We start from the raw sequence: 144,179 nt of genomic DNA, 5'->3' as shown, positions 1-144,179 counted from the left end.
TTCTTTTGTGTAAATAATGTCTGATAAAATGAGGTGTGAGCCTGCTGTTGCAAAGAACAACACTTAGCTGTTAAATGCTTTCTTTTCCACTCCATTGACTTTCCCTATTTATAGCTTTTCCAGCAGAGCGTTTGTGTCATATTCCTTTCCTACCAGCTGCTGGGCTCCTCAACTTAGTTCTGAAGGAAAACCCACAAGTACCTCCCTGGCACTACCTGTTCCATATGGCACTGGCCTCTGCTTGGGTCAAGAGTCAATAGACAAAGTATGGGGTGAGGTCTTGTATTAGTCTGTTTTCTTTTGCTTGTAACATAATACCTGAAACTGAGTAATTTATAAAGAAAAGAAATATATTTCTTACAGTTATGGAGGCTGAGAAGTCCAAGGTGGAGGGTGCTGCATCTGGTGAGGGCCTTCTTGCTGGTGGGGACTCTGTAGAGTCCCCTGGCAGCACAGGACATCACATGGAGAGGTGGCTGAGTATGCTAGCTCGGGTCCTTCTTCCTCTCTTTTACTTTCTTTTCTTTTCTTTTCTTTTCTTCTTCTTAAGAGACAGGGTCTTTTAAAAAATTTCAATAGGTTTTTGGTGAACAGGTGGTGTTTGGTTACATGAATAAGTTCCTTAGTGGTGATTTCTGAGATTTTGGTGCACCTTCAACTGAGCCGTGTACACTGTATCCAATGTGTTGTCTTTTATCTTACTCCCCTCCCACCCTTTCTCCCAAGTCCCCAAAGTCCATTATATCATTCTTATGCCTTTGTGTAGAGACATGGTCTTGCTCTGTCACCCAGGCTGGAGTGCAGTAGCTTGATCATAGCTCACTGCAGCCTCAAACTCCCGGGCTCAAGCAATCCTCTTGCTTCCAACTCCTGAGTAGGTGGGACTACAGGGACACATCCCCACACCTCACTAATAAAACAAATTTTTTTGTAGAGACGGGGTCTCCCTATGTTGCCCAGATTGGTCTTGAACTCCTGGTCTCTTCCTCTTAAAGCCACCATTTCTCTTCTCATGATAATCCATTAATCTGTTAACCCACTGATCCACGAATGGGTCAATCCATTCATGAGACAGCCCTCATGATCCAATCACCTCTTAAAAGCCCCACCCCTCAATACTGCCACATTGGGTATTAAATTTCAATGTGAGTTTTGGAGGGGACAAACATTCAAACCATGAAAGTCTCCTCTCTTCCTCCCTGGACTTGCCCCAGAAGCCTCTTTGCCAGATTAATTAGTAACAGTCCCTTGACCTTGTTAACCTGGTCAGAGGTGACAGGCATCTACTGAGAGGGGAGAATTATAGAAACTAGGATGAGAGGAGGCTTTTTGTCTTGAAAATAGGACAAAGGGTATTGAAACAAGAACAACAAAAACATTCCAGTGAGGGTGATAACATACTAATATTAACATTAGTATTAATGTTAATGGGAATACTGTAGTTAACCTTTATTGAGTTGCTTACTGTATGCTGAGGACCATACGAAGAGTTTAAATGCGTTATCCATTTAACCTCACACCAACCCCACAAGGTAGGTTTTGAGTGGGCAGTATTGATCAGAGGCGAGTCCGCTTAGAGGAGGAGATAAGGTATTGTGGCTGCTGAATGAAAGTAAAATGAATTATGTGAGCATGTTCAGGAGAAATCATAGAGGTCGATTTAGTCTTATTTGTAGAAAGACAAAATAAGGAACAAGGGTAGGCAGAATTGTGGGATGCTTTTTTGTTCTTTGACAGCAAGAGTGGATTTTAGATGTGTTTTTCTTATTTTTTAAATTTGTATGAATTTAGGGAGAAGTGCAGTTTTGTTACATGGATATATTATAAGTGGTGAAGTCTGGGATTCTAGTGTAACCATCACCTGAATAGAGTACTTTGTACCAACTAAGTAATTTATCATCCCTCAGCCCCTCCCACATTCTCACTCTTCTGAGTCTCCAATGTCTATCATCCCTCAGCCCCTCCCACATTCCCACTCTTCTGAGCCTCCAATGTCTATCATTCCATGCTCTCTGTTCATGTGCACACACTAGCTGAGAAGATGCAATATTTGACTTTCTGTTTCTGAGTCCTGGATTTTAACCCAGTAAAACCGAGGTCTCAGTAAAGACAGAATCCACACAGGCATCATTTCTGGTTGCCCCAGTAATAGGATCCTCACTTTAGGATAATATTATAATGAGAAAGTGAAAATGAAATAAACAGGAAGTCAAGAAAGAACTGTGTATGCCTAGTGAATGCCATCTTGGGAGGACGGAGATGGGAAAGGAGGGCAGGAGGGAAAACATATGGGTTATGTATAAAAGTTACCTTGAGATAAATTGGCATGGCATGTATCTTTGGCATCTCCCACAAACTTTAGGGAAAAAATGGGATGGAAATAAATAATGAACTTGCTTATCTCCATTGACTAATCCTTTTCAACAATGGCATAGCCTCCTGGAGAAATGTGTTCACAGGAAATGGTGAAAGACAATCTTCCTGGTGCTCTGTGGCCTTGTACTTAGCTTTGAACACTGGGATCATGGTTGACCTGGAATCTGAGATGCACACCCTAGAGTCAATCTTTGCTTCTCAGGGCACCACCAGGCAGTGATTTTGACAATCTACTGCTTAAAATTTTCTTCCTGCTCTTACTAACACCAGAGAGTTGGACATGTCCCAAAGGAGTAAAGGGGATAAGAGAGGAGGTCAGCAGTTCTTATGTTTGACGCCACTTTACAGACAAGAAAATTGAGATTAAGAAAGGTTGAGTAACACATGTGGTAGGGCTGGGGTTAGAATGCAAATGCTTCTGTCTCTAGTTCAAGCATGTCATTCTTTCCAGTGTCTTATTTACCTTCTCAAAACCAAAGAAACTCAAGGAGGAGAAAGAAGAAACAATAGATTGCTTGCTAAAATTTGTCACAATTCTTTCCTTCTCTGAATCCTTTTCCTATGCCATGGAAACTTCTCCCATCAAGAAGTAGAGTTTGGCCAGGTACAGTGGGTCACACCTATAATCCCAGCACTTTGGAAGGCTGAGGTGGGAGGATTGCTTGAGGCCAGGAATTTGAGACCAGTTTGGACAACATAGCAAGACCCAATCTCTACAAAAATTTAAAAAAAAAATAGCGGGACATAATAGTGTGCACCATAGTCTCAGCTACTCAGGAGTCTAAGGCAGGAGGATCCCTTGAACCCAGGAGTTCAAGGCTGCAGTGAGATATGATGATGTCACTGCACTCCAGCCTGCGAGACCCTCTCTCTAAAACAAATAAACAATCAAAAAAGAGGCAGAGTTTATGTCCTCACCCCTTGAAATTGGGCTGCCTATGAAACTTGCTGGCTTGAAATTGAGCTGGCCTTGAAACTTGCTATGGAAGTGAGGGTGTGCCAGTTCTGAGCCCAGGCCTCCGGGGCTCTTCTGGGCTTCCATTCACTCTGTGCGAGCCCTGCCACGGCCATGTGAACTAGCCCAGGCTAGCCTGCTGGAGGACAAGAAACCCTAGGGAATGGAGCTGAGGACCTCCGCTGATGCAGATACAAGAGATCAGCCGATGGTGGCCCCGGTCAGCAACCCAGGGATTCATGAACAAGAATAAATGTTGATTGTTGTATACCACTGGAGTTTTGTGATTGCTTATTACATGGCACTGCTGTGGTAATAGATGACAAGTACAGAAGGCTCTGGAGACTCCATCCTGGGAAGACGCACGATGGAATATTAGACAGCAGGATGAAAGAGTATGTTTAGCAGGTCACAAGGACTCTGGGAATCCGAAACCCTCTGAGGAGTCTGCACTCAGTGATGGATGGAAAAAAAATAGATATTATCCAATACCATCCTCGGAGACATTGCCCTTGGAGAAACAAAAAGGAAACCAACATTCTGTGCCAGGTAGTCTAGAGTCATTCTTCTGTTTTCTCTTTGCAGCTATCCCCATGAACACCATTTCACAGCTGAGGGAGGGAAGGGACAAACTCAAGGTCACACAGCTTAAAAGTGGCAGAGTAGGGGCCGGGCACAGTGGTGCATGCCTGTAATCCCAGTACTTTGGGATGCTGAGGCGGGTGGATCACCTGAGGTCAGGAGTTCGTGACCCAACCTAACATGGTGAAACCCTGTCTCTACTAAATACAAAACAAACAAACAAACAAACAAACAAAAACCAGGTGTGGTGGCACATGCCTGTAATCCAAGCTACTTGGGAGGCTGAGACAAGAGAATCACTTGTACCTGGGAGGCGGTGGTTGCAGTGAGCCAAGATTGAGCCATTGCACTCCAGCCTGGGCAACAATTGCGAAACTCCATCTCAAAAAAAAAAAAAAAAAAAAAAAGTGGCAGGGTAGGAATTCTCACCAAGGTCCAATGGACTCCAAAGACCACCTTCTTAATCGACTCCATGTTTTCCATGTAGTCATTGAGCAGGCATTTACTATGCCAGACCCTGTGCTAGGCTTAGAATTTCCTAGTTGACTGTAAGATAGTCTCTGTCCCCAGAGAACTGGAAGTCCATGTGAAATAGGGTGTTTTTGGTGCTATGAGACTAGTCACTCATGGACTTCCAAGGTGCGATTCCTTCTCAGTAGAGGAATGTTGGGTCAGAGGGTTCTGGATCCAGGTAATCATCAAAGGGCAATGGATTTCAGTTACTCAAGTACTTTGGCTTCTTGTTTTGTTCCTCATCCTGAAATGGGCTTGGGATTTAGGCCCTGGTTATGGACTTTAGGCAATAGTGAATTCAGAGCTACCGTTCCATTGGGTTCTGGGCCTGAGAGTGCTTTAATATGGATTATGGAGGGGGCTCTAGGGTTAGACTTGGATTAGACTTTGGCTTCTGTCTGAATTGCGCAGGGAAATGTTAGGTCTTTACATAGCTATGATTTTCATTAGGCTTGGGATTAAGTTTTGCGCTCCATTAATCTCTGCACTTGGCTTGGAACACCAGTATCTTGGCTGGGCTGGAATCTAAGATGGTTGAGGCAGGTGGGCTCAGGGCCACCACCATATCTCAATGCCTTGGCTGGCCTGTCTTTGATTTCTCTCTCCTTCTCTTGCTCAATCAGCTCCTACTATCTCATCTCCTGGGAAGTTTTCCTCAACTTCATTGAATGAAGTCCACACTTTCTCCTTCACCCAGGTGTGAAAATAAGAAAGCAAGCTTTCCATGGTTCTTTAATCTATTTGCCACTTCCCAAAAATAACTCTACCACTTCCTTAACCCTTGCTATTGGCGAATCCCGTGTTGATCTTATGTCCTAGAATCTAGAAGAACTCTAAGAACAGATTCTGACTGCAAAATCCCAAGACTACTGTTTCTAAGGGCTCCTGGCCACTGGATTGAAGGTGACCCTAAGGTCACCTTCTGAAGGGGTTGGGGACCACCAGGCCATGTGCTGAGGGGTTCAGTGTGTGCAAAGCAAGCTAAGCAAATCAAGGGAGCTGGGATGCTTTGTTTTGGAGAATTTTTTTTTTTGGAGGTGGGGGAGTTCCTAGCAGAAAAGTTGGTAGCTGCCATATTTCTATAGGTTCTAGGCCAGCAGGTGGCTGTATACCCAAGCCCACTAAAAAGCCCATAGGGCCAGAAACAGGTGTACAGAAATACATTTCAAGATTCAGAGCCAGGATTGACAGAGAATGGGGCCACAGCTGGAAGCCACAGTGAGAGAAAATACAGGAGCAAGGAGATGGGAAATTTAATAATCACATTAAAAACTTAAACACCAGGCCCCAGTGCTTGTCACTTTCCATCCGTTGAGATTCACAACACTTGACATCCAATTATAATTGTGGGTTCCTATAAAACAGCCCATTAACTGCAACTATAAATTATTATTGCTTATGTGGAGTAGGCTGCTGGCTTAGTGGCTGATACTGAGGATTATGGAAATTATTATCAAGCAACAATGTCTCTCTGAGTCCTCTTGCTCTGGGGAAGATGTATGGACCCTGGAAGAATGAAGAGGGCTGCCTAGGAGTTTTGACTACATGTTTTGCCACAAATGGCAACTTCCTTTGTAATTGACAAAGGGAGGGCTTCTTTCTCTACCACTCCTCAAATTTCCCATTTAGTCACCTCCCATTAGACAGGAACTTGCATGGCTGTGCTTGAGGACCTGGTATACAAGTATACACATACACACACATGCACGCAGCTACAGATGTTATTAATGCCTCTTATTTGCTGAGTGCTTTCTGCATACCTGGAAAAAGGTGATTTGTCTATGTTTTCATTTTGTCTTCATATCACCTTATGGGATGGTGATACAGCTAGTCCCATTTTACAAACGAGGAACTGAGGCACGGAGTGATTATGAGTTATTTGCCTAAGGTCACAGAACTAGTAAAGGATGGAGTCTTGATTTAAACCTAGGCAATTTCACTCTGGTCTGGGCTCTTCACTACTTTCACACGCTGCCTGCAGCAGATACCCTTTCACAAACAGCTGCTGACACTTCTGGATAGAACAGACATCCACAGATGCACTCCAAACACTTTGCAAATACAGTCCTGCAAAAGCTACCTGCTTAGCTGCTCATGGATTTATGCATAGACACTCCAATATGCACACACACACACACACACGCTCATGCATGCATATGCCATATGCATGCACATACAAGCACATACCACACACGCACACGCATGCACACACCACACACATGGATATGCATGCAATAACCCCCATACACACGCTTGCAAATGCCAGCCCCCCCCCCCCCACACACACACACTCTACACACACACACACAGTATAACTCTTGCCAACCACTCGTACTCCTGAAAAATAAATCAAGGCTGGGGGCGGTGGCTCATGCCTGTAATCCCAGCACTTTGGGAGGCCAAGGCGGGTGGATCACGAGGTCAGGAGATCGAGACCATCCTGGCTAACACGGTGAAACCCCGTCTGTACTGAAAATACAAAAAATTAGCCGGGCGTGGTGGCGGTCGCCTGTGGTCCCAGCTACTCCGGAGGCTGAGACAGGAGAATGGCGTGAACCCGGGAGGCGGAGCGTGCAGTGAGCCGAGATCGTGCCGCTGCACTCCAGGCTGGGCAACAGAGCGAGACTCCTTCTCAAAAAAAAAAAAAAGAAAGAAAGAAAAGAAAAATAAATCAACATACATCGTGGCTCCAAATAAATACTTTCTAAAATTCTTTAAAGAGCTTATTCCATTCTTTATCAATTCCTGAGTCAGCAACTTCGACTCTCCTTTCCTCCTCTGCAGACAGCACTGCTTCCTGGGAGGGGAGAAACACCAAGGAGCCCTGGGCGACTGCCGTCTTGCCATGGATTCTATTGCAGAGTAGGGAGCGCTCAGCCCGGATGGGATTTTCTGTCAGCTTAACAGTGTCACTTCATGTCTTCCAAGAATTCCCGAGAGCTTCTTGTCTACTGGTAGTACCTTTCTCTTCTTTTCCAGATTTTCTACAGTTTTAAAATTTCTATCATTTCAGCGGCATTTGGGGACGGAATAGAGATAAACATGGAGGTTAGATTTACCCTTTAGCAAACAAAGATTGTCCATTGCATTTTAAAATTTGGCAATTTTTGTTTTTGTTTTGGTTTTGGTTTTGTTTTTTGAGACAGAGTCTTGCTCTTGTCGCCCAGGCAGGAGTGCAATGGCATGATCTTGGCTCACTGCAACCTCCGCCTCCCAGGTTCCCGCCATTCTCCTGCCTCAGCCTCCCAAGTAGCTGGGATTATAGGCATGTGCCACCACGCCCGGCTAATTTCTTTTGTATTTTTAGTAGAGACAGGGTTTCGCCATGTTGGCTAGGCTGGTCTCGAACTCCTGACCTCATGATCTGCCAGCCTCGGCCTCCCAAAGTGCTGGGATTACAGGTATAAGCCACCGCGCCTGGCCAGCAATTTTATTTTTATAGCAAAATAATATGTACCACTAATGACTGCTTTGCCACATATGACTTGGTATATATTGTCACATTTCATATCCCCTAGCAGTCTGTGAGGTAGGAACTATTATCGCCAGACCTTTTAACAGCTAAGGAAACTGAGGCATAGGAAAAGTTTACCTGATCAAACTCACATCGCTAAAAAATGGCAGAGCCAAAATTTGAACTCAGTTGGTCTAACTCCAAAGCTTGTCCTTTTCACCTACCCTACACCTTCTTTTGGCCGAAAACAATATGTCTTAACCATTCCCTTTTTACAAGCGTAATCTTCTCAAGTCTTAAGAAAATTTGGAGTAGGAATAATTATAAAAAGTGTTTTCATTTTTCTTGGCTTACATCTAAGAAGAACCTTCTAGCACAATCTCATTTTAAACTCCTGAATCTTCTCTTACTTTTTTCCTTTTCCTCTATAATTTTTCTTTCCTGGACACATTTACTGAGGGAGATCTTCTTGTTCTTTCCTGTTTCTTTCTTTCTTTTTTTTTTTTTTTAATGGGTCTTTGTTTGATCCTTTTGTCTCATACTAAGGGGAAATGGGAGAGCTTGTTTTTTTGTATTTTTCTTTTGCTGGATTGGGATTTGGTTACTTCTGATAATGAGTAGGAAGTGAGTTTCTGGGGGAGTCAGCATTGCAGAAGAGAAGTTTCCTGCTAGGCAAAGCAGTTTCATTTCTGAGTTTATTTTGGCAGCAGAAGTTAGTAGGGCACTGCCCTCTCCTCTAAGTGCCCTCATTAAGAGCTCACTGCAGAAATGCCTCCGCTTGGCTTGGCGCACTGTCCAGGGGAATTGCCAGGGTGGACAGCTCCGTGGTCTAGCGCTAATGCTGCCCATGTCTCATGTCCTGTGTCCTGTCCTGGTCCCATCACTCTGCTGGGGGGATCTTTGTGGAAATCCCTCTTCCAGCCCCAGCTTTTGAATGGCTAGCTTCCCTGTCTCCCAGTATTGATGAAGATCTCCCCCAACCCATTTTTTCTATTTCTGTGACCATTTCAATTGGACTTTATGAAGGAGAGGAATTAAAAGCAGGAGCTTCAAGTATTCTAATGAAAATGCAAATTTAAAATTTTCTTTTTAACAAGAAAAAGGACTGAAAGGATAAATATTCAAAGGTATATCCGGGTAGTGGAATTATAGGTGATTTTTATTCTTTTCTTTGCAATTTTTCTTATCTCAGTTGAGTATCTGTTACTTTTAATTGATAGGTTTTTATCTCTTAATTTTAAAACTTCAAACATATAGAAAATAATATGACAGACATCCACATACCCACCATAAAAGTTTAACACGTGTTAACATCTTCCCTATTTGTTGCAAACTTTTAAAAAAATTTTCTGAGGATATGTATTCCTTTTCTAAACGAAGACTTCAGTACTCAGAGAAAGCTAACTCAGGGACTCTCTGAGTCCTGGAAGTAGTTCATCGCTTAACAATGAAATAGGCAGTTAGCACTGCCCGAGAGGCCTGGTACCTGGCCATCAGAGGAACCAGTTCAGGTTTTGGGGTAGTGCTGCCGTTAAACAGACTCAGGGAGGGAAGCTGGAGGGTGTGTATACCAGTTTAATGCCTGGGAAGATTTCCCCCAATTCCAGAGTCTACAGACGTCCACTCCATGCCTTACAGACCTCTTAGAGCCTTGCTACTCAAGGTAGGGTCTCAGACCAGGATCCCTTGGCAGCTTTTTAGAAATGCACTGTGTTTCTCACATGAAAATGTGCATACGAGTCACCCGGGGATCTTGTTATAATGCAGATTCTGATCCAGCAGGTCGGAGTCGGAACTGGTGTTCTGCATTTGAACAAGCGCCCAGGTGATACTGCTGATGCTGGTCTGCAGAACACACTTTGGGTCGCAGAGTCTTAGAGGGCTCTGTGTTACCCCAAGCTGAAGGAAGCCACCCTGGCTATACGTGGCTGGAATCTAGTCTCATTGGTCAGAGCCAATGTTGCACTGGTTTTTACATTTTTGGAATAGCGCCTTGCTCTTGGAGAAAACGTTTGGCCATTAGATCACTTTAGGTTTTGCTTTCAGTTTTGTGTGCCTCAATTATTACAAATTATTGTAATTAACTCTTTGAATAGAGTCCATCAGGGCAAACTCAAAGCATAACCTATTCTAGCTAGAAAAAAAGGATATACTTCTCTAATTTCCCAAATCATTATCCATATTCAGTATGTCTCAACGTGGGATGAATGTCTCATTGTTGGTGTGTTTAAGTAGTACATTGATGGTTTAAAAAATTTCTTTTTAGCATTTGTTGGGCTTTGAGAGAACCAAAAAGGCACAACCCTATTATTTTTTTCATCTGAAGTCTGATCCAATTGAGAAAAAGACAAAGCATAAGTCAGATGGGAGATTACAATAACGTTCTCATTGTGGTAAAGACTCAACTGTGATCTGATTTTATTAGAGTCAAGGGCCCTACTAATGCCCACCATACCTCGTACCCCAGCTGGAACATTGGGCAGCCCATCTGAGGGTAAGTGTGATTCTTAGGAACAGACTCAATTGCCCAGATCACTGCGTGACTGTAGTCAGGTTGGAGAGGAAGGAGAAAGAGACAGAAATGAGTATTTACGGCCGGGTGTGGTGGTTCATGCCTGTAATCCCAGCACTTTGGGAGGCCGAGGTGGGTGAATCACCTGAGGTCAGGAGTTCAAGACCAGTCTGGCCAACATGGTGAAATCCCCTCTCCATTAAAAATACAAAAATTAGCTGGGCGTGGTGGTGTGCGCCTGTGGTCCCAGCTACTCAGGAGGCTGAGGCAGGAGAATCTCTTGAACCCAGGAGGTGGAGGTTGCAGTGAGCCAAGATCACGCCACTGCACTCCAGCTTGGGCAACAGAATGAGACCCTGTCTCAAAACAAACAAACAAACAAGGATTTATGATAAATCACCTCCACCCAACCAGGAAATGACCAATGACTGCACCCACCAACCAGATAAATTGTGTGAAAAGGAGAAGGAATAAGTAAAATCTAGGAGTGTTTTGTGAAAACCCCTTCTCTTGAAACCAGATGAATGTGGGAAGATATTCCCTTATAGCAATAGTTATGCTTTGGTATTTTATTTTATTTCATTTCATTCATTTATTTAGAGACAGGATTTCTGTCACCCAGGCTGGAGTGCAGTGGTGTGATTATAGCTCACGGCAGCCTCAATCTTCTGGGCTCAAGCGATCCTCCTGCCTGAGCCTCCCGAGTAGCTAGGACCACAGGTGCATGCCACCACATCCAGCTAATTTTGCTTTTTTGTGTGTTTTGTTTGTTTGTTTGTAGAGATGGGGTCTCACTATGTTGCTCAGGCTGGTCTCAAACTGGACTCAAGTGATCCATCCGCCTTGGCCTCCCAAAGTTCTGGGATTACAGGCCTGAGCCACTGCGCCTGGCTGCTTTTGTATTTTAATGAATTAGGGTTAGTGGAACTGACTTTTCATTTATAATTGTCCTGCCTCAGCCTCCCGAGTAGCTGGGACTGTAGGTACATGCCACCAAACCCAGCTAATTTTGTGGGGTTTGTTTTTTTTTTTTTTGTAGAGATGGGGTCTCAGTATGTTGCCCAGGCTGGTCTCAAACTCCTGGGATCAAGGAATCCACCCGCCTTGGTCTCCCAAAGTGCTGGGATTACAGGCCTGAGCCACTGCTCCCAGCTGCTTTTGTATTTTAATGAATTAGGATTAGTGGAACTGATTTTCCATTTATTATAGGAACATAAGGTCTCCTTTTTAAATAAATTGAAGTAAATAAAATGGAGATAACTTAAACGAAGATTAAGGTAATAATAGTACACGTACTATGTGGATATGGCAAAATTGTAAAGATGATGCTCAAATGTCCAAAGTCTGGGAAACACTGGCCCACTGACTAGTCCCTGAAATCTCAATGCCACATTTCATCTTCATAAACTGAAGACCAGGGTCATTTGTCCTCATGTTTTCCACAAGGGACAGAAAAGGAACAGAAGGCTTTAGTTTAGTTCTTCAACCATTGATCACTTTTGATTTGGTTTCACTCAATAGAGTGGTTAGAACAAATAAACTAAGACCCTTGACATATTATTGGTCTTGATTTCACATATATAAATCATTTATGGGTCGAGTCATATGATCTTAATAGTATTGATCCAAGGCTTTTAATTCTGTCTCTCTCTTTTTAAAAATTCACTGAGAGAATCTAAGTGGGTTGGATACCAAATTCTACCTTTAAATGGCATGAGATGAGACTGTGTCCTTCAACAATTTGATGCAGTTTTTAGACGAACTAGAAACATGTCCGACCGCCATAGCAAACAGGGACACCAGTTTCCTTTTATCCGTTATATGTCAAGGTTATAGTCACAGTTTCCAGGAGGCAGCATGATACAGCCAAACCTGTTGACTAAACGGTGCTAGGTAGAATTAGCTAAATGCGACTGATGCCAAAAAGAAAACATGGATTTGGCAGATAAATCTCGGCATCCACATGACGACATTAAATTATTCTACCCCAGAGGTTCATTCACTCTGTTACCTGGGGCCATGTTGCTGCCAAATTTCCCTGAAAGGTTGACTGCTATACATTTGAACTCAAAATCAAAAGCCCTCTGCAAGCATGCTTAAACAAGGTATGACAGCTGCCCCCACTAAAAAATCCCTTCAGAAAAGATGGAGCCATCCTATAATTGAGTCCTGATAAAGTCTGTATATTAAAAGGCATTCTCTACTTTCTTTTGAACCATGAAGTACTGTCTGTACAGTCTCGTGTGAGCTGACTTAATGCTAATCTGGAATGTTTATATAGGTCACCGGATGGACTTGGTAACAGAGAAGGCAAAGAAATTTAACACAGATTTAGTCCTTATTCTTGGTGATGTGAACTCATAGTGCAAGTGTTGGATGTAAACAACGTGCTGGAAGGTCATTTGAACCAGAAAGATGTGAAGTGGCTAAAAAAGAAGACAACGTGTATCTGTTCTCCAGTCCCAGGTCTAACAAGCTTTGCTGATGGAGAGTTCTTCTTAAAAGACAATTTAAAGTTTAGTGTTGCAGCGTAAGTCTTTTCCTCGTGAAGATAAGAAGTTAAAGTTGTTGATTTGAGTTCTGACTGTGTAACCTCAGACAAGTCACTTAAAAAAATAAAAACAAAAAACTGCTGGGATCATGACTCCAGCCCTTCATGACCAACCACCAGGTAGGTCAACTGTCCTAACATCTTGGGAATGGGTGCATGGGGCTGGGAGAAAATTTCCCCAGTGTCACCACACATGGATTTGAAAACTGGGGCCTCCCAGACAGCTGTTAGATAATGCAAAACAAGATCCTGATGTCAAAGATTAATGAGCATGTAAATAATATCATTTCATAAGATTTGAGGGGAAAAGCAGTATTTTAAATTCATATATTAATGTAATTTTAAATACAATCCGTCAGAGTAACTAAAATAAATGAGACATTACAAGCAGATGGCTATCTCATCTAAATTTCTAAAAGTTTATATTATGTTGAAACGTATGAAATTGCTACTTTTGTAAGTCAAAACAGCTAAGTATTGGCAATTTCATGTGGTTCAACTTTACAAACTCAAATTGGCAGAATACTTTAAAAAATACCATTGGGAAAATGGTGGATCATGTTAGCGGGGGCAGGCGTTTATGCTACAAGGTGACAGTGGCACCTTGGAAGTATCTGACCTCAGAATCTTTAAAGCTAGAGCCGTGACGGCATTTTGGAGATTCAGTGGAGTGTTTGTTGAATTTTTTACTTAACTGAGAACATTTTGGGAGACAAACTCTTGGCTCTTGACTCTCGGTGATATGGAAATGGAAATGGAAATGATATGGATATGGAAATGTTGGATGTACACAATCTGTTGTAGGGTCATCTTAACCAACAAGATACGAAGTGATTTCATATTTCAATTATGATGATATACCTAGAAATTATCATGTCTGTTGACTATTTGCCCAATTTTTTTGACAGATAGATCTTCTTTCATACAATGTCATAGAATACTTGTCTTTCATACACTCACCAGTGACGTTAGTGGCGAATTGCTTGCCTCCAGCTAATGCCAAAATCAAACGGTGGAGGTTCTAGGGAGAATAAGATCATCACTGTGCATCTCTCAGAATTCTACTGGCTTTCTCACTCTGTCAACCCATACCACCTATAATTTGCAGTTCTTGCACTGTATCACCTTGATCCCCCCTAGACTCGCCCTAATAGAACCATTATTTCATACGTTTTCTAATTCATACTTATCATTAGTTTGTATAGAAAATAGCAATATGAGGATTATCCTAGGATTTCCTGTGAAAATAATTATAGAAGATCCATTATGTTGACCAGCATCTCTTATATAAAGAGGAAATAAGCCCTGTCTCCTTGGAGCTCACATCATGAGACCATATGATGTCGTAAGAGACACATGACCCATCAGTTTTCCTCCTTGCTTTTACTGTTAGGAAACTCACATCTATGTTTGAGCTCAATCATCAGAGAGCTTTTCTCACCATAGTATTTCTTTATATGATTCTACCTCCCTCTTGATTCCACATGAAATTGCCAATACTTGGGTATTTTGACTTACAAAAGTAGCTATTTCATAATATATTTCATACGTCTTAACATAAACTTTTAGAAGTTTAGATGAGATAGCCATCTGCTTATAATGTCTCATTTATTTTAGTTACTCTGACGGATTGAATTTAAAATCACTTCACTTTTTGTCAGGAATTTTGTGTTGACCCCTGTAGCAACTCTACCCCCAAACGTCAGCTTAGTTTTGGAGAGCAGGCTTGGTCACATTCCCATTCTATACCCCTGTCTGCTTGTTCTTGTTGCTATAAACAGAGCACCAGGATTTTTGTCTAATTTCTTAGTATGAGCTCCACTTCTCCATTAGTAATATACTGGACTTAATGAACAGTAGGAAAAAGATAACGTGTATCTGTTCTCCCAGGTCTAACAAATTTGCTGATGGCAAATTCTTCTTAAAAGACAATTTAAATTTTACTGTTGCAGCGTACGTCTTTTCCTCATAAAGATAAGAAATTGGAGTTAGAAGTTGTTGATTTGAGCTGGCTATGTAACCTCAGACAAGTCACTTCTAAAAAAAACTTCTGGGATTCAATTTCTTTCCTCTGCAGAATGGGAATAAAAATCTTTGTTATTACAAAGATTAAATGATATAAAGTATATGAAAGGACTTTATTTCCTTAAGCCAGTATACAAGTCATGTTACAATTATTCAAAGGCAGGAGGAAAATTGAAGTCTTGTATAAAATACCTTTGTGCCCTAAGTACTTTGCCTCTATTATCTTTGTTTCTTCTTATTACCCGGAAGCTCCTTGCTATACCTCTGTCCAAGGGCTTGAATGGCTACAGCTTTTGGAAAAGGATCCAGGACTCTGACGGTGGCGTGTATTGCCCTTAAAGCCACTGTGAGGACCCTGGAACTCTACCCCATGAGGGCCAGGTTCATCTGAGTACAGTGAGCTGCAGAGCCCATGCTGATCTGGGACACAGCAAAATGCCCAGCGTGAAAGGGTAGCTAGGTCAGGGGCTGAGCTGCAGCTACAGTCAAGCTATAAATACATCCTTCCCTCTAGGCCTGGAGAGGAACAGAGTGTCTTCCTAGAAGCCTGAGGGCAGGATAGCAGGCCCATCAACAGATGGCAAGATGCCAGCCCCACGGCAAGGCTGAGCATATGTCAATTGACTGGAACTCCACAGATAAGCTGCAGACTGAGGTGTGCTGGGGTGGGTGCTATCCATTAAGCATGTGTCAGTCAGCCATGATCTAATTAGTCATGTGCAGTCAATCATGTTCTGGTCAGATGTGGATCAGCCAGACACATGCCAGTCACACAGACTCATCTCCAGTTCTTCAAGGCTTGTGGGAGTAAAATAAATGTCAGTCACACACACGTCCACTGGGTGCATTTCCATCCAACGCTGTGTTGCATGAGAAAGGGGCACAAACCACGTGCCCCCAGCAGCATGCAGGAAAAAGGCTGATGTAAAAATTAAGAAGTTGCTAGAAGCCCTTCCATCCTCCCTGGCTCTTCTCTTACCACCTTTCTGGTCCCTTTTCCTGCAGTCTGAGTGTGCTATGTACCCAGCAGTGCAGATGCCACATGGTGGGGGACAAAGAAAGTGGAGTGGCATTTTACTCAGAGATTGGGTTCTGGAGTGAACAGGTCAGATGACAAAGGCACGGACGCAAAGTCGCCTTGAGAAATCCCCTCAGTCCAACTTCGCCCGTTTTACCTTCTGTGCATTGGGGCTGCTATACAAAATACCACAGATCTGACAATTTATAAATAATAGAAATGTCTTTCTCACAGTTCTGAAGACTGGGAAGTTCAAGATCAAGGTGTTGACAGATTTAGTTTCTGGTGAGAGCCCGGTCTTTTCCAAGATGGCATCCTGAACACTGTGTCTTCGCACAGCGGAAGGGATGGAAGGGCCAAAAGGGGCCAAACCCACTCCCTCAAGCCCTTTTTAAAAGAGTGCTAATCCCGCCCATGAGGGTGGAGCCCTTGTGGCCTAAACCTCCCCAGAGCTCCACCTTTTAATACTGTTGTATTAGGGATTCAGTTTCAACATGAATTTTGGAGAGGACAAACACTCAAACCATACTGCCTTCCATCACTGCTGCACATTGCTGTCTATTCAGTTGGTCAGAGGAAGTAGGTAGCTTGCATTTGGGGACCACAGAGGATAAAAAATAAGTAATAACTAACATTAGAATCACAGTTAGTAGGGGAAAATGCTCACACTGTGAAGGGTATGCCGAGATCGAAAGGACGAAAGATCTATATCTCCCTTCTCATGGTTATCCTGCAGTGTATGTTCATGAACAAGATAGCAGGTAAAATTGCTTATACTATTTAAGTCATCTCTTTTTTTCTCAGTTCGACAGAATAGGATTGGATTTAGGTGAGTTAAATGCCTTATGAGACGACTCCCTTGCATCATCAGATGAAATGCAATCTGATTTGTTTTAGAGGTGTTGAAAATATGTTTGGTCCAGTTCCCAGAGCTCAGGCTAAATCCAGGTACCAGGCCCACAAGTGCATAAGAAAACTCCAGGGCCTCGATGTGGTCTCTCAGGTGTTCCCTGGCTACGGGAAGCAGGGAGAGTGGTGTGCCTGAGCTTGCTAGTTCTATCTCCTGAGAGCTGATTGCGCTTATCTCTTCCTAATTTGCATGCAGCGATGCCACTTTGGTAGCTTGAAATTGGCCCAGGTGAGTGTATTTACACCAGGGAAATTGGCAGATGCTGCAAATCAGACGTCTTTCCTTCCCCTGATACTCCTTCAGAGAGCCAGTTTATGAGCTGGAGATAAAGGCAGGGAGAAGTTGGTGCTGGGCGCACTTGCCTTGAGAAGTCAAGTGGAAGGGATAGTGAGACAAATTGGAGGTCTCTAATGTGGGAGGTGCTGGAGTCATTTTGAAGATTGGTTGGAAAGTGTTGGTAAGCTAAGAGACAGCTTTTTCAAATAGTTGAAGTTTCATTGTAACACAGATTGTTAAATTTTTCCCCAATATTCATTCTCTCCTTCTTCCTTAGCAGAAACTTCAATTCTGGGTTGTCAGGGAAGCAATGTGTTCAGCCAAGAGATTACATTTTCTGGTCTCCTCTGTAGTTAGAGGTGGCCAAAAAGATGTTCATATAAGTTACTGGGCCAGGTGTGGTGGCTCACGCCTGTAATCCCAACACTTTGGGAGGCCGAGGCAGGTGGATCACCTGAGGTCAGGAGTTCGAGACCAGCCTGGCCAAGATGGTGAAACTCTGTCTCTACTAAAAATACAAAAGTTAGCCAGGTGTGGTGGCGCTCACCTGTAATTCCAGCTACTTGGGAGACTGAGGCAGGAGAATTGCTTGAACCCAAGAGGCGGAGGTTGTGGTGAGCCAAGATCACTACACTTGCACTCCAGCCTGGGCAACAAGAGCTAGACTCCATCTCAAAAGAAAAAAAAATAAAAGAAAGAAAGAAAAAAAAAGAAATAAGTTACTGGGTAGAATTTCTGGGAAATATCCTTAAAGGGGGTTGATTTAGTTAGAAGGAGTAACTTCTTTCTTTTCCTTTTCTTTCTGGCTACAACATAGATATGGTGGTTGGAGCCCCAGCAGCCATTTTGGACCATGAGGATGGAAACCATGGAATAAGTATGGTGTGGCAGAAAGACCAAAGGAGGCTGAGTCCCTGATAATATAATGGAGCTGCTGCACCAACTCTTAACTGTCTGACTCCAGACTTCTTTGATTTGAGAGACTAAACCACGGATTTATTTAAGCCACTGTTGTCAATAAAAAGCAGTTAGGAATACAGTTCCTAGAAGGCACATTCATAGTTTCATTTCACACTAGAAAAATGGAATAAAATGTGTTATAAGTTGTTTGTGGGGGGGAGGGGGCTTGCTTTTTTCCCTTGAGGTGATAAAAGCAACATGTTCTCAGTATTTACCAGCAAACCAAAAGCAAAGTTCATTGTCACAATGTGAGGAGCCCCACTGAGACAACTATTTATTGGCCTAAATTGGTTTTTCAGATCTCTGGTGCTGAACACTGGGAGGTGGTGTGAGAGGGTGAGGAGACTGCGTATGTCTACCTAGGAAGGGGACTAAACAGGAAGGAGACCAGCAGCCCATCTTATCCTTGGAAAGGTGGGTTTGTATTTCTGCCCCTAGTACAGGTAGGTAGGTGTGAGATCCACCTTGAATCTATGGGAAAGCTGAGTATACTCCCTGGACTGGGATATGGTGTAGATGGGTCCGGGGTCAAATCTTGTGACCAGAATTTAGCCCAGTGGCCTGAATTCTTGGTCCCAATTTCCCCCACCTAAAACAATCACGCCTCCAGATGCTTTTCAGACTGGCATGTAACACTCTTCCAAAAGATGAAAATTGCTCTCATTCTTTAAGGCGGGACTCCGCTGTCACCTCCTCCTGTCCCGATTTTCACCAGGAAAGTCTCCACTCTCTTCTCTGTGCCCTTCATCACATAGATTCCACTTATTACATTATATAGTAATTACTTGTTTATATGACTCTAATTCTCATTAGTTTGGGGGCTCCATGGGGGTGCAGGAAGGAAGGCCAATATGACTGCGCATCTCTGGAGCCCGGCTAGTACACCTAAGTGTTCAAGGTTAAGTGAATTAAATCCCATCAATTACTCATTTTAAAAAATTCATCTAGTAGGTTCTTCATCAAGTTTAAGGAAAAAATGTAACCTCATTGTCCCTCTGGGGCAAGCTTGTCCAATGAACGATTTGGTTCAACTTTTATGTAACAAAGTTGTGAGTTGTTTCTCAGCTGCCACAAACCCTCAGCTCATGTAACCTAAGCATGCTTACGTGAACCAAGCTTGCAACTTCTGGGGAAATGTAAGTGCCCAGACCAAGGAGCGGGGACTGAATGGAGAAGCAGATATCACACGGCAGGATCCAGAATCCAATCAGATCAGGCTCTGCTGTCACCTCATGGCAGGACCCAGTCAGATCAGGCCTCCTGACATCACCTCATTTCAAGATCCAATCAGATTGCACCTCATTACCCTATGCTTATAAAACCTGACCCAGCCCCAGCTCGAGGAGGCACTGCTTTGGAAGCTATCCCTGGTGTTCCTCTTACTTGTTGCGAGTAATAAAAACCCCCTTGTTAAACCCCTCTTGGTTGTGGTCATTGGGCTGTCACCGGCCAAGCTACAAAACCTATCCATTGTGTGGGTAACAAGCTGAACTTCATCTAAGAGGTTGAGAGATTTATCATAAGTGGGAGAAGAGTGGGAAGGTGTTCCATGGCCTTCTTCATGAAGTTCTTGCTGATTCTGTGGTTGTTCTCCTCGTTTATATGACCGTAAATTCTTGCATTGCTCTAATTATTGCACTTTGCTCACTGTCTCATGTGTCTCCTGTGTGACTTGCTCCAGGGCAGTGCTCATACTCTGGCAATCAAGGGTGTGGCCTTGAGACTAGAGCCTGATTTGACTCCTGGCTCTACCAGATGTGAGAACTTTAGACATTTTCTTTACTTTTTTTAAGCCTTACTTTTCTTATCTCAAAGTGAGGAGAGCATCAATATCAGCTATCACGTTTGAGTGTGATTCCAAACACTTCATATGAATTAAATTTGTTGAATCCTCATGAAGCCACTATGATATTGGTACAATTCTTAATCCCCCTATTTTATAGATGAGGAAACTGGCACAGGAACCTAAAATAACTTGTTTAAGGTCTCAGAGTAAGGGAGTAGTAAGCTAGGGTTAGAACTTAGGCATCCGTGGTCTTAACCACCACACCGAATAGTTTCACTTTTGACTACGCTTTGAAATAGTACTTGCCTTGGCCGGGCGAGGTGGCTCATGCCTATAATCCCAGCACTTTGGGAGACTGAGACAGGCAGATCACAAAGTCAGGAGATTGAGACCATCCTGGCTAATATGGTGAAACCCCGTCTCTACTAAAAATACAAAAAAATTAGCTGGCCTGGTGGCAGGCGCCTGTGGTCCCAGCTACTTGGGAGGCTGAGGCAGGAGAATGGCGTGAACCTGGGAGGCAGAGCTTGCAGTGAGCCGAGATCGCGCCACTGCATTCCAGCCTGGGCAACAGAGCCAGACTCCGTCTCAAAATAATAATAATAATAATAATAATAATAAACTATTAACAAAAAGGAAATGGTACTTGCCTTACAGAGTTATTATAAGATATGGAAAGCACAATTGTTGGCATACAAAAAGCACTGAATAAATGTTAGCTGTCATTACATTTGCACTTCCCTTTTGCACACATTCAGTAAATTTTTGTTGAATAGTTTTGAGTGTTAATAAGTGTTTATGAGGCTGTAATAAAGAGACACATACACACAAGAAGACACAAATCCACATATAAGTATGCATCCATGGAGAGACACACATGTGCATACCAAAAGGACTGAATGTGGAGTATGAGGAATCACTAAGGATCACAATACCAGCAGAGTTGGAGAAGCTCCTGAAAGGCAGAGCTAGACAAATAGAGTCTTGGATGTCCAAAGGCAGAAGTATCTCATTGCTAATTTCCAGATCATTCAGGGACATGGAATCCCGGTGAATGGGGAGGAACTGCAGACAGGGCTGCCATGCAAGACTGCAGTTTGTGCCTTACAAAAAGATGCCAGCTGGGGGTTGGGGGGCAGAGTGGGGCGTGATATCCAATCTGTACTCCATTCACCATGCTGTATACTCAAAACGCTGTGTCCACCCCAAAGACACACCTTTTCCCACTTATCTGCCAATGAAGAGTGCCTTTTTCTAACCTCACAAAGGCTAATGATGGCAATAAAGATCCCAAGAGACCTGAGTGATTTCAGGCAGAAGACAGAGCCGAGGAACAGGGTCTATTCTTGTGGTTAAGCAATGATCAAAAGGGCTAACATTCAGGTTAGAGAGCCCCAGAAGTTCATTCATGTACTCAGATAATTATTAAGTACTTACATATGTCAGGCACTATGCTGAAAAATATGAGCACAGTTCCCACTCTCATGTAGCTCCTAGACCTCTAGAAGAGACAGATATCAAACAAGTAAACTAATATATAATGTCAGATAGTGATAAGTGCTATAATAGACTTTTAAGAATTACAAGATTGAGAGTGACTGGGGAAGAAAAAGGGCAAGTTTTGAGTGGATATTTGAGCTTAGAACTGGATGATAAGAAAGAGATGGCCATGAAATCTTGAGGATTAGCCCTTTAGGAGGAACAAGTTGGTGTCAGAGTTTGGGGACAATAAGGACACCTAGAGATTTACCATCCCAAGTGGGGCATGGTTGAGAGTGAAAGAGGCAATGTTGATAATTATGCCAGGACAACAGGTATAAACTGGGTCTGAACTGGGAAAATCAGAGTGAGAGAGCACCTTACCCTAGGGGGCACAGGGACTGGGTTTATTTGGCCAGAGAATCTGGAGCCCAGCGTTTAGACTGAGCCACTTGATTCTGGGTTGTGAAAGTGATTTAATTCACCCATTCATAGGAAAAAGGAAATTGCTATGAGCAATTCTGTAGTTCTGTTAGAGCTGCAGCTGATCTCAGCCAACAGAAATATTGGAGCGGTAGTGGATTCCACTGCCAGGAATAAAGGGGATATGAATGGACTGCCTACTACGTGTGAGGCAAGTGTTTTCTCACTTAATCTTCACAACAAAAACTCCTTATCATGGGTACAAATTTATGTCCCAACTTACTTATGATACAATTGGCTCAAAGAAGTTAAATAATTTCCCCAAGGTCATGTAGCTAAGGAATGACAGAGGTGGGATTCAAACTCAGACCTACTGGGTCTGAGCAAATTGTGCTTGCTTCTATACCATATTGTCCTTAGACAGAGGCAGGGGAAAGAAAGCAGGGACTGAAACAAGTACAGACACATTCCAATATGTGTGGAGAAGCATACTCACATATTGACACAAAGCCACAGAGAGAATCAGAGACACCTGGAGGCTTTGCTACACTGATATGGTTCTGTGGCCAAGACAGCTAGATATCCCTCAATATCTGTTCTCCCCTTCTTTCATAGAATATCCTAGTTTTAGCTCAGTATAGTGACACCCAAATTAAAGATTACATTTCCCAGCTTCCCTCACATCTAAGTGTGACCAAATAACTATGTTCTACCCAAGAGGGTGTAAGTCAAAGTGGTACCACTACCTTTGCACAACCACAGGAGGCACCATTCACAATATGAAGATGCTGTGAGTAGAAATGATGTTGCAACCTCAAATGGAAGAGGCATGTTTTTCCTGTGCCCCTTTTTGCTCCTAAGAGATTGAATGTACCAACGAACAATGGCAATAGAACTCTGATCCACAACCTCTTTAGCAACCCGCTTGGGAAGCCAGACCACAATCCCTGCAGCAACCGGCCCAGAATGAGAAAGACTTGTTCAATAACTGCCAGCTCCTCCATTTTTTGTCCCTGCTTCCAACTCAGGACCAGACAGAGAGTCACATAAACCTCTGAATCAATCACATAAGATGCCCGTTTTTGTTTTGTTTGTTTTGATTGTTTGTTTGTTTTGATTTTTGTTTTTGTTTTAGATATCCAGGCTACAGTGCAGTCGTGTAATCACAGTTCACTGCAGCCTCGACCTCCTTGGGCTCAGATGATCATCCTGCCTCAGCCTCCCAAGTAGCTGGGATTACAGGACATGGCACAATCCTAGCTATTTTTTTTTTTTTTCATAGAGACAGGTTTTCACCATGTTGCCCAGGCTGGTCTCGCACTCCTAGGCTCAAGGGATCTGCCAGCCTCAGCCTCCCAAAGTGCCAAGATTACAGATGTGACCCGCTACACCCAGCCAAATGACCCACTTCTAATGAGCTCACTTCCAGCTTTCCTATGCTAACTACCTACAATCAGGCACCCCTGAAGCCTTCCCTCTTTTCCAATATGAACCTTTCCCACTCTTCTGCCAGCCTGTGAGTTTCTGCCAAATGCAAGACTCCTTGCTAGAGCAAGCTCTGAATCGATGACCTCTGCTTGCTCTCTTTTGGATAGTCTTCATTTATTTCTACACCCTCTTCCTGCTGGGTGGAATGCAGACATAGTAGGATGCATGGGTCTCCAGTCTCTGGTGTCATGGAACTGCCGTCCACTCTGGGCTGTTAGTAAGAGAGAAATACATTTCAGCCTTTTAAGACACCGCCATTTTGTGTCTCTGTTTCAACAACCTAACCAAACACACACACACGCACACACACACACACACACCCTGAGGAGCCTTTCTAGTTCAGATTGAACATTCAAACTTCATCTATTTAAAGCATACTAATTTGGAACTTGCACAAGTTTGCCCTGGGGCAGCCTGGGTAAAAGGGTCCATTTGCACTGGATTAAAAAATCAGAGTTTGCTGAGCAGATTCATGTACTCCATATTTTACTCATTTAAACTAGGATTTTTAAGCATCTTTCATTTGCATACAATGATTGAGATGATAATTACGAGAGACTCATACCTATTCATTAATACTTGAAATTTACTTAGTCCGGGCAGTCTGAGAGTGCTTGTCATGCAAAGGAATAAAGCTGCATTTATGCGCACAAAATTCAAAATTTTCATCAATTCTGACTGATCTCTTCAGAATAAACAAGCAAATTGCATTGACTCCTTCTTAGGCGATTCCTTTGTGTCTCAATGCACTTCCGTCTCCCATTGGATATGGCTTTGGCCCCTATAAGGCCCAGAGTTACAGAACACCAAATGCTTTTGGATGGGAAGTGTATAAGGGCAATTAATTAATGCCCATATATAATCTGCCCTTTTTCTGATCACCAGAGGCTCAGGGCCCCAACTTCCAAGCAGGAATGGCTTGCACCCTGTCACTTCTCCAGATCCACAGGGGAAGCACAGAGGCAGACCTGCAGAATTGATTTCTTGATGCCACGGATCCAGTCATCTGATTCCCCGTAAGACGCTTGGGAAAGGAAGATGGACCAAGATGCAGAATTGTTGTATTACACTTTAGTGTCTTCCACCCTTATAAGTCAAAACTGATCTTCAAGGAGCTTCTACTGTGCCTGACAGAGTACACAAAGTCCACACGGTCCCCAGATGTTCAGCAATCCTTCCTTGCTTCCTATGGATACATGGAGCTATCTGGGAAGCATCCCCCAGAAATGCAGTTCCTTGGGACACCCTTATCCACAACCCCAGACCTCCAACATCCATCCACCCTCTCACACATTCAACCATCAGACATCTGCTATGTTCCTACTACATCTTAACAAGATATAGTCTTGACTCTTGAGTTCATCGTCTATGGTGGAGGCAGACATTTACACATTTACACAAATAATTATAATCTAGTATGATAAAAGCTGCCATTGAGTCATGTACAAGCTCCCCAGTGAACAGAAGAGTGAGCAGATAGTTTAGCTGGAGAAGGCTTCAGAAATATCAAGCAAACGACACTTGAGTGAAGGGAGCATGGGTCTCCATTAGCTGGAGATGTGTCAGGGAAGAAAGCATTCCAGGTGAAGGAAATGGCATGGGAATAGGTAATGGAGACTTGAAAAATGCAACAAAAGGCACATCGTTCTGCAAGGTTGGAGCAGAGGATGAAGGAGAAACTGTAAGTTGGGGTCGTCTTGGGTGCCATGCTGGAGGATTTGGGCTTTACTAGAGGTTATAAGACACATTCAAGCCAGGGCTGGGAACTCAAATGCCTACAGGAGCCTGGCAAATGACAAACCAGCAAGGGAGGGTGCCTACATGGGAGCTGTAAAACTGGGGAGTGCAGGTTCCATCCAAAGGCAGTGGCCAATTGTTGCCATGATGCGAGGTGGGCTTAGTGTAGTCAAGTTTCTCTCTCTCTCTTTTTTTAATAGGAAGCTGGAAATCCATAATTTTTACATACGAATGCTCCCAGTTTCTAACTGTTGACAGTTATTTCAAAATATCATCCTGGCCAAGCAAAAGGATATCTGATGCCCCATCAACCTTTGGACCTTCAGTGTGGCACTTCTGATCTAAAATTTCTAAGCAGAGAATGAACACAGACTTGTGTTTCAGATAGAGGGTGTCCCCATAGGTCTCACATGATCTTTCTGCCTCAGCTTCTGCCACCAAGAACTTCCTTCCTCATCTCCACCACCTTGCCTCTGCCCCAGGTAGTCCTTGCCCTCCTCCCTGACCCCCAGACCACCCCCAGCACCAGCTACCTTCTAGCACTGGGAGAAGTTGAATTAACGAACTGTGCTGCAGACCCAGCTTACAGAGAAAAACCCAGCATTAAGGACATGAGAGAGCCATATTTATTTCACATGGACAAGCATGATTCCATTGCATGCTGAACATGAAAGCTCGAATGAGCAGAGTACCCGTAACAGCAGAATTATGTGCTTTTGTCCACAGGGAGCAGGGAGAATCACAAAGTGGTTTTCAGAGACGGTGTTTTTCAAGCACAGTTGAGACCACAGGCTCTGAAGTCACTGGTTTATTTCATCACCAAAGGGTCTGTCTCCCAGGAGCGGCCGGAGGTGCTTTCAGCTTTGCAATTTCTCAATGAATTGCTAAGGTCTGAGGAAGGCTAAGGATGGTCTCCCATCCCACCACCCAGAGCATCTTGAAGAAACGAAGCTCAGAGGGAAGATACATGCCACTTGGATTTAACAAGGCCACTCCTGCGTGGACAATGACAGAGACTGACCGCTGTGCCCATAGCAACAGAACCATCATCGCTTATAGTATCTATCATCACTGGAACATTCACTCTTCTTAAAGCAATTCCTCAAGGACCCTTATGGGCAGAAAGGAGAATGATTCTGGAATTTACTGGACATGCCAGGAGCAGCTTTGCTTGAACAGACTGATGAGAGATAGTGGCAGGGACTTTCTGTTCTCTCGGCTTTACCTGGGCTTCCTGGTTCCAAGATGATGCAGCTCAAGGTGGGAAAGGGGGCTGGAGCTGAGGTGTGTTGGAGGGAGAAGATCAGAGGGTCTGGGAGCAAATCTCATGGAAGAGATAAGCAGAAGAGCCCTTGCGAGCCCTTTCCTCTCGTGGGCTTATTCCCATCTGAAGTCCTGCCCAACAGTTTCATAAAATTTGATATTGTAAGGTCTATAAAATTCCCGGAGCTGGTCTATCACTTCAGGATCAATCTGTACATGAGTTCTCCCTTTTGATTTGCCCAGGCATCGAGGCAGGAGGCTCGATTCTGTTTTTTTCAAGCAAGGGAATCCTTTGGTCTTGTTGAAATAGAAGTGCTTGTCCGTGATGAATCTCTTAATGCCCAGGAAGTCCTGGACTCGCCCCATCTCGCCGGCCGGGTCAGTGATGAGTCGCTCGCCACTGACGAAGTGAATCTGAGCTAGCGGGAAGTACTGCAGCCAGCTCTCCAGGTGCAGCACGTACATGCCGATGCGGATGGCGTTCCACGACACGTCCACCAGGCCCAGGGTGCGGTTGCGGAAGGAGAGGCCCTCAAAGGTCGGGATGTCGGGCTTCTTGGAGAGTGTCTGGGTGTAATCAGAGATGGCGCGGGTCACAGGGTTCCGCACGACCACAATCAGCTTGGTGTCTCGGGACATGTTGAAGATGCGTCGGGGAGCCTCTTGAGTGACGAAGTAGCTGGGCGTCTTCTCGAGCGTGATCTGGCTCTCCAGGGTCCTGGGCATCAGGCTCCTGTGTGGGCAGAAGAAACACATCATCAAATAGGTTTGCGTGGGGCCAGGCCTCAGTCCCAGCTACATCAGCCTTTCCACCCAGGGACCTGTTGCATCCCCCTCCTCGCCTCTGTTCCGTTCAAAGCTCTCACCTGGTGAGGGACTCACTTTAAATCTTGTTGCTTTTCTTTTCTTTTCTTTTTTTTCTTTTGTTTTGAGACAGGATCTCACTCTGTTGCCCAGGCTGGAGTGCAGTGGTACAGTCACAGCTCACTGCAGCCTCCAACTCCTGGGATCAGGCTATCTTCCCATCTCAGCCTGCCAAGTAGCTGGTACTACAGGTGTGCGCCACCATGCCTGGCTAAGTTTTTCTATTTTTTTGTAGAGCAGGGTCTCACTATGTTGCCAGGCTAGTCTCGAACACCTGGGCTCAAGCAATCCTCCCACCTCAACCTCCCAAAGTGCTGGGATCACAGGCTTTTTTTCTTATTTAATGTTTAACCTGTTTGCTTCAAGACTGGAAACAATCTAAACATCCATCATTGTGAGCTAAATAAATTGTGGAATAGCCAATTAATAGGGTTAGGTAGATCTGTATGCATTAATATGAAATGAGTTCCAACATACGGTGTTAAATGAAAATAGGCAAGATACAGCTTGTACATCTTAGGAAGGATACATAAGGAACCAATAAGAGCAGTTGCTTCTAGGGAGGAAACTCAAGGTGACTGCAGAATTAGAAGATGAGGGATAAATGAGAATTACTTTTCTTTCTTTCTTTTTTTTTTTTCAAGGGACAAGGTCTCACTCTATCTCCCAAGGTGCAATGCAGAGTTACAATCATGGCTCACTGAAGCCTCGAACTCCGGGGCTCCATGATCCTCTCACCTCAAGAAGCCGGGTCTACAGGCTCATGCTACCACTCCTGGCTGATTTTTAACAATTTTTTGTAGAGATGGGGTCTCACTGTGTTGCCCAGGCTGGTCTTGAACTCCTGGGCTCAAGTGATTCTCCTTCCTCAGCCTCCTGAGCAGTTGAAATTACAGGTGTAAACCACCATGCCTGGCTTATTTTTTTTTTTTTTTGTAGAGATAGGGTCTCACTATGTTGCCCTGGCTGGTCTCAAACTCCAAGCTTCAAGTGATCCTCCTGCCTTGGTTTCTCAAAGTGTTGGGACCATAGGCACAAGCCACTGCACCTGGATAAGAATTACTTTTTATTTTATAACCTTTAAAACTGCTTGAAAATTTTAATGCATTTATTACATATTCAAAAATTACAAAGTAAGCCACTGAATATTGTTCTGGCAAAAGATATTTCTCCAAATATATTAAGAAAATCTTTTTTTGGGGAAAAAGTCTTGTCTTGCAGGAATAGCAACTGTTTTAGATATGAGTTCTGACGTCTTCTTCTGCTGAAAAACGGTTGAAACACATCCTTTGTGTAGGCTTGAACAAGCCAAGAACTCCAGGCTGGTTGGGATCTCAGTCAGGAGCCAGGCTATGTAACCTCTCTTTCCCTTGTTTTTTAATTTCCTGGCTGTGCTGGAGACCTTAAGGGATTTGGGAAAAAGCACTGAAGTCTCTTTCCCGGGAGCATCTCATTCAGACCTTGATGGAGGGGAGCATCCCTGGTTCCCAACCGCTACTTCTTGATGAAGGTCACTGTTGACCCTTACGTGCATTTAGAACTACCCGAGAAGTTCTTTTCCTTTCTTTCCTTTCCTTCCTTTTTCCTTCCTTTTCTTTCCTTCCTTCATTCCTTCCTCTCTCTCTCTCTTTCTCTTTCTCTCTTTCTTTCTCTCTTTCTCTTCCTTCCTTCCTTTTCCTTCCTTCCTTCCCCTTCCTTCCTTCCTTCCCTCCCTCCCTCCCTCCCTCCCTCCCTTCCTCCCTCTCTCTCTCTCTCTCTCTCTCTCTCTCTTTCTTTCTTTCTTTCTTTCTTTCTTTCCTTCCTCTGTCTTTCAAACATGTCTGGGCTCTGTCCTAGAACAACTGATTCAAAATATTGAGGGAGGAGATATGCTTATATAAAGTTCCTCAGATCATTCTAATGGGAAGGCAGAGTTGAGAAACACCTTTCCCAAGCCTAATGTGGTAGGAGGCTGGTCTAGACTCCAGAGGCAGGGCTTGGATACAGGACCAAATTGAGGACTAGCTAAAACAGGGCGGGGCGGAAGCAGCTTTCCACAAGACACGCCCACCAGTGTGCCCTGTCAGCTTACCACTGCCATGGCAACGCCTGGAAGTGATCATCCCTTTCTATGGCAACAACCTGATGACCTGGAAGTTACCACCCTTTTCCTAGGGTGGTAGATTTCTGCCTAATCTGCCCCTTAATTTGCAAGTAATTAAAAGTGGGTATGAATATGACTGCAGAACTGCCTCCGAGCTGCTACTCTGGATACTCTGCCTATATACTACCCCTGTAGGGTAGCCCTTCTCTGCAAGGAACAGTGCCTCTGCTTCTGCTGTACACTGCTGCTTCAATAAAAGTTGCTTATCTAACAACACTGGCTTGCCCTTGAATTCTTTCTGGGCAAAGCCAAGAACTCCCGAGGCTCGCCTGCCCTGCATCACTAACACTATGATTTACCAACCCCCAGAACATTCATTCTCGCATCCTTTGGAATATCAACTCCCAGTTCTTAGCTTTCTGCTTCCCGGCTCCTATCACTCTCTCCACCCAATACCCTGGCCTCACAGTTCTTTGACCTTTGCTACTCCAAGTATTTCCATTTTCTCTTCCCTTCACCAACTCTTTTTCTTGGCCATACTTTGGGTCATGTCATTGAAATTTGCTTAACTCTGAAGTGGTTAATTCAGAAATTTCACTCTAAGACTATGTAGAGGTTTGAATGGTGACCCTCCAAAAGATATGTCCACCCAGAACCTTTGTTCTGTTTTGGGTTTTGTGTGTGTGTGTGTGTGTGTGTGACAGAGTCTCACGCTGTCACCCAGGCTGGAGTACAGTGGCGCCATCAGGGCTCACTGCAGCCTCAATCTCCCCTGGCTTAGGTGATCCTCCCACCTGACAACTCCCAGGTAGCTGGGACTACAGGCACTCGCCACTACTCTTTTGTAGAGACAGGGTTTCACCATGTTGCCTAGGCTGGTCTTGAACTCCTAGGCTCAAGAGATCTGCCTGCCTTGGCTTCCCAAAGTGCTGGGATTACGGGTGTGAGTCACCATGCCCAGCCCACCCAGAACCTTTGAATGTGACCTTATTTGGCAAAAAGGTCTTTGTAGATGTAATTAAGGACTTGCAGATGAGATCATCCTGGATTAGAGTGGGCCATAAGCACAGTGACGAGTGTCCTTGTAAGAGAAGGGAGGAAGAGTCACACATTAAATATGGTGACCTGAAGACGAAGGCAGAGTGTGAAGTCAGATATCTACAAGCCATGAACACCTAGGACTGCCACGATCAGCCACTGGAAGCTAGGAGAGAGGCACAGGGCAGATTCTTCTCAGAGCAGTCAGAAGGAACCAACCCCGCGAACAATTTTGTCTCAGACTTCTATCCTCTAGAACTGTGAAATAATGCATTTCTGTTGTTTTAAGCCACCCAGTTTGCAGTAATTTGTTATGGCAGCCACAGGAAACTACAGATTACAACCTCGTCCCTTTCTACCTTTTCCAGTCTTAAACTTCTTATACCCATTTTCAAATTCATCTGGGATTCTCTTGATTTCACTTTATTCCATACCTTCTCTGGACCCAATGAACAATCATTTCAATAGCATCATCTTCATCCTCATCCATTTTCCCATTCTAATTGCTCTCTCCAGTCTCTAATAATGCATCCTTCCAGCCTTTTCTCCTTTCCAGGTCTGTCCCTGGGTTGCCAAACAGCAGTGGAGAAAATTGCTGGCACTTACAAGTAGATCCTTACTATGTTCATGGATTCTAGTTTCCATTGAATCTTCAATACTGCTCAGTGATCTTATATTTGTCTTATCAGGCCCTTTCCATCATTTTTCATAGTAAGTGTTTCCAATTCTCATCATACACTCCCAGCCTGAATCCTGTCATCCATCCTTAACATGCAGCTAGTCTCCTGACACTAGAAAGCCATAAGCCTTCAACCTAACACCTCAACTCCTTCAACCTGCCTCTCCTCCAGCTTAAAGCTGATCCTTATGTGCAACCATCCTCAGTCCCTCCTGCTAGTCTCAGAGAACAAGGTACCCGAGGGCTCACCCATCCACCTGTGCTTAGATCCCTTCCCCTTCTGCCTTTCCTGCAAACGCACCCATTAGCGCCTTGAACCTTCTAATTCATTGCTAGGCTGATACAACTGATCTCTTGCTTCCAGGCCCAAAGTCTATGTGGACCCTTTTTGGTCGATTGAAATAGTACTTATTAGTATTAAGTAGGACAATTTAAAAAAATAGTATTTATTAGTATTGAGTAGAACAATTAAAAACAATTTTTTAAAACTTGAGTAGAACTAATTTTAATAAAGTAGTATTGAGTAGATAGTTTGCATTATGTGCAAACAATCACAAGGGCACTTGAATAGAATTCTTTGGCTGGATTTTCTTAGGAATCAGGACATATTATATCGTGACTGTGGCATATATGGTAATTAGGTGTTGGCCTGTATGACAGGAATAGATGAAATTACATAAGGATAACAGTGCATTTAAACTGTGTTTAAAGACTTCCCAAACTCTACAGGGGCTATTGAAATAAAGGTCTTTCCCAGCACAAGGAAATTGACTTGACTTGCCACTAAACAGATTCCTTTGCAATATCCTTCAATACGCTAAAGAATATCCAAGAAAGGAATTGAGGACAGATTTTCTAAGCTTACTTGACTATAGAGCTGTGAAGCACCAATTAACATCTCTTTTTGTTACCAGTTTGGAAAATGCTGACCAAATCCAGTGATCTCCAAAGTACCACATTATTCCCCCATCTGTGCACTAAAGTGAAGCTCCACCCTTCTAATTTCTTTTTTTCTTTAATTTCCTTTTTTTTTTTTTTTTGAGACGGAGGTTTGCTCTTGTTGCCCAGGTTGGAGTGCAATGGCACAATCTCAGCTCACTGCAACCTCTGCCTCCCGGGTTCAAGCAATTCTCCTGTCTCAGCCTCGCAAGTAGCTGTGATTACAGGCATGTGCCACCACACCCAGCTACTTTTTTGTATTTAGTAGAGACAGGGTTTCACCATGTTGGTCAGGCTGGTCTCGAACTCCCGACCTCAGGTGATCCACACACCTTGGCCTCTCAAAGTGCTAGGATTACAGGCATGAGCCACCGCACTCAGCCTACCCTTCTAATTTCTAATTGGTGTTATCAGTTGCAAAACCAAATGGCAAATACTAAAGAAGATACAAAAATCAGGCTGCAAACACGCTGTAGTCATGCCGCAAGTCAGAGGGCTCCTGGGTACTTCAAATTTTCTCTATCCCACCAAAAAACATCCTTGAATATTTATTTCTCCTTGTGTCATTGGAATAGAGTGTTGGAGTTCTGTGTGATGATAATGTGCAAAGGTACTGTGCATACCTTCCCATGCCCTGTGCACATTGGAGGAAGGCATAATTAGACTTTGCCTTGGGGCTCATCTTTCTTCTTTATGTCACTATTTAAATTTTGCTTACTTGTTTCCAGCTGCTAGCAAACAGCTGAACTTTTCTCTCACCCTGCAACCCTTTTAAGCTTTTGCCTCCTTTGTTTTCTATGTAGCTCTGCAAAAGTTACTGAAAGAATAATCTAATGCTCATTGTTTGGACTTTCCTCCCATCTGTTATTTTAACTTGCTTAGGAACTATTTTCCCTACATCTGGTAACAGCCCCAGATTTTTCCTTGAGGACTACCACTCCTGCTTTGGACAAAATCTTGGTGGGCCAAGGGTGGGGGTGCATGTCCAAAGTTAGGCTATTGGGAACCAATTGTGTTACAAAGACTAAAAAGGTGTCATAAAGATTGAAATTCCAATCAGATATAAAACCCTGGAAGAATTCCTCATTAGTTTCTGTTGCCAAATCCCTGCAGCTATGTAGGTTCTTGCCCTTTCCGAGACCTGGCTCTTCCCCTTTCTTCTGGATTCTCTGAATTACTACACATCTTTCCAGTAAGTTTCTACTATCTTAAGTTAGTTAGAGTTGGTTTTTGTCGCTTGCAATCCAAGAATTTTAACCTTTTATAGTCTGGCCTCTTGCGATGGTTTGAATATTTGTCCCCTCCAAAACTCATGTTGAAATTTAATCCTCAACATGGTACTATTGGGAGGTGGGGACTTTAAGTGGTGATTGGGTCACGAGGGCTCTGCCTTCACGAATGGATTCATCTATTCATGGATTAATGAATTAAAGGATTAATGTGTTAATGAATTAGTGGTTTATCATGGGAGTGGAACTGGTGTCTTTATAAGAAAAGGATGAGAGATCTGAGCTAGCAAGTGAGCACACTCAATCCCCTTGCCATTTAATGCCCTGTGCTGCCTCGGGACTCTACAGAGAGCCCCCACCAGCAAGAAGGTCCTCACCAGATGGAGCCCCTTGACCTTGAACTTCTTAACCTCGATAACTGTAAGAAATAAATTCATTTTCTTTATAAATCATCCAGTTTCAGGTAATCTGTTATGAGCAACAGAAAATGGACTAAGACACTTATGTTCTGTAGAAGCTATACTCACCACTTGAGTATAAATTCCATGAGGGCAGGGCAGGGTGTATCTTAATTGCAGCTGTATCTCCAGAGTCTACCACACTCCATGGCACAAGTAAGGTCTTTATCAATATCTTTGAAATTTAAATGGAGTCAGCAACCTGTCTAATCCATTTATGCATTGAAGCCCTCATCCCCTTTACAAATTCCTAACTCTCCCCAAACCATTCCGGAACTTCTCACTGGCCTGCATTCCACTTCTCTCATGCTGGTTTGTGTTTGTTTGTTTGTTTGTTTGAGACAGGGTCTTGCTCTGTCTCCCAGGCTGCAGTACAGTGGCACAATCTCAGCTCACTGCAGCCTTGACCTCCCAGGCTCAAGCAATCCTCTCGCCTCAGCTCCCCAGGTAGCTAAGACCACAGGTGCCTGACTATTTTTTTTTTGTATTTTCAGTAGAGACAAAGTTTCGCCATGTTTCCCAGGCTGGTCTCGAACTCTTGGGCTCAAGCAACCCATCCACTTCAGCCTCCCAAAGTGCTGGGATTACAGGGGGGAGCCACTGCACCCAGGCCCACTTCTGTCATTCTATGTGATCCTCCTGGATGACCTCATTCCTTCCCCAGCCTTTAACCATCACCTAAGAGATGCTGACACACAAATCTGTAACTGCAGCTCCGACTGAAAGCTTTCCTATGTTCTTAACTGGAATGCCTGTCTATGGACTGGATACCTCACTTCAACAATTAACATTTTCCTCCCCAGATTTGTTTCTCCCTTTTGCCTGCTTTGCAAATATCATTATGAAAGGAGGAAAACTTCAGAATCATTCTTTTCTCTTCCTCAAATGGAATGTCTTTCATTCTTGTAAGTTTACCTCCCCAACCTTCTGAAGTCTCCAGCCTCCTCCCTTAGTCCACGAACACAGCCGCGGGCCCTTGTCAACTCTTCCTCAGACCACAGATTTCTCTCTGCCCTCCATGTTCCTATTCTTTTTTCCCTTTTCAACTCATTTCATGTCCACCAGGGAATCCAATCATGGATTCTAAGCTTTCTGGAGCAAATCCAATTAAGTCAGGCATCAATGATTCTTTTGAATAAGGTCCGTATTCCTTGGCTTGGCATTTGAGGCCCTTGTCTACCTTTCTAGAATTAATCTCTTGCTCCTTCCTTGGTAGCCCGATGTTCATGCCATGCTGAACATAAAATCCTCTCCCTAGATAGGAACCTGCCCTTTCATGTGTGTTTTGCACTTGCCAAGTGTTTTATTTTTATTTTTTAAGACTCTGGTCCATCTTACTTGTCTCTCTTCCCCTGGTGAATGCCTACTCATATTTCCAAGTACAAACCAAAAGTCACACACGCCCTCTGTAAACCCTTCTTTGTAACCTCATGGCACTTTGTATAACCGCCTACTAGCACCCTCATCCCCTTGTGTGGGAATTGTTAGTTACGCATCCATTTATGCCAACAGATCCTCAGCAACTTGCACGTCTCTTGTTCATTTTTACCTGCCTCACATCACACCTAGCATACCATAGGTGCTCCATAAATGGATCAAAGATCCAGTGTCAGAGGTGGGGCCCATTGAGAAGTGGCCCTTGAGTCCTCAGAAGTTGTCAGTGCTGTTTTATAAAGTTCAGCCCTTCTTTAGCATTCTGGCCTCGGGCAGCTAGTTCTGCAGGGAACTTTTCTGTTGTTTTTAAGATTTCATTGTGCTCACAGGGGCTCTGGCTCACGACTGAGGAGGAGTCCAAGCTCTACTTCACCAAACTTTCCAAATGTAGGAAGGTAGAATGAGATTTAAGCGAACATCTCATGCCATTTCTGTTTTGCCACACGTACACTGTCCCTAGCCCAAGGCTCTGCCCTGTGGCTGGTGGGGAGGGGGTGGTGAAGTTAAGCTGCATGCCAGGACCACTTGAGGGGGTTTTGGAGCAATATAAATGTCTGGGTCCCACATCAGACTAATTAAATAAAAAACTCTGGGCATGAGGCCCAGGTACCTGCAATTTTATTTATTTATTTATTGAGAGGGAGTCTCGTTCTGTCGCCAGGCTGGAGTGCAGTGGCGCAATCTTGGTTCACTGCCACCTCCACCTCCCAGGTTCAAGTGATCTTCCTGTTACAGCTTCCTGAGTAGCCGGGATTACAGGCATGCACCACCACGCCCAGCTAATTTTTTGTATTTTTAGTAGAGATGGGTTTCACCATGTTGGCCAGGATGGTCTCGATCTCTTCACCTCGTGATCCGCTCACCTCAGCCTCCCAAAGTGCTGGGATTACAGGCATAAACCACCGCACCCAGCTGGTACTTGCAATTTTGAAGCTCTCCAGATGATTCCAGTGGGCCACCAGTGCTAAGAACCACTGTGGCAGACTGCACCTTCCTTTAGCCACGTGTCCCTTAATACAGTTGCTCATGAGAATTAACTGAGTGCATCTTGGAGAAAAAATTCCCAGGTCCCTCTTCAGTATATTCCAATTTCAGTGGGTTTGGGGTGCAGTTCAAGAATATGCATTTTAAACAAGCTCCCCCCATGATTCTTATGATCAGAGAAGCTTGGGGCATACAACCTCAACAAAAGGTATTCTCATAAGTAACATGGGCACACTCATTACTACCTAATATATTTGATGTTGATTCGCGTGTTTACTGTCCCTGGCCACACCCATCCCATCCCACGGTAGATGGTAAATTTTGAGAGTGAAGATTGTTGTCTGTATTATTTACTGCTGTATTCTCTATGCCTGGACAAAGGCTGGCACTTAGTAAGGGTTCAGAAAATACTTGCAGAAGGAAAAATAATAAAGACAAGGCTTTAATCTTGGAACAATGAGGCAGAATAATACTGTTTGTACTGATGAAGATGTGTCACTCTTTCTATGCTATAAAAGTCTGTACTCTTTCACCCTAAGGGAAACATCACAGACTTCCTGTAGCCCCTTGCTAAAGAAAAAGAAAAAAAAAAAACCCACCCAAGTACTCTCTTGTCATCCTGAGGCTTTCTGGAAATTATATTTTTAACCCACACTAGGTTACCCAGTGGAACATAAGACAGCTCCCTTAGAACCCACTGTCCACCTAAGCAACATCCCTTGCACGTGTGAGCACGTGGGAACCTGCCTGATGTCCGGCCATCATCGGAAACTTACAGAGCTGGCACACCACTGATTATTACTGATAGGATTCTCTGGAAGGTTTCATTTTCTGCTAAATTTGTACACTCTTTATATGTGTTCTGGAAGACCCGGCTGCCTGGAGGCCTGTGATGATTTATTAGCTTCTAACTGGGCAACCACGCTCCTTGAAAATCATTGCAGTCTCCGGAGAGATAATTAAGAGCTGAAGAGGAGGGAAAAGGCCTTATTGCAGGAAACCGGTTCTTCAAACCAAACCTGCTAAAGCCCCATACACTGAGCCATGTGGCAGGCGCAGCCCCTGTGGCTGTTTATCCTCGTCTAGTTGAGCGTAGTCATGAGCTCCCTCTCACACTGTGGGACCATTTCCTTCCAAGTCCACAGCCCCAAATCCTTACACTTATGTGACCCTGGAGCAGGTCACTAAGTCTCAGCTCAAACTCCAGCGACCATTCTCATTGCTCACAAGATAGAGACTTCACCAGGATTTCTGTGGCTCTTCCTGATCCTGCCCATGGCCCCTCCTGGGCTCTGGCTAGACTAGATTATTTGAAGCCAGTCTGTACTCCTCCAAAAACTGTATCTTTCATGCTAAGGGAACTTTGACATGTTGTACCCTTTGCATGAAGCCCTCCTTAACCTGCCTGGCAAAACTTCATCTCTCAGCTCATTGTCACCTCCACCATAAAGCCTTCCCTGACCATGCCCTTATTATTTCTCCCTTCCCGGAGAAATCACTTTTGTGATTCCATGGTACCCACTACAGACATAACCCATTTTTGATACATTATCTGAGTCTATCATCCCTCTAGAGTTCAGTGTCCCTGAAGGCAGGGATCATGACTGTGGCATCTCTATATCGACAGTGTCTAGTCCTCTGCTGGTATGCAATCATGGATTCATTCATGAGATAAGTGTTTATTGAGCACCTACTATATGCTGGGGATACAGAGATAAGTGAGGTGCAGTCTCTTTCCTCAAAGAGTTAACAGCTTTGTGGACCAACTGGGACAGGAGGCGGCAGGGTCCCCTTTTCCTAGTGTGAGGGGCTGCACCTAAACTTGGCTTTCTATAAGAAGTGGTAACTTTCTTCCTCTGGCAGGAGAGGTTGTCCTTGAACCCAGTTTCTCATAGGTCCTCAGGCATTCAGGTGCTGGGCAGCTGGCTGTCCCAGATAACTCCTGTAAATAGCTGGTATCTAAATCCAGTCAGCCAGTTGTTTGATTATTCCCCAACTGACAAGGCTGCTCTAATCCCTGCACTACAAGAGGGAAGTTGATAAAGCTGAAGGGGCAGAGTTCCTTCATCCTTGGGGCATATACCACATTGGGTCCAGGTCCCAGCAGTCCCCTCAATGAGATGGTGAGAAGAGAGGGTAATGTTGTCCTTCCCCCTCTTCTGTTGTGACCCATGGCTTGCAAATGTCCCCAGTAAAGCCTATTCCTTTATCCATCCCTTGTGTATTGTGGAATTTATCCCTAGTCCTGCTGTGTGACAAGTGGAGACTACAAAGGGATCCTTCTTACATGGTATGTCCACATAGAGGACCACTGAGCAAAGAGATTGCACCTCGCTTATCTTTGTATCCCTGGTATATAGTAGGTGCCCAGTAAACACTTGCCTCAGGAATGAATACACTACGCATGCCAAACACAGGATGAAGCATTGCCAATACAGAGATGTGACAGTCATGATCCCCACTTTCAGCTACCAGCTACTTTAATGGCTGGGTATGAGGATAGGATTTGGAATCAAAGAGACCTGAGTCTTGTCACTTGCTAACCATAAAAAATGGGTACACAGCAGTCATCAGACATACACGTGGTCATTGGTGCTTTGGACATAAGACAATAGCTGACACTTATTGCACAGTGACTGTGGGCCACATGCTGTTCTAAACTCTAAATCATCTCACTTGATCTTCACAATAACCCTACAAAGTAGGAACTCACGCTATTCCAGTTTTTGTGCTAAGGAAACTAGGACACAGAGAACTAAAGTAAATCAGCAAAGCAACACAGCCAGTTTGCAGAATCTAGATTCAAGTGTGACTCTCACACAAGAAGAAAACGTGAGAATATAAAAATGAATCTTGGCACGAGGACAGCCTTTCTAGGCATGAGACAAAAATCATGAAGGAAAAGATGGAAAAGTTAGACTCTCAAAAAAATGTAAGTCCCTGGAATAGAAAAATATCATAAATAAAAAGAAAATGACTAATTGGAAAAATATCTGCAGCACCTACACTATAAACACAAAGAGCTGATTTCATATCTATTTTTCATATCTTTTTATGTTTTATATATTTTTACAGACACATTGCAAATCAATAAGTAAAGAAGAACCAGCCAGTAGAAGAAAGGATCATAGGCATGAGAAAAGAGTTAATAAAGAGCTATGAATAGAAAATAAACATATGAAAAGATAAATCTCTAAAATTAAGGAAACACAAACTAAAATCATGATGAGATAATATTAGTCACCTGTAAGGCTGGAAAAAATTGTTTTTTAAAATTGTAACAATTATGACACCAAGAATGTGAAGAATTAACACTCTCCTAATTTTGGTAGCCATATACACCGATGCAGTCTTTAGGAAGACAATTATATATTATCTATCAAAATGTAAAATGCACATACTCTTTAACCCAGCAATTCCACTCCTGGAAATGTATTTGCACAAGTGCGTAAAGACTCATGTGCCAGCTGTTCATTGCAGCATTTGAAGTAGAGATGGGAAGGCATCTCCCAAGGACACCTGCCTAGGTTGTTCCCAGAGGGCAGGTCTAAAAGGTAGAAAGGATATGGGAGAACACCTACAACTAGAAAACAAGACCCTTGGACTATTGTCTAAGCAGGAAATAAAATTTTCCTAGGGGTTTGCTTGTTATAACAGCTAGCATTAACTTAGCTACTGCAACATTGTAATAAAAAAAAGACCAGAAACAACATGTCTATCAGAACAACAGTGAGGCCATATGACAGATTATGATTTGGCTGTCAAGAAATGAGGTGGATCTACAAATACTGACACCAAAAGGAGTCAACATAATATTAAGTGAAAAAAAGCAGGTTGCAGAACAGTAAGTTTAATATGTCCCTATTTACGTACAAAATATACACATGCGTGCTAGTGTCTATATGCATAGACCTCTTCTAAAAGGATACACAATACATTTAACAGTTATTATCTTTGGAAAATAACCTTGGGGAATCTGGGCTGGGCTGTAGTGTAGAATGGGACTTTATTTTCACCTTTAGCTTTTTGCATTTGGATTTATTTTTGTCTTTGCCATGCACATGTATTTTTTGTCATTTTTAAAAAAACTAGCTAATGAAAAGCTATTTTTAAAAGTCTCCATTGATATTATTTAGGATGAAGAAAGCCTTTACTGTGGAGTGAGGGGGAGGAAACATGTCTGGAGTGGCTGAGGTGTGGGTGGGAAGGAAGGATATGGAAGGTGAAAATGTATAGCTCCTTTCTCAAGAAGCTCGCTTGGAAAGGAGGAACGGTGATTGTGGGTGTTGAAGGAATGTTTTTGCTGCTGCGTGTACAGCTCTGATAAGTTTCCAGGCAACTGGACTTCAATTTCTTCAGCCCCATCTGCAGCTGACCATGGGACACTATCTGGAGGTAACTCCCAGGATATCTCTTCTTCTGTGGTCTGGGCTTAACTTCTCTCCCTGCCCTCCCTTCTCTCTGGAAGTGGACCCCATAAGCCTGTGCCTCTCACACTTTAATGTGCATTTGAATCGCGTGTGGGGTTCTTCTTGAAATGCAGATTCTGATTCAGTAGGTCTAGGGAGGGAGTGCTAAGGGTATGCACTTCTAGCAGGCTCCACGGTGAGGTTGACTTTCTGCTCCCTGGGCCATCCATTGAATTGCAAGGTCTTAAGGCAGCCCCGGCAATACTGGTACAAAGGATATAGCCAATGAATGTTTATTGCCTTAATCGGAATCGGCTAATTGATGTTGGGTGAAAAATTGCGGATGACTTGAATTCAGAAAGCCTGGATTGGAGTCCCCGCTTTTCCTTTTCCTGGCCATGTGACTTTCATGTTAGTTTCTTCACCTGCAATGTGTGGATCATGGTAATGCCGACTTCACCTGGTTGTTGTGAGGTCTAAGCTGCGAGGGTCCCATATAAAATGTAATGCACCGTGACCATCTATCAGTGAGTTCCTCTTTCTCTACTTGATTTCCCCCTTTGGTTCAAGTCTTTTTCATTTTCAAAAAGCTAGCCATTTATCCCTTCACCTGCTCCTGCGACAGTCCTGTATATCTCCTTTTCTTCCCAGCCAGAGTTCTTGAAATAAAGCTCCATGGCTTCACTTCCTCACCTCATATTCATCCTCTTGCTCCGTCTCCTCCCATCCCATCACCCTCTGAAGCAGTACTCTCCGAACACAACCCTAAATGCTAACTCCACCTCGAATCTTGGTCTTGTTTCACTTTTCTGTGGCCTCTGAAGCACTTGCCCACTCCCTGCTTGTTGAAACTTGTTTTTCTTCCTTTGAGAACACATTCTTTCTTCCTCCCCACCCCTGCCTCCCACTGACCATTCTTTCTCCATACACACTTCAGTTATTTCTCCTCAACTTACCATTTCTGATGTCTCAATTAATGGCCCCACTATTCACCAGTTGTCCCAGCAACACCCATGTCTAATCTATAACCAAATTCAATTGGTGATCTCTCCTCACTCACTCCCTTCCGACGTCCCAGCCAGCTCAGGACACACCACAGCTCTCTTCACTCATGGTCAGAGCTGTGGGGAGCAACTCAGTGCCTATCTCTAGCTAGGCTCTACTTAGTAGCTTCCAGCCTGAGGCAGCTTGCTCTCGTGAGATGTTCCCCAGTGACATTAGCATCCAGGAAACAAAATGGCACATGGGGACAGTGATGGTGCCAAGTGGAGGCCAAAGGGATCTTTATCCCCCTCTAGTCTCCGTCAGTCAATCAGAGTGAATGCATGCCATGAAACAGCATGCATGGCAACTCCCAGACGAGCTTTCTATCCTTCCTCTGATGGGGCCACTCCTACCCCTTCCCCCATATAGAAATTTTGAAGCCACCACCTCCAGAGTGAATGATGGATCATCCCTGAGTACCTGCAGGAGACCCTCAAAAAGGGCCAGGAACCTGTACAAGAAGCTTCCTGAGGCAGCACTGGGAGCCAGGAGCACCTGACTGCCCTCTCTCTATACTCAGCAGGGCAGAGCACTGCTGGAGAACACCTGAAATCACAGGTTGGTTCCACTCCAGACACCTGATTGCCAACACAAAGGGGGCTGATATGGTTTAGCTGTGTCCTCACCCAAATATCGAATTGTAGCTCCCGTAATTCCTATGTGTCCTGGGAAGGACCCGGTGGGAGGTAATTAAATCACGAGGGTGGGTCTTTCCCATGCTGTTCTCATGGTAGTGAATAAGTCTCATGAGATCTGATGGTTTTATAAAGGGGAATTCTCCTGCACATGCTCTCTCTCTTGCCTGTTGCCATGTAAGATGTGCTTGTGTTCTTCCTTCACCTTTCACCATGATTGTGAGGCCTCCTCAGCCATGCTGAACTGTGAGTCTATTAAACCTCTTTCCTTTACAGATTACCCTGGGTATGTCTTTATTAGTAGCATGAGAACAGACTAATTCAGGGGCCTTTAGTACACAGCACAATTGTGCCATGTGTCTCTGGACAACTGGCTCTCTCACTCTGCATGACTATTTCAGACCATTCCCATTCTCTGCAAATGACCAAACCCTGCCCTTTCCTGCCACTGTCAGTAGGTGACCTTGCATCCCATTCCACAGACAATATAGAAACCATTAGAATGTAATGCCCTCAATATCCTGCTACCAAGCACATAACATTTTGTATTCTGCCCAGCACTAGGCTGAGGATGGAGCAGGTCAACCCAGCCGTTTCCTGATGCCAGCTTCCCTGCTCTGAAACCTCCCCCACCTCCCAGTTTCCTGCCTCAATTGTCCACGTAGTCCCCACCCTCCACCATCTGCACCCTCATCCTTTCCCACCAGATCTGAATGCTTCCCAGGCAAACTCCCCAGCCAACAACTGCATGAGTCAGTGAGTTTATTTTGTTTGTTAACACCAAGCTTTACAACCTCACACTTCAGAGTCCCCCAGGGGTATTAATGGTTTTGCAGGGATGAGTTCCGCAAGCCAGCCCCACTTCTTGCAGCATAGCAGCGCCCCCTAGTGGGTAGTGGGAGGTGATCCAATTGCAGTGGTTGGAGCCAACACCTGTTGCCTCCCTGGAAGAAATTAACCAATGATAGGAATGTTTTCCATTCTGACTCCCGAATGTTGTCGTTGTATCAGGATACATTAAGCTCCATGATTGCAATGGGTGAGCAGGAGCTGGCTTTCTCGTCATGGAGGGAGCAAGGGCCATGCACTGGGAAGTCAGCTGCCTACACATAATTCATGTCTCAGATGTGCCTAAAACCACACGTGTAGTTGTTGGGTCACTAATACTCCTGCAGGTTCAAGGCCTGCCTAAACTATATACATGTGAGTTCTTTTCTAGGCTTTTGTGTAGAATGGTCCAGCTCTGCACGTCCGTTCTGGAAGACATTTGCAAAACCCAGCAAGATGAACTAGCAGACACTCTTGAATCCCCCAGTCATTTCCCTTTCTGTCTCTAGGGCTGTGCTGTTCTTTCTGCCTGGATCACTTTGCCCTGGCTCTTCCTGTGGCTCAATCCTTCTCACGCTCAGGTCTCAGTTAGAATGTCACCACTTTCAAATGTCACTCTCTGAAGTGGCTTATTTCCTCATCACTCTAAGCACAATCTGTAATTACCTTGCCTCTCTGTTTATCTATTGCGTTCCCCCCTCCCCAGGTTAGACTGTGGACCCCATCAGGAAGGCACTGTGCCACTCTCTGAAGTGGCTTATTTGGCTTATTTCCTCATCACTCTAAGCACAATCTGCAATTATCTTGCATACCTGTTTATTGCCTCCCCCCTAGTTAGTCTGTGAACCCCATCAGGAAGGCACAGTGTCTTGCTTGCTGGCTGTGGTATCTTCAGTCCTTGTCACTGTGCCATGCCATCTTAGGCAGGCAAAAGAGAATGAATCATACCTACCAAATATTTTGCTTGTTAAATGAATAAGATGGGAAGGAATCAAAGCCTAAATCAAGAAGATATGAGCTCCTGGAGGAAATGCAGCAGCCTGAGATCTTTAGAAAGAATTTCCCAAAGTGTGTTTACTTATCATTTGTGGCGCACAAGTGATTCATGGATGAAATTTACATTTTTTACAGTTACATTTTTATTTTAATATATTTTAGAAAATTGGAACCAGGACATCACTTTTACTTAACTGACTTCATTGTTTAGGATGAAGCTTAAATACATAGTGAAGGTAGAAAATGTAAATTGATCTAAACATAAATATTAAGTAAATAATAGTCTATGTCCTTGAATATGGTAAAAAGTTGATCCTTCAATGACTAAAGTTTGGGAACCTCTAGCTCAAAACAACATTGGTGTGGCCAAAGGGAATCCAAACCAGAGTAATCTGAACATATACTCACTCAGCAAGTATTTACTGAGCACCCACTCTTTGCCAGCAGTCTTAATTAAAAAAAAATTACAACGTGTGATAAAGGAAAAGAAAGAGAACAAGCGTAATGAGGAAATTAAGTGATCAGAGAAACCCTGGGGGACATTTGAGCAGAAGGACAAGAGGTGAGCACAGGCTTAAGCAAAAAGCCAAGGGTAGCACGGTGGCACACGCCTGTAATCCCAGAACTTTGGGAGGGCTAGGTGACTGGATTGCTTGAGCTCAGGAGTTTGAGACCAGCCTGGGCAACATGGTGAAACCATGTTCCTACAAAAAAAATACAAAAATTAGCCAGGCATTGTGGTATACACCTGTAGTCTCAGCTACTTGATGGGGTTGAGGTGGTAGGATCACTTGAGCCCAGGAGGTCAAGGCTGCAGTGAGCCGAGATTGCGCCATTGCACTCCAGTGCCTGGGCAACCAAGCAAGGCCCTGTCTCAATTAACAAAATAAAAAAAGAAAGAAGAGAAAAGAAGGAAAACAAAAGAAAGAAAGAGAAAAGAAAAGACAGCAAGACGACATGAAAACACAGATCAGAAAAAACAAGGTATGGATGAAGTAAGCTAGTACCAAAAAGAATTTAAAAATACGACTATACTGACAGCAGTAAAGAACAGGATTAGTGATGTCAAAAATAAACATCAGAACAAACTGGAACCTGATCTTAGGCTTCTAAAATAAAATTCACAAGATTGAGCTGATGAGAGAGAAAGTGGGATGGAAGACAGAGTGGTTATAGGCAACTTGTAGTTTGCTGGTGTTACTGAAGAAGAAACCCAAAACAAATTGCACAGAACTATAGGGAAAGATTTCATTAAAGAGACATTCCCAGAGATATAAGATGGCTATGTGGGTATATTAAAAGGTTAGCCTAGTCCGAATGAAATAAAACCCACATCCGTGAGGCTGAATATCCATTATCCATCCATCCATCCACCCACCCGTCCATCCACCCACCCATCCATCTATCGTCTATAATACATAATACACCAGGACAAACATTTTAAATTATAGGTAAAATTCCAAAGTTCTACAAGTATTACAGGCACCCAGGGCAGATAAAGCAAACAAAACAGTTTTTCTACAAATTTAAGCCAGTCAAAGGCCTTTTAGCAGCATTAAATGCTAGAAAAACACGTATTATCATCTAAAGAGTTTTGCAGAAAAAAATGTGTAACTCCTAATAATAATTATTATTGAGCTAACATGCTTGTGAAGGCAAAAGAAAAGTGTTTTATGGCATGCAAAATCTTGAAAAGCATTAGATCCTGCTCTTCAAAAAAATCTCTTGAAAAGAAAAACAACATCCCGAGTGATGGTGTGGAAAAGCTCAAGAATGGAAAAGTTGTATCTGAAAGGACAGTGATGGGGTTAAACAAACACTAACCCCAAATAAATAATACATGTAGCTTCTAATGTCAACATTATGCTTTTAAAAAAGATACAGACAGGCATGGTGGAGTGCACCTGTAGTCCTAGCTACTTGGAAGGCTGAGGCGGGAGGATTGCTTGAGCCCAAGATTTTGAGTCCAGCCTGGGCAACATAGTAAGACCCTTTCTCTCTTAAAAAAATATAAAAATTAATAATTTGATGCATCAAATCCACATTAACAAAGACAGAAGAGTTGGCAATACAGGAAGAAAAGGAGAAGGGACAGAGAAAAACTACACAAGTCTCTTTACTAAGAGATACTGTCTACTCATTTACTCTATTAGAAAACTGCAAAATGAACTATTATAAACAGGATACATACCTTCCAAAATAGTGGAAAATTGAAAAGAAAAGAAAATTGTTTGGATATAACAAAAGATAGGAAAGCCAAAAAAAAAAAAAAAAAAAAAGCAAGCAAACATTTTAAGGCAAGTTGAAGAAGTATAAAAGACGGATTGTATTAATATTAAAAATTGTTGGAAATAGGCCAAACACCACGATTTTCTTTTTCTTTCTTTTTTTTTTTTTTGAGACGGAGTCTCGCTCTGTCGCCCAGGCTGGAGTGCAGTGGCCGCATCTCAGCTCACTGCAAGCTCCGCCTCCCGGGTCTATGCCATTCTCCTGCCTCAGCCTCCCGAGTAGCTGGGACTACAGGTGCCCGCCACCTCACCCGGCTAGTTTTTTGTATTTTTTAGTAGAGACGGGTTTCACCGTATTTAGCCAGGCTGGTCTCGATCTCCTGACCTTGTGATCCGCCCGTCTCGGCCTCCCAAAGTGCTGGGATTACAGGCTTGAGCCACCGCGCCCGGCCTACGATTTTCAAAATGACAACAATAAGAGCATTTGTGTTCACAAGACCACCCCAGAACACAGAGGCAGGAACATTTTATACGAAAATGGAGAGGTAAAGATACATCACGAAAATGTAATGCTAAAGAAAGCTAGAGATAGGATATTAATTCCACAGAAAGTAGAATCCTAGGACAAATATATTAAATGAGACAAAGTGAACCATTCAATATTGAAAAAGGTGCCTGTAATCCCAGCACTTTGGGACGCTGAGGCGGGTGGATCACCTGAGGTCAGAAGTTCGAGACCAGCCTGGCCAACATGGCGAAACCCTGTCTCTACTAAAAATACAAAAATCAGCCGGGTGTGGTGGCAGGTGCCTGTAGTCTGAGCTACTTGGAAGTCTGAGGCAGGAGAATAGCTTGAACTCAGGAGCTGGAGTTGTAGTGGGCTGAGATCATGCCATTGCACTCCAGCCTGGGCAACAGAGAGAGACTCTGTCTCAAAAACAAAAACAAACAAACAAACCAGAAGAAAAAAAAAAAAAGAAAAAGGGACCAATTCATAGTTGGAAATTGTACATAACACGGTAAATCAAATCCAGCTTTTACTTCCACTCCCTCTCTGATTAGCACTAGATTGATAATAAGTGAATACAAAATATAAATATCAAAATGTCAAAGAGAAATGGTGAAGCATTGGTGGCAGATAACAAATATAGGCATGTTTTTGGAAGAAGGGAGGCTAATTTGTTTTTATTGATATATCTATTCTTTTTGAGACATGGTCTCATTCTGTCTCCCAGGCTGGAGTGTAGTGGCACGATCATGGCTCACGGCAGCCTCCAAGTCTTTTTTTTTTTTAAGAGATGGAGTCTCGCCATGTTGCCCAGGCTGGTCTTGAACATCTGGCCTCAAGTGATCCTCCCACCTTGGACTCCCAAAGTGGCTGGGATTGCAGGCGTGAGTCACCGCACCCGGCCCTGAGGCTGATTTGTGAGAGGCATTGGACTTAGAAAAGAGGAGAAGGCTGAAACTCAAGTGGCTGTGGGAGAGGAGGTGTCACTAAGGAAGAGAAAGTGAGTTCTTGACACAGAACCTTCCAAAAGCTCAGGAACTGGAGGCACCAGGGACCCCAGTGGCGGTGAGAGGTTTGGGAAAAGGCACAATCAATGTTAGAGGTCTCTAGAAGGAGGAGCTACATTCACAGAGACTTCCCCTGCCTACAGCCAGGCAGCTGCCCTACACCTATTAGGACAGCAGAGGGAAGATTATGTCTTGGAGATTTTGAACCAGGGAGCCCCCAGGGTCGGTGACGTAGGGAACAGAGAAGAACGTGGTGAGGCACCAAGCCAGAATGCTGGCAGGAAGTGTAGCTACTCCCACCTGACAGTGGGAGAAATTGACCAAAGTGTCGAGTTCAATCTACCAGAGCACAATGTATTGCAAGAAAAGCATGGACGGGCGTGGTAGCTCACGCCTGGAACCCCAGCACTCTGGGAGACCAAGGCCAGCACATCATTTGAGCCCAGGAGTTCAAGACCGGCCTGGGCAACATAGTGAGACCAAATCTCTACAAAAACAAAAAATTACTAAAACATTAAAAATAATAAAAATAATTAGCCAGGCATGGTGGCATGGGCCTGTGGTCCCAGCTACTTGGGAGGCTGAGGTAGAGGATCGCTTGAACCTGAGAGGTTGAGGCTGCAGTGAGCTGTGATCACGTCCCTGCACTCCAGCCTGGGCGACAGTGGGACCCTGCTTCAAAAAAGGAAAAAACGTTCCCCTTCCTGTGTCCATGTGTTCTCATTGTTAACTCCTACTTATGAGTGAGAACATGCGGTGTTTGGTTTTCTGTTCCTTTAAAAAATATATATATATTTTAAAAAGGAAAAAAGAAAAAATAAAAGCTGCCAAATCCCATCAAGATCAATATTATTGCATCTAATCCAGTTATAATTCAGTGCAGAAATAGGTCAAAAGAAAAAATTATCATCTCAACACATTCTGAAAAAGCACTTAGTAAATTCTACATCTATTACTCATTAAGGAAAAAAATAATAATCTTAAGAAAGTAGGAAGGCTGCATCTTTAATGTGAAACAGAATATCCATCTCAACCCCATAGGCGCTAGCATATTGAAGGATGAAATAATACCAGTAGCTAACATTTATTGAGAGCCTTGTGGTAGACATAGCTATATGAGCTTTTACATGTATTATCTCATTTAAATACCACAGAATATCATCAAGGAGCTATTACTATTAACTTTATAGCCTTATTATTAACCTTATTATCACTTGAGGGAATTAGGCAGAGAAGTACCCACCCAAAGACCCAAGGGACTGAGTAGTGAAGCTAAGATACAAATTCAAGCGTTTGTTTGTTTGTTTGTTTGTTTGTTTGTTTGTTTTTACATCTAGCTTATTTGTCTTTTTTTTTTAATTTATTTATTATTATTATACTTTAAGTTGTAGGGTACATGTGCATAACGTGCAGGTTTGTTACATATGTATACTTGTGCCATGTTGCTGTGCTGCACCCATCAACTCGTCATTTACATCAGGTATAACTCCCAATGCAATCCCTCCCCCCTCCCCCCTCCCCATGATAGGCCCAGGTGTGTGATGTTCCCCTTCCTGAGTCCGAGTGATCTCATTGTTCAGTTCCCACCTATGAGTGAGAACATGCGGTGTTTGGTTTTCTGTTCTTGTGATAGTTTGCTAAGAATGATGGATTCCAGCTGCATCCAAGTCCCTACAAAGGACTCAAACTCATCCTTTTTTATGGCTGCATAGTATTCCATGGTGTATATGTGCCACATTTTCTTAATCCAATCCGTCACTGATGGACATTTGGGTTGATTCCAAGTCTTTGCTATTGTGAATAGTGCCGCAATAAACATACGTGTGCATGTGTCTTTATAGCAGCATAATTTATAATCCTTTGGGTATATACCCAGTAATGGGATGGCTGGGTCATATGGTACATCTAGTTCTAGATCCTTGAGGAATCGCCATACTGTTTTCCATAATGGTTGAACTAGTTTACAATCCCACCAACAGTGTAAAAGTGTTCCTATTTCTCCACATCCTCTCTAGCACCTGTTGTTTCCTGACTTTTTAATGATTGCCATTCTAACTGGTGTGAGATGGTATCTCATTGTGGTTTTGATTTGCATTTCTCTGATGGCCTGTGATGATGAGCATTTTTTCATGTGTCTGTTGGCTATATGAATGTCTTCTTTTGAGAAATGTCTGTTCATATCCTTTGCCCACTTTTTGATGGGGTTGTTTGTTTTTTTCTTGTAAATTTGTTTGAGTTCTTTGTAGGTTCTGGATATTAGCCCTTTGTCAGATGAGTAGATTGCAAAAATTTTCTCCCATTCTGTAGGTTGCCTGTTCACTCTGATGGTAGTGTCTTTTGCTGTGCAGAAGCTCTTTAGTTTAATGAGATCCCATTTGTCAATTTTGGCTTTTGCTGCCGTTGCTTTTGGTGTTTTAGACATGAAATGTTTGCCCATGCCTATGTCCTGAATGGTACTACCTAGGTTTTCCTCTAGGATTTTTATGGTATTAGGTCTAACATTTAAGTCTCTAATCCATCTTGAATTAATTTTCATATAAGGAGTAAGGAAAGGATCCAGTTTCAGCTTTCTACTTATGGCTAGCCAATTTTCCCAGCACCATTTATTAAATAGGGAATCCTTTCCCCATTTCTTGTTTCTCTCAGGTTTGTCAAAGATCAAATGGCTATAGATGTGTGGTATTATTTCTGAGGACTCTGTTCTGTTCCACTGGTCTATATCTCTGTTTTGGTACCAGTACCATGCTGTTTTGGTTACTGTAGCCTTGTAGTATAGTTTGAAGTCAGGTAGCGTGATGCCTCCAGCTTTGTTCTTTTGACTTAGGATTGTCTTGGAGATGCGGGCTCTTTTTTGGTTCCATATGAACTTTAAAGCAGTTTTTTCCAATTCTGTGAAGAAACTCATTGGTAGCTTGATGGGGATGGCATTGAATCTATAAATTACCTTGGGCAGTATGGCCATTTTCACGATATTGATTCTTCCTATCCATGAGCATGGTATGTTCTTCCATTTGTTTGTGTCCTCTTTTATTTCACTGAGCAGTGGTTTGTAGTTCTCCTTGAAGAGGTCCTTTACATCCCTTGTAAGTTGGATTCCTAGGTATTTGATTCTCTTTGAAGCAATTGTGAATGGAAGTTCATTCCTGATTTGGCTTTCTGTTACTGGTGTATAAGAATACTTGTGATTTTTGCACATTAATTTTGTATCCTGAGACTTTGCTGAAGTTGCTTATCAGCTTAAGGAGATTTTGGGCTGAGACAATGGGGTTTTCTAAATATACAATCATGTCATCTGCAAACAGGGACAATTTGACTTCTTCTTTTCCTAACTGAATACCCTTGATTTCTTTCTCTTGCCTGATTGCCCTAGCCAGAACTTCCAACACTACGTTGAATAGGAGTGGTGAGAGAGGGCATCCCTGTCTTGTGCCAGTTTTCAAAGGGAATTTTTCCAGTTTTTGCCCATTCAGTATGATATTGGCTGTGGGTTTGTCATAAATAGCTCTTATTATTTTGAGGTACGTTCCATCAATACTGAATTTATTGAGCGTTTTTAGCATGAAGGGCTGTTGAATTTTGTCAAAAGCCTTTTCTGCATCAATTGAGATAATCATGTGGTTCTTGTCTTTGGTTCTGTTTATATGCTGGATTATGTTTATTGATTTGCGAATGTTGAACCAGCCTTGCATCCCAGGGATGAAGCCCACTTGATCATGGTGGATAAGCTTTTTGATGTGTTGCTGAATCCGGTTTGCCAGTATTTTATTGAGGATTTTTGCATCGATGTTCATCAGGGATATTGGTCTAAAATTCTCTTTTTTTGTTGTGTCCTTGCCAGGCTTTGGTATCAGGATGATATTGGCCTCATAAAATGAGTTAGGGAGGATTCCCTCTTTTGCTATTGATTGGAATAGTTTCAGAAGGAATGGTACCAACTCCTCCTTGTACCTCTGGTAGAATTCAGCTGTGAATCCATCTGGTCCTGGACTTTTTTTGGTTGGTAGGCTATTAATTGTTGCCTCAATTTCAGAGCCTGCTATTGGTCTATTCAGGGATTCAACTTCTTCCTGGTTTAGTCTTGGAAGAGTGTAAGTGTCCAGGAAATTATCCATTTCTTCTAGATTTTCCAGTTTATTTGCGTAGAGGTGTTTATAGTATTCTCTGATGGTAGTTTGTATTTCTGTGGGGTCGGTGGTGATATCCCCTTTATCATTTTTAATTGCGTCGATTTGATTCTTCTCTCTTTTCTTCTTTATTAGTCTGGCTAGTGGTCTGTCAATTTTGTTGATCTTTTCAAAAAACCAACTCCTGGATTCATTGATTTTTTGGAGGCTTTTTTGTGTCTCTATCTCCTTCAGTTCTGCTCTGATCTTAGTTATTTCTTGCCTTCTGCTAGCTTTCGAATGTGTTTGCTCTTGCTTCTCTAGTTCTTTTAATTGCGATGTTAGAGTGTCAATTTTAGATCTTTCCTGCTTTCTCTTGTGGGCATTTAGTGCTATAAATTTCCCTCTACACACTGCTTTAAATGTGTCCCAGAGATTCTGGTATGTTGTATCTTTGTTCTCATTGGTTTCAAAGAACATCTTTATTTCTGCCTTCATTTCGTTATGTACCCAGTAGTCATTCAGGAGCAGGTTGTTCAGTTTCCATGTAGTTGAGCGGTTTTGATTGAGTTTCTTAGTCCTGAGTTCTAGTTTGATTGCACTGTGGTCTGAGAGACAGTTTGTTATAATTTCTGTTCTTGTACATTTGCTGAGGAGTGCTTTACTTCCAATTACGTGGTCAATTTTGGAGTAAGGATGATGTGGTGCTGAGAAGAATGTATATTCTGTTGATTTGGGGTGGAGAGTTCTATAGATGTCTATTAGGTCTGCTTGCTGCAGAGATGAGTTCAATTCCTGGATATCCTTTTTAACTTTCTGTCTTGTTGATCTGTCTAATGTTGACAGTGGAGTGTTGAAGTCTCCCATTATTATTGTATGGGAGTCTAAGTCTCTTTGTAAGTCTCTAAGGACTTGCTTTATGAATCTGGGTGCTCCTGTATTGGGTGCATATATATTTAGGATAGTTAGCTCTTCCTGTTGAATTGATTCCTTTACCATTATGTAATGGCCTTCTTTGTCTCTTTTGATCTTTGATGGTTTAAAGTCTGTTTTATCAGAGACTAGTATTGCAACCCCTGCTTTTTTTTGTTCTCCATTTGCTTGGTAAATCTTCCTCCATCCCTTTATTTTGAGCCTATGTATGTCTCTGTGTGTGAGATGGGTCTCCTGAATACAGCAGACTGTTGGGTCTTGACTCTTTATCCAGTTTGCCAGTCTGTGTCTTTTAATTGGAGCATTTAGTCCATTTACATTTAAGGTTAATATTGTTATGTGTGAACTTGATCCTGCCATTATGATATTAACTGGTTATTTTGCTCGTTAGTTGATGCAGTTTCTTCCTAGCCTCAATGGTCTTTACATTTTGGCATGTTTTTGCAATGGCTGGTACCGGTTGTTCCTTTCCATGTTTAGTGCTTCCTTCAGGGTCTCTTGTAAGGCAGGCCTAGTGGTGACAAAATCTCTAAGCATTTGCTTATCTGTAAAGGATTTTATTTCTCCTTCACTTATGAAACTTAGTTTGGCTGGATATGAAATTCTGGGTTTAAAACTCTTTTCTTTAAGAATGTTGAATATTGGCCCCCACTCTCTTCTGGCTTGTAGAGTTTCTGCTGAGAGATCTGCTGTTAGTCTGATGGGCTTCCCTTTGTGGGTAACCCGACCTTTCTCTCTGGCTGCCCTTAAGATTTTTTCCTTCATTTCAACTTTGGTGAATCTGGCAATTATGTGTCTTGGAGTTGCTCTTCTCGAGGAGTATCTTTGTGGCGTTCTCTGTATTTCCTGGATTTGAATGTTGGCCTGCCCTACTAGGTTGGGGAAGTTCTCCTGGATGATATCCTGAAGAGTGTTTTCCAACTTGGTTCCATTTTCCCCCTCACTTTCAGGCACCCCAATCAGACGTAGATTTGGTCTTTTTACATAATCCCATACTTCTTGCAGGCTTTGTTCATTTCTTTTTCTTCTTTTTTCTTTTGGTTTCTCTTCTCGCTTCATTTCATTCATTTGATCCTCAATCGCTGATACTCTTTCTTCCAGTTGATCGAGTCAGTTACTGAAGCTTGTGCATTTGTCACGTATTTCTCGTGTCATGGTTTTCATCTCTTTCATTTCGTTTAGGACCTTCTCTGCATTAATTACTCTAGCCATCAATTCTTCCACTTTTTTTTCAAGATTTTTAGTTTCTTTGCGCTGGGTACGTAATTCCTCCTTTAGCTCTGAGAAATTGGATGGACTGAAGCCTTCTTCTCTCATCTCGTCAAAGTCATTCTCCGTCCAGCTTTGATCCGTTGCTGGCGATGAGCTGCGCTCCTTTGCCGGGGAAGATGCGCTCTTATTTTTTGAATTTCCAGCTTTTCTGCCCTGCTTTTTCCCCATCTTTGTGGTTTTATCTGCCTCTGGTCTTTGATGATGGTGATGTACTGATGGGGTTTTGGTGTAGGTGTCCTTCCTGTTTGATAGTTTTCCTTCTAACAGTCAGGACCCTCAGCTGTAGGTCTGTTGGAGATTGCTTGAGGTCCACTCCAGACCCTGTTTGCCTGGGTATCAGCAGCAGAGGCTGCAGAAGATAGAATATTTCTGAACAGCGAGTGTACCTGTCTGATTCTTGCTTTGGAAGCTTCCTCTCAGGGGTGTACTCCTCCTTGTGAGGTGTGGGGTGTCAGACTGCCCCTAGTGGGGGATGTCTCCCAGTTAGGCTACTCAGGGGTCAGGGACCCACTTGAGCAGGGAGTCTGTCCCTTCTCAGATCTCAACCTCCGTGTTGGGAGATCCACTGCTCTCTTCAAAGCTGTCAGACAGAGTCGTTTGCGTCTGCAGAGGTGTCTGCTGCGTTTGTTTAGTTTACTGTGCCCTGTCCCCAGAGGTGGAGTCTACAGAGACAGGCAGGTTTCCTTGAGCTGCTGTGAGCTCCACCCAGTTCGAGCTTCCTAGCAGCTTTGTTTACCTACTTAAGCCTCAGCAATGGCGGGCGCCCCTCCCCCAGCCTCGCTGCTGCCTTGCCAGTAGATCACAGACTGCTGCGCTAGCAATGAGGGAGGCTCCGTGGGTGTGGGACCCTCCCGGCCAGGTGTGGGATATGATCTCCTGGTGTGCCTGTTTGCTTAAAGCGCAGTATTGGGGTGGGAGTTACCCGATTTTCCAGGTGTTGTGTGTCTCAGTTCCCCTGGCTAGGAAAAGGGACTCCCTTCCCCCTTGCGCTTCCCAGGTGAGGCAATGCCTCGCCCTGCTTCAGCTCTCGCTGGTCGGGCTGCAGCAGCTGACCAGCACCGATCGTCCGGCACTCCCCAGTGAGATGAACCCAGTACCTCAGTTGAAAATGCAGAAATCACCGGTCTTCTGTGTCGCTGGCGCTGGGAGTTGGAGACTGGAGCTGCTCCTATTCGGCCATCTTGCTCTGCCCCCCCCCAAGCGTTTTTACTCTAGTACCTGTCCCCATAAACTCCAGACTGCAAGTCTCATTAAAGTTAGGCAAGGCAAAGACGTCCCCTAACACAATTAATATTTAATATTGTTCTATAATGTGTAGACAACTCAATTAAAACTTTAGTAACTGGAGAGATGGAAAATTGTAATGTTCGAAAGACATCAATTCTTCTCAAATGAACGTATAAATCAAGTGTAATTCCAATCCAGATCCCAAAAGGATTTTAAAAATTGAATTTGACATAATAATTATAATGTTTCTATTGGATCAGTATATGAATGAAAAGAGCTAATGCATTTTGAAGAGCCATGGGGGATGGAATCGTAATAGTCAATATTTATATATATATATATATAGTAAAGCTGTAGTAATTAAAACAGTGTGGTTCTGGCTCAGGAACAGACAAATGGATTAACAGGAGAGAATACAACATCAGAAATAAGTAGAGCTACGTGAAAACAAACACGTGATAAAGGTGGCATTTCAAATGAGTTGGGAAATTATGAATTATTGGGGCTTTGTTGAGGCAATTAGTCAATCATTTGGGGAAAAAATGGTGTTAGGTTTTCTCATTCATACCCTACCCCATTATTAATTCAAGATGAATGAAATAATTCAATGTTAAAAAGAAAACGATGCAAAGAATTAAAATATCAATAAACATGTATATATTCTTGAGAATTGGGGAGACTTTATAACCATGGTATTATTAGAAGAAAGCAAAGAAAAAGACTTTAGATGGACCACATAAAAATTTTAAAGTATTGGAAGACAAAACACTCACCATATAGAGGAAGCAAATGCAAAAGATAAACTGTGTTCCAAATATAATAGATAAATAGTTTCAATATAAAGTTTTATAAATCAATAAGAAAAATGTCCCACTAGAAAACTGAGGAAAGATATAATTCCTGAAAGAAGATATAAAATTGGCAAAATATTCACATTCGTTAGATATTAAAGAGATACAAATTAAATCCAAGATAGCATTTTGACCTATCACAGTGTTAAAAATTATTTAGCAATCCATGGCACATAGAAATATGCACTCTTATAACATATTTGGATTGCAGATAAGTTTAAATTTTATGGAATGCACTCTCTATAATTTATCCTGTCAAAGTATTAAGATATTTGCAAAAAGATGGATAAGGATGCTTAACTTAGTATTATTTATTTAAAGTAGTGAAATAATAGAAACAACCTAAGTGTAACACAATGCTAATATTTATTAAATGATATTCATTCATTTAATAATGAATTAATTAATGAATATTAAATGATATTCATTCATTCATTTCATTAAATGATATTCATTTAATGAAACGCTATGCTGTGATTATAAATAACGTTTTAGAAAATGCTAGAGATATAGGGAAAATGCCAGTGTAAATTGGTAGGTTAACAAAAATCAGAAAATACTTCATATGCACAATAACTGGTCTGTATATTTGTGTACTGGATATTAAAAGGAAGACATAATTTTTTCATGATATTCTGGTATTCTCTACTTCTCCCAACCCTATAAAATATACCACTTGCAGTTCTTGACGACTTTTCCTGAAAGATGTGTAGAACAGCCTATTCTTTGTTTGATTTTCATACAAAACCCTTCACTGCTTTACTCCCTGTGCACTTATAAATTCGAAATAGGAAGCTTCAGCACAGAGGTAGAGTCCATTTTAGCCAAACAAATTATTACAACAACTTCAAAGAGAAAATCAGGTGTAGATGCATAGAATATATTGCATGATACATAAGAACATATTACATTGGGTCTCTGAGGAGGGAACTGAAGGGCTAAGAGTTGGAAGGAAACTCATTTTTTATTGTGAGACATAATTCCTGAAAGAAGATAGAAATATTGCAAAATATTCAGTCATTAGACATCAAAGAAATAAAAAATTAAATCCTTTGTAATTTTAAAATTGATTTTTTAATTGTAATTATGAATTAATGTTTAAATTAATCCTTTGTAATGTTAATCCTTTGAAATACAAATTATATCCTCATTGCACCCTTTGACTTCTTGGGTCAAGTGCGTTTTGTTTTTTTTTTTTTCCAAATGAAGATTGTACAAGGGAAAAGTCTGAATTTCTGTTTTGCTGCTTACTGTTGTGCAGCCTCAGGCAAGTCACTTAACCTCAATCTGAGCCTCAGTTTCCCCATTAAAGGGGATAAAATAAAACTCACTCTGCAGAAGTGTGGAAAGGCTTCGAGATGATGCATGGAAATTTCTCAGTATGTTCTGATGCGTAGTAGGCGCTTGTTAGCTGTAGTTATGATTAACCTTGTACCTGCCTGAAGCTGTGGGAGAACTGAAGCAGAATGTAATTATCCATGTTGGAACCAGGCCAGGATACCTGAGTCTTGCAAAACATGCAGCTGAATGTTCAATCAAGATATGTAAGTACACAGCCTCAGAACCTACCCAATGCTTTCCCCTAGGGTTCAGGAAGTAAAATGCATTTCACCATAGCACATCTGCTCGTTTTTAAAAATTCCATAACTAATTAAGCAGAATCCTCATCAGCGAGCTCTATGTGGATTAGCTAAATATGTCAGCAAACTCTGGCCATTTTCTGTTAAACACAGGTGATTTCTTCTATCTACTAGTGCCTCCAGCCAGTTGCTGAATGCCTGGAGAATTAGATGGTTAAGGCTTTTACTTAATCCACGGAAAGGCACTTCTCACGCAATGGGTCAGTTTGATAGCTCTTTAAAATTCGGAAGGCCCAAGAGTTTGGTGGTTAAACCTACAGACTCTAGAATCTGCCTGACATGGTTTCTAATTCTACTTGCCCACCTCCTGAGTAATCATGGGTAAGCTATTTAACCTCTTTAAGCCTCAGTTTTCTCCTCTGTTAAATGGGTCAAATTGTGGTGCTTAGCCTCCTGGGATTATTGTCATAATTAAGTGTGATGTACTTTGTACAGTGCTTGGTGCTTGGTAAGACCTAAAAAGTTTGACAAAATAAAGATGTACGTGCTTTTGCATTAAAAGAACCTTCCTCAGGAAGGTCACCTATTGCAGAAAAATGTATATAACTGGGATCTCTTTAAAGAAAGTTTTAACAACAGGATAAAAGCAATCACAAAGAACATTCACATTGTCCTCTGGTAAGCTTATAAATAACTGGCTTTTTAGATATCCCTAAAGGTAAAATATGAGAAAATGTATCATTCTATTGTGGTCAAAAACATTTCAATGGTTTCAAAGAGAAAAAAAATAAAGCAATGCTCCTTTAAAACGAAAATCTTTGTAGGAAACCCCAAACTCTGATTATTAATGTGATTATTAAATTGTATCTCTCATATCTCCCCATTTTTCAATGGGCATGTTGTCATATACATGTAATTAATTATTAGTTAACTCTTGTTAGTAAGCCCTTGTGTGGAAAGTAATCTTCGGATTAGCAAGGAGGTCAAAGGAGAGATAATCCGAAGCTTTTTTCTTTTCTGATTGTACAAGATTGTAATGAAGGATATGTGGGGTTTTCCTTATTATGCCAAGAATCTTGAAATAGAGGAAATTATTCACTGGTTAACTATTATATCGTGAAGTCAATCCTAAGAATAGTCACTGCTGAAGAGGCAATAATTTAGTCGGTTGTATTTTACTTTATTTTTAAAAAAATATTTTTGTCAAAAGTCTGTTATTTCCCAGAAATTTATAGGCAATTCCCAAAGTCTCCCATCTCATCTCACTTCCTGGTTGTGGTATAAACCTGTTGAATGTGTAAAGGGTAATCCCTACTGGAAACTATTTTAGTGAAAAACACAAATCTAAGTTGTAATCTTGTTTCCATCACCTAAAAATTGAGGTACACTGAGCAAGTTCCTTAAGCTCCCCAAGTCTCAGTTTCCACACATCTAAAATGGAGAAAGCAATTCAGGTTGAGTATCCCTTATCCAAAATGCTTGAGACTAGACGTGTTTCAGATTGGGGATTTTTTCCAGATTTTGGAATATTTGTATTATACTTATCGATTGAGCATCCCAAATCCGAAAATCCCAAATCTGAAATGCTCCAATGAGCATTTCCTTGAATTGTCATATTGGTGCTCAAAATGTTTTGGATTCTGGAGTATTCCAAATTCTGGATTTTCAGATTGGGGACGGTCAACCTGTATATTTCTTACAGGGCTTTTGTGAGGCTTCAGTGAATGATTCATATGATTAAATAATTGTATATGAAGTGTTGGCACATGTTATGGATGCCCTTCACAACTTCCCTCCATACTCATTATCATTGCAAATAAGTTTGATTTTGATTGTAAATTTGTCACCAAAGTCTGTGAGTCTGAAGCTTTCATTGTTGTCTCTGCTTATTCCTTTGTCTGTTTTTAGGAAATGTGTGTCTGTGTTTGTGTGTGTGTGTGTGTGTCCAAGTTTTTGCATGTGAATTTTCAGCTAGACACTTCTGTGTGTGGCTAAAGCATAAAGGAAGATGGGCCGACCTCGACTGTCACGATGCCATGGCTGTTGTACAGTTTTGTCAACCAGTTCATTCAGCATTGACAGAGAGGGGAACTTGTTTGTGCTATGTACTGTCCCTGGTGCTGATAGCAAATTTTTGCCTTAATTAAGGAATTCAGGTTTTAGCCAAGAAGACAAAGGGCTACAAAACAAAGAGAAATGCTCAGGGCGAAATGCACCCAAGGTGCAATGACAGCCTATGAGGCAGTGGCACCTCACTGTGTCCCAGAGAGTGCAAGAGTGTCTCAGTTAAGCCAACATTAATTTGGTTAAATCTACATCCAAACTAACACTCAGATGAAGTGGCGGCCAACAACAGATCATATAGTTTCCAGAAGGAGCAAATAGTCAATGGTGTCTAATGCCAAGAAAAGCCAGAGACGGGGCCAGGTGTGGTGACATATACCTGTAATCCCAGCACTTTGCCAGGCCTAGGCGGGCGGATCACAAGGTCAGGAGATCGAGACCATCCTGGCTAACATCATGAAACCCATCTCTAATAAAAATACAAAAAATTAGCCGGGTGTGGTGACACACACCTGTAGTCCCAGCTACTTGGGAAGCTGAGGCAGGAGAATTTATTGAACCTGGGAGGCAGAGGTTGCAGTGAGCCGAGACCGTGCCACTGCACTCCAGCCTGGGCAACAGAGCGAGACCCTGTCTCAAATAAATAAATAAATAAGAAAGAAAAGCCAGAGATATTCTTGAAAAGTAGTCTTTGTATCTGTGAGATTACACAGCCTCAGTTATATGTGGGCGTAAGAGCACAGATCAGTTAGCCTTGAATGAGTGAAAGAATAGCGACTGGTTTAGGGAGTGTTCAGATTTGTTTCTCCTGTCCCCACTCCAGAAACAGACACAGAGACAAGGATTTAAACACAAGAAATGTATTTGGAAGGTGATCTAAGAAAACACCAGAGAGTAAGACAGAAAGGAAGCCAATAAAGGGTGTGCTGTTAAGCCAGTTACCACTGTGGGAAACTGAGGCTTGGTCCCACTGGAGCTCTGGAAGGCAGTGTGGGATCCAGCCTAGAGTTGTCCCAACTGAAGAACAAGAAAGCTGTTGTATTTATCCTCCACATCTTTGTCTGTTATTCACTGAGGGCTAGCTCCAGGCTTATGAAGTCTCCAGAATTTTGGCTTACAGTGGCATGATCATGGCTCACTGCAAACTTGAACTCCTGGAAGCTTAAGGGATTCTCCCACCTTAGCCTCCTGAGTAGCTGGGACTGTATGCACATGTAGCCATGCCTGGCTAGTTGTTGTTGTTGTTGTTGTTGTTGTTTTTCCCGTAGAGATGGGGTCTCGCTGTGTTGCCCAGGCTGGTCTCAAACTCCTGGCCTCAAGCGATCCTCCCACCTTGGCCTTCATGGGCCAAGAATACCCCTACTGAGTCACAGCCTTCATCATGTGAGGGTGAAGACTAACCGTGATCTGAACCAAGCACCGATCGTGTCTGCTACAGGTGCAGGCAGCTGTGTAAATAGTTTGGAAGGTGCTATAGACTGAGTGTTTGTGTTGCCCCAAAATTTATATGTTGAAACCTAATCCCCAAGGTGATGATATGTGAAGGTCAGGTCTTTGGGAGGTGATTAGCTGATGGGGACAGAGCCCAGTGAATGGGATTAGTGCCTTTATAGAATAGACCTCAGAGAGCTCCCTCATCTCTTCTGCCTTGTGAGGACACGGCAAGAAGATGGCTATTAATTAACCGGGAAATGGGGCCTCACTGGACACTGAATCTGCCAGCACCTTGATCTTGAACTTCCCACCCTCCAAAATTGTGAGAAATAGATTTCTGTTGTTTATAAGCCACCCAAACAGACAAAGACAGTGGGAAATGGAAGGATTTGCAGGAGCAAGGTCATGTGCTGAAGAGCAGGGCCAAAGATTTACAGTGGACTGAAAGGTTTGAAATGGCCATTGGGGGAATAGAGTGGGAGGTTCCCAGGTGCACACAATAAATCACTAGAAATGCTAGGGACTCTGATGAATTGTGACTCATAATTTAAAAGTGGAATCAGGCCAGGCACAGTGGCTCGTGCCTGTAATCCCAGTGCTTTGGAAGGCAGAGACAGGAGGATCACTTGAGGTCAGGAGTTTGAGACCGGCCTGGGCAACATAGCAAAACCTCGTCTCTATAAAAAGATGTAAAAACTAGCTAGGCATATACCTGTAGTCTCAGGTACTTGGGAGGCTGAGGTAGGAGGATCGTTTGAGCCCAGGAGCTTGAGCCTGCAGTGAGTCATGATCATACCACTGCTTTTCACCCTGGGCGACAGAGCAAGATCCTGTCTTTAAAAAAAAAAAATGAAAAAGAAGTGGAATCGAAGCCACGGTAACACCAAAAATGTGAAGTATAAGCCAGCAAAGGAAAATAGAGTAAATGTCTCCCTTTTTGGATTCTTGAATTTGTTGTGTTTCTTCAATCTATGAAACAGAGGTCACTCTCTAGGTGGTAGAAAAATAATTGCGTCAGGCCCGCTACTTAAAGTTGTGCCAAGTTGTTTTATGGCCAAGGGTGCCCAGCCAAGGGAGAAATGGAGGTGAAACCAAGTCTTCACTTAGTTTACCAAGCTGTCTCCCCTATAGCTGGGCTTACAGGGAAGTAGCACTCTGTCTATTTTCCGTGAGGCCAGCAGCATCCCTGCACTTCACACAAGAAGCCCAGGGATTTGGGCCAATGTAGGTCTTCAAATATGGGTCATCAAGGCCCTGTGTCCAATGGAGAGACGTGAACACAGCATTTTACATCACCGCATCCCCAAGTTGTACTTCCCAAGAAAGGTTTTCTGCCCATTAGTATCAGAGAAAGAAACAAAAAGCTATATTTCAGTTTGTTTATTGCTCTAAAGCATCTGTTACTTTGCTACGTTTTGCAGGGAAACTTGGCATCTCATATTCGTAAATGAGCTGCTTTGGGTTTAATTGTGCAGCTAACTTGAGCTATAAAACAGAATCCGTAGCTGCCTGGAGAGGGTTTTGAGGGAAAAGCAAATGAACCTCCAGGGCTACTTTGCTTAGAAGATAATCTGTGTGTTAACGGCATCCCCTGTAAGCCATGTACATTCAGCTCTCTGTGTTGGGGTATGAGGGAGCCTGGGCTTCCACGCATGAGCCAGGAAAGAAAGGCTGATTTCTAATGGCCTGACCCTTGGGGACAGGCTGAGACAGCTGGACTGGGCCAGATGGTCTGTCCCTATCTCTGACTCCAGGCATTTTGTCTACCAGTGACCACAGTGGGTGGACTGGGTGACTGTCTACAGAACCTTCTGTTCAGTCTTCCCCACTTTGCCCCTGGCAGAGGAGTATCTTCAGTAAAAATTAAGGACTTGGCTGGGCGCAGTGGCTCACACCTGTAATTCCAGCACTTTGGGAAGCTGAGGCAGGTGGATCACTTGAGGTCAGGAGTTCGAGATCAGCCTGGCCAATACAGTGAAGGCCCGTCTCTATTAAAAATAGAAAAATTAGCCAGACATGGTGGCATGCGCCTGTCATCCTAGCCACTCGGGAGGCTGAGGCAGGAGAATCGCTTGAACCCGGGAGGCGGAGGATGCAGTGAGCTGAGATCCCGCCACTGCATCCAGCCTGGGCGGCAGAGTGAGACTCTGTCTCAAAAAAAAAAAAAAGAAAAAAAAATTGAGGACTACATGGCATCCACAATGACATACAGTGAAGTCTTCTAGCAGAGAGTGAGATTTAAAGTTCTGTTCCTCCTGGTTTTTTTTTTGTTTTGTTTTGTTTTTGTTTTTTTTGTTTTTTTTGCTGGTTTCCCCCCACCCCTTCTCAATTTTATCTCTAGGGACTATGGATTGCATTGACATCTGGAAGATTTTTCTATCTTGGAGGCTTACAGAATCAAAGTTGGGGCAAGACTTTTTTCTTCTAAGCCACCTCTCACAGATCCTTAAAGAGGGAAAAACGGGGGATGGGGGAGGGGGTGGCAATATGGCAGTTTTCAAGAGTGAAAAATGTTGGCTGGGAGCGGTGGCTCACACCTGTAATCCCAGCACTTTGGGAGGCCAAGGTGGGCGGATCACTTGAGGTCAGGAGTTCAAGACCAGCCTGACCAACATGGTGAAATCCCATCTCTACTAAAAATAAAATTAGCTGGGCATAGTGGCACCTGTCTGTGATCCTAGCTACTCGGGAGGCAGAGGCATGAGAATCGCTTGAACTGGGGAGGTGGAGGTTGCAGTGAGCTGAGATCATGCTACTGCACTCCAACCTGAGTGACAGAGTGAGACTCTGTTTCAAAAAAAAAGAGAGAGAGAGAAAGAAAAAAGAGTGAAAAATGCAATGGTTCAGGGCTGAAAAGCTACAGGGCAAAAGGAGGGATGGTCAAGGTAGATGTCTAGGTGGGATCGAAGCCTGACTAACTTTGCACAGGGGATAAAACTGAGAGTGTATATATATATATATATATATATATATATATATATATATATATATTCCCGAGAGAGAGAGAGAGTGTGTGTGAGTGTGTGTGTGTGTGTGTATGTATATATACATATATATATGGCTCACTGTAACCTCTGCCTCCTGGGTTCAAGCAAGTCTGAGAATATATATATACATATATATATATATATGAGAGTATATATGTATGTGTGTATATATATATACACACATACATATATATATATATTTCTCTATTTTGCAGATTGGAAAGCGGAAATTAGGGAAGTTACCCAAGGCCATCCAGTTCAAAGATAGCAAAGCAAAGGTTTGAACCCAGAAGCTACAGGACCTGTCCCAGGGCTCAGGGAGAAGAAGAATGCGAAGCTCCTTCTATTATGGATAGAATCCTGTGATGAGAAGCTAGGAGAGTCCCGCCAACACCCGCATCCTCTCCATAAACTATTGTAAATGAAGCTTCTGCTTTTCCTTTTACCTTGGCAGGATCTCCAACGTGGAGTCAGAAGAATCTGGGTTTAAAAGTCAGCCCAATCTCTTAACTAGTGTGTTCTTATACAAATTATTTAACCTCTCTATTCCTTGGGTTTCTATCTATAAAATAGAGACAGTAGTAGTAATGCTTCATAGGGTTGTTGCAAGGATTCAGTGAGATAAAATGAGATACATTATATCGTGTAAAGCCCTAAGAATGGTCCCTGACACATAACAAGTGCCCTGTAGGTATCAGATGTCAAAATTCACGTTTACATGGTGCAATCTGGGTCAAGCATAGCTCAACTCCTTTCTTGACCTTGGGTCTTTCACTTTTCCTCTGTCTCTGTGACTTGCCCATTACAGAAAAATGATAGAGCCTCAGTGGGGCAGGACCAAATTGTTCTGATTTCTAGAGGTGGGTCTGGAAGCCACATCTATGATTTTTCTCTACGAGGCCCCAGAGAAGGTGAGGGAGGTCCAGATCTCCTCTGTGGCTAGCTAGGTGGGTGCCCCAACTTTTCCTTCAGGCAGATACCGAAGTCAAGTTTAAGAGGTGATGAGTAGCTATGGAATGCCTAATTTTGGCCTTGGGTTCCAGATGTATTCTTCAATCTAGCTTGATCAAGAATACAAGTATAAATTATATTTTAATGTCCATCTGCACCTATTTTTTAACTTAGTTTAGAACCAGAAAGTGAGGAGAAGCATTAATTGTTGACTTCAAACCTCAACTGAAGGAAAGTGTACAGTTTAGCCATCATATAATATTTTACCTTCAATCCAAAAAAAAAAAAAACACACAAAAAACAAACACCAGTTACATAGATTCTAGCCACTAGAGTGACTTTCTAAAAGAGCTCACTTTATTTTTTGGATTGTGCTAATTGTGGATCCCTGGACTTCCTACCCACCCTACGTAGCACAGACCCAATTTCTCCTCCACATAACAGCTTTTCAAATACTTCTGTCTTAGATAACTCTTTTGTCCCAGAAAAAGCTCCTATTCATTCAACTCTTTCTCATCGGACCTGTTTTTTAGTTTCCTTGCCCTTCTGGCCTCTCCAATTTTTTCTGGCTCTCTCTAAAAGGGTATAAACCCTGACTGAGTTGCGGGTCTGATGTTATGGACAATAGTTGTCTGATACAGCTGGGCTGGTGGGACACTTCCCGAGCTTCTTTACAGTCATTTGCTTTCATCTTGTGGTTCTCAGAGGCAAGAATGGCTCATGTGCTTGGGAACTGGCATCTGCTGCACTTTACAATATTCTGCAAGCACTATAAAGTGATCTGAATTTTCCCCAAATGGAGTATATAGATAGCAGGAATGTTGCTACAGTCTGGGAATCTTTTCTTCTCTTTTCTTTTTTTTTTTTTTTTTCCTGAGATGGAGTCTCTCTCTGTTGCCCAGGCTGGAGTGCAGTGGCACGATCTCGGCTCACTGTGACCTCCGCCTCCTGGGTTCATGCAATTCTCCTGCTTCAGCCTCCTGAGTAGCTGGGAATACTGGCGTGCACCACCATACCTGGCTAATTTTTGTGTTTTTAGTAGAGACGGGCTTTCACCATGTTGAACAAGATGGTCTCCATCTCTTGACCTTGTGATCCGCCTGCCTCAGCCTCCCAAAGTGCATGAGCCACCACACCCAGTCTCTCTTTTTTTTTTTTTTTTTTTTTTTTTAAGATGGAGTCTCACTCTGTCACCCAGGCTGAGTGCAGTGGCACAATCTTGGCTCACTGCAACCTCTGCCTCCTGGGTTCAAGCAAGTCTGGCTCAGCCTACTGAGCAGCTGGGACTATAGGCACGTGCAACCATGCCCAGCTAATTTTTTCATTTTTAGTGGAGGCAGGGTTTCGTCATGCTGGCCGGGCTGGTATCAGACTCCTGACCTTAAGTGAGCTGTCTTGGCCTCCCAAGTTGCTGGGATTACAGGCATGAGCCACTGCACCCAGTGATCTGGGAATCTTAATGCAGCTAAGTTTACTCCCTTACTGATCTCCAAGGTTCTCTTGAAAACCCTAGGTATATCAATTTTTATTTTTTGAGATGGAGTCTTGCTGTGTTGCCCAGCCCGGAGTGCAGTGGTGCAATCACAGTTCACTGCAGTCTCAACATCCCAGGCTCAATTGACCCTCCCACCTTAGCCTTCCTGGTAGCTGGGAACACAGGCATGCACCACCAAGCCTGGCTAATGTTTAAAAATTTTCTGTAGAGATGAGGTCTCACCATGTTGTCCAGGCTGCTCTCAAATTCCTGGGCTCCAGGACTCCTCCCACCTCGGCCTCCCCAAGTGCTGGGATTACAGGTGTGAGCCACCACACCTGACCTTGTATATCATTTTTAAAATTCGATGTTAGAAATAAAGATTTCATGCAAAATTTCTCAGTTATAAAATTTTGGCAAATTATTTTTAAATAACATCAACAGCTACAAAAACAAACAAACAAAAAACATGGTAAGAGCCAAGTAAACTGTGTCTCCTGATTCTTCAGGCTACTGTCTGCCAGTCTGCAGCCTGCATGCCTCAGCCACTGGCCTATTCTTCTTTCTTTTGCTGATGTTTACAAAGGACCTGTTCGATTCCAGGCACCTGAGAAGATGCTAGGAGAAGAGAAGTGAGTAAAGGACCCACAGTTCTTGTACATGTGAATCTTGCCCAGAATTAAAGTAACCCTATGAACCTTTGTCGTAAGTCTTTTAGATGCTGTGAAGAGGCTTCTCCAGCTTTCCAAGGCCCCCGGGAACCCTCCTGTCCTCATCTTTCTGAGAAGTTAGGATTCTGTTGTAAGAGTCATCTTCCCCTAGGTTGACCCCTTCGTTCCCACTCCTGTCAGCTTCCTGCAAGCTCTGCTTTCTCTCAACTGGCTTCTTTTGGCTCTTTCCATTCCAATATGGCTGAATGTGGATTTTGAGACCCTCCGTAGAGTATGGAGCCCTCTGGAGACTGAGAGGAGATGAGGAAACAGGAACAAGGGTAGAGACAGAGCAAGAAGCAGGGCCCAGGAGAGCCCTCAGAGCCTGCGGTGACCACGTGGACTCAGCCCTGTCTCCTCCCGACAGCACCGATGTCTGCTCAACGCTCGGCAGTGGAGAAGGAAGGGAAACAGCATTTCACAAATCACCTGCTGAAGTCAAGAAGTGGTCAGGAGCCTTCATAGGTGTTCCTTTCAACTCTCCCAGCAGCCCTACAAGACATGTGCTGTGATTATTTCTACTTTTCAGACGAGGGAAGTGACTTTAGACAAGGGAAGTTCTTTCCCAGAATCATCTAGCTAGTAATTGGCAAAACTAGAATTTGAATGGAGATCCGTCCTTTGGTTGCAGATGATGGAAACTCAGTTTAAACTCGCTCAAACAACAAGGGAATGTATTGCCACGCATACTTTGAAAGTCCCATGATGCATCTAGTCTCAAGCCCATCCAGATCTAAGGCATCCAATAGCATCCCTGGGACTCTCTGTATCCATCACTCGATTCTGCTGTTCTCTGTATGTTCATTTCGTTTTGCAGATCGCTCCCTTCAGGTGACTGGCAAAGGTGTCTATTAGCACCTGGGCTACGTAATCCTCACAGCTTGATCCCAGAGGAAAAGACACTTATTTCTACCAGAGTCCATAGACCGTATCTTAGGGAGTTTTTGGGTTGACCCATTTTGAGTCACATGCCATTCCTGAACAAATCCCAGCGGCCAAGGGGCATGGAGTTCCCTGAGTGGCCAGCCCAGGTCACGAGCCCATCTCCATGGGAGGAGGGCAGCGTTATACACTCCTTAACCTGGGCCACATGGCACAAAAGTCTCCCTAGACAAAAATCAAAGTGGTACCAGCTAAACAAGGGACTGGATAGGTAAAACAGAACATATAGACAACAGATGTATATATCTGGGTGACAGAGTGTACACATTTGTTTTCTATACTTTGTTACTGAAGGTTTCCCTCCCCCCCCCCCGGTTTTTAATTTTAATTTAACTTTATTTTATTTTTAGAGACAAGGTCTCACTCTGTCACCCAGGCTGGAGTGCAGTGGCATAATCATGGCTCACTGCAGCCTCAACCTCCCAGGTTGAAGCGATCCTCCCATTTCAGCCTCCCATGTAGCTGGGACTACAGGTGTGCCACCACACCCAGCTAATTTTTTAATGTGTTTAGAGATAGGGTCTTGCTGTGTTGCCCGTGCTCATCTGAAACTCCTGGACTCAAGTGATCTTCCCACCTTGGCCTCCCAAAGTGTTGGGATTACAGGAATGAGCTACCCCTGGCCCCCACACTTTTATTGGCAAGAAGACAAATCAAGATAGGAGAGTTAGCAGCTGTGAGCCTTTCCTTATGTGGTTTGATTACTCTCCAATACCTAAGTTAGCAGAATGTTCTTCAACAGTCCCAGAGGCCGAGCTCTGTGCTTTATGGAGCTTTGTGCATTTTCAGAGGCCCCTTATTCTTTCTCACCATGACTCACCCAGTCTATGGTTGGAAATCACAGTTTCCCTCCCAAGTCCCTGAGTCCAGTCTGGGGTTCATGGTTATGAAAAATCCCCATGCTTTGATGGCAGAAGGCAGAAGTGACTGCCTTATCTTCTCTGGGAGCCCAGGAAACAATTTCAGACACAAACATATTGGAGGAAGAATTCGGCAGTGGAGTCGGTACCTCCAGATTAATTTACACTCCAGCGGCCCCCAGAGAGACTGACAGACTGATGGATGGTAATGCCTGCTGGGTGTGCGGCCGCATTAATGCTGCCAGGAACTCAGCTCATTAGCTCAGAGCTCCTTTCCTTCCCTTGCCACACCTCAGACACAGCTAATCTCATGTAAAGTGGGGCCAGCTCACTCGGGTCATGTGCACTCAATGTCGGGTCCCTGAGGTGGATTTCCAACTGGGATGCTCCCCAGCAGAGTGTGCTCATCACCCCCACCTCATCCACCCTCTGCCTTTATCCTTCCAAGGGCATGGTGCAGAATACCTGGCAAGAACACAGTCCTCAGAGGAGCTCAGTTACCTTCCCCTGGCGAGCCCAGTAACAGTTCCGAAGGCGGGAGTGCTGGTGATATCAGCAGTCCCGCCTGCGGGGCGTTAGCTATTAGAAAGCTCTGGAGACCATCTACAAGACACTGAAACACCTGGTGGATTCTGTTGGAATCCAAAGAAATTATCAATGAGACTGGTTATTTGCTCAGAAAACAGAGCCTGAGTTTGGGGCTGTGTAGACAGAGATGCTGGGTTGGTGACGACATGGCACTGTTGCTGAGTTTGCAGCCAGAGCCCAGGCAGTCTGCATAGATGGCCCTGGCACTGACTTATTATTAAGATGGGTGCTCAGCTCATAAAAAGAGAGCATGAAGCAGCCAGCTGACCTTTTAACTTTTCTCCCTCTAAGATGATTGCAGAAATATGTAGATAGGGCTTTGGGCAAATGCCAGGAGACCCTCTGCCCTGCTTCCCTTAACTTCTCTGACTTTGTCTCCAGCCATCTCACCCTCCCTTACTCCACTCCAGCCTCACTGATTGTTTTGCAATTGAACATCCAGACACCTGCCTACCCCAGGGCCTTGGCACCTGCCATCCACCCTGCATGGAAGTGCTTCCTCAGATATCCACATGGCTTTTCCCTCACCTTCTTCAGGCTTGCACTCAAATGTTGCTATCTCAGGGGGACTTCCCTGGCCACATGTCTAAAATTGCAACACCCTTCCCTCAGTACCCCTCACCCTCAATTCTTGTTGTTGTTCTCTGCCTCACTTACCACCTTCTAAAATGCTCTATAATGTACTTATTTCTTTTGTTTTGACCCTGTTAGGCCCCCGCTTCATATCCTTCAGTGTTTCCCCCAGGCTTAGAGGGAGGATGCTTCTGATGGTCAGTGAGCCCATCATCAACTAACCCTGCATCACAGACCCAGATGGTCAATCCCTTTCAACTCCTCCCTTAGTTGAGGACAAAGTCTCAATTTAGTGTTAGTATGACTTAAATATGTACGAATCTCCCTTCTTAACCAAGACAGGGCAGGTCTCAGGCTCCGAACCTTCCACGGGCAACAGTGTCTAATCGGAATTGAGTAACATCATTTGGGTTTTGTTTACTTATTTCTTTGACAAAGGATCCCTGTTTTCCATTTTCTGCAGTGTTAAAAAGTTGACCTTCTAAAAAAAATTAAGCAAAAAACTCAGGTAGCTGATATGAAGAAAATCCCTAAGGGGCTACATGAATGACAGAAGTTTAAGACATCATAATGTACACAATAAATTCTAAATATGTTTGAGCAGTGCACTTGGAGCTTTCCACACCTGACACTAGCTGCGATCTCAGACACTCTCCTCTGCACAGCCTGAACTCTGGTAATACAGGAATATTTAAGGTTTCTCCCAGCACTTAACACACTTTTACACATCTTGGCCCAGAACGTGCTTCCCAGCATTGTCTTGTGGGTGGGGTCCTGCTTGTCCTTCAGGTATCAGCACCAGCATCACTCCCTCCAAGAAGCCCTCATTATCCCCCTCTATACAAGAAAGAATTCATCCTTTGCTTCTTTCTGCCTCCTGGATACCTTGTAATATCCATATTGTTGCACTCATTACACGGCACTGTCTTACTTGGTCAGACAAGCAACACCTTGAGGGTAGACATTGCCTTCTTCCTCTTCATTACTGCTATGCCTAGCACAGTGCCTGGCTCGTGTCAGGTACTAATAAATGTTGAGTGAAACACCATCTTACATACATTCTGTGGATGATTTGCTTGCCTAGTACTTTGGAGTTAGGGGTAGGTCTGGGATGAAATCCAAGCTGATACAAACCTGCACCCTTCTCAGCATAAGTCATGATCCTACAACTCTCTTGGATTTTCAGATCCTCTCCTCTGTACAAATGAGCATCTCATGGACCAATAAAGAAAGACATGCATCCTCCACTCTGCAGTAAGTCGCCAGGCCAACCTAGTGTGTTAGAAGGAGGCTCCGTTTCCCTGCCTACTTATAACCAGTCTGCTCATGTCGAGTCAACTAGTTGGCAAATTTAGGAGAAGTCACCGAGCACGCCATGGTTAGCAATCCTCCCTGTCAATCCTGCTAGGACCAGCTAGCCTCCAACTAAAGTATTCCTGCTCCTCTGTGCCATCCATGCAGAGAGAGAGCTCTTTGGGGGAAAGGTTGCAGTCACCCAACTATTCAGGTGACCAGGTGGGTGAGTCTAACCCAGCAGGCTCTAGTGACTTCAGAACTAAAGTCATATCTCCCAGTCACATTCACCAGTGATATAGCTGACATTTTATCATCATTATTATTATTATTTCAATAAGCTTTTGGGGAACGGCTGGTGTTTGGTTGCATGGATAAGTACTTTAGTGGTGATTTCTGAGATTTTGGTGCACCTGTCACCCAAGCAGTGTACACTGTACCCGATGCGTAGTCTTTTATCCCTCATCCAATGTTTGGTTTTCCATTCCTGAGTTACTTCATTTAGAATAACTGCCTTCAACTCCATATAAGTTGCTGAAACTGCCATTGTTTTGTTCCTTTTTATGACTGAGTAGTATTCCATGGCACATATATACCACATTTTCTTTATCCACTCATTGATTGATGGGCATTTGGGCTAGATCCATATTTTTTCAACTGCATATTGTGCTGCTATAAACATGCATGTACATGTGTCTTTTTCATATGATGACTTCTTTTCTGCCGGGTAGATACCCAGGAGTGGGATTGCTGGGTCAAATTGTAGATCTACTTTTAGTAGATCTCCACACTGTTTTTCACAGTGGCTGTGCTAGTTTTCCATAGTGGTGGCGTTTCCACCGGTGGTGTAAAAGTGTTCCCTTTTCACCATATCCATGCCAACATCTATTATGTTTTAACGTTTTAAAAAATTACTGCTATTCTTGCAGGAGTCATGTGGTATTGTATTATAGTTTTGATTTGCATTTCCCTGATCATTAGTGATGATGAACATTTCTTTCATATATTTCTTGGCCATTTGTATATCTTTTTTTTTTTTCAAGAATTGTCTGTGCATGTCCTTAGCCCACTTTTTGATGAGATTATTTGTTTCATTCTTGCTGATTGTTTGAATTCCTTGTAGATTCTGGTTACTCGTCCTTTGTTGGGTGCATAGTTTGCTATAGCTGACATTTTGATGGCCATTTGTCTCATTCTTGACTCGACTCATTTTGAACTTGGGAGGGGAAGAAAGGAATGCAATATTATGTGCAGACATGTGTCACTCCGTGACAGAGATATGTTGTGAGAAATGTGACATTAGGCAACTTTGTTGTGTGAACATCACAAAATGTACCTACACAAACCTAGATGTTAGAGCCTACTACACACCCAGATTATATGGTATAGTCTTGTGCCCAGGCTACAAACCTAGACAGCATGTTGCTGTCCTGAATACTCCAGGCAACTGCAACACATTGGGAAACATTTGTGTGTCTAAATACGGGAAAAGAACGTAAAAGTATGGTATAAAAGGTTAAAAATGGTATACCTACATAGGGCACTTACTATGAACGGAGCTTGCAGGACTGGAAGTTGCTCTGGGAGAGCCAGTAAGTGGCGAATGACTGTGAGGGCCTAGGACATTCCTGTATACGACTGTAGGCTTTATAAACGCTGTATACTCAGGTCACACTGTGGTGGCTCATGCCTGTAACCCCAGCACTTTGGGAGGCTGAGGCAGGCAGATCACGAGGTCAGGAGATCGACACCATCCTGGCTAACACAGTGAAACCTCGTCTCTACTAAAAATTCAAAAAATTAGCTGGGTGTGGTGGTGGGTGCCTGTAGTCCCAGCTACTCAGGAGGCTGAGGCAGGAGAAGCACTTGAACCCAGGAGGTGGAGGTTGCAGTGAGCCGAGATCGTGCCACAGCACTCCAGCCTGGGCGACAGAATGAGACTTCATCTGAAAATAAACAAATTAATTATTAATTAATTAATAATTAATTTGTTTATTAAAAGTATTTTTCTTTCTTCAATAACAAGTGAATAAGAGAACCTGAGCTCACTATAACATTTTTACTTTATAAACTTTTAAACTTATCTTTAACATTTTGACTTTTTTGTCATAACGCTTAGTTCAATATCTTTGTACAGCTACACAAAAATATTTTCTTTATCTCTTTATAACCATTTTTCTATTTTTTAAAAAAATTTTACTTTTTACTTTTTGAACATTTTTTTAAAATTAAGACACAAAGACACACATTAGCCTAGGCCTGCACAGGGCCAGGATCATCTGTATCACTGAAATTGCCTAGCAATGCATTTTACAGCACACGTCCCCATCAATAAACGATACATGACTGTGTAGGTGAGTGTTCTGTCAATGCTGGTCGCTATTAGGATTGTCCCATTAGGACATGTTGGTGCAGTCTTGGCCCCCATGCCCTTCCCTGTATGTGATTTGGGATTGACCCTCAGGCTCCAAACACTCTCAGCTGCAGAGGAGTCCTGACCACTGTGTCGACTCAGCCCTTTAAGGTTAATGGTCTAGGAACTTAGGATCCAGAAATCTGAGGAGAACCAGGAGATTTGTCATTGGATCAAGTGGTTCAGCTTCCTGGGGCCTGGAGGTATAACAAGTCCCAGTACTGTCTTGACTGTAACAGGTTCCAGCCCCAGCAGGTGCCTCTGCCAGCTCTCAGCAATGACATTTACAGTGAATAATGCCTCGTTCCAGACAGCATATGGCCCTGGCAGAGTTTGGCACCCAGGAGAGAGAGTCACAGCCATATGGGCTCACTGCCTGTGGTCAAGTCAGGCCACACAGGGAAGCATGGGGTGGGAGACTCAGACGGGATCGCTGTGAAACCAGGCTTGAGGACAGTGGTGTCTAGGCTTTGCTGGAACCCTGTTTAGTGCAATTGCCAGTGAATAAATTCCACGCAAATCTGAGAACTTGCAGATGGGATGTGGAGGAGGAAATCTCACCTTCTGAACTTATCTCCTGTAAAATAAGTCTGGAATAAGCATCTTTAGGGTCGATATGAGAAGCAAAAGGTAGATTATTAAATAGCCTTTTACTTGGGTTTTTCTCCAGGGCTGCCATTTGAAATCCTAATGCTCAGTTGACAACTAAAAGTTGAAGGAACAGTTTTCTAGCTTAGTTTATGGTCCTGAGGGGGTCTACTGTTTGCAAAAATGGCTACACGCAGTCCCCTTCCTGTATTAACCCCCTCTGGTAGTGCCCTCCCAGGATGACTCAAAACTTGGCTCCGGACTTGCTTTGACAGACAGGATAGTTGCAAACGTGGCACATGCAGACACTTGAAAAGCTTTTGAGCACTGAAGCTTGCCCTCCTGCTGTTCCTGGAACCCTGTGATCTCCATTGAGTAAGCCCAGGCAAGCTTGTTGAAGAATGAAAGATCACTCAGAGATGGGGCAGCCTCCATCATCTCAAGCACTCTGGACCAAACTGCCGTCCATCAGCCAGCCCTGCAGTTGACCCACTAGTTGATCCCAGATGCATGAGTGAACCCAGTCAAGCTCAGCTAAACCAGGCTCAGTCTAGAACTGCCCAGGTGAACTCAAGCCAAACTGTCAATCAGTAGAGCTGCTGGACTCTATAAGTGGCTGTTGTGTTAAGCCACTAAGTTTTGGGGTGGTTTGTTACACAACAAAAGCAAACTGAAAAACACGGGTTTTGTTTTGTCAGAGGTTGCCAAGATAGAGTAGGCTTAATCCTGGTAGGCTAGGCTATCTGCCCAGAACATCCCAGAATGGTCACTTGTAAAGTTTAACAAAGACAGTGACTCTACATTCAAAAATTCCTGCACCAAAAACAAAAAACCATCTCCCATTGCTCTTGCTCTTCTAATCTAGTTTATCTGCTACCCAGCAGGTTTAGAGGTTGAGAAAATTGTCCAAGAAAGTTGTCATTAAAGTGAGATAAGATTTAGTGAACATTTAAATGTCTGCCATCTTCCAGCCTTTGAGCTTTGTATTTAAAGAATTCTTGGTTTCCTTTGCCCCCACCACTCCCATTTAATAATCTATGAAATAGATTCTTCTTCTACACATGCTGAAGATGAGGCTCAGAGAAGTGGTGCTGGTTTTCCCTTGGAGTGATGGAGCAAAGCTTTGAATTCCACTCTGCTAGCTCTGAAGTTAGACTGTTTTGCTGACACCCCAAGATTCCTCTTCCAGCGGACACTTTTTGACCACTACTTACATGCCAGATACTTTTCTAGATGCTTTACATGAATAATTTAATCCTCAACTCTAGCCCAATACAGTAGTAAGTATTGCTATCATCACTTTATAGATAAGGAAACTGAGGCACTGAAAGGTTAAGAAACGTGTTCATGGTCACATGTCCGGTGAGGGGTTGAGACATGATTTGACACAGGGCTTTGTGGCTCAAGAGCCCAACTTCCAGCCAGAGCTCTCAGTACTAATGGTTGAAAGTCTGGAAGTCATTATATAAACAGCTTTTATACAATGTGACTCTTATAAACCAACATGAGGGCTCTGGGTAGGGAAGCCGATTGCCAAATAAGTCCATGTTTTGGGTTCTCCGGGATGATGTTAGGGAGAATCTTGTATTCTCGGGTCCAGGGCTGCTCCCTCCTCAACCTCAGTGAGGCAGTCCACCACCCAGTGGTCCACATCAGAGCTGCTGGTTGAGGTACTTACATGGGCCAGGCAGGTAACAGATGAGTGCAGTGGGCCGGGTGGGGCTGGTGGGGAACCCTAGAGGGTGTGCCCATCTACAGAAGGAACCACTTCTTTCCGGCTGATTATTTACAAGCAGGAATATACGTCCAGTGTTGCCCAATTTCCCCATTTTTCAAGATAGAACTATATATTTTTGGTATGCTTTGATTTTTAAATCAGCAACCAATAAAAGAATTTTTTCTCAAAATACCCTGTGAGCCCCACAAAACTTCTCTGGATCAAATATTATCCAAGAGCAGCATTTGCTATATTTGGTGTAGGAGATAAAGCTCTGGGTAAATGACAATAAAAATCAGAATGCATTGAAGGAGGGAACTTATCTCCTTGAAAATAAGTCTGGAATAATCATCCTTAGGGTCGATATGAGAAGTGAAAGGTAGATTATTAAATAGTATTTTACTTGGGTTTATCTCTAGGGCTGCCATTTGAAATCCTAACGCTCAGTTGACAAATCACAAGATTGTCCCACTTCTGTGTAGACAGCAGATTTATAAGCCAAGTTCTGAAATTTTCATCTCAAAGTGTCTGCTGTACTATTGGCTCTTTGGGTATCTAAAGTATACAGATCTCATTTCCATCAACAATAAACAGACTGTCTGGAGAAGCCCTGGCACCATCTGTAATCGTTGCACTGGTACTAAAAGAAATGTATTTCACCTGGTCACTTCCCTGCAGGGCTATTCCAGTCTGTTTGCACCTCCCAGGTGAGTCCACCCTGGCCCTGGAAATGAATCCTTTCCCTGCCAACATTGGCGTCGGAGTCACACAGGTTTCTAATCCACAAGGTGTTACCGCTAACAGCTGCCCTCAATGTAGGAGTCTTTCTGGTTTCCCTGAGACTTGCCTGTCAAATCGCAGACTCCTGTGGATAGAAGGGCATTGGGCCAGGTTCATCCATTCATCAAATATTTATTGAGCATCTACTATGTGCTAGGTACTTTTCCTGAGCCTAGAGATAGACTGAACAGAAGAATCAAAATCTCTGACCTATGGAGATTGTGGTGTTGTGGGGATACAGACAGTAAGATGCATAACAAAGTATAGATGATTGCCAACTTAAAATGAGGTCACATCCTGCTAAATCCACCACAAGTTGAAAATATCTTAAGTTAAAAATGCGTTTAATGCACCTAACCTACTGAACATCGTAGCTTAGCCAAGTTGACCTTAAACATGCTCAGAACACTTGCGTCACCTTATTATTGGGCAAAATCATCTAACACAAGGCCTCCCCCACCCCTCCCCCTTTTTTTGTTTGAGACAGAGTCTTGCTCTGTTGCCAGGCTAGAATATAGTGGCACCATCTCGGCTCACTGCAATCTCCACCTCCCGGGTTCAAGCAATTCTCCTGCCTCAGCCTCCCAAATAGCTGGGACTACAGGTGTGCACCACCACGCCCAGCTAATTTTTGTATTTTTAGTAGAGATGAGGTTTCACCATGTTGGCCAGAATAGTCTCCATCTCCTGACCTCGTGATCTGCCTGCCTTGGCCTCCCAAAGTGCTGGGATTACAGGTGTGAGCCACCACGCCCGGCCCACAAAGTCTATTTTATACGAAAGTGTTGCATAGCTCATGTGACTTATTGAATACTGTACTGAAAGTGAAAAACAGAGTACCTGCGTGACTAGTTGAATGGTTTCTACCGAAGGGTTATTGCTTTTGCACCATCGTAAAGTCGAAAAATCTTAAGTTGAACCGTTGTAAGTTAGGGATCATCTGTATCTAATGGTTAAATCACATTAGGTGGTTATAAGTCCTAAGCAGCAAAAATAAAGCAAGGGAGGGACGGAGGGCCAGGGAGGTTAAGACTGTGCAAAGGGTGGCTGGGGAAAACTTCCCTCAGAAGGGGAGTTTGAGTAAAGACTTGCAAGGAATGAAGGAGCTGGGCATGAGGCTCTCAGAGGAGCAAACATTTCAGGTGGGAGAAACACGAGTGCACAGTCTCCAAGGTGAGAATGCACCTGGTGTCTCCAGGGGACAGGGAGGAAGCCGGTGTTTCTGGAACAGAACAGGCAAAAGAGTGAGTAGCTGGGGAGGAGATCAGAGAGACAAACAGGAACAGGCATTGGGTGTAAGACCTTGGAGGCTGTATAAGGACTTCAACGTTTGAATGAGATGAGAAGCAGAGGAGCGACGTGATTCGACTTATGCTTTAGCAGACCTGTGGGCTGCTCTGCTGGGGACAGACAGAAGAGAGGAAAGGGCAGAGCACTAATCAGTTAGAAGCTGCACATGGTCATCCACGAAAGAGATGATGGTAGCTTGGCTGAGAGTGAGTAGTCGTCATATCTGGATACATTTTAATCCTGGAATTATTCCTGTCTCCATAGGTTATTAGGCATTCCTGGGCAGGCTTCAGGGGCTCCAGAACACCATGGAATGCTGTTTTGTGTGTGATATATACATGAGCGAGTCAGAGGAAGGCAGTGTATCCCAGGGCACCACAGTCAAGTGGCCCAAGTTCAAATTCCACATCAGCCACTTTCTGTAACCCTAGAGGGAGGTATAAATCTCTCTCTAAGCCTCAGTTTCCTTACCTGTAGGCTTGGAGATATTAATAATTATACCTACTTTATAAACACAATGTGAGAATTTAAGACTATGTTTGCATAGCACTTCATAGTAAGTGTTCAATCTACATGAGCTATTTCCATCCAGTTTTCTCAAGGAGTCTGTGACCCAAATTAAGATTGAGTTCTGAGGCTTTGCCTTCAACCTGAGATAGACCATAGGTGCTGAAAGAGGACCTCTTTGGCTTCCCTGATCTACATTAACAGGAGGTGGAAGATCTTAGGTTTTTGATATGGTTTGGCTTTGTCCCCACCCAAATCTCATCTTGAATTGTAACTCCCACAATTCCCACATGTGGTGGGAAGAACCCAGTGGGAGGTGATTGAATTAGAGTGGCGGGTTTTTGCTGTGCTGTTCTCATGTTAGTAAATGAGTCTCACAGATCTGATGGTTTTAAAAGGGGGAGTTTCTCTACACAAGCTCTCTTTTTGCCTGCTACCATCCATATAAGACATTTCTTGCTCCTTCTTGCCTTCCACCATGATTGTGAGGTCTCCCCAGCCATGTAGAACTGTAAGTCCATTAAACCTCTTTCATTTGTAAATTGCCCAGTCTTGGGTATGTCTTTATCAGCAGCATTAAAACAGACTAACACAGTTTTTAACAGAGGCCTGCTCTATAATCTCAAATCAGGGAACTGAGTCTTGGGCCAGCTAAGTAATTAGCAGTAACCTGCCCAAGATTACAGAGCTAGAAAGTGTCAAAGCTGGATTTGAACCCACAGCTGTCTGATGCTAAATCCATGCCTTTAACTACAACACCATGCTGCCTCCCATGGGTGCTGGAAGACCTTTTGCTCAATGATTTGTCCGGCAGGCCAGATGAGGGAGGTCTCTATCAGGAAGAGTCAGGATCAGCTCTGTCTCTGAGGGCTAGTTTTACAGAGCATCCCTTTTCACTAGGCTTCCGGGCTGTTCCAACAACAACATACATCTCATTTGCAGTTCTTGCTGTTTAATACCTGTTAGGAAAATGCTAATTTCATTGTAGGTCCCACTGCTGTTCAGAGGATCACAAACAGGCTCATCATAAATCAGCAAGGGACAGCATTTACACGTGATTCCCCCATAGACTTTACCAGTGGAGCCTCCTAAAACTGCTGCTTCATTAATGGGCCATCTTCATACTAGTTAATGTCTAATTACTGACACTAATGGGTCCATGTATTTTAAAAATGAAATTATAGGTTTTATTCAATTAGGAAAAGCACTAGATAAACTGCTGAATAAATCTGGCAAGAGACACACAGGACCGGTAGTTAAACAAGCGCCCCCAGCTCAGGGACCTCAGAAAGCTGCAGCAGCAAAATTAACGCTAAAAGGAAACAAATCAATGCCCAGAATTGTAAGACAGAGCGTGGCGGTGGATGAATTTATCTTTAAATTAACAACAGTCCTGGGTAGGGCCCAGGCTCAGAAATGGATCTGAAACTTAACTGCTATTGGCTTCAGAATACTTCCTGACTTTGCATTCTCTGGCTGATGTACATGGAAATAACACGTCCTGCCATGGAGGGATAAACACTATTAACAGTGTGTTATAGATCCTTCCAGACTTTCTTTTTTTTTTCTTTTTCTTTTTCTTTCTTTCTTTTTTTTTTTTTTTTTTTTTTTGACGGAGTCTTTCTCTGTCGCCAGTCTGGAGTGTAGCAGCATGATCTCAGCTCACTGCAACTTCCGCTTCCCAGGTTCAAGCAATTCTCCTGTGTCAGCCTCCGGAGTAGCTGGGACTACGGGTGTGCGCCACCATGCCCAGCTAATTTTTGTATTTTTAGTAAAGATGGGGTTTCACCATGTTCGTCATGATGGTCTCCATCTCTTGACCTTGTGATCCGCCTACCTCGGCCTCCCAAAGTGCTGGGATTACAGGCGTGGGCCACCACGCCCAGCCTATCCTTCCAGACTTTTAATGTTCTTATTTGTATGTCTGTGTAATTTTTGTGCATGTGTAGTATTTTTTAAAAAATAGAATCACACAAATTGAGTGCATCATTCTGTAACCTTTTAAAACTTGATCATATACAGTGGGTAATATTCTGTATTAGTTGTTTACATCCATTTACTTAATCTTTTCAAAGAGCTTATAGTATTCCATACCAATGTCCCATATCAGACACTTGTTTGGATTTTTTAATAGTCAAACAAAACTATATGAAACATCCTCGAAGTTAAATATGCATATACCCTTTATTTCCTTGAAGTTGTTTTCTAAAAACATATCCTAGAAGTGATTGAGTCTAAAGCTTTTGCAAAATATCCTTCCAAATATCCTTCCAGAACAGTTGTACCAACTGACACTCATAATAGCACTAAAAGTGGATCTTTTCCATGTTTCTCAACTGTAAAAAACGCTATCATTATTTTGCTCCATTTTTTCATGCTTACTGAGTCAAGCATTTTTTCTTTCACTTGCTGATTGTCCATTTGAATTTCTGCTTTTACATGTTGCTTGTTCATGTTCATTGCACAATGCTAGGTTGTTTATCTCTTTCTTGTTTATATGTCATAAATGTTTACAAGCTCAGGATATCTACACCTCGACTTTATATGTTGCATATCCCAGTACCCATTTTGCTGGCTGCTTTGCCTTTGTGATTTTCTAATGTAAACATATTTTACATTTTTATGTAGTCCAATTTCTTAGTTTTGTTCTTGGTGTTTTCTGTCTTTGGTGCCATGCTTAGAAAATTTTCACCATTCTGTAACTTAAAAAGTGGTTTCATTTTTAATGTGTAAGTCTGCAATTATTTTGAGACTTATTTTGGTATACATGAGGGAAGAATTAGTTTCCAAATGGCAAGCCAGTTGTCTCAACACTATTTGTTAAATAAGTCTTTCCCACTGATTCAAATGCCACCTTGCCATATAGTAAACTCTGTTTTTAAAATGGATTTTCTCTTCTATCCCACTGATCTTTCCACAGCAGTACTATACTTTTAATTCCTATAAACTTATGTTTTAAAATAATAATCTGACTCTCCATGTTCAGATTTTCTCCAAGTGTTCGCACCAATCTCTAGATGAACTTTAAAAGTGAAAGTGTTCTTTTAATAGAAGTCTCCATTTAATTAAATAAAACGAATAGATTAATTAAAAGAGAATTAACATCCAGGTATATGCCAGGCCCTGTACTTACTCAGGTCTTTTGTTTATATTATCTAGCAAAGTTTTATAGTTTTCTTCATGCAAATTTTTTATCTTTCTTTTTTTGAAACAAGGTCTCACTCTGTCACCCAGGCTGGAGTGTGGTGGCATAATCTTGGCTCACCGCCCCCTCGACCTTCACAATCACCACAGTGATGCTCCCACCTCAGCCTCCCAAGTAGCTGGGACCACCGATGCATGCTAGCATGTCTGGCTAATTTTTCTGTATTTTGTAGAGATGGGGTCTTGCCATGTTGCCCTTTGTAGAGATGAGGTCTTGCCATGTTGCCCAGGCTGGTCTCAAACTCCTGGGCTCAAGTGATCTGCCTACCTTAGCCTCCCAAAGTACTGGGACTATAGGCATGAGTTACTGAGCCCAGCCTTCATACAAATTCTTTCTGGTTTTTGTTGCAAGTAACCCTTCCTCTGCCCCAACACACACACACACACACACACACACACACACACACACACACACACCCCATATTGTCAAATTTGTTAATGTGTGTATATGCATGCGTGTGAATTCTCCCCTCTGCCAAAATCTTTTATTAGTTCCAGCAGGTTGTGAGTTGGTTTTCTTCGTTTTTGTAGGCAGACAATACCATTATCTGCTAATCACAAAACAATATAACTTCTCTTCAAGATTTGAGTCTATTTTTTTCTTTTTCCTTGTCTTGTCACATTGGCTATACCTTCCAGAACAATACTAAATAATTGCAGTCATGTTGTTCTGGGTTTAAATGCTGCCTTAAACATAAGGTAAGGAGCCAGTCAGGTATTTGTTCTTGATTACATTAAAGACCATCTTTTAGTCCTAATTTAGGATTTTGTTTTCAGAAATGATCACTGACTTCCATCAATGCCTAATTTAAAAACTATCCATTCGATTGTGCATTTTCCCCTCTTTTGACCCACTATAGCACTTTAATTATATTACTGGGCATCCTAATAACAAGACATTCTTGGCATCCTTAGAAGGAATCTTATTTGGCTACTACACATTTTCCCCACACCCTGCCTCCCTAAATTCTCTAAATGCAGATTTATCTTTGCTAATTTACTTGAATCCTGTTTGCTCCTATATTATTCACATTTTATGCATCTGTATTCAGAGTTTGTTTTCAGAGTAATCCAGTTACTCAGTAGTAAAATAAACAAGGAAGTATGTTTTTTTATATTTCGGAAACAGCATAAATAGCCTAGTTCCTTGAAGACTTGATTGAACTCATATATAAAATCTTTGGGTCTAGCAGCACTGTTTTTTTTCAGAGAGTCTCACTCTATCACCCAGGTTGGAGTGCAGTGGTGCGATCTCGGCTCAATGCAACCTCTGCCTCCCAGGTGCAAGCAATTCTCCTGCCTCAGCCTCCTGAGTAGCTGGGATTACGGGCATCTGCCACCACACCTGGCTAACTTTTTGTGTATTTTTAGTGGAGACAGGGCTTCACCATATTGGTCAGGCTGGTGTCGAACTCCTGACCTCGTGATCTGCCCGCCTCGGCCTCCCGAAGTGTTGGGATTACAGGAGTGAGCCACTGCGCCCAACCTAGCAGCACTTTTTTTTTGGACATTATTTACAAACTCTCCAATGGTTGTTGGAATATTCAGTTTTTCTTGAGTCAATATTTTTTTCCTAGAAAAGTATCTTCTTAAATGAGGTTTCCACTTTTAATAAATGCAATTTAATTTTTCAAAAAATCTGCATTTTGTCTTTCTAATATTGTGCATATGAGGTTTTTTCGTTTCCTTTTTTTCTTTTTTCTCTTTTTTTTCTTTTGAGACAGGGTCTTACTTGGTCACCCAGGCTGGAGTGCAGTGGCAGGATCATGGCTTACTGCAGCCTCAACTTCCTGGGATCAAGTGATCCTCCCACCTCAGCCTCCTGAGTAGCTGGCACTACAGGTGTGTACCACCATGCCTGGCTATGTTTTTATTTTTTTTATAGAGATGGGGTCTCCCTATGTTGCCCAGGCTGGTTTCAAACTCCTGGGCTCACGTGATCTTCCTGCCTCAGCTTCCCAAAGTGCTGAGATTACAGGCATGACCCTTGGTTTATCTAGCCAAAGTCTGTCTATTTTGTCTTTTTAAAACAACAGCACTTGGGTTTATTTGTTAATTACAGTGTCTTGAGGGCCCTCTTCCTAGGAGAGTGGTAAACATGTGATTCGTATGCACTCAGTCACTAGGATAGATGCACTCTAGGCTCTGCTCATTCTCCATCTCCCTTTCCGTGAGCAGACCCTTCACCCCCAGGCGGGACTCCTGCAGCCACATTTGGACTGAATAACCTGGCCCTTTTGATCTGGACCAGACCAGCTACACACACGTGGCTCAAGCTACCTCAAACGATCTCTCCTGGGAGCTTGGAATTGAGAATTAGAGATGCTAGTTAATGTCTGCCATGTGTTCAAACCAATAGTTATCACCTTGGTTCCCAGGTACAGTTCCTCATGAGGTCCTGACCTATTTCTTGTGTTGGTTCCATGAACTATCCTTGTAACTTGATAATTAACCCTTTTTCTGCCTTATCTAATTTTAATGTTTCTGCTCTTTGCAGCCAGAGGATTCTTGATGAAGACAGTCACTGAGGGTCAGGCATCCATCATATCACCACCTCCAGAAGTAGAAGAAATTATATGCTGAGCATGTGGGTGCAGCCTCGACTAAAAGGGCAGGGTGGATGGGGTGACTGCCGGTCAAACCACAGATCAAATGATCTGAATACAAATGATCCAATTGTCCAGGGTGGTTGAGTTTACATGCTGCAGGAGCCAGGCATGAATTTTTGGTTTTTAAGTTTATATGTTACTTTGAGACTTCGATTCCCACTCTACTAAGAGAACATTTGTCCTATACATTTGAGGTTTTCTAGTCACTCGAACTCGAGGGTAGGGTCTTTCAGATAGAGTGGAGAACCCTGCCAAACTCAATATGTGAAGGAACTGTGGAGCACTGAGTGCTGGGAACCACAAAGGATGAAGGGAGAGGATGGCAAGTAATTGCCATTGAGCTTCTTGCACGGCCTGGAGAGCTATGGGTTATGCTAACAGAGCCAGAATGGCCCTCATCAATGGGACTTCTAGGCAGTCCCTTGTGTGTGAACCTTGTGAGCAAAGGCAGCTTGCTGGGTCAGAGGCACCGTCACAGGAGCTGATGATTTTAGGGGCAGCCAGAAGATGGGTCCCAGGACAGACAGATGGTAACAATAGACACTAGGGATTAATACGGGGTGGGGGCAGGGGCAAGGGGTGAAAAACTAACGGTTGTGTACTATGCTTACTCTCTGGGTGACGGAATCATTTGTATCCCAAACCTCAGTATCACACAATATACCCAGGTAACAAACCTGTACGTGCACCTCCTAAATCTAAAATAAAAGTTAAAATGATTTTTTTTAAAAAGAGAGCAAGACAAAAGGTCCTTCAGAAGGGCCCTGGCCAGGGAGGTTTTTGAGGGCATCCTGGAGGAAGAGGAGCATTGAGTCAGAGGACACACATTGAGTCAGAGGACAAGTGTGGAATGACAGCAGTGAGTGAGGTGGCCATTTTTAAGAGCACATTCAGGAGACTAAGACCAACGTGATGGCCCCAAGGTGGGAACAAATTGGCAATGACGTCTACTGATGTGCTATCCCAAAGGGCAAGACTCCGGAGGTACATCATTCTCAAACATGTATCATGAGTTCTGTTCATCTGGAGGCACTAGTGGGGCTACCAGAAATTCCAGAAGATCCTACAGAAGCTTATTTGCGATTTCTAGTGCCTTGTTGGCAGCCAGGACAATTGGGAAAACTGTTTGTAGTTGGCTGAGGAATGGTCCCCAGCAGGTCCTAACCCCGGAACCTGGAAATGTGACCTCATTCAGAAAAGCAGTTTTTGCAGATGTGATTAAGTGAAGAACCTTAAGCTGGGGCGAGTTTCCTTAGTATTCAGTGCATTCCAAGCTATGCTGGACGTTGAAGACATAAACAGTGAACAAAACAGACCTGGATCTTGCCCATGAGGGCTGCCCCCTGCATCCCCGTAGGAGATGTTTCAAATCTTTATTGTCCACTCCATGCTTCTTTCTTGGCTATCAAACTTGCTTGGCTTCTCTGGGAGGAAAAAAGCCATCAGTCATGCCTTGAATACCCCTTGAGCCCGGGAATGTGGTAGACATGTCTTGGACTGGCAACCTGGCTGAGTCCCAGGTGAGAAGACTGGTTTGCCACCCAGGTTCCTGAAAATGAACTTTGATCCACAGGACAGCAGTAGAAGCTACAGAACCCACATATCAAATGATCTGAGTCCAAATGATCCAATAGTCCAGGGTGGGTGAAGCTTACATGCTGCAGGAGCCAGACAGATAACAGAAAATGTGTGAGATAGCAATGGTATAACATGACTATATTGAACAGCTGGGATTGCAAGCATAACAGGTGCCTGGTTAGTTTGCCCTTAAAACATGGTGGGAGACCAATCAAACCATTTCAACAGATCCACAGGCTCCATCTAGCCCATGGTCTACCAGTTTGCAACCTTTGCTTCTGATTTCCTACAAAAAAAAAAACTGAGGAGAAGCCTGCCTCATGAATGAGACACATACCCACACACACACAGTTGCTTTTAGATTCTAAAACAGGAATGCCTAATTGGTCTGTTGGTGCATTCCTCCATTTATTCGTTCAACAAATGCTTACAGAGCACCTGTTAAGTTCCAGGTGCTGTACGCGGCATTAGGGCTAGAGCTGTAAATGAACCAGAGAAATGAACTCATAGAGCTCACATTACCACAGTCGGGGCGGAAAGACAAGCAGTGAACATTTAACAAGTACATTTACTTTTCTCTATGAAAAACATAAACAGGATGGGGCAGCTATTTTAGATAGGAAAGGTCTCTCCAATGGGATATACTGGGCTCAGGTTTGAATGATGAGAGGAGGCTGAGATTGGGGAGCAGAGCTCTTTAGGAGACCAGTGCAAAGGTCCCGAGGCAGGGAAGTGTCTCAGCAGGTTCAAAAGCCAGAGAGGGCACTGTGACTGGAGGGTGGTGAGCAAGGGGGAAGTAGGAGGTCCACAGAGGATTGCAGCAGCCATATCACATGAGATGCTGGAGGCCACAATAAGAGATGTGTATTTTATTATTTTAAGTTCCCTTGCCCCATGACTTCTAGAAGGAGGTTCCATCCCCAGCTCTGGATTAAAAATTGTATTTCTTTTAGTTACTGTGCTCTAAAAGTCTCTGACTGTCAATATCTCCATGCACCATTTAGTACTCAGATGATAGCTCAGATGCCTGTGGAAGAGGAGAGGGCCAAGGCTGGTCCTGGGGACTGTGGCTCCTCTAGCTTCTGGTCGCTTCACCTCCCCACTGACATTCCAGGGCAAGGCCCCAAGTCCTCCAGGCCTCTCAGAAATAAGAAACTCCTCTCCAGCAAGTACAGGTGCTATTTATGCCAGTAGCCAACTGGGTTCAACTCTGGTTCAGATGCAGTCAGGGCAGCTGCCCCCAGGCCACAAGCAGAGACAAAAGTAGAGAGATGGGCCCACAAGTATAGAGTCTCTAATGGACCCCCCAGAGTGGGCTGTGGTCCTAGAGGCCACAAAAGAACGTTATATATCAAAACTATGATATGCAATTACGATATATAAAATATATTTTTAGGCCAAGTATAGTGGTTCATGCCTGTAAATCCCAGTGCTTTGGGAGGCCAAGGCAGAAAGATTGCTTAAGCTCAGGAGTTCAAGATCAGCCTGGGCAACAAAGTGAGGTCCTATATCTATAAAAAAATTTTTTAAATTATCTAGGTGTGGTGGGTGCTTGCCTGTAGTCCCAGCTACTCAGGAGGCTGAGGCAGGAGGATTGCTTGAGCCCAGGAATTTGAGACTGCATTGAGCTATGACCACACCACTGCACTCCAGCCTGGGCAACAGACCAAGATCCTGTCTCTCTATACATAATTATGTTAAATATATATTTATATATTACTATATTAAATATACTATATATTTTACCATATATTATAAGATGTTAAATGTACATTGAGGGTATTCAATTATTAAATATGTATATTTTATGTTTCATACTTTTATACACTCATAACTGTGATACATAAAGGCAATTTATATATCTAAGACTACGGCTTTCATTGGTTCCTTCCACAAATTTTTATTGGGAGCCAACAATTGCCCAAACTGGTATAAGTGTTGAGGATTGCAGCAGTGAGCAAAATAGATGGCAATTCCTGCCTGGAGGTGAGAGACAGACTTTTCCCCAAAAGCAAGTGATATGGTAAAAAGTGATCATTGCTCAATAAATAAATAAATAAATAAATAAATAAATAAATAAATAAAGCACAGAAGTCAGATGGGGAGTTCTGATGCGTATGCGGGGTGAGATGCTTTGGCTGTGTCCCCAGCCAAATCTTGAATTGTAGCTCCCATAATTCCCATGTGTCATGGGAGGAACCCAGTGGGAGGTAGTTAAATCATGAGGGTGAGTCTTTCCCGTGCTGTTCTGATGATAGCGAATAAGTCTCATGAGATCTGATGGTTTTATAAAGAGGAGTTCCCCTACACAAGCTCTCTCTCTTGCCTGACACCATGTAAGATGTTCCTTTGCTCTTTGTCTTCGACCATGATTGTGAGGCCTCCCCAGCCATGTGGAACTGTGAGTCCATTTAAACCTCTTTCCTTTATAAATTATCCACTCTCAAGTAGGTCTTTATTAGCAGCATGAGAACAGACTAATACACAGGGAGTGAACTTGAAGTGTTTGAGGAAGAGCTATGTGGCTGGACTTCAGATTGAGGAGGATGTCGAGGACCTGGGGTGCACACGCTCAGATCCCTCCCATTCTGCATCCACCCCACTGCCAATCACCCCTACATGCCTAAGTCAGAAATCCCCTCGGACCAGGTCCAAACCAGATCAGAGTAACTCTCATGCCTTGGAAATAGGCATTTGTTGCCTGCACCCTCACTTAATACTGCTCAGTTACTGCTGGAGATTAATGTTTGTAGGTTTCACTCAGCTATAAATCATAGATTATAGATTGCTGGAATTTTCCATCAAGCCTAGCAGTGGGAATTTTGAAATCAGAGGTAGAGAATTCCTCTAAGATGGGCTAAGAAAGCAATTCTGTCAAGAAAGAACCCCTTTGACCCAATAAGGAAGACTTTGAGATAGGAGAGTGGGCACAGTGGATTCTTAACACGAGACCCATAAAAGATGTAAGGAATCTGACAGCTATGACACTGAAAATGAGAATAAGTAGTAAATCACTGATTCAATTACGTTTTCAGCAAATAACAACAGAACATGGACTAAATTCAGTTATCTAGCTTTCTGCAAATGTGTGAGGCCCCAATATCTTTCCTAAAGTATCCCTTCTGTGTTAAAAATTATGAAAGACAGTTTGCATTGTTTGCAAATAAGAAAAATAACTTGTACTCTGTATACTGCAAAATACTTCATACTAGTCGCTAAGGTGAAGGTTTTGGTCTTCTTAGAGCATAAGTAACATTTGACTGGGAGAACTGGGCAGGGAAATAGAATCAGAAAAATAAGGATAAAGTGTTTGTTTGTTTGTTTGGAGGCAGTATCTTGCTCTGTCACCCAGGCTGGAGTACAGTGGCACGATCATAGCTCACTGCAGCCTCAAACTCCTGTGGTTAAGGTATCCTCCCACCTCAGCCTCTCAAGTAGCTGGGACTACAGGCGTACACCACCACGCTTATCTACTATCTTAATTTTTTTGTGGTAGAGACAGGGTCTTGCTATGTTGTCCAGGCTAGTCTTGAACTCCTGGCTTCAAGTGATCCTTCCACCTCAGCCTCCCAAAGTGCAGGGATTATAGGTGTAAGCCACTGCACCTGGCCCAAAGTGGTTTTTATCATATTTCGGATCAGTAAGACTTTGAGCTTTCTTTATTATACTGATATAGTACTTTGCAATCCATACCTTGAATTCATGCACATTATCTCAGAGAAGCCCAGTGAAGGAAGCATTTTCCTCATTTTACAATACAGAAACAGACTCAGAGAGGTCAAGAGACTTGTCTGAGGTCACACAGTACAAAGCTGGGACTTGAACCCAGGCTGTCTAGCTGCAAGTTTGTCTTTTTCTACTCTCACATCCTTATAAAATTGACTTCCTCCAAGAATAGCTCACTTCCTTTCAAACAAACAAAAAAGGATTCCAAAATAAGCTCTCTTAGAATTATATTTGTAATAATATAGTGATCTAATTATCGTATACTTCATTGTTTGGGAACATAAAACATCTTGCTTGTCTTAGCAGCTGAATTTTCTGGTTAAAAAGCCCAATTCACATCACAAACAAAACATGCATGCTTATACATCTTTTTTGATAGTCCAAGAGCTATTTTTTAAAATTAAAAAAACTTTTGTGGGTACATACTATATATTTATATATATTTATGGGTTATATGAGATATTTTTATGCAGACATGCAATGCATAATAATCACATCAAGGTAAATGGAGTATCCATCCCCTCAAGCATTTATCCTTTGTGTTACAAACAATCCAGTTATACTATTTTCGTTATTTTTTAAATGTACAATTAAATTATCTTTGACTACAGTCACCCTGTTGTGCCAGCAAATACTAGGTCTTATTCATTCTTTCTAACTGCCAAGAGCTCTTAAAGAGGGCAAAAGTGTGTGTTATCCTTTTACCTTTTGTGTCTAGCACAGCGCCTGGCATATTGTAGACATCCGTGAGGGTTTGTAAAATGAATCAAAGAACAACCACCGCAAAAGCTATCCTACTTAAGAATCTCTCACATCTCTCCTTCAGCTCCCCTCCAATGTACTGAGTGGCTTATTAATTATGGATGGAAATGGAAGCTCTGAAACAGAAGCCGATGTGGGTATAATCACACCCTGTGTTTGCACGATCATAAGTAGATTATTAAAAATGGATAAGGCAGCCATAATTGGGCTCCAGCCTACCAGAAAACTTAGAGGAAGCAGATGGAGCATTTGGGCATTTTCTATGCTTTAATCTAAACCAGCAGAAAAAAAAATTGATTAGAAGATTGTCTTTCACATTCCATTATTGATGTCCGGGCTATCATTAGCAAACGGGTCAGTGTAAGAGCTTTCCCCAGCGCAGAATCAGAGGCACGGAGATTTTATTTAGAGCAAGTTAAACTTTGTTCCATTTGTTAGGCTCTTTGCATAGTTTAGGCATTTGGCCAACCTTGTAAGTGAATTTTTCCCCAAACACATTTCCCTTTCATTTTGAAATGAGGCTGGAAAGGAAATGATATTAACGTGTTTTCCACTGTTTACGCTTTAAAATCATCTCAAATACTCATCAAGAGGCTACAGTGAAAATCACAAAGAGGTGCTTTCTTAAAAGAAAATAATCAAAAGGCCTCTAGCTTGAAGAAAGAAGACGGTGGTTGGGTAACATACGTGTGGAAGGATGCAAGAAGCATCTTGTGAAACCATTTGCATTCATACTGACTTGTGTTTAAAATTATAGCTGTGGAAATTAATAACATTACTTTCATCACTGTACTTAGTACCAGGAAATCACATACAAAGTCATGGGATTGAGACCTAACTGATTTTTTTTAACAAGGTCTTATTTAGCCTCTCTGAACCTCGCTTTCCTCATTTATGAAATGATCATGATGGTAACACATATCTGTGGGGGTGCTGGAAAGATGAAACGGCATGGTGCATACAAAACACCTAGGATAGTGCCTTGTATGTATTATATGTACATTGTATTAAGGATTGCCATTGAGATTAGGTAGCATCTGTTGAAAATGTTTTTATTCTTATCATTGAATGACACCCACAGGCATCAGATCTGAGCATGGAAAAGCCTTCAGAAATGACTCAGCTCTGCACTCCCGTGGAAAGGCCCAGAGAAGTGATGTGACATGCCCAAGGCAGAGAAAAGTCAGGACTAAAATCCAGGTGATTCCTTGCCTGGACTCCTGATTGCAAAGTACGGCTCCCTAAGGCCCTCTGAGGTCACGGTCAACTGGACACATCAGCTACTGAATGGAAGCAGACGCGGCCTCTCCTGCTCCTCCAGAGTCAAATCCAGCTACCCCAGGAGGGACTTCCCAACACTCTTTCCCATCAGAAATGCTCAAAACCCAAAAGATAAAGGAGGGGAGAGTTGGGTTTCTTAGTGGAGGTTATGTGTTTTGGGGATAAGCATGGGAGCAAGAGAGAAGAACAATCCTACATTAGCAATAGGATTTCTATTTCTGGGAAAAGACAGGAGACTGAGGACTTACAGACTTAAAGATGCAAAAATAATCTGAAGAAACTGCATCAGGACTGGCAGCTCAGGGAAAGGAATTGCAGGTCATGGAAACAAATATTGAGTAAAGCTATCTTGACAGGACTGTCACTTGTCACCAGTCTACATGGCATCTTTATATGATTAGCAAAAGGTGTCCCTTCCTCAAAACCCTACTTCTATCTGCTGGAAAACTGTAAAAGTTATGCAAATCTATAGTGTCTATGATGTAACTTGGGCCCCTTACATATGCACGGTTGTGCAGTGCACAACCTGCCCAGTCTCACATGGCATCCCTGCTGAGCCAGTTCACAATTTACTATACTTAGGAAGCAGAGTGCTTTTGCAGAATTAAGTGGAGAAGTCTTCTGTAATGTATGTCTATTATTTCGCCATCTACCAACGATTCATCCTTCTTATGGTAATGATACCCCAACATTTCTTTTTAGAGTTTGAGTGGGGCAGATCCAAATCCCTGCTCAACAAGTGAGTATATGACCCATGCGCAAACCAGGCAGAACATCCCACTCGCTAGTTGTGATGAGTGGTCCAAAGATGAGCAGATGACCCAGTCAGAGCCAATGAGTCACAACTAGAAGTTTTCTGGGAATGCTGGGAGAAAAGAAAATTCTGTTGCACTTGGAATTGTGAGGATATAAGGGTTGAAGCATCATGTCAACATAAGGGGTCTGAGAATGAAGTCAGCATATGAAGTGGAGAGGAGACAGAGAGAGAGAGAAACCCCAGAAGCCAGACAACTTGGAGTTGGGAGAGGGTCAGAGATTGAAAAGGAATGCTTTCTGAGTTCAAGAGCAGGGTGGCAGGAGAGCCTTCCAGATGATGAGAGAGCAGCAGGGGCATGGTAGTTGCAGCTGGACAGGGGAAATTTCCCAAGGCAGCAGGAATTCTTGCAGGCATGGTAGGAAGCAGGCAGCCAGACACAGCCTAGAGGCTGAAGATATTTGAAACCTGCCATGGTGACCTTGTCAAATGTTCAGAAGTCACAGGCCAGGGCTGGGACTGTCTGTGGCCTCACCTTCCTTCTGTGTCCCCAAGGATGCTCAACCACTGAACTTGCAAAACCCCCCAGCTCAAGGGGAAACTACTAGAAGAATCCACTGCCCTCTGCTTGGGAGGACATGCCAGACCCAAATAGAACTCTCATCAATTAGAAGCAATAAACAAGGGGAGAAATATGAGGCCTATGAAAAATGCCTATGTCATAAAATGGGCAGAGGAAAAATGTGGCTTGGAAAATGATTTACTGCAGGAAATAGAGTAAATTCCAATAGCATTTGCTTTCTACTTTTCATAAATTTCTTTTTCAATGCAGACTCCATGCCACAAAAACATAGACGAGTTGAGAAGAAAAGAGATTAAAGTGATTGTAGTTTAAAGCCAGAAAGAAATTAAACCATTTAAAAATGCATTTGAGGCTGGGTGTGGTGGCTCACTCCTATAATCCCAGCACTTTGGGAGGTCAAGGTGGGAAGACTGCTTGAGCCCAGTAGTTTGATAGCAGCTTGAGCAACCAAGCGAGACCCTGTCCCTACAAAAATTTTTAAAAATTAGCTGGGCATGGTGGCACATACCTGTAGTGTCAGCTCCTTGGGAAGCTGAGGTGGGAGGACTGCTTGAGCCCAGGAGTTTGAGGCTGAAGTGAGCTATGATCATTCCACTGCACCCCAGCTTGAAAGACAGAGTGAGACTTTGTCTCCAAAAAAAAAAAAAAAAGCATTTAATACAGTAACAGATAAATTAACAATGCAGAAAAGCAATTCGGTGATAACAAGAAACTTGAGAAAGTTTCTCACGATTCAGAGGAAAAGGATAGAGGGAAGTGGTGATAATCAAGACAGATAATGTGATATAACACATAGGAAATATATGTCTGTGAACAAGATACCAAAACAAGTACAATAGAAGCAATATCCAAAATGAGGAAAAAGTTCCTGAATTAAAGAAAAACCTGGACCTGTGTTTCAAAAGAGTATAAATCACGTCAGAAAAAAATTCATAAAAAAGAGACTAAAACCTAGATATGTATCCTGGCACAATTCTAACTTCAAGGAAAAGAACTCTATAAATACTCAGGGGAAAAGCCTACTATAAAGGATGAAGTCAGCCTGGTCTCAGACTTTACCTCCCTAACAGTAGACATCAAAGACAATGTTGAGTTTCAGGGTTCTGGAAGCCTGCAATCCCAGAAATCTACACACACAACTGAGTTGCCATTCCCCTATGCACAGCAATGGGAAGATATTCTCAGATATTTAAGGGCTCAGGAAGTTCAAGACCCACATTCTACATGACTGAAATCAAGTTCCAGCCAATCATCAGCTGATTAAAAATACAATAGTGAGACCACATGGGTCCATGTTTAGAAAATGAAAATATGGACAAAGTAGATGCTCTTCTAGGAAAAGATAAATCACCAAAATTGACTCAAGAAGAGTCAACCTGTTGAGGCCAATAAGTGTGCCAGGCTTCTTGCCTGACCAGACAACCAGCCTCAGAGGATGCCCTGTCTCAGTGGACTTTTGTTTTGGCTGCGGATGCTGGGGAGATGCTTTCCTTGGAACTTTTGTGATCGTGGCAGCCTTCCAGTCTTGGAGGAAGCCCAGCCACTTCTGCTGTAGGGACCTCTGTCTGTCCCACAGTGCTCTCTCCTCTTCTCAGGATGGGAAGAGGGAAGCTGACTTCCGTGGCACCTTCAGACCCATCTCATCTTGAAGTCTCTATCATAAGGATGAAGCTATCCTAGCATCTGAAAACCAATGCTGATCATCCTCCAATTAGCGCTGATCTTTGTCATGGGAGTGAGGGGAGGAAGAGGGGAAGATGTAGATGCCTATGTTCAAGTCCCCATCTTCCCCAGGAGGCCTAAATTCTCTCTTTTACCCGTTCATGGATTCCTGAAATAGTAGTGGCAGAAACTGTTATGAAATCCTTCCTCTTTTCTGTGGAAGATGCCATTTAGAATCCTTTAACTGTTATACCCAACAACATAGATGAATTTTAAAACTTTAGGTTGACCAAAAGAACCTTGACACAAATGTGCGTATCTTGCAAGATGCACCATATGAGTCCACGTGTAAGAAGTTTGAAAACAGGCAAAATTAATCTCTGGTGATAGGAGACAGAATAGGGTAGATTTGTGGGGGTAGTGACTGTCTGGAAAGGTGCATGGGGGGCTTTCTGAGGTGATGGCATGTCCCAGACCTTGATCTGGGTACTGGTTACACAGGTGTGTGCAGATGTAAAAATTTATCAAGCTGTACCCTTCCAATTTGTGCATGTTGCTGTATGCAAAGTTAAACCTCAATTCTTAAAAACTCTTCAAAGTGGGTGAAACAGGTAAGCTGATATAAAATGGGATGCATGTTCAGTAGAGAAAGAAATGTTTCTATAATTTCTTTCATGTAGATTAGTCAGAACCCAATTTCTTTCTCGGTTTGGAAACCAAAACTATGTAAAAATATCCTAAGGGATGTGGGGATTTTATGAAGGACCAAAAGGAACATTCTTCGTCTTTTCTGGAAAAGTACAGAATGAATTCGGTTCCTTGGGGAACGCGAGTCACCATCAAGGGCACGTGGTCCTCAGGGCTGGAGAGTCAAGCCTGGAATGATGAGAGAAATGGCTGAGCTTTTCTGCAGGAGAAACACGCATTAATAACCAGCTGGAGAAAATTCTTCAGACAAATTGAATGTGACAGAGAAGGGAAGGGGCAGGCCTTGCGAGGCAGAGAGTCATTAAGGGCTTCAAAAGGCAAGAAAGAGGGTGACACAAAGCTTGAGGGAGGAATCTTTGGGGTCCAAGGTAGTGCCTTCTTCTCCCAGGATGTCTAAGAACTAGTACACATCTGAGCTCATCTGCAGGACTGCCCTGTGACAGAAGGAATGACTGGGGACCAGAGCCAGCAGGGAGATTGCAAAGTTTTACTAGAAGGAACTTGCCTACTGAGCTTGCCTCATAAAACATGGTTCTCACATTTGCCATTATATCTGCTATTTACTACCACAATCATGCTGCATTTAAAACCTCCCACAAAACTCAGAGGTTTCAAACAGAAATCACTTATTTTTGCTCCTGTATCTACACTAGGAGCTCATTTAGACCAGGGTTTCTGAACCTCGGCACTATTGACATTTGGAACCAGATAATTCTTTATGATGGGGGCTGTCCTGCTCACTGTACTGTTTCGAAGTAACCTCTATCCACTAGATGCCCATAACATCCTACTCCTAGTTGTGACAACCAAAAATGTCTCTAGACATTGCCAAATGTTTCCTGAGAGGCAAAATCACTTTCAGCTGAGAACCACTGGTCTAGGCTGAGCTTGAGCTGGGCTCACCTGGGCTTGTGTCTAAGCTTCAGGTTGGGTCCAAGCCTGCCCCACGTGTCTCTCATCTTTTTGGAACCAGATGGCTCAGGGTGTTCTCATAGGTGACTGCAGAAGGACAATCCCATGAGCACATTTCAAACGTCTGGTCATGTTACATCAGCTAACATCCCTAGGGCACAGCAGTGCACACAGTCAAGCCCAACACTGATGGAGTGAGGAAGCACATCTTGTCCCAGTGGAGGGGAGATGGGAGTGAATATTTATGGAATAATAATCTAAACTATCACAGCCATCAACACTACAATTGCCTTGAAATTATATTAGTCTAAGGAGTCCTTCACCTTTTATCTTAAATTATCCTAAAGGAGACCCAGGAAATATGATAAGTAACTAGGGGATGGGAAACTCCCAGGAATTAGGAAAGTGTGGATTGTATCTGAGATTCCCTCCTTCAGGAGGATAGATTTTCAACTTTATTCTTAAACCCATGTTTTACAGCTATACCACTCCAATGAGGAGACAGCTGGGCTGCAATGGAGAAAAAAAATAGCATCAACTTAGAATCAGAAGACTAAGTTCTAGTTCTTGTTTTGCCACTTACTAGCTCTTTGATTTTGAGCAATTCCCTTGAATCCAGTAAGACTTGGTTTCCTCACTTATAAAATGAGACAAAATCAGTTTCTACCCAATAGAGTTGATGTGAGCATTAAATTACATTATGCCCATAAAACGCAGGTGGTTTATATATATGATGTAATATATGCCCCATCAGTTCCTCCCCTCCCTGTACACACAGGATGCTCTTCACACAAGAGATGGGGTCTCATTCCCCTTCCCTTGAATCTAGACTGGACTCAATGACTTGCTTAACTAGTAAGGCAAAAATGATGCTCTGGGACTTGTGAGACCAATTTATAAGATGTCCTGCGGCTTCTGCCTGGGCTTCTGGAAATGCTTGCCCTTGAGATGCTCCTTCCCAGAACCCAGCTGCCACGTGCAGGAAGCCCAGGCCCTACAGAGAGGACATGGGTAGTTATTCTGGTTGACAACCCAAGCTGAGCTCACAGGTGACAGCCAGCAGCAACTCCCAGCCATGCGGGTAAGTCATCCTTGACATTCATCCCAGTAGAATCCTCAGATGGTTACAGCCCAGCTGATATTTAACTGCAGAACTGAAGCTGTGTGAGATATTCTGTTTTTTTTTTGTTGTTGTTGTTGTGTTTTTGCTTGGTGTTTTTTGTTTGTTTGTTTTGTTGTTGCTGTTGTTGTTTGAGAGAGAGTCTCATTCTGTTGCCCAGGCTGGAGTGCAGTGGCACAATCTCAGCTCACTGCAACCTCTGCCTCCCAGGTTCAAGTGATTTTCCTGTCTCAGCCTCCCAAGTAGCTGGGATTACAGGTGAGCTTCACCACACCTGGCTAATTTTTGTATTTTTAGTAGAGACAGGGTTTCACCATGTTGGCCAGGCTGATCTCGAACTCCTGACCTAAAGTGATCTGCCCGCCTTGGCCTCCCAAGGTGTTGAGATTACAGGCATGAGCCACTGTGCCCAGCCTATATGAGAGATTGTGAATAAGAACAGCTTAGCCCAGTCATCACATGGAACCATGAGAAATAATAAATTATGGTTCAAGCAACTAAATGCTAGGGTTGTTTGTTACATAACAACAGATAACTGGAACAATGGCATGCTATTATAAGGTATTATTTTTTAGGGCGATATCACACATGTATACTTACAGAGAGTATTACACCCACTCAAGCCCTGACATAGTTACTAGAGTGAACAGTTACCGTTGCTGCCACTGTCCTTCATTCTGATCATGCTACATATCATTGCGTTGGAGGGAACCACCCTTTCCCTACATGTGTTTTGGAAAGGGGCTCCCATTAAGGGTTACCCGTTTTATTAATAGCAAATACAAATACAGGATGCCTAGTTAAATTTAAACGTCAGATAAACAATGAATGTTTTTAGTATAAGTGTGTCCCATTCAATATTTGGGACTTACTTATACTAAAAAAATTGTTATTCATCTGAAATTCAAATTTAGCTGGGAATCCTATATTTTATTGTATGGGAGCAACTCCACTCCCATACCCAGCCCCAGAAGCGAGGAGGACCTTACACTTAGCCAGTAATGGTAATGCACTGTATTCCGCTAGCTACGGTTCTCCCTTCAGGATGGCTATATTACCCCAACCGGGGTAATGGGAGAGGGAATCCCAGGACTGGTGTGAGAACTATTCAAAATCATCCTGTCCCTTTGGCTGAATTAGGTGCTGTGAGGTTATCGAGTAGAAGCTAAGAACAGAGATTAGCCAGAGGAAGCAGATCTGAAAGATGGAGCATAATGGTATAGTCTGTGTCCTGAATCAAGCCTTGCCTGAAGCTGCCTCCAGGCAGACATGTTGAGAACAAGTGCACAATTATTCCATTCCTTTTCCTTTTCCTTTTCTGTGATGACCTTAGAAGCCTATGTTGAGACGAAGTGTCTGTCAACTGGGTCCCTGAGGGGCCACAGTGAGTACATTGATACCTGTAGGACATGTAGCTTGAGCAAGAAACACATTTTTGCTGTGTTAAGCCATTGATATGCTGTGGTTGTTACTGCAGCACAACTGAGCCTATTCTGTCCTCCTAAATAGATTCAGAATAGAACTAGGCCCCCACCTCCAAAAAAAAAAAAAGACAGTATTTCCATATATAGAAGATGAGCTGTAACATTTCTGTATTGCAGACATTTTAGTAAGAGGTTTGTTTGCCCTTATACTGTTAGTCTCTGGGTGGGCTGGCTTATTTTAAAGAGAGGATTGGGATAAAGAGGTAAGTGCATACATCTGTGAGATCCTGTTGACTGGAAATGGTGAGACAGCACGAGTGTGTTCCTGTAGAGGATCCGGGAGTCATAACTGCCAGGGAGTTGGTCTACATTTATGAAACCTGCTATTTAGGGCACATTACATGCTTCAAGTCCGTCTGGGTGTATATGCCACATGGAAGATCATTCCCGTTTCTTAGATGAGAAAAACAAGGCATAGAGATGTAAAAACACCCACCCAAAGCACAGTGAGTCAGTTTCATTGTCCAAACCTGCTGGATTTTTAAATGTTCTAAATGTGAAAGCTTTTAAAGACTCTCACATTGAACGCAAGATTTTATAAAAGCAGCTGGATAATTGTAAGGCGGGTGTAACCTGCTGGTAAGATGAATGCAAACAATCTAACGGCTTCAGAAAATCACCACCATGCATGGTACGGTGTCAGGGTTCCTTCCCTCGGCAGCCAGCATGGGGATAATCATAGAGCCTCATGTTAAGTTATGGCCTCTTTAACAGACAGCAGAGAACAAAAGGGAGAGAGAAATCAACTTGAATATGTAGAGCACTTTTCTAAGAGACCAGCAGGGAGGAAGGTGAGTGAGAAGTCACAGGATGCTCAAGACTGAATGCAGAGAAACAGAGCCAGGGAATGCAGTGGTGGAGGCGTATGTGAAGGTAGAGAATTCCTTTCTAAAGGTATTCAAAGGAGCGTATTTCACAACTGCACTCAGAAGCAATCCTGAGGCTTTTTTAAAAATGCTGTATGGAAGTTCTTTTTCAGCTTGAGCTAAAGCCATCATCTTCTGCTCCAGTCTCTGGTGAACATCAGTTAATGTCTGTTCAAAAAATCTTGACAGAACACCTATAATGTGCTGGGGATTATAGGAAATAGAATCAAGAAGAGGAAGCTAGCATTCTCCTAGTGCCTATTGTAGGCACTGTATTGGCAATAGCCCAAATTTCATTTAGTCCTTGTGACGGCCATCAGAGGTCTTCCTGCCCTTGTTTTCCAAGTGAGGAAACTGAGCCTCAGAAGATGAAGTGACCTGCCTAAGGTGAAACAGGCAATAAGTGGTAGAGGCTCCTCTGACCCCAAAATCCAGGCTCTTCCAGCTACATTTCGCTGCAGCCATGTAACAATAAACAACAAATGAAACATAGCAACAGCCATTAAGGGGCTTACCAGCCAGTTGAAGGAAAAGGACACATTAAAATAAGAATTATAGGATTCCAGAAAATACATGAGGCTGACCTGATCAGGCAAGAATTGAAGAAGAAAATGAGACTATTAATTGAACAAATGTTTCTTTCTCACTCTTTCTTTCCCTCCCTCCCTCCCTCCCTCCTTCCTTCCTTCCTTCTTTCCTTCTTGCTTTGCCTTTCTCTCTGTTTCTCTCTTTCTTTCTCTTTCTCTCTCTTTTTCCTTCCTTCCTTCCTTCTTTCTTTCCTTCCTTCCTTCCTTCCCTTCTTTCCTTCCTTCCTTCCCTTTTCTTTATTTTTTTCTTTCTCCTCCTCCTCCTTCTTGTCTTTCCTCTTCTCCTTCCTCTTTCTCTCTCTCCCTCTTCTTTTTTTTTTTTTTAACATCAGGTGTTTAGAGTTAATTGTACTCCTGACTCTATGGCTTGATAGCTTATCAGGTATACCCTTTGCACAGCTCCTTTAAAAATATATTTATAAATTCATGTTTTCAGTTTTATCCTCATTCTTCTCTTCCATTCCCCTCTCCTATAGGCACTCCATGAGGAAACATATCTAATGGATATCTTTTGGCTACAGTACGATCTTGCAAAATGTATATTGTTTTGCAATATACACTGCATTTTTAAAAATTTGCACGTGGGCTTCAAAAATTTGCAAATGGGTTTTTAAAAATTTACATAAATGATATTTATCTAAATATCTCACTTCCTGTCTTGCATTTTTCACTAGGCACTATGCTTTTAAGATCTATCTGTGTAAAGAAGGTGTGGTATATATACACCATGGAATTCTATGCAGCCACAAAAATGACATCATGTCCTTTGTGGGAACATGGATGGAGCTGAAGGCCATCATTCTTAGCAAACTAATGCAGGAACAGAAACCCAAATACCATATGTTCTCACTTATAAGTGGAAACTAAATGATGAGAACACACGGACTCAAAGAGGGGAACAGCAGACACTGGGGCACACTTGAGGGTGGAGAGTGGGAGAGGGGCGAGGATCAGAAAGAAATAACTATCTGGTACGAGGCTTAGTACCTGGGTGATGAAATAATCTGTACAACAACCCCCGCCATGGCATGAGTTTACCTACGTAACAAACCTGCACATGTACCCCTGACCTAAAATAAATGTTAAAAAAGATCTATCTGTGTTGTTTTGTATTCATCACATTTACTGATTCACAGCACTGTAGAGGAACTCCACGCTGTGTATCCCCACTTTTGTATCCCGACTCTGCCAGAGATGGACATCCAGACCGTCTCCAGCTCCCCACCGTCATAACCTCCCTGTAGTTACTTTCCTGGAACTTTTTTTTTAAATTAAGGTTTATGAGACTATCTTTGAGTTACATGCCTAGGAGTGGATCTCTGGGGTTTGATATGTTTAATTTGACAGCAATGTCAGATTGCTCTTTGGAATTGCCCTAGTCCACCTTCTCATCAGCAGTACATGGCAGTTCCTTGAACCTCTCATGACTCCAACGCGTGGCATTTTTCTAATTGTTGCCAGTGTAATTGGTGTGAAATGGCAGCTCAAATGGTGGTACTTTTAATATCTCTGATTACAGAGGAGTTAACGTAAACATCCAGATTTTTAAACATCTCACTGTGTGCTGACACCATAGGTGATATGAAACACTCATATGACTTGGCCCAGACTCTCACTAAGCTTACATGAAGGTACAAAATAAGACCAGGAATATAACAAAAGAGGCATTAGAGGTGAGAGCAAAGAAAGGGTTTGCAATGAGATTATTGGGCACACCACTGCCCATAGTCAACAATAATATATACACATATACATATATATACACACACACAATACATATATACACACATATACATATATACACACACACACATATATATACATACACACACACACATATATATATCCTTCTTTTTTTTTTTGAAATCGAGTCTTACTCTGTCGCCCAGGCTGGAGAGCAGTGGCGTGATCTCGGCCCACTGCAACCTCTGCCTCCCAGGTTCAAAGAATTCTGCCTCAGCCTCCTGAGTAGCTGGGACTACAGGCACTCGCCACCATGCCTGGCTAGTTTTGTATTTTTAGTACAGATGGGGTTTCACCATGTTGGTCAGGCTGGTCTCGAACTCCTGACCTCAGGTGATCCACCAGCCTTGGCCTCCCAAAGTGTTGGGATTACAGGCGTGAGCCACCGCGCCCAGCCTCATAACCAACAACAATATATTAACAAGTGTTGACTGGGCCTCTTGGCCTAATGCAGCAACCAATCTGAAGTATCAACTCCTGTCTTCCCATCTTGTAATAACATCAGACAATAAGGATCTTTTGTCAATGAGAAGAAAACTCAATCTGAAAAGACTGGAACTTTACCAGAAGTTGCATTTGCTTTAGCACAAAAGCCTTACCTTCAGCATCCTACTAAGTTACTTCTTGTGTTGCTAAACAAATGTTGCCATGATGAAATAGACATCATGAGGCCTAAGGGCAAAGTAGCCTGACCTAACATGGACTTTTGTATCAATAGAAATGATAGATAAAATATCACAAATAGGCCGGGTGTGGTGGCTCACGCCTATAATCCCAGCACTTTGGGAGGCTGAGGCAGGCAGATCACGAGGTCAGGAGTTCCAGACCAGCCTGGCCAACATAGTGAAATGCTGTCTCTACTAAAAATACAAAAAATTAGCTGGGCATGGTGGCAGGCACTTGTAATCCCAGCTACTCAGGAGGCTGAAGCAGGAGAATTGCTTGAACCCGGAAGGGGGAGGTTACAGTGAGCCAAGGTCACGCCATTGTACTCCAGCCTGGGCGATAGTGTGAGACTCCATCTTAAAAAAAAAAAAAGAAAAATCACAAATAAATAGATGAGTTCACACAAAAAAGGAAATTCCCAAATGGCAGAAATAATGACAGCATTGGCAGCTGGAATGATGCTACAGTAGCCTACAGAGCCTTAGTGGATGAAGTTGTACTGCCCCTTGTATTAGTCTCTTCTCCCATTGCTATAAGGAACTACCTGAGATTGGGTAATTAACAAAGAAAAGAGGTTTAGGCCAGGCAAAGTGGCTCATGCCTGTAATCCCAACACTTTGGGAGGCCGAGGCAGGTGGATCATGAAGTCAGGAGATCCAGACCATCCTGACTAACACAGTGAAACACTGTCTATACTAAAAATACAAAAAATTAGCTGGGCATGGTGGTGGGCACCTGCAGTCCCAGCTACTCAGGAGGCTGAGGCAAAAGAATGGCATGAACCTGGGAGGCGAAGCTTGCAGTGAGCTGAGATCCCACCACTGCACTCCAGCCTGGGCAACAGAGCAAGACTCCATCTCAAAAAAAAAAAAAAAGAAAGAAAGAAAAAGAAAAGAAAAGAGGTTTAACTGTCTCACAGTTCTGCAGGCTGTACAGGAAGCATGGCTGGGGAGGCCTCAGGAAGCTTTACAATCATGGTGGAAGGTGAAGGTGAAGGTGAAGGTGAAGCAAGCACATCTTACATAGTGGGAGCAGGAGGAAGAGAGAGAGAAGGGCAAGGTGCTACACACACTTAACCAGATCTCGTGAGAACTCACTCACCATCATGAGAACAGCAAGGGGGAAGTCCGCCCCCATGATCCAATCACCTCCCACCAGGACCCTCCTCCAACACTGAGGATTACAATTCAACATGAGATTTGGGTAGGGACACAGATCCAAACCACATCCCTCCCAGAAGGACTGAAGGTGCAGCCCTGAGTTTATATGAAGAAGTTACCTGGAACTGAGACTCTGCATAGAGTTGAGAATCTTATAGAGGTTGCCACTTTGGGGAAGGAATACTAGGGAAGCTCTTCCCACTAGCCCCTGGGAACTGTAAGGAGCTTTGTCTCTACTCAGCGCTCTGGAAAGAAAAACTAAGTCTTGAGAAATTGAAACCCTGAGCTTGTGTCTAGTGTGATGCAGGAATCCCAAAGTGAAAAATAAACCAAAAAGTTTGTCACAGTGCAGCAGAAGTGAAATGTAAAGCCACTCAAAGGCTTCCACATCTGGGACACATGGCACTCACATGGCAAAAAAAATGAAAAATGAAACTCAGCTAAAATGAGCTCAAAATTCAAAAATTATGAAACATACCAGGAAATGATTCATCATAATGGAAAGTAAGAAGACATATGTGGTGTTATGATGTGCGTGTGTGTGTGTGTGTGTGTGTGTGTGTGTGTGTGTGTAGGTTTTCATCCAAGATTCCCAGTTCATAACTCCCATATCCCTTGTTACAGTCTTTTGTTATAATGTTGGGTGCCTTAGGCCTTAGGAAATAGTGTCTCTTTCTTGCCTTCCTTTCTCGCCTGCCCCAAGGCAGGACTCTAATCTTCCCCACTTTTCTGATTGTGGGTCTTCAGATCCTCCCCAGAGAGGGTCTCCACCCTACACGCTGGAGAAAGGAATGCTGACATCTTGAAGCTTCCATAAAAACCCAACAGAACAGGATTCAGGGAGTTTCCAGACAGCTAAACACATGGAGGCAGACAGGAAGGCAAAGAAGAGCTCATCCACGAGCTCAGGTAGTGATGCACCCCACCTCCATGCAGACAGAGCTCACCCACTGGGGACCCTTCCAGACCTCACCCTTTGTATATCTTCATCTGGCTATTTATTTGCATCATTTAAAAGAGCCTTCTTCATAAACTGGCAGATGTAAGCGCTTCCCTGAGTTCTTTGAGCCACTTTAGCAAATTAATCAGTCTCAAAGAGGAGGTCATGGAAACCCCAACTTGAAGCCAGTCAAACTTGAAGCCGATCAGTCAGAAGTTCTGGAGGCCTGAATTTGCAACTAGCGGGCAAGGGGGAGCAGTCTTGGGGACTGAGTCCTCAACCCGTGGGATCTGACGCTGTCTCTGGGTAGATAATGTCAGAATTGAACTAGAGGACACCCAGCTGGTGTCTGCTGCTTGGTGATGGGAAATTAACCCAAAAGTTTGTCCTAATACAGCAGAAGCAAAACGTAAATCCACTCAGTGGCTTCTACACTTGGGATACATGGCACTCACATGGCAATGTGTTCACACACAGACACATACATTTAGTCACAGTGATCTTATTCTGGGATTATGATTTTTGTAGTGTGAGAGTAGAAGAAAACCATGGTTTGAGAAAATTTTTCCCTACACAACATGTCAAAAAGAGAATGGCACCTTCCTCAAAACTTGAAATAATAGAGTAATTTAAAAGAAACTATAAAATAAGTATATTTAACACAATTGAAGAGATTAAAAAACCAGAAACACTAATGAAAGAAGAGTACATTATGTGGCATGATGGGACAGACAAATCCCAGTTCTGGCAAAAGCTCTAGCCTTTCCAAATCGAGCCTTTCTCTTGTTAAAAATACATGCTCTAAACAAATGAAAAATCACAGAGGAAGTCTCTAGAGCTCAACACAGACAGACTAAAGGAAAATAAGCTAGGGAGAAGGTTAAGAGATGGGAGGAATGCATCCAAAGGTGTAACGTGTGTCTAACAGGAGGCTCTGGGAGGAGGAAGTAGAGATCATGGAAAAGAACATAAGCAAAAAGATGATGGCTGAGAATTTTCTGGGACTGATAAAAGGCATGAATCCTCAGAATGTGGAAGTAAAATGTATTCTGATAAAAATATAAATAAGTAGAAGGATGGTTACCAGAGGCTGGGGGTGGGTGGGGAGGTGTTGATCAAAGGATATAAAATTTTAATTAGGTAGAAGGAATACATTTGAGATCTATTGTACAACATGGCGACTAGTTAATAACAATACATTGTATTCTTGAAAAACGATAAATAAATAAACTAATCCATGTTTAGACACATTGCAATAAAATTACAGTACTCCAGCCAGATTACAATACTCTAGCTGGACACAGTGGCCCACACCTGCAATCCCAGCATTTTGGGAGGCTGAGGTGGGCAGATCATCTGAGGTCAGGAGTTTGAGACCAGCTTGGCCAGCAACGGTAAAACCCTGTCTCTGCTAAAAATACAAAACTTAGCCGGGTGTGGTGGCACATGCCTTTAGTCTCAGCTACTCGGAAGGCTGAGGTAGGAGAATCACTTGGACCCGGGAGGTGGAGCTTGCAGTGAGCCAGGAGTGCACCACTGCACTCCAGCTTGGGTAACAGAGCAAGATACTGTCTCAAAAAATAATAATAAAATAAAATAAAATAAAAAGAAATTACAGAACACCAAAGATACAGCAAAAAGCGACCAGAGATAAAAGAAAGGTTGTTTAGATTCTGAGAAGTTTTCTCAACAACAAAAGGAAAGTTCAGAAGATTCTGGAATTATATCTTCCAGGATCTATAAGGAAATAATCACCAACCTAGGATTCCATACTGAGCTAAATGATTAATTGAAAGAGAAGGCAAAACAGAGACATTTTCATTAAAAAATATTGACAGAATTCACCAGTGAAAAAAACCACTACAGGCAACTGAACTCATAAGAAGAAGTAGGTGAAAGAAGCAATAGTAAGCAGGGGAATTAGGAAAACTTCTGGATAAATCTACAATCTTGTTTTTTAAAAAGGAAGCAATAATGATGATATGGTTTTGGTTGATACAAACACGGTGTAATTAAAATACTAGACAATCGCATGGTAGGTGGGGGTGGTGATAGGAATTAGTGTGTTAAGGTTCTTGTATTATTTAGGGAGAAGGTAAAATATTGATGAATTCTGAACTGTTAAGTCAAGTAAACATTGTAAGAATAACCACTAAAGAATATAAGTAGAACAGACAATTTCCAAAGTAGCTGAAGGGAAGAAGTCAGTGAAGCTGTCAAGCTGGTTTGTGATTAGGAGCAGAGAAAGAAATGCGGGTAGTGCCAAAAGAAATTCAGGGAGTGAGACTAGGCGCCGTGGCTCATGCCTGTAATCCCAGCACTTTGAGAGGCCAAAGTGGGCAGATCACGAGGTCAGGGGTTCGAGACCAGCCTGGCCAACACAGTGAAACCCTGTGTCTACTAAAAATACGAAAAATTAGCTGGACGTGGTGGTGGGTGCCTATAATCCCAGCTACTCAGGAGACTGAGGCAGGAGAATCACTTGAACCCAGAAGGCAGAGGTTGCAGTGAGCTGAGATCGTGCCATTGCACTCCAGCCAGGATGACAATGTGAGACTCTGTCTCAAAAAAGAGAAATTTAGGGAGTGCTTCCATAGAATGTCATCACCTACTCCAGAACCACTGGCATTTCTCCTAATAGTATGAGGATGGTCATGGAGAAAATGATAATTCCCCCATTCTTTCTAGCATGTAGCTGGATAAATTGCTGCTGCCTCCCAGTGCAGCCAGAAGCCTGTATGCACACTGACACCATCAAAGAATTCCTGTTTTGTCAGCCTGGGCAACATGGCGAAGCCTCGTCTCCACTAAAAGTACAAAAAATTAACCGGGCATGGTGGCACATGCCTGTAATCCCAACTACTGCGGAGGCTGAGGCAAGAGAATCGCTTGAACATGGGAGGTTGCAGTGAGCTGAGATTCTGCCACTTAACTCCAGCCTGGGCGACAGAATGAGACTCTGTCTCAAGAAAAAAAAAAAAGTTTCCTATTTTGTGAGCTCCTGTTGGTAAATTGCAAAGGTTTCTTTATCCAGCAAAGAATATGCAGACTGGGCTGGAAGTGACTTCCCTGACACAAGTATGAAGGAAATGACGTGGCACGAATTCATCTTAAGAAGTCTTGGAGAAATCTTGTGCCCTTTGACCTCTGGCCACCCTTACCAGGCAAAGGTGCCTATGGAATCCTCTGGCTGGATTTGCTTCTGCTTACCTTTGTAAGTCAGGTGCCTGTCACCATCAAAACCAAAAGTCAGAATTGATTTGATGTCAAAGATGGCATGTGCTTTGCACCACAATTCCAGCTCCTTGTGCAATCAAAACATCAGCCACATTATCATTGAAATTTGCTTTTGGGTAAGGTTAAAGGTTACTTTCGGTCTTATTTTGCACAACGTTGAGTTTATATTATTTTCCAGAATGTGATCATTTATTTTTACATTAAAAAGCTGAGGTGAAAAGGCACAGATAGCTCTTTGTAAAGATCACATTCATAGTGCATGGTTTTGAAGGCACTCGTCTTCCACTGAAACAGGATGCATTCTCTGCAAAATGTTGCATGTGTGTATTTACAAATTTGGTAAGAAGCATCCAAGACATTAATTCTAACTAGCAAGAGTAACAGGTGGCTGATATCAGAATCTTTAGGTAAAAGGGGAAAAAACTGTATGTCATCTCAAAAAAAACAAAAAATAAAAAAACAAAAAATAAAAACCATACAATATCCTAACTTGAAGAAAAAGACTGAAATTACTGCTACCCAGGAGAGAAAATTTCACATAACTCTCAGAGTTACCTATGCAGCAGCTTTTAAGCCAAGAAGAAAATAATGTTGTGAAATGCTGCTGTAAGGTATGATTTAATTTATCAAGTGTGATTGACAGACCATTCAAAATTACAACTATTCTGAAGCTCCAGGCAGGAAGGAGCATTGTTCTACTCCTCCTTTGCCACTTATACTTTTGTTCTTGTCAGGAGCCCCTTCCAGGTTTTCTGAGCCCTTTTCAGTCTTTCATGCATTTGCAGCTGTAAGTCAACAGTCTGATGTGTGTTCAGTGGGTGCCTGTGAGCCTTGCTGAGTCCTGCCCCATCCATCTGGTGCAAACCCTCATTCATTCATTCGACAAATATTTATCAATCTTTTTATGTGCCAAGCACTTTTCTAGGCACAGAAGCTGGAGGCATAAGCAGGGCTATGTTTCATTTTGCAGTAATGCACAGGTGTTTGAGGATGTTCAGTACAGCGAAGGAGCGAGTTCACAGGGTTGTCAGAGGAAATGCAGGGATATGCACCATGTTAATTACAGCCCAGTGCCATTCACAGATTGGGGAAACAGTGTTGGCTTGTGCTGTGCAGGCTGGACTCTGCAGGGAAGCATGGGGTTGTGTTTGCTGCTGGGCAGTGAAGGGCAGCAATGGCCTGGACTGGTGAAAAAGGAAGGTAATGAGATCCAAGGCAAAGCAGCAGCATCCCCTGAACTCTCTCCCAGGCTTCAAGAGGTCGTAAGGTACAACCTAGCAGATACTAGATGATCCACCCAGCTACCTAGCACAAGGAAGAACTGACTTTTCATCGGCTGCTTGCCTTCGCACACCATTGTCCTTTAAACAGATTGCCTCCTCGCCCCATCACATTCTTGCCCTTCTCCATGCCCCCTGCCCTTTCATAAATGCAGCTCCAGGAGCTTCCGCGGTTGAGTTTCAGCAGCTGTGGACACCTAATCGATAGCTTTTCATAACGATTTTCTCCCCAGCCAGGACTCTGGTCCAAACTATTCAGCTACCATACACCTGGATTGAACTAAATAAGAATGTCAAAGCAGCCAAAGAGGCCATTTGTCGTCTATGATTTTTAAGGACTCATTCTGTGGCTGCTGTAGGAGAGAAGCCTCCACCAACTGTTAAAAAAGCCTCTTTGATCCAGTGTGGCAGGCATGCTTGCCTCTGAAAGGTGCAACTCCAGGCATACTCAGCGGGTCAGCTTCAAACATATTCCAGAGGAATCCAAAAGGGAGCCTTCAAAATCCTGGGCCGTGGAATAGTGCATTGTGAGCCCCCTTTGAGCTCAGGAGCTAGATCCTTTGTCTAGCTCTAGAATCTCTTTGTGCGAAAATCCCTGTGAGTACTGCACAGAGGGATTTTCGCACAAAGAGATTCTAGAGCTGGACAAATGATCTTTAAGTCTACTTTCTCCAAATTCAGTCATTCACATGCAACTCTCACAGTTCCTGCCACATCCTTGCACTATTGTTTACTTTACATTTTTCTCTGAATTCCACTCACTTTGTTTTCACTTACATAAAACTATTTTTTACGTACAATTTTGTTAGACACTTAAATGGAAAACCGGTACCTCTTCCCACAGACCGTAGATACATGTAAAAGCACATGCAGAGAGTTGAAAAGATTAAATTCTTTTTTTGGAAAACATTAAATTCTGACTAGTGTGTTATAGATCATCTCACGGCATCACAAAAAGAATAAGTAGAGTAAAATAAGATATTTTGCGAGAGACCACATGTACATAACTTTATTATAGTATAGTTATAAGTGTTCTATTTTATTATTAGTTGTTGTTAATCTCTTAGCAACAGTACTGTGCCTAATTATGCATAACTCTTACTGTCCCTAATTTGGACCTTAAACTTTATCATATATAGATATAGATATAGATATATACACACACACGTATATAGTGTTTGGTATTATTGGCAGTTTCAGGCATCCACTGGGGATCTGGGAACACACCCCCCGGATGAGGGATGACTACTGCAATACTGAAGTAGAAAACTCCTATATAGTACTTGCTATGGGCTCAGCCTTCCTCTAAGCACTTTACACAGTTAATTCCTCATTTTTCATAACATCCCAGTATGATTATTACCCCTACTTCACACATGGGAGAATGAGGTGTAGAGCAGATAAATAAGTTGCCCAAGAGGACACAGGTTACTAAGCAGAGGAGCAGGGAGTGGAACTCAGGACATTCTGACTCTAGAACCTCTGTTTTTACTTAAATAATGGAAAAAAAAAAAAAAACTGTATAGGCATCCAGGAAGGGAAAGCAATGCAAAACAGTTTGCCAACAAAGGGAAAAAAATGATCCTAGCTGACATCAATCTTGTCCTCTGCCACACACACACAGATGACCTAAGACAACAGATCCGTGATTTCAGAGGTGCTTTTAAAAAGATTTTGTCTTGGCTGGGCATCGTGGCTCACACCCGTAATTCCAGCACTTTGGGAGGCTGAGGTGGGCGGATCGCTTGAGACTAGTTCAAGACCAGCCTGGCCAACATGGTGAAACCCCATCTCTACTAAAAAATAAAAAATAAATAAATACCAAAAAATTTAGCCTGATATGGTGATGCATGCCTGTGATCCCAGCTACCTGGGAGGCTGAGGCAGGAGAATCACTTGGAACTGGGAGGCAGAGGTTGCAGTGAACCATCCTAAACACTTCAATTCAGCTGAATTATTGCTCATGTGTGAGAAAAGCAGAAAGATATTCTTAAACTTGCACAGCGGTCAGGTTAAAGCAGTAACTGGAAAAAAAAGTTACTCATAAAAGTCTATCAGCTGATTGAGAGATAAATAAAAACACGCAACTAAAGGAAGGTATAAATTAATGGAGACAGGAAGGAGAGGACCAGAGCCAGTAAACAAGGATGTAATTGTAGATACAGTTATAAAGCTTAAGTGAAGCATCCAAGGTAACATCCTCCTGCTTCCTCTTCATCTTCTGCCGTGGTTGTAAGTCTCCTGAGGCCTCCCAGAAGCAGAAGTCGCTATGCTTCCTGTATAATCTGCAGAACTATGAGTCAATTAAATCTCTTTTCTTTTTAAATGACCCAGTCTCAGGTACTTCTTTATTGGTAGTGCGAGAACAGACTAATACAGACGGCATGTCTCTATTAGCTTGAAAATTATTTTTTAAATCATGCTAAGAACACATCTCTAACATGTAACCAGTGTTGTATGAGGATTAAATGTTAGATTTTTATCTAATCCTTTTTTCAGTATCATAAAGATACTTGAGCCCTTCACAGATTGTGGTTATATCCTCTTTCTCATTCTTAATTTTGTCTATTTTTGTTATCTCTTATTCTTAATTAGATACCATAAATGTTTGTCTATTTTATTGTTTTTATTTCAAAGAATAAGTCTTGGGTTTTAAGAATCAATGTTTCCGTTTCCCTCTATTCATTAATTTCTGTTTTCATCTTTCCAAAATACTTCCTTGTTTCTTTATCTTTAACATTCTACTCACTTTTGTGGTTGAATCCTTAGCCAATTCATTTTCTTCATTTAATAAAGAAGCTAAGTTGCTGCTGAGTGCAGCTTTGGCTACATCTGACTTGTTTCAGTAAATATTGTAGACATGAGTATTTTCTTTATGTTATACAACTGCGGTTTTGAAATTTATCTTTTACCTGAGTAACTGACAGCTGCAATTTTAACTCCCAAGGCTATCCTTTTTTGTGATTTGTAAGACTTCTCAATATAAGCAGGTTATTTAGTAATATGGAGGAACATAGAGGTGGAGAGAGAGCCCAAAGAATTGAAAATCTGTTGCTTCCGTGAAGCAAGAATCAGAAGGCAGGGTAGTCAGACAGTAGGCTGCTATTTTGTGATAAGCCTTATAATGTTATTTACCTGTTTAAACTATGTAGACATGTTATTGTTGTTTTGATAAGCATTAAAATCACAAAAACAAACTGGAGTAAAATACTTGGCATCCATAACATGTATAGAACTGGGGAAGAGGGAGGTTTGGAGTCGTTGTTCTCTAAGTTACTCTTTGTTAAGTCTTAGTGTGGTCAGATAAACGAGTACTATTAAAAATACAAAAACGAAGAAAACAAACAAACAAGAAGTACACAAATAGCCTATATCGCTTCCACCTCAGAGGGAAAAAGAGGGGAATAGAGAAAGCTCCACCAATCCAGTATTGAAGAGTGAGGAGAAGAAGAAAAAAGAAACAAAAAAATGAGCAAAATGAATATTTGAAAAGTTCAAATACGTTGATAATCAGAATACATAAAAAATTCAGACTTTCTTACTGAAAGATGAAGATGATCACACTGGATGAAAATGTAAAACCCAGCCAAAATCAGCTCACTAGAAACATCTGAAGTAATAAAACACTAAAAGATAAAGTCAATCCAGTATAAGCATCATTAATCATTAAACACCCTCTTTTAAAAATGGAAAGAAATATATCCAACAGGGAAAAAATTAAGCAAAAATTTCAGAAAATGAATGCAAATGGGCAATAAATATTTTTAAATAACTACCCCTAAATTCAAATTAAAAGAAGATAGTTTTCATGCATTAGATTGACAAAGAGTAAATAAATAGGTTGCTAATAGTCAATGTTGACAAGGATGTGGAAAAAAAGCCCTTTCATACTTTCATGCTAGGGAAGTATAAATCCTTCAGCTATATTGCCATAGGGGTGGGTAAAACTTCATAATTTGTATCAAAAAATGAATACTTTTTAAAGGATGGTTACCCTCAAACCCCAAAATTCCTCTGAAATAAATTTATTCTGAGGAAAATCATTGGGTATGATACTTGCTGCTGCCCTTTCATTGTTAAGGAGCAAAAGTGGGGACAATCTAAATGTCTATCAGCAGACGATCTGGTTAGTGGTTGTATAAATAATAGTATATCTATCCAACTAGATGCTATTTAAAATAATTCTGAGCATTTAAAATGAATCCGTAGATATACTTATTGGCATGGAGAGATATCTGCATCACATTGTTAAATAAAATTGCAAGTTATAAAATGGAATATAAAGTGTATGATATCCACTATATATGCTGATATAAATAGCGGTATAAAATGGTGTATTAAGTATACACATGATTTGTCTAAAATGGTAAAAAGCAAACTCCTAACAATGATTACAACTGTGGGTAAACTTTGGGTATTTTTTTTTTTTTACTTTGGGTAATTTTTAAATTCTTTAATCAGTTTCTTAATTTTTCCACAATGCACAATTTCCATTTTTATTTTTCAAAGGATATATTCACACAGCACAAAAAATGCAAAAGATATACAGAAAAGTCTGTCTCCTATCCCTGCTTTTCCATGCACCCAATTTCACACCCAGAAAACTGTTATTAGTTTCCTGTGTATGCTTTCAAAATTTATTTATGCATAAATGAGTTAAATATACATTATCTATTCCCCCCTCTATACAAAAGATAAAATGTTTTTTACTTTGCTTTTTTTTTTTTTTTTTTTTAGCTGAACAGTATATCTTGAGAACTTCCCATAGGAGTATATATTTTCTTTCATCTGCTATGCTGGATTCTGCCATGTGAAAGTCTCTTTAATTTTTTGTTTGCTTATTTAAATAATTATTTGTAAATTATTCTTATAATCAGGAAAGATAAAAGTATATGTTGGAGACAATGATGATAGTAGCAGATCCCACACATCTCAATATGTAGTGTGATTGTCATTATTTTGGAAATAGGCAAATATAAATAACTAAAACTGACCCTACAAGAGTCCACACAGACCAATAACCGTGGAAAAATGGTAGGAAATAACAAATATCTTTCTCTCATGGGCTGGCCTAGAGGAAGAACCTTTGGAGTAGTAGACTCCCCAAACAGGTCCCATGTGCCTCTCCTCTGCCCCACCATGGTTTATGAAGGGACACCATCCTCTGCCCCTCCTCCCCATTATGTTAATCTATTTCCTGGTCACACCCTACCTTTGACCTTCTTCTCCAGCTATACATGCTCCTAGGTCATTGCTGCTGCTTCCATGAATTTAATTATCATCCATGGGTTAGCAAGACACACATTCTTGCCTCCAGTCCTGGTGGCTTCAGCACAATCACTAAAGTGTGTGCACTGACAACCACACAGGTAGTGTCTGAGTCACCTAAGAAAAAAAACCCACTCAACCTCGCCCAAGTGAAAAATGGTGGTTATGGAAGAATGCAGGGGTGCCTTGTGGATATAAAGTGCAAGCAGTACAGCCAGGCTTTAATGGCTACTCTCTCTGTCATATACATAGTCTCTGTGTCCAATTCCAGATCAACACCATTGGTGGCCCATCTTTAGCAGAGGCTGGGGAGTGAGGTCTTGTAGCACACGAGCCTCTGGGAAGCATGGGTTCTCTACACAGTACTGAGAAGAAGGAACTGAGGGCATCAACAGTCCAGGGTAGATGCTCTCCCCCAGCTCTGGGGGTGTTCTGGCTGGGGAGGGTGCATCAGGAAGGATTTCATCCTTACTGAGTTGGCTCAGGATGTAGAGTGGGTGGGGTGAGCAACAGGGATGCTTCTCACTCAGTCCTCAGGCTTTCTGGTGGGCAGGAGGTCATCAGTGCTGTCAGTAGATTGTGAACTGTCTTGTTTGGGGAAAACCCCGGGATACCCCTTCCACTGTGGCTCATAGCCCATCTTTCCTCATCTTATATCCCATTCACCTTTCCCCAGGACCTTCAGGTGGATCTTTTTATCCACCAGCATTCACTCCTATTATGAGATGCATTTCCCATAGCTGCCTTCCAGTATCCTGATCTTATGCCTTTCAGGCTGGACATCTATGCTGGCCACCCTGGCCTCAGACTACAGTGGAATCTTCCCAGCCTTTACTTCAGACCCCAGCATCATTCAGGAATGTGGGTGTGGGATGGGGAAGACTTGAATACTGTCCACATCCACATTCTAACTCATAATAAGGATGAAAGTTTAAGGAAGCTTGTGAATTCCCAAAATGTGAAGGCTGGATCTCTTTGATCATTAGGAACCACACTCTGTTGAGGGGTGTAGGATGCTCACCAGTTGCTGAGTTCTATAATCAGGGATATTTCTTGAATAAAGATTTATTTTTTAATTTTTTCTTCAGATCAGGGACAGTGGCTCATGCCTGTGATCCCAGCACTTTGAGAGGCTGAAGTGGGAGGACTGCTTGATCCCATGAGTTTGAAACCAGCTTGGGCAACACAGAAAGATCCTATCTCCACTAAATATTGAAAAAAAAAAAGATTAGCTGGGCATGGTGGCACATGCCTGTGGTCCCAGCTACCCAGGAAGCTGAGGTGGGAGGATCACTTGAGCCTGAGAGCCCGAGGCTACAGTGAGCTGAGATCGTGCCACTGCACTCCAGTCTGGGCAACAGAATGAGATTCTGTCTAAAAAATAAAAATAAAATAAAAAATGTTATCTTTTAAAATTATCATACAGTAAAATCATCTTTTTATTGGCATTCACTTTATGAATTTTAACACATGTATAGATACATGTGACCACCACCACAATCAGGTACAGAGTTCCCTTTGGGTGTCCCTACAGAACACCCAGAAAACTTGCTTGGCTGCCTCTTGTGGTCAACCCTCCCTGCTGCCCTAAGCCCTTGGAACTACTGATTTGTTCTCTGTCATTTTCATTGTGTCTGAGAGTGTTATAGAAATGGAAACATACAGTGCATAACCTTTCTTCACTTGGCATAATGCCTTTGAGATTCATCCAAGTTACAGTTTTTAAGAAATAATAAACAAAGGCTTCTCATCGGTGATTTAAATTGAGATTGTAAAAAAAAAAAAAATTAGGTTAGCCCTCAGGTAACGTATTAGAGAGCAGATATCAGAATTTATCAAACCTACAGTCCAGATACAAATTATGTAAAACTGATCCAGGAATGGAGACCTAAAAATACTGTGGAGTTGAATCTTTTCCTCCAGTTCTTCACGTCTGCACTTGCTTTCCCATGATGCCCCATCCATTTGCAATTGAAATTGGAATCACAGCTTTTTAAACCACCCAGACTTTGTAATGTCAGCCAGACCCTCCCAGGCTATTGATAGACCATGACAACCAAACATGATAAAATAATATAGTGCCATCAAAGCAGGGAGAATCTTAGTGGGCATTTCCCAACATGTGGGATACGTACCACTAGTGGCTAAAAACAAATTTAGGTGGCACATGATATGGTTTTAAACGTCGTCTAATCACATCATTAGAAGATAATTATCTTTTCTTTTCCATTCTATTCAAGTCTTCTTATTCCATCATGGAGAAAGTCTTCATTGGGTGCTAGAATGTCGTTAACACTTTTCTTGATCTCTCTCTGGAACAGAGAAATAGGTTGCCTCACATAGAACAAAGCATAGGCAACTGTATCGGGATGGAATTGCACTGCATTGTTTGGTTTTCACTGCATTCGTTTTATGGCTACATTCTATTTCTGGCAAGAGATAAGGAGACTCATTTAGGATGGTGATATAAAGTTTCAATTTTAAGTAAACGTATTTGAGTAAAAGTTATGAGTGGACCTCAATATGATGTAAAGTAAATGGAACTATTTGTAGATATGTCCAAAAAACAAATCATGAAGATGGCACACAAATGACTGAAGGATGGGAGGCAATGTGTTAGATGTTGTAAGGACATTGATGACCCCATGATTGGGGAGGTTTGTAGACAGGTTGCCCCAGAAGCAAGGCAAAGTTTGGATGGTCTCCCAGCTCTTCCACCAAGGGTTCATGCATCCAGACTCTCAATACTGAACTAAGAACCAATCCCAACAAACCTCCATTTGTATCAAAGCTTTGCTTGACTTTAAAGGGAATTGTATCATCTCTGAGGCCACCTTGGCAGGTATTCATTCTCCATCCCTCTCTGTCCCACCATCCCAATATTCCTCTGTCATTCTGCGGATGCAAAGTACTGATCAAGGGTGAATAGAAATTCTTCCCAGCTGATCTTTATGGTGCACTCCTACTCATCTCTTAGCCTCCTCCTGTTAGCAAGACCACATGCTCCAGGGTAGACTTCATCTACACCAATAGAATGAGAGAGGTACTCACCTTCTGTGCAAGCAAGCTGATCTCTAAAACAAGAACCTGTGAGCACCTCTACCCAATTCAGGTGGCTGATGCCAAGAGAAGTGTATAGGCTCTTCGTTTGGTGTTCTGAATGTGTCATTGGGAGCTGGAGGCAGTGACCAAGTTGCAGAGAGCTTCTATCCCACAGAGAAGCATCACAAACTCGACATCCACAGGGAGTCTGTGGGCATGTACATGAATGACAATAAAGAGAGGTGGAGATTGCTGGCTGGCTGGCTGGGGTCTCGTTCTATAACCAAACGGATTTCTTCAAGTATGGGTCATCTTGGCTTGAGATTCTTCTCCTCTGTATTGGCCCAGTTATTAAGACCTCAGCTCCCCTCATATTGACCAAGGTCCATGTGATGACAGTGAGTGCCTCTTGTCTTCCAAGCACAGCCATCAGCTTAGTGATTATTACACCTCCTTCAAACACAATCAGGGAAGCAGGACCCAAGATAGGAATAATAAAATCAAACACTTTCTTATCACATTGAATCACTACAACAACCTAAAAGGCAGGAACACTTCATCATATCCTCATCTTATATAGGAGAAGCCAAAACTTGGAAAGATGAAGCAACTTGCCCCACAGCCATGGCAGAAGCAGGATTAGAAGCCACTAGTACCTATTTCTAAGACCCACCTTCCTAGAATCATAAGAGGGCAGATTGTAGGTCACATCCAGCCCACAGACATGTCCTGTTTGACCCACAAGTGTTCTATAACAGTTATGAATCAGTCAGATGTGATTATAAATTGAGAGTTCACTTTCTTTGAAATGCTATATTCAAGTTTTTCTTTAAAAAAATAAAAAGCCATAACTGGGAGATCTGGCCATGCAGAGATACCAAAAATATCATTTAGGACTGACTACTGCTTGTCCTCTCTAAATGGGATAATCAATATCCTATCTAAATGGGACCAAATACCCTATTTAAACAAGATTTGTATAAATGGGACAAGTCCCCACCTATTCTTCATAACCCACAGCCAACTTCATTCATTCATTTATGTGCCCACAGAATCCCTAAGGATGTTGAGTTTGTGATGCCATCCCTCCTTCCACCTGCTTCTCCATGGGATAGGAGCTCTCTGCAGCTTGGCCACTGTCCCCAGCTGACAACGACATATTCAGAACAGCTCAGAGCTTCCCCATCCTTCTACATACCTCCCTTGGCACCAGCCACCTGGACAGAAGGAGGTGCTCAGAGGTTCATGTTTTAGAGACTACCTTGCTTGCACAATTGCCATTTGAATGATGACCAAATTTGAGAACCTATAAGTGGCTCTGACATGAGTACTTCCCAGAGTCACTTCTGGTTATTTCTCTTCTTCACCCTAGGCAGGAAAGAACAATTGAATTAAGTCAAGTTCTTTCCCTCTCCATGAAATGAGTGACAGACAAACATTTGGCCAAGTTACCCAAGAATTTCTTGTTAATGGAGAAGTTTGTGTTAGAGAAAATACAGGAAAGGGAGCCTAAAGTAGGGACTGCACCACCACAGAGCTTTGCAATGACTTAACTCATTTTTCACGGAATTAATAATTCAGATCCCACAGTGTTTCAGCTAGAAGTGGCCATAAACTTCAGAGAGTTTAACCAACCACTTCTGAAAATGGGGATTGATCCTAGGAAATGCTACCTCCACTTTAAGCCATCTCGCCTGAGCAAAATGAAAGCTGTTAGATGATTTCATGTCTTCATTAAAGCCATCAAAGCAGAAACTCACTGCAAAGAGGCTGCCAAGGCAGAGAACATTTCCCCATGCTTCAGCAGCTTTGGGGAAGTCGGAGAGATTCAGATTCTGACCATCTTGCAGGAAGGTGTTATCATGTTCAATTCTGCTTAAGGGAAGCCACACGCACAAGCCCCCTAAATCTGGCCGTGTCACCACAGCAGCCACCACCCCATGCATGTTGATGAGGCTGGAACAAGAATGAGAAACAGGGTGGCTCCCATTGGGTGACACGTGCCTTTTCTGGGTTGAAGAAGGGCTAATTTAACCTTTAACAGATCTCAAGAGGTTACCTAAGAACTCTGTATTTATAAAAAGGGCCTCAAAGATCTCTAGAAATGAGGAGTCTGCTATCTCCTACCTATGGGAGATGGCAGATTCCTCATTGGGAGTGGAGACTCCAAGCTACAGTAGAACATAATGTTCTTTTCTTTGGTTAGTTTAGGGACATCTATAGATAGACAGGACCAGTCAAGTGAGGGGCTGTATTGGGAAGTATATTTGGTTCAGACTCCAGCCTGTCACTTGTAAGGAAGAGCCTGAAAGATAGCAAGTCCTTAATAGGAACTTGGGCTGGGCACAGTGGCTCACGCCTGTAATCCTAGCACTTAGGGAAGCCAAGGCAGGAGGATTGTTTGAGCCCAGGAATTGGAGACCAGACTGGGCAACATGGTGACACTCTGTCCCTAAAAAATACAAAAATTAGCCAGGCATAGTGCCTCATGCCTGTAGTTTCATACTAGGGAGGCTGAAGTGGGAGGATCGCTTGAGTCTGGAGGGTCAAGGCTGCCGTGAGTCATGACTGTGCCACTGCACTCCAGCATGGGCAAAAGAGCAAGACCTTGTCTCAAAAAAAGAAAAAAGAAAAAAGAAAAAAGAAATGCTATCATCATCATCCTCAGCAGCAACACTGCTACCATCATTATCACAAATGCCATCTTTCTTGAGTCCTCTCTCCCACACTTTGCCCCATGCAATCATCAGCAAATCCTGCCACTGTCCCTTCAAAGTGTATCAAGCATCTGTCCCCTCTCCCATCTCTCTTCACCACTACTGCTCTGCAACCACTTTTGCAACAGCCCCCTAACCAGTTTTCCTCCTTCCATCCTTACTCCCTTGCATAGCAGCCAAAGAAATCCTTGTAGAATGTAAGTCAGATCATATAATGCCTTCACTCAACACTACCCAATAGTCCCGCATTTGCTCAGAGTAGAAGGCAAAATTCTTGCAAAGACCTGCACCAAAGACCTTGCAAAGACCTGCACTACAAGGTCCTGCACCATCTGGCCCCTGTTACCTCTCCAAGTTTATTTCCCATCCCTGGTGCACTTCTTGGGCACTCCAACCTGGACGCACTGGCCCCTGGGTTTTTCTCAATCATACCAGCCACCCTCTGTCCTCAGGGCCTTTGCATGTGTGCTTCCTCTGCTAGAACGTACTTCTCCCAGATCACAGCATGTTTTCCCTCCTCACCTCCTTCAGATTGTCGCTCAAATGTTGCCTTCTTTGCTAGGCCTTCCCTACCCACTCTGTTTAAAATTGCAATACCCTCCCCAGACCAAGTACTCTCTCTCCTCCTCCCCGTATTTTCTCCATAGCACTTACCACCATCTGACATAGATATGTTTGACTGACTTATTTATTAACTATCTCCTTCTTACCCCGTGGAAAGTAAGCAGCATGGAGGCAGAAATTGTTGTATGTTTTTTTCATTTCTCTCTCTCCAGTGACTATGTGGCTGGCACACAGTAGGCGCTCAATAAATACCTATTGATGACTGAGTCACCAGCATCCACATTCCACATTCTTTCAGAACAAGGTGTGGCAAGCTTAACAAAGGGGTGGACCAGTCTGTAGCTCCAGAACAGACTCATCAATTCCTAATCATCCCTCATAGCTAAGAGTATTCACTCAACGCATATTAATTGAGCACCCACTGTGTGCCAGGCACCGTTCTGAGCTTCAGGGATACGGCCATGAATAAGACAGACAAGGTTCCTGGTCTCTAGGGGGAGTTTTCAGGCTAGTGGGGAAACAGTAAGTAAAAGAGAAAATGAACACAATAATTTCAGATGGCAGTGAGAAGAAAGAAGTAAATAAAGCAAGATGGTGAGGAAAGATAGAGAGTGGACAGGAGGTGAGCCAGCCTAGACTAGGTGGCTGAGAATGGTCTCTTTGAGGAGGTAACATTGGAGCTGGGACCTGCATGATGAGAAGTAGCCAGACCTGAGATGTTCTGGGGGAAGAATGATCCCTGTAGAGGAACAGCAGATGCAAACATCCCAAAACATAGGCACCAGCTCTCTTGAAAGCCTCTTTTGTTCACCCTGGGTGGGGGCCCCTCCTCTATGACCCCACAAATGCTGGGAGCTTTCTCTCTCTCTCAGTAAGTCTGACTACTGAATTTCTCTGCATCTTTATCTCTTTAAAGGAGAGATTAATTCTTTCCCATCTTCATTTCTCCAGGGCTTAGCACAGTACCTGGCACATAGCAGGTGGCCAATAAATTCATGTGGAACTCCTCCAGGAAGCTTTCCCAAATTCCCCTAAATGAATTTTCCCTCCTTTCCACGCCACTTACCATAGCTCTCCGTGTATCTCTAGTATGGTACCTATTCTCATCTGACTTGTGTGCAAACTTTCCATGGACATCTAGTAGCCTCACCAAACAGTGAAGAGCCCAGAGGCTCTGTGTTATATTCATCTCTGTGTCCTCAGCATGCTGCTCAGTAAAGGTATGATGAAGAAATCAATGGTCAACAATGACAACTAACAGGCTTTTAATACCTCTCGTGTGCCACAGATGTTTCAAGCACTTCTATGTGTAATTGTTCATTGAATCCTCACAGCAACCCTATGTGGCAGTCAATACGATTAGTCCCAGTGTGCAGATGGAGGAACTGAGACCGAGAAGCCACTGGTTGGCACACACGCACCTTGCATGTGGTGGAGCTGAGATTCCAACACATTCCTTCTCATCTCAGAGTTCGAATTTTTCATAGCTGTGCTGAAACTGCCTTCCATAGTAGTTTCTGCAACTTTATCTCCATTTTGAGTTCATGCTTGGAATCTCAGTTTCTCTCTCTCTCTCTCTCTCTCTCTCTCTCTCCAACAAGATCTGTCTTTGTATTGCTTCCGAAAAAGCCCTTGTGCCACCATGAGGCCTTGCTTCAGTGCCCACTCATCTCTCCATCAGCCTCAGGGTTGATCTGGGGTTCTTTCACCCAGCAGCAAGCACTGAGGCTAGGGGGCACCCTGAGCGGGCAGAAAGCCATCTCTCCTTAATTGACCATCTGCCCTATTAAAGGCAAGTTTGGGAAGCCCTGTCTTCATAGACACCCTCTACATTGCCTCTGTTAACAATATAAGGGAAATTCCAGGCACCATTTTCTGCAGTGGGTCTTCTTTCACACAGTTAAAAGCACACAAAGAAGTTGCATTGTCTTCCGCTCTTGATCCAGGGAAATTAAACTGCCTGAGAAAGCAAAATTGACATCCTACCCTGCCCTGTGTGTAAGCTTCATGTCATGGTTTTTTTTGTTTTTTGTTTTTTTGTTTTTTGTTTTTTTTTTTTAGAGAAGGAGTCTCGCTCTGTCACCCAAGCTGGAGTGCAGTGGTGCAATTATAGTTCATTGCAGCCTCAAACTCCTGGGCTCAAGTGATCCTCCCATGTCAGCCTCTCAAGTAACTGGGACTACAGGTGCATGGCACCATGCCTGGCTAATTTTTTGTTTTTTTGTTTTTTTTTTTTAGAGATGAGGTCTCCCTATATTGCCCAGGCTGGTCTCCAACTCCTGCGCTGAAGCGATTACCCAGCCTCGGCCTCCAAAAGTGCTGGCATTACCACCACACCCAGCCCATCATTGGATTTACTTAAGCTGAGTTTTCAGCAAATTCCAGCAATATTTCCCAAAACGTCAGTTGTGTGCCTCATCTTGGTAATTTTAGGTACTACACAGACCTACTAAATACCACCACATCACACAGTGAGATGTATTATCTCTTCCTCTTCACCTTCATTCCTTCTGATTACATCAAGGAGAAATGTCTCACATTGATATTGGTATTTCTTTAACTGCTCTTAGCAGCGTCCCCTAGTATCCTTTTTTAAGCAAAGATGGAAAACACTGTAGGCTTGGAACTTTCCAGCCACACTAGAGAGCAAAAATTCAATCACTGTTTTGTTTTCAATCTAACTTATTTTTATGATCACTTTCTAATTATGGCAAGTGTTGCTGGTTTTCCATTTAGGGTGGCTTTAAAATAAAGTTGCTTTTAAACAATATTTACTTTAACTATACTTGCACAGTATGCGTTAGATTTGCAAATCCATAGCATATCTTCAGAAAGATACACAAAAACAGGTACCTATGGTTGCTTCTGGGAAGAGGAACTTCTTGGTTGAAAGACGAGGTGGAAAGAAAGGGATCATTTTCTCTGAATACCCTTTGTCACTTCTGAATTGCACAATGCAAAATTTTTTTTTTTCTGAGACAGAGTCTTGCTCTGCTGCCCAGGCTGGGGTACAGTGGCACTATCTTGGCTCACTGCAACCTCTGCCTCCCAGGTTCAAGCAATTCTCCTTTCTCAGCCTCCCAAGTAGCTGGGACTACAGGCACACGCCACCACGCCCGGCTAATTTTTGTATTTTTAGTAGAGATGGGGTTTCACCATGTTGGCCAGGCTGGTCTCGAGCTCCTGACCTCAGGTGATCCACCCACCTCGGCCTCCCAAAGTGCTGGGATTACAGGCGTGAGCCACCACACCCAGTCGAATATCTTGTCTATTTTAAAATATATAAACTGAAGGGGAAAATGTGTTCTTTGTGATAAATTATAATTTTTAAATGGGTTATCTTAAGCAAAAAAATTAAGAAGGTCAGACAAGATGGCTGACACCTGTAATCCCAGCACTCTGGGAGGTCGAGGCAGGAGGATTGCTTGAGCCCTGGAGTTTGAGACCAGCCTGGGCAACAAAACAAGACCCTGTCTCTAACAAAGGATTTTAAAAAGTAACCAGGTGTGTTGGTGCATGCCTGTAGTCCTAGCTACTTGGGAGGCTGAGGTGGGAGGATCACTTGAGCCTGGGAGATTGAGGCTGCAGCGAGCCTTGATTGTGCCACTGCTTGATTCTCAAAAAAATAAATTAAGAAAATAATAGTAGAGGTCGTGCTGTGCTTTGGCAAATGTCATGAAGGTGGCACAAGAATGTCTGAAATCTGAAAAAATTCTCCCTCCCAAATAACTATGCCACCATTTGGAAGGCAGCGTGAGAGGTCCTTGAGCCTCCACCCAGATAGAGCAGACACTTCTGGCTTTCTCACATGGGGAGTGTTCATGGTGGCTGGTGGCCATGGGCACTGAGGTGGAGCCATTGTCAGCTCCTCTGATTTGAAAGCTTAGGAAGACACCCAATGGACCCATGCCCAGGAAATCCATGTGATGCTCGGGCTCCAGATCACCCAAGCCCAAACGTCTGTCTCATGTGCCCTGGAAAAGCATACTTAATAATAACTCCCCTGTCCCCTGTCTTCACCCTGTTCCCTTATCCCACTGAGAAAGCCACTGGGAGCATAGCATTGAACCAACAGCCCAGCAGTGTAGCTTGACAGGCAGCAATTACCTCAGAAGCACAAGGTCATTTCCCCTCCTGGGTGGCTTTTACCCACCTTGTCAAACTGCTTGTGAACTTCACAGTGCTTCAGCCCAGCCATCAGCCCATTAGGAGAACAAAGTGGCAGCTGAGCCGGCCTACAGCAGCCTGGCACTGAGCCTGGCCAATGGAAAGCATTTGACAAATGAATGGATTAACCCGCACCGGAGTTAGCTCCAGTGGAGACAGTGAGTCCCACAGGTTTAGGTTGCCTGCGTGACTTATGAGTTCCCTTAAGGCTGACTCACTACCCCCCAAAGCCCCACCCCCCCATCACCTGCCCTGAGCCCTCACAGGTAGAGATGACCTCTCCTCAAGTCCTCCAGAGGATCTGATCAATAGGGAACTGTGTGCTCCCACCCCCTCCCCACCCACCCTGTCACTCAGTCATTCAGGAATGATTCATAGAGGTCTAACCAAAGAGAGGGAAGTTATTCTACAGCCCTGCACACCAGATACACAGAACATTACCAAAGCATTACCAAAGCATAAATGCAAGTAATAGCACCTGTTGGGCATTGACTCTGCTTCAAATCCGTTAGGGCCCTTTGGATGTGTCCCAGATATGTGTAAGGTACAGCAAGTGCCTCTGTACAGCAGGCCATGAAGGACATGCCCACCACCGCATCTTATCTCCTGTGAGCACTAGCCCCACACCTTCCCTAATTTCAGGATAGTTGCTTTCAGGGAGATGGCATGGGTAACATTCAAAAATACAAAATGAATTCAGCTCCTGGACCAATCAGAAGAGAGCCCTGCTGGCTACAGAGATGAAGCAGGGTCTAGTCACTGGCTCTTTGGAAGATCCAGAAAGTCCAGGTTAAGCTGGGGAAGCCAGGTCTTCCAGGCAGAGGGCATTTCGGGAATCAGTATGGAAACATCCTGTATCTCAATCTAAGACACCATCAATCATAAGATACATGCTAATTTCGGAGATGTTAAAGATGCTTCTCAGAATCTCTCAGTGGTATTTTCACATGTTCACATCCAAAACAGCCTTAACAATGTGTGTAGCTGGAAAGTACTGGGGCTGTGAGCATCTTCTCCACCTAAAATTCTCCTGTACCAAGTGATAGGGTTTGGCTGTGTCCCCACCCAAATCTCATCTTGAATTGTAGCTCCCATAATTCCCACATGTTGTGGGAGGGAGATAATTGAATCATGGTGGTTTCCCCTATATTGTTCTCATGATGGTGAATAAGTCTGATGAAATCTGATGATTTTTTATGGGGTTTCCCCTTTTGCTTGGCTCTCATTTCTCCCTTGCCTGCTGCCATGTAAGACATGACTTCCACCTTCTGCCATGATTGTGAGGCCTCCTCAACCACATGGAACTGTGAGTCCATTAAACCTCTTTTTCTTTATAAAGTACACAGTCTTGGGTATGTCTTTGTTTGCAGTGTGAAAATGGAGTAATAGACCAAGGCTTTGGGGTAAGCCTGTTCTTCATTGCAACCTCTTGCCAGTCCTCAGCTCCAAGGGGAAGGGAAACCACCTCTTCAAAAAACTTCCTTGAGCAATGACAGTTCTCCTTGCCTGTTCTGAATGTTCCTCCGTGCCTGACAAGAGCTGTACATTTGCTGGCACTAAATATTATATCTCCAGCATGCTACAAGGCTGACAGAGTGCTGCAAGACAAATGGGGGGGGTGGTTATAGACTCAATGGTTTCATTTAATCATAGTGTATGATGTTCGCCTGGACCAAGACAGGGAATTTCTGTATAAAGGCCTAAGTCTGCATAGATGCTGCAATTGTGCATGCAGGTGCATGTGTGTGGGTGTGCACAGACATTCATCTGTGTGCATACCTAGCGAGCACAGATCAGTCTGTTTCATGTGTTGATCAATTTGTTAAAAGACTATAAAACTGTCTGCATTAACTACTTCATGCAGGAGGCCCCTTACTTTCTGCCTTTGATTTTATTTTTTTCTAAGGTTTTGCATTTCCAGAGAACTGGGCTTTGCAATTAGAACATGATTTCTTGATTAAAATGAACTGGAGATCTTATTCTGTGATTTTTATTCTCTTTCTTACTTAGACTGTTGCCTCTGGGGCAAATATTCTGTCTTCTTTGCTTTGCGCCATCCCAAGAACATCATCGATGCTGAACAAATAAATAACCAGAGTTGTGAAGTGAAGTCTGAAATTTATAGAATAGGCTCATCTATCAAAATTTGGACACCAGAACACAGAGTCAATTATCACGTATTAACTTGCTCTTGTTGGCATTTCAATGCGTTTAGAAAAGATACACTTCCTCCACACACGTTCCCCTGCCATACCAAAACACTAGCAAAATTGAGAACACTTAAGACATAACTCAGCTTTCCCTATGACTCTAAAAACCACTACACACAGCAAAGCTTATATCTCCTTATAACAGATGACCCTGAAGAGTCTATTTCACATCCAAACTTTCTTAGAATGGAGGGCATCCTAAAGATAACCTTAGATTTGGAAAAGCATTTTCACGTAGTCTTACTTGATTTTTATAAGGTTGCAAAGCACTTCAGGCATCATTCCCATTTCATAGGTGAGCAAACTGACACCCAGATATGTGAACTGACTTCCTGTTAACATGGAAGGAAGGAAGGAAAGAGAAAAGGAATAGAGGAAGGAAGAGAGGAAGGAAAGGAGGGGGAGAGGGAGGGAACAAGGAAGGAAGGAAAGAAGGGAGGGAGGGAGGAAAAGGAGAAGGGAACAGGGAGGGAGGGAAGGAAGGAAGGAACTGGGGAGGAGGGAAGGAAGGAACTGGGGAGGAGGGAAGGAAGGAGAAAGGGAAGGAAAGGGAAGGAATAAAGAGGAAAGTATGGAACTATCTTTATAGCAATTGATTAATTCTTCAGCCCGATTTAATAACAGCAGCAGGGTCAGAAACTAATATTTTAAATACTAACAGAATAAATAGTGATAACAGGGGTGTTGTAGTAATTAGTAGCAATAACAGTGTAACATTACTGCCTTATCTTTATATATCATAGACTTTTCCAGGGCAATTTCATGTACAGTTTTGCATTTATTCTTCACAACAAGTTTCTAGGATAGTTACTACAGGTCTCATTCTATGATGAGGAAGCTGAGACTTGGGAGAATCACCTTTCTTCAAATCATACAGCACCTAGGTGACTACCTCTGGTCTTCCAATAGTGGGTCCTGTCCTGGTTCCCTCGTCAGCCTGGTGTTGCTTTGCCCACCTGTCCAAGCAGCTAGGAGAGGCCACCCTGCAGCTCTTACCTCGGGGAGGAAATGTGGGTGGGGGAGAACCCAGGCCAGATACATAGTTGAGGTAAGCATCAGAGATGGCACTGCAGAAAGACAGCAAATTGGAAAGAACCCACTGCAGAAGGCTAGGTTTGGTGGTGGCCTGAACTGGACTGGTTCCCAAGAAGGGGATCAGGCTGAGGACAAGAAGGTGCAGACTCTGTCTCCTGGTCTCTCCAAATGATGGTGTCTCTCTGGCTACATCACCCGGCCTTCAGCTTTATCTCCATTTACCCACAGAAAGAAGCCCCTTCTTTGTGTTAAGGGTACAGCTTTTGATTTTTCCACTATCTGGATTTCAGCCTCCTGACCAGGAAGTTATCACTAGGGGCTTTGATGTGGGCCGATCGTACTAAGATCCACACTGCCTGCAACTTTGCAACACCCCCTTTGGAAAGCACAGTCCACTCCAATGGGCGCAAGGGTTCTTTGGCCATGTCTGCCCAGTGAACCCTGGCTTTATGATGGGAAGTTGTGAACTGACAAGGCAGTGGACAGAGAGGGGAATATCCTATCACCCACCGTACATAGCTCATGGACTTCAGGAAGAAAGTGAGAACGTGGGTTTTAAAGGATTCCGGAAATCCCCATGATTTCTGCAGTTAATGCATATGAGTTGGCCATAATAAAGAGAAATGTACATAAATGTTCTTTATATACAGAAAGATGTTCTGGAGGTTATGGAAACAGCATCCAAGTGGGGTAGTATTACCTTGCACAGAAATGGCAATCCACAAGCTAAACACTTGACTCTAGGGGTGTGGATTTGTAACTGAAAGAAGCACAAACCACACAGCCCTTTCCTGACACTGGAGCTTCCCAGCTTTCCTGGTCGAGCAATGGGGAGAGGGCAATTACGATCAGAACTCTAGCATAATCTTTTAGAAATATAAAGTAGAGAAAGGTGGTAGAGGGGGAGAGGAGAGAGAAGCGGAGCTGTCAGCATGCTTGATGTTAAATAAAACCTACCAAGACTCAGCTGAGAATTTTAGCAGAATCCAAATGTGCTAAAAAAAAAAAAAAAAAAAAAAAAAGGCATGGCTCCCATCTCTAAGGTTCACAGTTAAGCTGGCTTAGAATCACACATGCCAAGGTTAAAAATAAAAAGCAGCCATCCCTGAATGACAAGGGCTCCGGGATGGAAGCCTGAGGTATGCTGTTTAGTGGTGGAAGGAAGAGAGGGGAGGGAGGAGAGTCTGGGTTCAGGGTATAGGTATTTATCGGAGGGCACACTATCTGAAAGCCAGATGCTCAGAATTTTGCTGTTTTGCACTTAAAAGGCACTTCACATTGGCAAAAGGTTTCATAACGATCTTCAGATTTTCCATCGAGGAAATGCTGGCCTGCATTCGAATGTCGTGGCTGACCCACTCCAGGCTCTGCTGTTCAATGTGTTTGCCTCCCCCATCCCGGGGTCTGGCTCAGACAGTGTCCACATGCACCTAGACGGGATGCCCATGAGTCATAGCTTGGAAAGCACAGCGGGCTATTGGCATTGCCACGAAGCCAGATCTGCCACTCTGTGCCACCCTACCCTATTAACCAGACATAATGGTGCTGGGGCCACCCACAGGCTGGTTAGCCCCTGCTTGGCTGCAATGGGGACAAACTATGTGTTGGCTTGCTAAGGACGTGCATGACCCACTCCTTGTCCCCACAACCACAACTATTGTGGGTCAGGGCTAACCTGCAAAGGTGCTAAATCAGGCCTGTGGTCCCCCTACTTTTGGTAAATCCAGGGCCCTCTGTTATAAGTCCAGTGGGGTCCTCTTTCTAATGAAGTTGTCCCTTGTCCAATATGCATATGACCTCTACTGCCTAAAGCTGTAGATAAAAATAGCAGATTTAGCCTCAGCTACTGTGTCAGCTACCATGTTACCCCACCCCAACGTCATTACTATGCAGATGTTTCTAGAAAGTCTTCAAAGGGTCAGGTGAATGGTGAGAATTCTGTGACCTATGTGTTAACAGGGAGCCCAGACATTACATCCCCAAATGTGGGCCGATCCTACACTTCAGCACCATAGAGGGCTGGGGAGGCAGATGGGCATTGAGGAGTGGACGCTGCCACCTTACAGAAGCTTTGGTCTGTGCCTTGACACCCCCAGTGGGGATAATTCTCCTTCCTGGCATGCATGGGAAGCATAGACAGTCTATGCATGACTGGCTGCCCCTAGGACCCTCGCCAGCCTTCACCCACATGCCCACCTTCAAATTCCACATTTTGGCTGCTGGTTTAGAAGTATCACTTAACGTGAAGTGTCTTTTTTACACCTTTAAGGCACTTTAGAAAAGCCTTGGAAGGTATACAGGGCAAGAACTGTTTTCCTGCCCTTGGGATGGATGAGAAACTAAAGGCTGATAGAGTTTAAGAAACTTGCTCAAGCGTAAGTGACAGACCCAAGACTCGAATCCAGGGCTCTTTCCACTACTCCAAGACCACCTACCCAGGGCCAGCTCTACTGGGGATCTCAGCCCCGGTACAGCAGCAAATACCTGGGTTTGAGATTGAGACTCCCTAAGGCATCTTTCTTACTGGAGACCTCTGGGGATGCACTGTCATTTGACCTGAACTCTGGGGATCTTTCCCAAACAGAGCCTTGCTGCAAGGAGTCTCTGAACTGCCTTCCCTTTTTCAGGGTCCTTCAGGTGCTGGGTACCAGCAAAGACCTACAGAGGGTCAGGATGGGGCCGTGTTCAGGCATCACAGGTCCTCGCCCGTCCCTTCCTTGAGCACCCTAAGGGCTGGTCACAGAGGGAGTTAGCCCTCCAGCTGGCACTTAGGTTTGACTGGAGATAATCCTTTTCCAACGACTCCAGTGACAACAGGGAACGCCCTCTGCAGTTCCAGAAACTGCCCATCTAGATTATCACTGGGAAGTTCTGGGTAAATTCTGCTATAGTCCCCCATGGCCCGACGTGTCAGCCTGAACCCATACAACGAGTCGGGTTAAAAGAAAAAGAAAACACAAGAGACGGATGAGTCTCCCGATGGAAGCGACCAGAGACCCGGCGCACGGAGCTGAGCTCCTGGTCCTTACCTGTACCAATCCAGCCCGCGGCCGTAGTTCCTGTCAAAGAAGTGGGGCTCCGTGCCCAAGGCCCGCACGTCCGGGTGCACGCGGATAAACTCCAGCACGGCCCGCGTGCCCCCCTTCTTCACGCCCACAATGAGGGCTTGGGGCAGTCGCTTGGTACCCAGCTTGGGTGTGCCGGAGTGGTTGGAACCCGAGAGGCGAGGGGCGGGCACGGCGGCGGCGGCCGCGCTGGGAGCGCTGGGCTCGCTGGGCGTCGGCCCGGAGGGATCACAGGGGCGGGACTTCTGGAGAAGTTTCTGGCCGCCCGCGCTGGGGCCGCGGAGGCAGCGAGGCGCGCCCAGGAGGCGGCTCCGACCCAGGTCGTCGCAGCAGCACAGGAAGCTGTAACACAGGTAAGTGCAGGAGAGCGAGAGCGTGAAAGCGAAGAGCAGCCTGCGCGCCCTCCGCGGCTGAGGTGGCCCCGCGCGGCCCAGGACCCTATAGGCCATGGCTCCATGGGCCCGCGCCGGGGGTCATGGTTTCCGAGGGGGCACCGGCGGCGGAGCTGCTGTGGCCCTGCGGTCGCCTAGAGGGCTCGCGTGGCGCTGCCCCGGTCGCGCGGATCGGGCGTTGGGGGCGCCGTCTTCTCCGGGCGCTGCTGGCCGGGGTGCGCACCGTGCCCCGGGATCCCGGGAGCAGCTGCTCCTCGGGGAACAGGCGGTTGCATTTCCAGCATCTCCCGGTCCTAGACGATGGGACTCCGGGCAGCCTGGCGGCTCGGGCGCTCCCTGGCTCTTACGTGCGCCGGGTTCGGAGCGCGCCCAGCGCCCGAAGCCCCATTCCTGATCCTCGGAGCGCTGCGCACGAAACGCTCGGTGGCGGCGCGGCTGTGCGGGCTGGCAGGTGGACCGAACGGTGGCGCTGGAGCGGGCTGCGATCTGGCTCTTCGGGAAATGCCGAGCGGAGCGCGCTGCCGGCTCTATTTAAGGAGTCGCCTGACGTCAGCCGCGCGGGTCCCCCGAGCCCGCGCCGCGCCCGGGGACCTGGCCCGCCCCCTGCGCCCCCACTCTCTTACCCCTCCCAGAAACACAGGACGCGGGCGCTCCTCACGCAGGCCACTCCCTACAGAGCCCCAGGCCAGCTTTGGGGCGGTGAAGCGAAGGTGTCAAGGCATAGTACTCCTCTGGGAGGCTGGACAACCCTACCACGCGGGCCTCTCGACACCGAGGGACACGAACCCAGGTCGAGATCGCGTCGACATCCAGACCAGACAGACCCAGACGCAGACGCAGGCACCCTGCCCTGATGCGCGGTCCCACCACCCTGACCCGCACACGCACGCACAGGCACAGAAGAACACACGCCCTAGCTCGGACACACCCCCACACGGGGAGGAGAAGTCCCCTGACCTGGGCCCAGATACACCGACAGGGACACTGCCCCCCTCTCGACATCTCGCCAAATGGACACACACAGCCCGGAATCCGACACGGAGCGCACGCACGCCCAGGACTGGGACACGCGCTGTAGATGGGATGGGTGGAGGAGCCGAGCGTGAGTGAGATTCCGTGACTATTCACCCAAGCTTCTTAGCCCCCCACACGCTGACTCACACTCCGGCGGCTTGCTCTGTCTCACACCTATGAGGCACGCGCGCACCCCAACCCATTATCACCCCACCTCTCCCCGGGCCTGCCCGGAGAGCGAGCCCCAGAGCGGCAGACTCCGCGCCAGGAGGGTTCCTCTCTTAGCAGCCGCCGCCTAGCGGTAGACTGCTCCCCGGGGAGCTGTCCAGGGTACTGGAGGGTCGCCGAGGGCTGAGTGCTCAGGGCTTCTTCACGCAGAGACACTAGGAGGAGGAAACAGAGTACAAGGAGAACGTATCCAGGAGCAATTCCACTTCGAATGATTCCTAAGTGAATGCCCACAGGACAGTTCTCGGTGACCATGTCCAGAACAGGCTTAAGTGACGATCTCCAGTACTTCCCTGAGGTACCACGCTGGTACCTTGGATCAGAACCCTGCATCAGAACAGGCCTAAATGGCCATGCAAGAACACAGCTGAGTTGTCCTTCAACAACAATGCCAATGCCAATTCACCATGTCTGGGCGTTCACAAAGTGACCCCACCACCACCCCCCCAGAGAATGTCTAGATGACCACCATCACCTCCACCCCAATCAGGTTACAACTGACTTCCTTCCTCAGGGCGTAAACTGATCATTAGGTTCTGTGGATCTTAGCCCAAACCAAAAAATAGTTTGTCCCCAAACCAGTCCCATCCCTAGAAACCTTAAACCAATTCTACTGCAGATAATAATAATAGCTACCAACTTTTTATCAAGCACCTAGCATGGGTTAACTGATTAAATATTCACCACAACCTATGAAGTTGTTACTATTACCCCCACATCACTTTGCTGTCTTAATTCTAATAGTAGCTAGCATTTACTGAGTGCTTGTTTTGTATGAGCTATGCGCTAATACTTGACATGCATTACCTCATTTATCTTTGGAGGTAGGTATTATTGTAATTCCTAATTTACAGGCAGTGAAAAGAAGATTTTAACAAACATATACACAGCAACTGGCAGAGCTGGGATTAACCCAGGCAGTCTGACTCCAAGATTCAAGCTCTTAGTTACAGCACTTTGCAGCTTCCTCACTTCCTTTGACCATTATTCATATAATTCTATCCTAGGCTCCTCTCCTGGATGTGAGCTAATTTGTCTATGTCTCTTCCAAAATCTTGCACCTGGGACTGCATGAGGAATTTCAGATATGGATTGAAAAGTTCAACAGGACTCTCACCTCTCTTTTGTAAGTTCTATTTCTAGTAATGCCACCTAAAACTCCATCATCTTTTTATTGTAGCTATATCATACTGCTGATATCTCAAACTTGCAGCCAAGTAACATCTCTAAATGTTTCTTACAAGTGCTGCTGATTAAGGCACAGCTACCCCATACTGTGCTTGCACAGTGGGCCTTTTTGGACCCAATATGTAGGTCCTTATAGATTTGACTTGATTACATTTCATCTTGTCTCATCAGTTCACTGCTCCAGTTTTTGTCAAATGTCTATTTGAAGTCAAACCATGAGGTAGCTTTCATTTATTCAAAAAGAAAAAGTAGAAAGATTATATCCCAGCTTTACCCTTTATTCCAGGTGTACTTTGGGCAAATGGACCCCCTTTGAGCCTCAGTTTCCTCAGCTGTAAAATGGGAAGTTATGATCCACCTTAAAACCCTCTCAAAGTTTAGATGTTGTGTAATTTTATGATTCCATTATCCAAAGCATGAACCACTCGCTTGGCATCATGTAATTTCCACAGTTGATCACAATTTAATTAATTCATCATTCTAATTGTTAATAAAAATGTCAAAACAAATATGCTGAAAGTTCTTCTCCTTTTGGATGGGGGGAAGTGTCTCACTCTGTTGACCATGCTAGCATGCAGTAGTGCAATCACAGCTCATGCTGCAGCCTCCACTTCCTGGGCTCAAGGGATCCTCCTGCCTCAACCTCCTGAGTAGCTAGGACTACAGACATGTGCCACCGCACCTAGCTAGTTTTTAAATTTTTTGTAGAGATGGAGTCTTACTGTGTTGCCCAAACTGGTCTTGAACTCCTGAGTTCAAGTGATCCTCCTGCCTCAGCCTCCCAAAGTGCTAGAATTGCAGACATGAGCCATAATGCCTGGCCTGAAAGGAGCTCTTATATATACTTTGAACAATTATTCACATCATGAACCTGCTATTTTTGTATTCCATTGTTAAAATTACAAGGTTAAATGTGGAGTCATCTGCTACGATGAGTACTATTTCCCTTAGAAAATAAAACATGAATATAATGATTTCTCATAATTCTGTGCTTGCTTTAATTTTTAAATAATTTTTAATCTTTGAACTGTGATATCCCTGGATACCCAAATATATGAAAGCCAGGAAGATTTTCCTCTTCAAATTTCCAATCAGAGTAATGACTGACTCAGATAGAATTTTTTACGAAGTGAGATTGTGGACATACCTGCCCATCTCCTATACTTTTATCTGTTTACAGTAGCAAACATGATTCTGCTTTAGGGGTATCAGGTAGGTTTATGTTGGGTTGTGTAGTTTGTCAATTAACACCCACTTAAGCAAGGTATGTGTTTATTTTTGTATCACATGAAAGTCCAGATGAAGGTAATTCAGGACTCATATGGAAGCCCCAAAGTGTTTGGGACCCAGGTTCCCTCTATCTTGTTACTCCACCATGCATTTCCTCCATTCTAAAGTCACCACATAGTCTACAATGACTTATTCATCTACAGCCATCATGTTCACATTCTGATCATCAGTAAATAAGTAAAGACATGCAATACCTCTTTAAGGACATTTCTTGGAAGTTGCCTGTATTATTTCCACTCATTTTCAATTTGACAGCATTTTATCATTTGTCTTTCTAGCTTCAAGAGATGCTTCAAAATGTAGTCTTGATTCTGGATGGCTATGTGCCTGGCTAACACTTTGAGATTTTGTTATCAAGAAAGAACTAAAGAATGGTTATGGAAGACAACTAGTAATCCTTACAAACATCCTGGACAAACAATATTCCATCTTTTTTTCCCATGTGGTTTGTATGGGTTGAACATAGTTCAAAGACAGGCATATGACACCTGACATCATCACTTTCTAATTATATTTCAAGGACTGAAAGTAACTCAAATCTTTGTAGTGAGAATAAACCACACAACTTTTGTTAAAACTATTGGAAAAGAGAAACTCTTCTTTTTCTGAGATGATGAATTAATCTAAAATAAGCCTGAAGCTTCCAATGGTCATCTCTACCATAAAGTGGAGAAACTGACAATGAAGCCAACGAAGAGGAGAGCAGAACTGACAGAGGGAGAATTAGATTCCTGATAATATCCTTTGAACCTCTGAATCTAGCCATGCTGAATGCATGGACCCTGGACTTTATAGCTCCAGTGATTAGCTATCTTTCTGTTAGCACTTGCAACTGAAAGAGTGCTGACTAATACAACAAACAAACAAAGAGTTGCTCCCTCAGTTGCAAGGAATAGGTACCATTTTAATAAAAAGTGGTGGGGGTGCTTATTTTGAAGGATATGCACATATCAGGACTACAGCCCTTCCAAATTTGAGACAGTCATAGGATCCAGTTACTTTCTTCAACTTCTCTCCCTTTCTTGTATCTTATTTATTTTGCTTCTCATTCTTAACTGCCATTGCTCCTTGTTTATGAATCAGTAAGGGTTACAAGAAGAAAAAAAAAAGAGAGATTTGGGATATCTCATACAGGAAAGGAACTTAGGGGTAGCTCACAGAATTAAGAAGAAGGCTGGAGAACTGGGCTCAAATAGAATAGTAACCACAGAGCACATTACACTCTCTTTCTTTTCTTTTTCTGAGTCCATTTTTCTTTTGCATCAGCATTCTCTTGAATCTTCCTTCCCACGCTAATGCCCTGCATTCAAGACCTTGAATTTAAAATTATAAAACAAGGAAATTTTCTTCCCCTTCAGTCTTTGGGCCTAATCAAGCCTTGTTATTCAGTTTTATTTCAGTGTGTAAGCTTCAAAACTGTTCCCTAAAGCAGAGTTTTGCAAAAATATGAGAAAATGTCCCAAAGATGGTGACTCCTATGAGGCGAAGGACACTGAAGTGGAGCCACGTGGTCTGCAGGATCTGTGAGGTACAAAGCTTGCATCTGAATCAGAGGATGTGCATATATCTGCTACGTTTAGGAAAGAGGTTGAGAGTGAGAATAAGAGAAAATTTCAGTTGTGCTTCATTCTTTGGATAAAATCAGAGGATAAAAGCTCAAGGGGCTTCCAGATACTGCCTGTAGAAAGGATTCAAATCTAGAAGACCAGAGACCTGGTTGATTTTAAGAACTCTGTAAGATTCCAAACCCTTTGTTATTCTCCATGTGGGTGACTTCTGTTTTTGCCAATAATAATAGTAGGTACCATTTATTGAGCATTTACTCTGCACCATGGACTGGTGCATTTAGATGCATTACCTAATTTAATACTCTCAATAAACCAATAAAGTAGGCATTATTATTATTATCCCTATTTTATAAATAAGGAAAGTCTCAGGTAGGTTGAATTTTCCATGTTTCTACAGATGTTACAGGCTGAGGGAGGGGGACATTAGTTCAAAAAAAAGCATTAATGCGGAGATCCAGGATCAGGTTTACTCATCTCATAATATTCCCATGGGTCAGTACTGTTTAGCACCTCCATCTCCTATGCTGCATTATTTAAACCACACAATCTTATCTCTCCCAGTCTTACCATCTTGCCTTCTTAATGCAACTGTGAACTCCTTAGGGGCAGGGACAAAATGACAAGTTCCGACTCAGTCTGGCTCTTGGAATTTGGGCTGCATATTCATGTTGGGACTTCTCCCTTGGTTTCTTTATACCCTTCCCCTTCTTTGATGCACCACTATTACCCACGTTGGGGCTTACAAGGAAGAACTAACATTTCATTTCCAAATATATCCAGCATGGATTATTTGTAATGGCAAAGGTGATACTAAGCCTGTTTACTTGAACAATAATATAGTAGGGCTGACATAGTAATGCACCCTCTCCTCTAATTTTCCTTTTATCTGGAAGCAGATAAAAATGACACTACTGAACCAGGGGTGACCACAATTGTTATCACTTTCCTAAAATACAGACCTTAATGGTATATGATGGAATAAATGGAAGAATATCTAGCTATAGAGAACAATATAGGGACATATCTTTATTGTTTTGTACTTTTTTTTTGTTTCCCTTTAACATTTTTGTTCTATAGGTAATATATCCTCAGTGTAGAAACAATGAAAATACTGGTAAGAAAAAGGTCGTCTAAATCATAACATGCAGAAATAACTATTTCTAATATTTTATTTCCATCCTTCCAATTATAAGTGTATTTGTATGTTTGTTTGCTTATGGTTCAGTCCATGCCTACTGTTTTGTAAAGTTTTGATTTTTTCAACTTTGTAATAGTGTGACTCTATTCTATGCCATTAAATACGGACTTAGGTAATAATGAGCCTAGTACTTTTAGAAAGAGAAAATAACTTTATACTGAAAATGCTAGATGTAAGGATGGTGTGAGTCTGCAGCTACTATGAATGGAGAAAACCTAACCTGCATGTGAATTAACTCAGTACAGAAGTAAGCAGAGTGACAGTGAAAAGCTGAGTCTTGATAATAATGCTTCAATCCCTGGATCCAGCTTTGCCTAAAGCTCTCTCTTTAAGGGGCAGTAAAGCAGAGTGGTTAGGAGTGCAGTCTCTGGAAGCAGACTGCCTGGGTTCAAATCTTGGCTCTGCTACTAGGTTTTAACAGGGTATTAATAGTCATGCACTTAGAACACAGCCTGGCTAACATTAGCCATTATCATGCTGAAAACTTTTCAATTACAACCATCAATAATTTTTTTTGGCTTAAGCCATTTTGATTGATACAGATATGTACTTTTCAATTAGACATATATCTTTCAACCAACTTGAAAATTTTATTGAAAACAAAATAAAATCGCTTTGTGTTCTCAGTAATCACTTAAGACCCTTCTTGCTTTGAATCCAATGTATCTCCTTGATATTTTAAATGTTTCTAAGGAAGAAACCAAATATCCTCTCCGCACATAGCTCATGGCAGGTGTTCAATAAGTGCTTCCTGGATAAATAGACAGATAATACCTTCAAACACCCCTTTGCCTGAAGGACAACAATTTTAGCCATGAGGACATGGTACAACTTATCTTAAAGGACCAAATTCTCTGTTGATTGATCACCTCCTTTATGTCCTCTCTTCCCTCTTTATTCAGTCAAAATTCCATGGATAAGCACAATAATCAACTTTTCGCTTATAACCATCAACTCGTTGACCATCTCTCACTGTGCTGTATTTCTTGGGTTAAAATCAACTTTCTTCCCACTCAATGTCTGCACCCGCACAACTGAACACAGCGAATGTACAAGCATGACGACTAGTCTCACTTAAAATTCATCATTTCTATTCTCAAGAGGGCCCTTAACACTTCCTAGCAATCATACTATATTTCCTAGTCCATTCATTCTCAGGCTCTATATAGCTACTTAGTACCCTCCCTCCTCTTTGCAAACCTCTAACATTTTCTCCACTATCCCCATCAGCCAATGGCCTTGCCTTTACTTTACTGGTAACGTAGAAGAGACCAGAAGAGAATTTTTATGACCACCTCTACTCACCTACCTGCATCTGTGTTCATATACTTTATTTTCTCTCTTGTTAGTATGATTTTTTTATGGTCGGTTTGTTTTTTTTTTTATCTTTTATTTTTATGAGTACATAGTAGGTGTATATATTTATGGGGTGCATGAGAGGTTTTGATACAGGTATGCAATATGTAATAATCACATCAAGGAGAATGAGGTATTCATCCCCTCAAGCATTTATCCTCTGTATTTCAAACAATTCCAGTTACACTTTTTTAGTTATCCTTAAATGTACAATTAAGTTATTATTGAGTATAGACACCTTGTTGGGCTATCAAATAGTAGGACTTATTTATTCTTTCCAGCTACCTTTTTGTGCCCATTAACCATCCCCACCTCCCCCACTCCACGCACACCCCACTACACTTCCCAGCCTCTGGTAACCATCCTTCTACTCTGCGTGCATGAGTTCAATTGTTTTGATTTTTAGATCCCACAAATCAGTGAGAACATGAGATGTTTGTCTTTCTGTGGCTGGAGATCACTGAACATAATCATCCCCAATTCCATCCATCTTTTTGCAAGTGCCTATCAGTATGATTTTATTGTCTGTGTTTTTAGATAAAGCCAACTTTTCCACTTGTACACATATCAAATCCACTCTTGTCTCCTCTAGGACATGACCCCAGAAATCCTTCACTTTCCCTCCTTTATCATCAATTTCCCCTCTCCACTGGGTCCTTCTCATCAGCATACATGTTGTTATTTGTGACATCTTAAAAAGAAAAGAAACTACCTCATCTTGAACTCACCTCTGCCTTTCTAGTGCTCTATTAATATGCTTCCCTTTACAACTCAACTCCTCAAAAGAATGATCTTTAGTGGTCCCAATTGCCCTGAACCCATTCCAATCAACTTTTGCTCCCACCTCTCCCCTCTCCTCTACAACTGTTCTTCTCAAGGTCACCAATGAACTCCACATTGTTGAACTCAAGTCAATTTTTCATCCTCATTCATTCTACGCATTTGACACAGGTGACAGTTTTTTCTTCTTGAAATGCTTTGTTCACCAGGATTTCAAGATGCCGCATTCTTCTAGTGTTTCTATCACTTCTCTCCTTCTCCTTTGAAGCCTCTTTTGATGATTTCTTTTTGCCTCCCTGACCCCTAACTTGTAGTATCCTAGGGATTAGTCTTGAGACATCATCTCTTTGCTACTTACATTCATTCTTTTAGTGATATTACAAGTCTCATGGCTTGATATATCACTTACATGCTATTGAGTCTCAAATGCATACATTTTTCCCCTCAACTGTCTACTCAGCATCTCTACTTGGATGCCTAATGGACATCTCAAATAAACATGCCCCAAATTGAACTCTTACGAGTTCCCTAAAGCCTGCTTTGTTCATAGTCTTAGTCATATAAATAAATGACAATCCTAATCTTCATTTGCTCAGGTCAAGAAAAGTTAGTCTTGATTCCTTTCTTTCTTATACTCCACACCTGATATGTGAGCAAATCCTGTTGATTCTCCCCTCAAAGTCTATACAGTAGTCCCTCCCCATCTGCAATTTCGCTCTCTGCATTTTCAGTTACCCACAGTCAACCATGGTTTGAAAATATTAAGTGAACAATTCCAGAAATAAACAATTTGTAAGTTTCAAATTGCACAGCATTCTGAAGAGCATGATGAAATCTCTCCCTATCCTTCTCTGTCCTGCCTGGGACGTGATTCATGCCTTTGTTCAATATAGCCACACTGTAGATGCTACCCCACCCGTTCATCATTAATAGCCTTCTTGGTTAACAGACCAACTGACCAACTGTTGCAGCATCACAGTGCCTGTGTTCAAGTAACCTTTATTTTACTGAATAATCACCCCAAAGCACAAGAGTAGTGATGTGGGCATATTGTTATAACTGTTCTATTTTATTATTAGTTATTGTTTGTGTTTTTAGATAAGTTAATCTCTTATTGTATCTAATTTATAAAGTTTATCATAGGTATGTGTATATAGGAAAAAACATAGTATATATGGAGTTCAGTACTATCCACGGTTTCAACCATCCACTGGGGGTCTTGGAACATATCCCTCTTGGATGAATTTGACTGACTCACCATCTCCATTGTCAACAGCCTGGTCCAAGTTACTATCCTTTCTCATCTAAATTCCTGCAATAGCTACTGACAGTCATTTCTTTCCCCTGGGTTCTGTTCCCACTCTTTCATATTTTCCTTTGAATTGCAAGATGCTGGAAGTCTGAAAACTACATTTCCCAGAATCTTTGACCAGCTGGTTTTCCAGTTAGATTCACCCACAGGAGATCCTGGCAGAAGACTGAAAAACAGATGGAAGGAAGAAACCACATTTTGCTTCTAGAGATATCTCATATAGCATTAGCAGCAACAGCAGGGGTGGCTGTGTGCAGACTTATAATTTCCTTCTCGTGTTGCATGGTGGTTGAAGTGGGCATTCCTATAGCCTCAGCAGCACAGAATTCATAGGTCCTGGCTCCCACATGTTTAATGGACCCTCTACCTCTCAGACAATTTTGGGTGCCCCAGGATCCTGCAATGTTAGCGGAAGTGTGACCTTCTGGCTTCCTGCAAGGTGGATGTGGCCATGGTTCCTAAGGCAGCAGTAACAATAGCAGATGCTTCAACTATCACAGCGATGTAGCAGTCATAGACTCTGTTAACACCACTTTCCTTTGATCCTCCAGTCTAGGCATGGTTTTTGCAGTTATTAGTTTTTCAGTAACTTCCATTCTCCCCTTTTTGCTCCTCCAACCCTTCCATCACTTTTGGGACAAATTCCCTCTATTAAATCCTTTCCATTTGAAATACCCAGAGCTGTTCTGTTTTCCTGAGCGGATGCTGACTGACAGTCCTCTAACAGATCTTCCTAAAGTCCAGTCTCAAAAAAGAGGAATCCTTCCATTTAAAGCCCTCTATGGCTTCTAATATCACTCAAATAGAAGATCTATTCCTGAAGCTAAACACTTGTTAACGTGGTAAGAAATTTTTTAGGACAATAAGCCAAAATAATACTGCGAACTGCACAGATCACTCACCTCCACCTTGACCCTACACTGTTCTTAAGCAACAAACAGACTAAGAACTGACCCCATTTGAAAATGAAAAATAATCAGAAGAATCCGGCATGGGATCCATGAATAAATACTACATAAGAGGATGATTTTAACTTAATTCTTCTTGGTTCATGCTAACATTGTGACTTTTCCCACCACTATGTTTGAACTCTCCCAGTCTGAAGCTCCTCTTAATCAATTTTCCTGTAGAACAAGTGACTACAGAGTGAGTGGCACTGTTTTCTGGTTATGTGCATGGCAAGGGACGCATATGGGATCCAACTGCTCAACCTGGTGCCTCTTTCCTGCTCCCCACAGTACCTGATGCCTCCAAGTGCTGAGACTTTTGAAGGTTTCTGAGGCAATGTTTCCTACTGTAGGCAGTCAGCTGCAACCTACTTGTCTGCTATGCTGGGTGATGCTTCCAACATTTTATGGTAATCTTACATTCTCCATTGCATCCTCTCACTTTCTTTGTCCTTGTAGATTAATACCTTTATTTCATTCCTCTAGACACAGTGGTATTGTGAGAAATACAGTTTATGTGACAGAATTGTTCTGAAAGAACCTTGAACTTCACCAACAAAAAGCAATCAGGTGGTGGCTCTTGAGTGAATCTCTCTGTACGAAAGAGGCAACTCCTCCAGTTTTGAGTCTTCAGCTCTGGCCGTTTTCAAATGTGGACCCTGCAGGTGGCAAGCAGTGAGCAAGTAAACAGTTTAAGAAGGTCAGCCAGTGAGTAGCAGGGAAACCTAATTAATTTATACCATACAAGTAGTACATGACTCGGTCCTTTTGTAAAAATGTAGAATAGTGCAGCCAAAGATAAGATGCCCTTTGACCACCCATCCCCAGCAATTTTTGTGCTCTCTTTCTCTCCCCAAAAGTTATTAACACTGACACAGTTTAGGTAGTATACTTTTAATCTCTTTCCTATGCCTTCATGTATAGAAAAAAATAGAAAAGAAATTTTAAACCCAGCATACTTTGTTGGGGGTTTTGCTAGGAATGTACAGACATGATGAGGGTATTCTGCAACTTGCTTTTTTTCACTGAACATGTTAATGCCTATAGATTTAACTTAGGCTCTTCAGGGTATTTTCATCACATATATGATACCTCAAGTTACTTCCAGTTTATATTTATTTATGTGTTGTGGTTTATATATCCATTTCAGTGTTGATGGGCATTTAAT

General features: G+C 43.0%; 1 protein-coding gene and 1 long non-coding RNA gene across 3 annotated transcripts; one reads left to right on the top strand and one right to left on the bottom strand.

The window, feature by feature from the left end:
- Positions 1-25,648: 25,648 nt before the first annotated feature.
- On the bottom strand, positions 25,649-132,651 carry LOC105485010 (heparan sulfate-glucosamine 3-sulfotransferase 2). The gene is made up of 2 exons (XM_011747165.3): positions 131,703-132,651; positions 25,649-27,041 (listed from the first exon to the last, which is right to left on the bottom strand). The coding sequence occupies exons 1-2, from the start codon at positions 132,185-132,187 to the stop codon at positions 26,423-26,425; spliced, it is 1,104 nt and encodes a 367-aa protein (XP_011745467.2). The 5' UTR covers positions 132,188-132,651; the 3' UTR covers positions 25,649-26,422.
- On the top strand, positions 131,986-136,269 carry LOC139359847 (uncharacterized). 2 transcript variants are annotated; one of them, XR_011616349.1, is made up of 3 exons: positions 131,986-132,091; positions 134,380-134,498; positions 136,129-136,269. It is a non-coding gene; the product is annotated as an uncharacterized lncRNA (long non-coding RNA). The 2 variants fall into 2 exon arrangements; XR_011616348.1 differs by lacking the exon at positions 136,129-136,269 and adding an exon at positions 134,847-135,022.
- Positions 136,270-144,179: the final 7,910 nt, after the last annotated feature.

This window comes from Macaca nemestrina, chromosome 18 (genome assembly GCF_043159975.1).
Source record: "Macaca nemestrina isolate mMacNem1 chromosome 18, mMacNem.hap1, whole genome shotgun sequence".
Taxonomy (NCBI): Eukaryota; Metazoa; Chordata; class Mammalia; order Primates; family Cercopithecidae; genus Macaca; species Macaca nemestrina.
Note: the sequence above shows the minus strand (reverse complement) of the source record. Positions and strands in the feature narration are given on the sequence as shown.

Excerpts from the sequence above, each read along its gene's own strand:
- LOC105485010 (XM_011747165.3), bottom strand. The coding sequence starts at position 132,187 with ATGGCCTATAGGGTCCTGGGCCGCGCGGGGCCACCTCAGCCGCGGAGG. Across the intron at positions 27,042-131,702 it reads CGCGGGCTGGATTGGTACAG|GAGCCTGATGCCCAGGACCC; the intron begins GTAAGGACCAGG and ends CTGCCCACACAG.